This window comes from Fundulus heteroclitus, unplaced genomic scaffold (assembly GCF_011125445.2).
Source record: "Fundulus heteroclitus isolate FHET01 unplaced genomic scaffold, MU-UCD_Fhet_4.1 scaffold_109, whole genome shotgun sequence".
NCBI lineage: Eukaryota > Metazoa > Chordata > Actinopteri > Cyprinodontiformes > Fundulidae > Fundulus > Fundulus heteroclitus.
In genome coordinates, this window is record NW_023396522.1 from 531296 (window position 1) to 675474 (window position 144179).

At 39.7% G+C, this 144179-nt stretch overlaps 3 protein-coding genes and 1 long non-coding RNA gene across 4 annotated transcripts in view; all 4 read right to left on the minus strand.

The window, feature by feature from the left end:
* Nucleotides 1-30153: 30153 nt before the first annotated feature.
* On the minus strand, nt 30154-37918 carry LOC105924589 (trichohyalin). Its single transcript, XM_036128694.1, has 2 exons — nt 33658-37918; nt 30154-31821 (listed from the first exon to the last, which is right to left on the minus strand). Exons 1-2 carry the CDS (start codon nt 37864-37866, stop codon nt 30775-30777), a joined length of 5256 nt encoding a protein of 1751 aa, XP_035984587.1. The 5' UTR covers nt 37867-37918; the 3' UTR covers nt 30154-30774.
* LOC118558203 (myosin-3-like) lies at nt 37889-40774 on the minus strand. The gene has a single exon (XM_036128697.1). The coding sequence runs from the start codon at nt 40742-40744 to the stop codon at nt 37889-37891; it is 2856 nt and encodes a 951-aa protein (XP_035984590.1). The 5' UTR covers nt 40745-40774.
* A 10-nt stretch (nt 40775-40784) lies between these two features.
* On the minus strand, nt 40785-92485 carry LOC105924951 (the record flags this gene model as incomplete). The annotated part of the gene is made up of 3 exons (XM_036128698.1): nt 92386-92485; nt 86585-87179; nt 40785-52256 (listed from the first exon to the last, which is right to left on the minus strand). Coding segments are annotated over exons 2-3 (11982 nt in total), but the record flags the coding sequence as incomplete, so codon positions are not given.
* Nucleotides 92486-123241: 30756 nt separating this feature from the next.
* The window catches only part of smfn, a 79675-nt gene continuing 58737 nt past the window's right edge, over nt 123242-144179 (minus strand). The window contains exons 5-7 of the long non-coding RNA XR_004928213.1: nt 143321-143429; nt 127891-127944; nt 123242-123737 (exon numbers count right to left, since the gene is read on the minus strand). This is a non-coding gene — a long non-coding RNA (small fragment nuclease). The remainder of the gene's footprint in view (nt 123738-127890; nt 127945-143320; nt 143430-144179) is intronic.

Genomic DNA, 144179 nt, shown 5'->3' on the forward strand with positions numbered 1-144179 from the left:
GCACTGTCTGGACGACAAAGGAAAAGTGTATAAGATCCGACCATTGAATCAGCCTGGTTCTGAAAAAAATGTTAATCGAGCTGAACTCAAACCCTACACTCACTCTTGTCTAGCGCTGCCTGAGTCTCCATCACCCAAGCAACTCAGTCCATTATGTGACTCAGAGGGCACCCCTATGTTGGAAGAGGAAAGAGAGATGGGGAGTTTAATTCTAGTGAACATGCCAATGGTGACAACGCAGTCACCATCTGGACCAAACACACCACCCCACATTCCCGAGCCCCAGTTAACTGTTCCTGTACGGTCGTCACCATCCTCTAGCCCTCCCAGCCAAATGAGGCGCACCAATAAAGCTACCACTGGACATCACTCCAACCCTTTCAACTTGCCACGCTCAACATATAGACCTAATGCTAATGACACTGTTATTCCCCAGGTCTCTAGTCAAACTGCTTTTGCGTCCTTTAGACCATGGCTTTAGTAACAAGAGTCTAATGTGAAACCGGGACGGTGACCTTTCAAAGTGGGGGCAAATGTGACAGGGTGAACCAGGAAGTAGGAAGTTGGGGGGCTGAGCTTAGTTTCTAAAAGCCAGAGGGAGGCAAATCTGGGCCTTTCACTCAGTTCCTCCACATGGGTGCAGAGGGCAACTGGCAGCCATTACACTCAAGCTTTTAAGCCAAATCTGGGTTTGGTGCACAGACAAGAAGGTAAATAGATTCAATATCTTTGTCACGAAAGCAGTGCAGCCAATAATGACCACATCCTCTTAGGTCCAAGCAATCCTAGTCATCAGTCCTGGGAAAGTGTATGTCCCACCTTACTTGATGAAAGGCCCTATCCCCTGCTGGCCTCTAGAACTAGGAATTCTTTGGTTGGATGTTAATAAAGGTAACTTTTAAATGGTTAAGATAGTCATTTTAATAATAAAATGATTGTCATACTGAATGAAAAATATTTGTATCTTTTAGTGGTGATTTGGATGCTGCTGAGCCGCCATCCAGTTTTTCCCTTGGTTGAAGTTTAAGCTGTGCATCAGTTGTTTGGGCCCGTATAGAGTTTTTGGACTGCGTCAAATTGGATTGACTTGGGGGCACCTTTGCATGTTTTGTCTGGTTTTTATTTGGGCTTTGTTTGGCCATGCCATATTGATTTTATTTGTGTTTCCCAAGCTGCATGTTTATGATTTGCACAAGTCCAATTCAGCCAATTGTATGCTTGTCCTGTTTTAAATACAGCCCATCAATTAACTTTTGTATAGGATTTTAGAACAGCTAATAATGATGCTTTTACGTTTCTGTAAGTAAACATACAAGTATTTTACTACTATCTAAGTCCCTTTTCACTCTATTTTACACTTGGTCACACAAAGAAGACAGATCATCCGCTATTACCATCTAATGTAGAACAGATTACTGGATCAATGTGTGCTTCTGTGATTTTTTGTCTGTCTTGTTGTGTCTCTGCTCCGTCTTCTGTAATCCCCAGTCGGTCGAGGCAGATGATCGTTCATACTGAGCCCGGTTCTGCTGGAGGTTTTTCCTTCCCGCTAATGGGTGGTTTTTCTTTCCACTGTTGCTTCATGCTTGCTCGGTATGAGGGATTGCTGCAAAGCCATGGACAATGCAGACGATTCTCCCTGTAGCTCTATGCTTCTCCAGGAGTGAATGCTGCTTGTCGGGACTTTGAAGCAATCAACTGGTTTCCTTATATAGGAAAATTTTGACCAATCTGTATAATATAATTGATTTTGACTTTGTAAAGTGCCTCGAGATGACATGTTTCATGAATTGGCGCTATATAAATAAAATTGAATTGAATTGAATACAGTGGTAAATACACAGATGTGCATCATAACTGTCAATTCAATTCAATTCAATTCAATTTTATTTATATAGCGCCAAATCATGAAACATGTCATCTCAAGGCACTTTACAAAGTCAAGTTCAATCATATTATACAGATTGGGTCAGATTATACAGATTGGTCAAAAATGTCCTATATAAGGAAACCAGTTGATTGCATCAAAGTCCCGACAAGCAGCATTCACTCCTGGGGAACCGTAGAGCCACAGGAAGAGTCATCTGCATTGTACATGGCTTTGCTGCAATCCCTCATACTGAGCAAGCATGAAGCGACAGTGGGAAGAAAAACCACCCATTAACGGGAAAAAAAAAAACCTCCGGCAGAACCGGGCTCAGTATGAACGGTCATCTGCCTCGACCGACTGGGGTTACAGAAGACAGAACAGAGACACAACAAGAGAAACAAAAAAGCACAGAAGCACACATTGATCTAGTAATCTGTTCTACATTAGATGGTAGTAAGCGGGTGAGCCGTCTTCTCTGGATGATGTCACAGTTAACAGAACGCCAGACCAGGTGTACCTACTATGAAGAGAAAAGAGAGAGAACAGAAAGTTAAAGCAGATATGACAACACATAATGCATAATTGAAGAACAGTAGAACTCAATGTAGTGAGAAAATTAGATCCTGATATACTCCAGTAACCTAAGCCTATAGCAGTAAAACTATAAAGGTAGCTGAGAGTAACATGAGTCACTAGTTATAATTTTTGTCAAAAAGAAAAGTTTTAAGCCTAGTCTTAAAAGTAGACAGGGTGTCTGCCTTACGGACCAAAACTGGGAGTTGGTTCCACAGGAGAGGAGCCTGATAGCTAAAGGATCTGCCTCCCATTCTACTTTTAGAGACTCTAGGAACCACCAGCAGACCTGCAGTCTGAGAGCGAAGTGCTCTGTTAGGAACATACGGGGTAATCAGAGCTCTGATATATGATGGAGTTTGATTATGAAGGGCTTTATATGTTAGAAGAAGAATTTTAAATTCTATTCTTGATTTAACAGGAAGCCAATGAAGGGAAGCTAAAATTGGAGAAATATGATCCCTCTTGTTGATTTTCATCAGAACTCTTGCTGCAGCATTTTGGATCAGCTGAAGGCTTTGAACTGCATTTTGTGGACTTCCTGATAGTAAAGAATTACAATAGTCCAGCCTTGAAGTAACAAATGCATGGACCAGTTTTTCAGCATCACTCCTGGACAGAATGTTTCTAATTCTGGCGATATTCCGGAGGTGAAAAAAGGAAACTCTGGAAACCTGTTTAATATGGGATTTAAATGACATGTCTTGGTCAAAAATAACACCAAGATTTTTTACTTTATTACCAGAGGCCAGGTTAATGCCACCCAGATTAAGTGATTGGTTAAGAAGTTTATTTTTTGAGGACTCTGGCCCAAAGATTAAAACTTCGGTCTTGTCAGAATTTAGATGCAGGAAATTTAAAGTCATCCAGCTTTTGATGTCATCAAGACATGACTGCAGTCGAAGTAATTGATTGGATTCATCAGGATTTATGGATAAATATAGTTGAGTATCATCAGCATAACAGTGGAAATTAATCCCATGCTGTCTGATAATTTTGCCTATCGGAAGCATATATATAGTAAAGAGAATTGGTCCAAGGACTGAACCCTGTGGTACTCCACAGGTGACCCTAGAGTTTGAGGAAGATTTATTATTAACATGAACAAATTGGAATCTGTCTGACAGATAAGATTTAAACCAGCCTAATGCTTTCCCCTTAATCCCTACAGTATGTTCAAGTCTTTGTAGGAGAATATTGTGATCAACTGTATCAAACGCAGCACTGAGATCTAACAGGACAAGTATAGACACAAGTCCATTATCTGAGGCCATGAGAATATCATTAGTGACCTTCACCAGAGCTGTTTCAGTGCTATGATGAGCTCTGAAGCCTGACTGAAACTCCTCAAGTAGGTCATTACTTTGTAAATGTTCACAAAGTTGATTAGCAACTACTTTCTCAAGAATTTTAGATAAGAAAAGAAGATTAGATATAGGTCTGTAATTTACTAACTCATCTTGATCAAGAGAAGGTTTCTTAAGTAAAGGTTTAATAACAGCTACTTTCAAAACCTGTGGTACATATCCATTTACTAAGGATAGATTAATCATGTCTAAAATAGTGCCACTGATCAAAGGGAATATGTCCTTAAACAACTTGGTTGGGATTGGGTCTAACATACAGGTAGAAGGTTTAGATGAAGCTAAAATTTTAGATAGCTCAGAAAGCTCTACTGCTTCTAAACAGTTCAAACACTGCGCAGATTCTAAAGATTCCTCCAATGCTGCCTCACTTACTGAGGACGAGGTAATCATGTTTGGGAGGATGCCAATTATTTTATTTTTAATGGCATCAATTTTATTTATGAAGAATCCCATAAAATCATTACTACTGAGAGCTAAGGGAATGGATGGATCAACAGAGCTGTGGCTCTGGGTAAGTTTGGCAACTGTACTAAAGAGAAATCTAGGATTATTTTTATTCTCTTCAATTAATGATGAAAAATATGCTGCTCTAACTCTGCGGAGGGTCTTGTTATACAACAATAGTCTGTCCCTCCAGATTAAGTAGGATTCCTCTTGGTGTGTAGAGCGCCATTTTCTCTCCAATTTCCTAACATTGTGCTTCAAGGAACGCAGCTCTGAATTAAACCAAGGAGCCAGCTTCCTGTGAATAATCACCTTCTTTTTCAAGGGAGCTACATTGTCTAATGCAGAACGCAATGAGGAAGTCACATTGTTAGCAAAGGTATCGATTTGTGAATGGGAAGAAACAGCAATGCTGCCATCTACAGGGCATTTCTGCAATACTGAGGATATTAAGAAGGGGACAGACTCTTTAAGTTTTGATACAGCATTATCCGATAAAAATCTACTATAATGGAACCCTCTTTTGGGGGTGGAGAATTCAGTTAGATTAAACTCAAATGTTATTAAAAAATGATCAGACAGGACAGGGTTGTGAGGAAATACTGTTAATTCTTCACAATCAATGCCATATGTCAGCACAAGGTCTAAAGTATGGAGCCGAGAGTGCGTCGGTTCATGCACATTTTGAGCAAAACCAATTGAATCTAGGATAGTTTTAAAGGCTACACTGAGGTTATCACATTCAGTGTCAACATGGATGTTAAAATCACCCACTATAATAGCCTTATCAGTATTTAACACCAAATCAGATAAGAAATCTGACAACTCATCCAAAAACTGAGTGTAAGGGCCTGGTGGACGATACAAAACAACAAACAGAAGAGGTTTTATTGCTTTGCAGTTTGGATGAGGGAAACTGAGGGTTAAATGTTCAAAAGAACTGTAATTATTAGTTGGCCTGGGACTAATTAATAAATCAGACTGAAAGATAGTTGCCACTCCTCCTCCTCTTCCCACAGATCTGGGAATGTGGAAATTTGAATAACTGGAGGGGGTTGACTCATTTATACTAACGTAGTCCTCTTGTAGCCAGGTTTCTGTGAGACAAAACAAATCAATCTGATTATCAGAAATCAATTCATTAACTAACAAAGTCTTTGGAGGGAGAGACCTTATATTTAATAGACCACATTTTATTATTTTATTTTTAGGTTCAAGGTGAACCATATTGATTTTTATTAGGTTTTTATGATTTGTTCCTTTTAGATCAGTTTTTGATCTGTTAAGTTTTGGCCGTGGGAAAGACACCGTCTCAATAGGGTAATGGGTGGGTAACAGTACAGAAGCTGCAGAGAGGTGTGTTAAACTACAGCTCTGCTTCCTGGTCTGGACCCTGGGTTGTCAGCATTTAGGAGAACTAATAAATCCGGCCAGATTCCTAGAAAGAAGAGCTGCACCCTCCAAAGTAGGATGGATGCCGTCTCTCCGGATCAGACCAGGTTTTCCCCAGAAAGTTCTCCAGTTATCAATGTAGCCCACGTCGTTTTCTGGACACCACCTAGACAACCAGCGGTTGAATGATGACATGCGGCTAAACATGTCATCACTGGTCAGATCAGGCAGGGGACCAGAGAAAATTACAGAGTCCGACATAGTTTTAGCAAACTCACAAACCGAAGCAACACCAACTTTGGTGACCTCTGATCGGCGTGACCGGGTGTCATTACCGCCAGCGTGAATAACAATTTTGCGGTATTTACGCTTATCCTTAGCCAGTAGTTTTAGGTAGGATTCTATGTCGCCTGTTCTGGCCCCTGGTAGGCATTTAACTATGGTCCCTGGTTTCTTTAGTGCCACATTTCTCATTATGGAGCTGCCAATAATTAAGGTCGGCTCCTCGGCGAGATTGTCGCTCAGAGGGGAAAATTTATTAGAAACGCAGATGGGTTGGTGGTGATCTGGGGTCTGTAATCTAGAGCTATGCTTCCTACGAACTGTCACCCAGCCAGCCTGGTTACCAGGCTGCTCGGGTGCTACTGCTTTAGGTTCGCTACGTGAAGTTACTCTATGCGGCTCCGCGCTAGCAAAAGAGCGGCTATCAGCTGGTTTTTCAACAGCACGGAGCCGGGTCTCCAATTCTGACACCCTCGCCTCCAAAGCTACAAAGACACTACATTTATTACATGTACCATCATCACTAAAGGAGGCAGAGGAATAACTGAACATCTGACACAGAGAGCAGCAGATAGGAGACTTAGTCAGGGACGGAGAAGCCATTATGAGGCTAAGGCTTGGCTAGCGCTAGGCTAAAGCTAGGCTAACGCTAAGCTAACGCCCTATTATCACGCCAAAGAACAAACCGTGTGAAACACGAGGAGTTCCCAAACGTGATGAGCAGCCACAGACAATGTTTTAAAAGTGCTTATGTTTGGAAACAGATGTTACAGCAAAGAGGTTTAAAGATAAAAAGCGAGAGAGCCTGGAGCAAAGCTCCGTCGTTCACACAGCAACAACAGGAAGTGACGCAATATGCCTTACCGCAAACAGGAAGTCCGCCCATACGAGGATCTGTAAGTATATACAGTATATATAGTATTTACATTCTTTTTCTTTTTTTTTTTTTTTTACATTTTTATACATATTTTCTTATTTTTTTGCAGAGACAGGTATTGAAATAACATCAGAATGACATAACATTTGTGGTAAATAAGAGAGAATGCATCCAAATGGTAAGTATTTACAAAGTGTACAATATTTGCATTGTTTTTCTTTTTTACAGGACATCCAAATTACATCAGAATACTTAAGGTAAGTAAGATAAGTAAGAGAATATGTGTCATAAAGGTAAGCATTTGATATTTATATGTAGTATTGACTGTTGAAACATGTTAGTGTTGACCACCTAACATGTTTCATGTTAGGTGGTCAACTCTTTCTCGATAACTCACCCCACCTCCATCACATCCAGCACACTGGCGTTCCTGCAGCAGGCAACCCAAAAGTGGACCTAGATCTCCTTCAAGCCCAAAGGATACCTAGTCCCAAGTCGGAAGATCCAAATTTTCTCTGCTCTCTTTCTTTGAGCTGTGGACCAAAAGATGTTGCTTTCCAAGGTAAGAACCTTTGCAGAATCCCATTCATGTCGGATAAAATGTTGAACAAAATAAGTATGTGTCTTCTTTTTATGTAATACATGTAATATTATGTTGTGTCACTCTGGTTCTAATGGTATTTTGAGTTTCCCCACATAATACATTTGGCATGTGTTAAAGATTGGGTTTACCGGCCTGCTGTTACATGTCAATTGAAAACCCATCTTACCCCAGTTCCGGATTTGGCCGCAAGTGAGAAGACATTAATCAAGAGGTAGAACAGTTTAAATGCATATTTAATTCATAGAAATTAAATATGGAGACAGAGTTTACATTTACCAATCAAGATGATTTCCCCGCGCGGTCGAGAAGTCTGTCTGAAGTAAGTTTTGGACAAAGACTCTTTTTATCAACTTTAAAACTCCTCCTGCTCGCTCAAAGGGGAGGAGGACTGACCCCCTCTCCTTCTGACCACCCCCTCGGGGCAATAAAACACCCTGTTATTCTACCCAGCAACAGAAAGGGGAGACACCCCCACTAAGATATATTTTTTAATTCTCAACAACTCCCTCTGTTTTGATCAATAGATCAAACCAATAACTAGGCTAAACTAAGTCCATGTCTTGAAACCCTTAAACAAAGTGTAAATGATAAGATGTAATATTGTAATACTGTATATATACAGTACTATATATACTGTGCCCTCTGTTGGCGACGTATGAAATCAAATTAAGTTCAAATGTACCCCTTAAATGTAAAATAACCCAAGTATAAGATAATAAGCTACTAAACCTATCTGAATCTCTAACCTACTAAAATGAAGAAAAGTAAGCACCTTTATCCGAGAGGTGCAAGGCTAAGATAACTGTGCAACTACCAGAAACTGTTATTTATCTAAAAATGACCTTAAGAGTCCTAACCTAGATTAACAATTTTCAGAAATTAATATAACCTGTAAAAGCACTACACTCAGATCAAACCACAGAATAAAAAAACAGATTATCATGCAATGCAAAACCAAGATTCTAACAGTACTAACATGTGACATTTTAGGAATATGTAACTCATATGGGAAATACAGTGATTACAAAATTCTTTTTCTTTTTTTTTACACAATGCATTCAATTGTTGTCATGATGTCTTGCGTCTCAGAGATGTCTTCTCCTCGTCCTTAAAGAAGATGGTTTAAAGAGTCAGTGTTCCAACCACGACCTCCATACAGCTGTATGTGAATCATTTTATTAAAAATTAAAAACAGAAACAAAATAAAAATCCAGCAGCCTCGTCTGCGAGTGGCAATCGGCGCGTCAAATTGTTCTGGTGATCCTTCCATGAACCCTCTGTTGGCTGGTACACACGGCTCTGGAATCCTGATGGGCCCCTGACCCATTGGCCCACCACATCTGTCTGTTGATGACCTTAGCGCGCACTCCTTGAGGTCGGGGTCGGTGGACTCCCCCTTCCATTCCTGGACTCTCCTAACCTTATGTCTCCAATACAACCTGAAACTTACACGACAATCTTTTAGATATCAAATGTTGTGTGCTACCTGTAATTCCGGAGGTCCCGAAAAGCTCCTTTCAGTCATATTAGACATTAGACACTAGACAACTTTTTTTGTCATTCGGTATGCACAAAGTGCGTACAGAACAAAATTTCGTTTCGTACAGCTTTTGTAAATCGCAGTAGAAGTTAAATTACAGTTTTAGGTGCGGCAGAGATTTAGAAGTAAACAGTAGATTTTTAATATACAGTATACAAACAATTGAAATGTAACAAAAAAGAGACATTATTTATGTACAGATTGGATTGTGCAAGGGCATTTGTGCATGAATGCATTTGTTTGTGCAATTTTAAGACTAGGAGTCCGATAGCATTTGTAATGCTATATGAGCTGCAATGATGCAAAAATGTGCAAAAAATGCAAATGTGTGAATATATGAGCTGCGATGATGCTAAAATGTGCAAAAAATGCAAATGTTGTGCAGAGTTTGTGGGTTGTAGTTTGGCAGTTCAACAGCAGTTTAACAGTCTGATGGCAGCAGGGAAAAAGCTTTTGCAGAACCTGGTGGACCTGCAGCGGATGCTGCGGAACCTCTTTCCAGAGGGCAGCAGGGAGAACAGTTCATGATGGGGGTGTGAGGGGTCTCTGATGATGTTACGGGCTCGGGACACAAAGAGCTGAGATGAAATGTCTTTTATGGAGGGAAGAGGAGCCCCGATGTTCCATTCTGCTGTCCTCACCACTCTCCTCACGTTCTTCCAGTCGGAGGCACTGCAGCCTCCACACCACACAGAGAGACAGCTGGTCAGAATGCTCTCTATGGTGCTTCTGTAGAAGGTCGTGAGGATAGGCGGGGGCAGGCGGGCTCTCCTCATCCTCCGCAGAAAGTACAGTCGTTTCTGTGCCCTCTTCACCAGTGACATGGTGTTCACAGTCCAGGTGAGGTTGTCCGTGATGTGCACCTTGGTGCTGCTGACCACCTCCACAGCTGAGTTGTTGATGAGCAGTGAAGTGTGGTGAGGCCGGTTCTTCCTGAAGTTGACGATGATCTCATTCGTCTTCTCCACGTTCAGGATCAGGCTGTTGTCTCTGCACCAGTCCACCAGCTGCTCCACCTCCTCTATGTAGTCCTGGTCGTTGTCATCCCTGATCAGGCCCACCACCATTGTGTCATCTGCAAACTTCACGATGTGATTGGTGGTGAACTTGGGGACGCAGTCATGAGTCATCAGAGTGAACAGCAGGGGGCTCAGGACGCAGCCCTGAGGGGAGCCCGTGCTGAGGGTGATGACATCAGAGGTGTTCTGTCCGACCCGGACTGACTGTGGTCTGTTGGTGAGAAAGTGTAGCAGCCAGTTGCGAAGGGGTGTGCTGAAGCCCAGATGTTCCAGTTTTCCCACCAGATGCTGTGGGATGATGGTGTTGAACGCTGAACTGAAGTCCAGGAACAGCATCCGCACGTGCGTGTTCTTCTCCTCCAGGTGTGCTAGGCTCAGGTGAAGAGCAGAGGAGATGGCGTGCTCAGTGGAGCGGTTCCGTCGGTAGGCAAACTGGAACGGGTCGAGTGTAGATGGGAGACTGGAGACGATGTGTTCCTTTACCAGCCTTTCAAAGCACTTCATCATGATGGGAGTCAGTGCAACAGGCCGGTAGTCGTTGAAACAGGTGACTTGAGGTTTCTTTGGCACCGGAATGATGGAGGCAGACTTGAAGCATGCTGGCACTGTGGCTTGGTCCAGCGAGGTGTTAAAAATGTCTATGAGGACGCCAGCCAGCTGACCTGCACACTCCTTGAGCACCCGCCCAGGTATGTTGTCGGGGCCTGGGGCCTTCCACGGGTTGACTCTCCTTAGAGTCTTCCACACGTCGGCGGTGTCAAGGCAGAGTGCCTCCTCTTCCTGATGGGGAACAGCTTTGACTGCTGGAGTGCTGTTTAGTGCCTCAAACCTCCCAAAGAAGTTATTTAGTCCATTGAGAAAGTCTGCATCAACCTCACCCACGGGGGGGGGGGGGGGGGGGGGGGGGGTGTTGATGCTGACTTTCTCAATATACTCGATACTTTCTCATATGGAATCATATCCTGTAATGAAATTAACTGAACACTCCCACAAGAAACACACTTCAAAGCTTTTGACCCCATTTTCAATTTGTACTGTGCACAGAATTTTAGCCAAGTCTGTTTACAATTATCCCCATTAGGCCTTACCACCTTCCACTGTTCCATCTCCAGCCTATGGGAAACCTATTTTAGAAATGTAATAGTTAATGAGACACTTTATCGCAATTTCTCTTTCCTTACGCTGTGCCTCTGATTGTCCTGTAAGAAAATGCAGCAACCATACAAATACATTAATCTCTGGTGAGGATCCCCTTGTCTGTAAAATAAAAAAATAGTTAATGCGGTTTTGAAATCAAAGTACATTTATCCTGTAAGAATGTCAGAATGTTCTTTGGATTAAAGATTAAAGATTACCATACATCACACCACTCCACACAAAACCTTTCAGCACTCCAAATCTAATAGTATGTCACCACTCTATTAAATTCTGTACCCTTTACTCCATACTCAGATGTCCATGCTGCGAAAAAGTTCCTATTCTTAATCTGAGAGCAAAGGAAACCCCCATCAGGTCATTTCATAAAATGTAGTCCCCTTGCAATGAATTCCTCTCTTACATTAAGTTACCCTCTGTTTTTCTCTGTTTGTCTATTTTATCCAGTTTTCTTAGTTTATATTGTTGTTCTATTTCATTTAACATTCACTTTATTGTACTGCTAAAACTGTGGGCCTGTTAAAAAAAAAATACGTAAAATCCTCCTCCAGCAGATACGGGCTTTTCCGAAACTTCTAATTTATGGTCCAGGCTTGTATCTTTGGGAGTCAACTAAACCAACATTTGGAGAGCCATGGAAGAATTCTTTGGGGGTTTTAAACAACTGTTATCTAATTTACAACGCAGTGACAAACCTCCCCTTGGGTCCTGCAAAAGAACCCTTCATCCGGGTCAATTAACGGTATCTCCTTTTCCATTCTGTGTAGTTTTTTATTTTATCCTAATTCCCCCCATGGAACAAAAATTATTTTGTTACAAAAACTTAACTGCAAGTGCTTATCTGTGTGGAAGTATGAAAAACACTGCCCTATATCCTGAATTCAAATCAAAACATAATGCAATGTCATCATACCATAGATCTGCAAGAAGTCCTTCAAAAGTTGTGTAAGATCAGTGTACCCATTCAAATGATGACTATAAACTGATTTGCTCACATCAATTCGATTTTGTGAGAATGCTGAATGTTCCAAGTTACTTACATACTGATAAAATATTGTGTTTAACCTGAATAAAACACCTGGTAACACAGCAAATTCTGGTGAAAATCTGGTATGTTTTAGCAGGCAATTGTTATATGTACAATAGAAAAATCTCAATACTTGTGAGCTATTAAGAAATAACCTAACAGATCCGTTTACCCTAAAATGTGTCCCAGTATCTTGTGTAAACACAGGATGTAGAAACCAGGGCACCCACTCTGCATTCCAGAGAGAAAGGGGGGCCCGCACAATAAACCTATCTCTTCAGGACGTTCGCAACCCCCCCTTGCAGAAATTTATGACATGCGGTTGTTAACCAGAGAGACAACTCACAGAAACCTAAGTATAAGTGGAGCATGTGAAAGTATTCCCACCCCTGTGGATTGTCTGCCCATAGAAGATGTGGCAAAATGTACCTGCTGCTGTTTAATTATGAGCAATATGGTCCTGGACATAATAGAATTAAAACTCATGTGTAAAAGGAACATATCAGTTACATAGCGTGGACATCGGGGGCAGTTCCTCTGGATTGGCAGACTGGGGTGGTGGTCCCCCTATTTAAAAACGGGGACCGGAGGGTGTGTTCCAACTACAGAGGAATCACACTCTTAAGCCTCCCTGGTAAGGTCTATTCAGGGGTTCTGGAAAGGAGGGTCCGTCGGATAGTCGAATCTCGGATTCAGGAAGAGCAGTGTGGTTTTCGTCCTGGCCGTGGAACACTGGACCAGCTCTATACCCTCAGCAGGATTCTTGAGGGGGCATGGGAGTTTGCCCAACCAGTCTACATGTGCTTTGTGGATCTGGAGAAGGCATTCGACCGTGTCCCCCAGGGGATCCTGTGGGGGTTACTCCGGGAGTATGGAGTACCGGACCCTTTAATAAGGGCTGTCAGGTCTCTGTACGACCGGTGTCAGAGTCTGGTCCGCATTGCCGGCAGTAAGTCGGACTCGTTTCCGGTGAGAGTTGGACTCCGCCAAGGTTGCCCTTTGTCACCGATTCTGTTCATAACTTTTATGGACAGAATTTCTAGGGGCAGCCAAGGTGTTGAGGGGATCCGTTTTGGTGGCCTTAGGATTGCGTCTCTGCTATTCGCGGATGACGTGGTCCTATTGGCTTCATCAGGGCGTGATCTACAGCTCTCACTGGAGCGGTTCGCAGCCGAGTGCGAAGTGGCCGGGATGAAAATCGGTGCCTCCAAATCCGAGACCATGGTCTTGAACCGGAAAAGGGTAGAGTGCCTTCTCCGGGTTGGGGAGGATGTCCTGCCCCTAGTGGAGGAGTTCAAGTATCTTGGGGTCTTGTTCACGAATGAGGGGAAGATGGAGCGGGAGATCGACAGGCGGATTGGTGCAGCGTCTGCTGTGAAGCGGGCGCTGTACCGATCCGTTGTGGTGAAGAGAGAGTTGAGCCAAAAGGCTAAGCTCTCGATTTACCGGTCGATCTACGTTCCTACCCTCATCTATGGTCACGAGCTTTGGGTCGTGACCGAAAGAACGAGATCCCGGATACAAGCGACTGAAATGAGTTTTCTCCGTAGTGTGTCCGGGCTCTCCCTTAGAGATAGGGTGAGGAGCTCAGTCATCCGGGGAGGACTCAGAGTAGAGCCGCTGCTCCTCCACGTCGAGAGGAGCCAGTTGAGGTGGCTCGGGCATCTGGTCAGGATGCCTCCTGGACGCCTCCCTGGTGAGGTGTTCCGGGGACGTCCCACCGGGAGGAGGCCCAGGGGAAGACCCAGGACACGCTGGAGGGACTATGTCTCCCGGCTGGCCTGGGAACGCCTTGGGATTCCTCCTGAGGAGCTGGCCCAAGTGGCTGGGGAGAGGGACGTCTGGGCCTCCCTACTGAAGCTGCTACCCCCGCGACCCGACCTAGGATAAGCGGAAGAAGACGGACGGACGGACAGTTACATAGCAAAAAATTTAATAGAAATTAGAATAAATTTTTCAAAACCGCAAACCTGTACGCTGGGCTACGCTCAATTCGGCTGCCTTAAGAAATGTTTTACCGACTTCTGATCCATTTGCCTGAGTGCTCAAAACATGGAGAAAAAGAAAATATGAGGAAACATGTCATCCAACATCACATACCATTAAATTTGTTCAGTAGTATATGGCTAAAAATAACTGTCTGTGTTTTACCTTAAAGATGTTTGATACCAGGCTGTGGCACCTGAGATGGACCCAGACTGACATTCAACAGATCCAGGCAGATATGAGATCGGAGTTAAGACGTCATATTCAAGGCTTTCATATGTGACACTCCACATTTCTTCCCCAGTGTTGAAAAAGTTCTGACATGTCCACCTCGTCTATTTGGTCGTCTGGTCGTTTCCCCATGTCTGCTGATATGTCACAATGCCATCAGGGTTCATGCTCAGGAACAACAACTCTGGAATCAAATAAAGAACAGAAAAGCGGAGGAGGCGCCCCCCTCCTTTAATTAAATTAGAGACATTGCTAGGTGTAATCTGCTGCTTACTGTTACTCCCATCCTATGTTGCTTTCCAATAAATTTAATTTTACTAACTTTTAGTAATTAACAAACTCAAGTGTTGTGTTTCTCCCCACCTCTTGAGTCACAGGCAAATAGTGTATCAAATATTGTCCCAGCGAGCGTATCATGAGTTAAGTTCATCCGCTGAAACACTGAAGAAGACATGCTGTCTAACAGTATTTCTCCAAATAATCCACCCATAATGGACAGAGTTGTTTTAGGATCCACACCTATGTGTTTGATCCATCCTACTGATTTTCATCCGGTAAATGTTGAGAGTCCCAGTCAAACTTAGGAAACTCTGCTAAAGTGTATAAAGAAAATGCTGTGTAACTACATCTATCAAGGAAGAAAGTACAAAAAACACTAAAGTTACATTTTAAAACGGCTCTAAAATCAGTTTTGTGCCTTTGTTCAGTAAATTTTTAAGTCAAATTCTGCCAGCCACGATCAATCACCAGCAACTTATGTTGAAAAGTTTATTCACCAGAATTTGCACATTACCAAATAAACAAAGAAAAAAGAATCCTCGGCCCCTAAATTACTGTGTAACAAGGGCATCTACATTTTGTGGGACTATGAAAATGTGGATACATATACTGAATATTATGGGGACCGTCCTGTGATTATCCCGTAATATTTCCCATTTCTACTAATTCCTGCCGATCTATAATCACAGTATTTATAATAAAACGATGTAAGCCGTTAACATTCCTCAATTTTAGTTGCTTCATTTGAGGATGACTTCAAAACTGACTCATGACTAAATGCAGAGTTAACAAAATCTGTCAAATCAGCCGCAATATCCTTTTGCCCACACTATTAAGGTACAGTTTAACCTTAACTTTTAACTCTTTTTAGTTCTGCTTACTCGTGTTTTCCCAGGCCTGCAAATGAGCAAAAGCTGATATGGTTTACTACTCTCTATTAATCAGCTAGATTGAAGTCTGACGGATTATATCTATTTATTTATTTATTATAACTAGGGCTATCAAACAATGAAAACCTTTTAATCACATTTTAATTGCAAATTGTATTTTATGTCTGAAAGTATATATATTCATTAGGCATTTTAAAATGCTATTTTGCAATAGATAACGCTAGTTAAAATTACACTCTAACAGAAGGCATCTTCCCTTTTTTGTTTTTTCCCAATTTATAATGCCTCAAACAGATGTTTAATGTTTTCCCAAATTTTCAACAACTTTTCCAAACTTCTAACCGCTTTCTAACTTTTAGGCTACGGTTTAAAATAAAAATTTTCTCCAAAACTCACCAAGATGCAGCAGGCCGTGCTCTCCAATGCACCTCACCCAATCTGCTTGCAGCCAATACCTCAAATGCTGTACTGCATTGAACGTTCTCCTGCACTTCAATAAACATCATTAATGCATCAACTTTTTTTCCAACGATTTCCAAATTCCCCTTTAGTTTTTTACCCATCACTTTTTACTTAACAAAATTAAATCTGCTCCACAGTCACTGTTCTTATCTTGAGGCCCATGCACGTGGAGAAATTCACACCATCCTGGAGACACGCACACACCCCAGCAGAAATACACACACAGACACCCACACTATGCAGAGCCGCAGGGCCCAACCAATCTCTCCTTTTCTCAAATCATGGATCCCATATTACCGAGACAAAATATTAGACAAGACATAACAAACATACATTTAAGACAGACAGCTGGCGCGACACAGAAGGACTACCCTTAGACCTTTCCATGTTTCGACGGAACATTCCTTTTCTTTAAAATCGCCTTGGTCTAACTGTCGTGCTCCAGAACCCAGTTCTGTCGCTAGAGAACAATCCAATTGTCCTCCTGGGGCCCCTTTTAATCCATTTCTCTTTTATAGCAGCTCACCATTTAAGGGTCTTGCTGTCCTATCCTCAACTTAAAGATGTTTATGTATTCTTGGCCGTTCTCTGTCGCTACGTTTCTGTGGAGAGTCTCCTTTCTCTGAGGTAACGTTTCACCTCAGTTCTAAGAACTCCAGACTCGTCAGTCTGGAGTGAGGAGTGACCACCTCCGAGACTATTTTTATTCTTTGTATTTTTATATTTTTTTATTTAATGTCTTTTCTTTTACAGCCTCGACGTTTAAGTTTTAACTGTATATTTTTTATTTTATTCATTCTCTTATTTTACTGTTTTCCGACATGGACATACATATAAATCCCATTCAATCATTCCTTGGTTTCAACATAAACTCCATTCAAACCTAGTTGTACTGTTCAGCCTCTGATATTTTGAGAAGAGAGTATCTTAAACCACAGCACCCCTTAATTTAGCCTATACATCTAACATTTTGCCATTTTGCCTTTTTTTCCGGTCGACCGGTGATGCTGCAGCCTCAAAAAGTATAATAGGGTTAAGGTTAGGGTTAGGTTTGTTAAGGTTCTTAACAAACATGAAGAGAATATGCATTTCAAGTCCTCTTTCGTGTCCAATGTTGAAATTCTTCTGCTCACTGCCAAAATCCAGGTCACGGCACCATGTTAAAGATTGGTTTACCGGCCTGCTGTTACATGTCTATTTGAAAACCCATCTTACCCCAGTTCCGGATTTGGTCGCAAGTGAGAAGACATTAATCAAGAGGTAGAACAGTTTAAATGCATATTTAATTCATAGAAATTAAATATGGAGACAGAGTTTACATTTACCAATCAAGATGATTTCCCCGTGCGGTCGAGAAGTCTGTCTGAAGTAAGTTTTGGACAAAGACTCTTTTTATCAACTTTAAAACTCCTCCTCTTCGCTCAAGTGGGAGGAGGACTGACCCCCTCTCCTTCTGACCCCCCCCGGGGCAATAAAATGCCCTGTTATTCTACCCAGCAACAGAGAGGGGAGACACCCCCACTAAGATATATTTTTTTAATTCTCAACACATGCTTGACAAATAATCAAATACACACAGTTGTAACTGTCTGGGTTTCCAGAGCCATCCTTAGGAAAAACATTGTTGTTTTCATTCTTCACCAGTTTAAGCTGGTTGAAGAAACTGCACTTTATGGACAATCGTTTGGTGGCGTGAGATTGAATTTGTGCTTTTACTAAGATGTCTTTCAAATTTTTGTTTCTTCTGTATGCAGATATAATTCTGCAATTAGGGAGGAGTCCTGGGTCCAGCTGGAAGTCAGCTAAATGTTTTCTAATCTGTGCAATGAATGGACCTGCCGCAGTGGAGTAAGTGGTAATGAAGGGAATTAATTTGGAGGTCTCTATATGTTTGGATGCCAGGAATATTTTCTTGCATCCCCTAAGGAAGGACTGACTATAGCCCCTCTTCCCTAGTGCCTTAAAGAGAGTTTTTGTGGCAGTATGGAAGTCCTCCTCTCCCGTGAAGATTCTGTAAAATCGTAATAATTGGGATTTGATTAAACCCACGTAGGTATGCTTCGGATGGAAACTGGTTTTGAAGAGAAGTGCATGGGTATCTGTTGGTTTAAAATAAATTTTAATATCTAATTTGTTCATGCAGTCAAATTGAGTGCCCTCATATGTTGTTGTATCTAAAAAAATCAATAGTTTTTGAATTAAGGACAAATTTTAATTTAATAGATGGATTATGATTGTTCAGAGTGTCAACAAAAGTTTTGAAGTCTTGTTCGTGGTGGGTCCAAACACCCCAGATATCGTCAAGATATCTAAAGTAATAGGCTGGTTTTAAGTTACATTTTGCTAGGGCTTCTGTTTCCCATTGGGCCACAAAGAAATTAACATATTCTAGTGCGAATTTGTTGCCCATTGCCATGCCTTTAATTTGTAAGAAATATCTTCCATTGAATTCAAAATCATTCCTACACAGGTTTATATCTAATCATTTCAGAATTTGCTGGTCGGGTCTTTTTGGATCTGGATTTTTCTCAAAAATAAGAAAGCACTAGGAGGAATCGAAATAGATTTAATGATATCAAGAAAATGGTAAGTATCGTTAATATAACTGTTATGTTTAATAGAAAGAGGATTCAAATAATAATCAATATATTCTGCCGTCACATATGTCTCGCGGCCACAATCCGAGACAATAGGTCGACCAAGCGGAATTTGGAATGGTTTACACCAAGCTACAGGATCTTAGGAATTTTGGGAAGGAGATAGAATCTTCTAGCTCTGGGTTCCGTAGAACCTCTCAAATATTCTCCCTGTTTAGTAGAGATATATTTATTTAAATATAAATCTTCTAGGATTTTATTAACCATCGGAATCGTGTTTAGAAATATAGGAGAATGAAGTTCTCTGTAATAGGTTCCATTCAGCAATTGTCTGTATCCCTCCCATAAATACTGTTCTTTATCCCTCCCGTAAATACTGTTCTTTATCCATAATGACAATGGAAGATCCCTTATCAGCGGATTTAATAATGATCTGTTTATTGTTTTTAAGTTCTGTAAGGGCCTCTGATTCAGTTTTGGTAAGGTTAAGACGGTTGTTGTAGATACAGACTTTTTTTATCAAAATACCTTAAATCTCTTTGGACCAGCTGGTGGACTGTGTGGGGAATGGACTCGTCTGGTGGATTCCAGCTGGACTCAGGGAGGAAAGGGGTAAGTGCAGTTATTGTGTCATTTTCATTAATATTACGCTCGTCATTATCGGTAAGTAAATTGTCATTGTTATCATTATTAAAATAGACTGTTAGTTTTAGCCTTCTATGATACTTTTGAGGCATTCAACCGTGTCCCCCGAGGGATCCTGTGGGGGGTACTCCGGGAGTATGGAGTACTGGACCCTTTAATAAAGGCTGTCAGGTCTCTGTACAACCGGTGTCAGAGTCTGGTCCGCATTGCCCGCAGTAAGTTGGACTCGTTTCCAGTGAGAGTTGGACTCCGCCAAGGTTGCCCTTTGTCACCGATTCTGTTCATAACTTTTATGGACAGAATTTCTAGGCGCAGCCAAGGTGTTAAGGGGATCCGTATTGGTGGCCTTATGATTGCGTCTCTGCTATTCACAGATGACGTGGTCCTATTGGCTTCATCAGGGCGTGATCTACAGCTTTCACTGGAGCGGTTCGCAGCCGAGTGCGAAGCGGCCGGGATGAAAATCAGTGCCTCCAAATCCGAGACCATGGTCTTGAACCGGAAAAGGGTAGAGTGCCTTCTCCGGGTTGGGGAGGATGTGCTGCCCCTAGTGGAGGAGTTCAAGTATCTTGGGGTCTTGTTCACGAATGAGGGGAAGATGGAGCGGGAGATCGACAGGCGGATTGGTGCAGCGTCTGCTGTGAAGCGGGCGCTGTACCGATCCGTTGTGGTGAAGAGAGAGCTGAGCCAAAAGGCGAAGCTCTCAATTTACCGGTCGATCTACGTTCCTACCCTCATCTATGGTCACAAGCTTTGGGCCGTGACCGAAAGAACGAGATCCCGGAGACAACCCAGCAAACACGTCCAGGTGGGGCCCATGTGGGCCTCACTTGGGCTAGATGGGCTTCAGCTGGGCATGGGCTCAGGGTGGGCTGTGTTGCTGGGACCCATGTGGGCAGCCAATCCACTGCCCACATGACTCATGTGGGCAGTAGATGGGCTAGACCAAGCATGGGCAATAGGTGGGCTCCAGTTGGGCAGCCCTTACAAATTCAAAATGGTCAAATCGACATGTTACAGCCACTGAAAGGTCTCCTTTTTTATGCTATTTCATTTATTTATTTTTAATAAGTAAAAGTCTTTAATATCACACTAATCCAGCCTAGATCATGCATAAATTATTTAAATAATTGAAATTTAAATCACTTCACAACCTTTCAGTGAAGCGGCTGAAAATTTTGAGATGTTTTTGAGATGTTTCATAATAAACTGGATCAATATTCTAAAAGTTTTTAATGTTTCTTCCTTCTTTGTTTTCACACAGGTGAATTCTACTTTCATATTGATACACTGGAATTAATGTCAAACCAGATACTATATGTGATTTGTTATTTTATTATTATATGTATAGCGTAATGATTTTGTACACTTTTTATCTAGTTAATTCTGTTCTAACATCATCACGCTGTGGATTTAGTAGCTTTTAAGAGTTTTTTTTTTTTTAAAAAACATGTTTTTCTAAGATGTCTTGCAAACGAAGGATGCTAAGAATTTAGTATTTCATCATGGCCTTTATTAACAAACTTTAGAAGGGATATAAATTACCACAATTCTCAATTCAGTCAATAGGGGGCAGTGAACACGAGACAGGGGAACGTTTATAATGTTGATATTTTAATAATTTCACAACTAAATTAGTATCTTTTACGATCACCCAAGCTAATTAAACAAATACGAAAATGGTCTGTAACAGAACTAAACCTTGGATCGTCCAGGATCATCGATAGTCTTGCTAACAAAACAGTTATATTTCAACCGGAAGTGGATTCTGACCACGCTTAGCCGGAAGTTAGCAGGCGCCATTTTGTGCACATAGCCTACCGTGTTCCGGCGTCATTGTACGGATGTTTTTTTTATCCTTGCAACGAAGACGGTATCTTTCGGATGACATACAGGTAAGAATGCCTCTACATCTAATAAATACTGGAATACAGGAATACTTTAGAGAATTCTAGGGGTTTGAGAGTATCAGCAGCAACAAAAAAAGCCACAGTTGTAGGTGGCCACGACCGCAACGTGGTTGAGGACTAGGCCGAGCCAGCTGCTACCGCCGTCGGCTCGGAGCTTCGGCTCTGCGGCACATTCTATCGTCTTAAGGGAATCAGAGCTAGATTTGCACTATTAGACCTTAGTTGTTTGGGCTGGTTAGTGTATTTCTTTTCTTTTTTTTTTTTTTTTTGGCAGTCGGTATTTGACCGAAAGTTAAAAAGTGCCGTGAGTAGACCACAACGCCGACCGTTTTTAACACGAGTTAAAGTTGTTTTTTCCCTCGATGCGGGCCAGTGTTCACTGTTTCCAAGCCTGATTATTTCATACGTCTTAATTTTTTATATATATATATATATATATATATATATATATATATATATATATGCGGGGTTGCTGTTCTTTCACTTTGTTTCTTAAAATGAAGTCGCTTTTTTGGCTGTCAAATAAGTGACGATGCAGTGTATATAACCAGCTGAAATCCCTCCGCCTTATAATGCGTAGTCACCTCTGTGATGCGATATACTCAAAACAAATCTAGCTTCACTTAATGGACTTAGATCTGTGATTAACCCCAGAACATTTTTTCTAACCAAATCATTTGCAGTTGTTGGTTGGAGTTCATCTGCTGTGTTTAACATAGCTGAAAGTTTTTCTTTTTTTTTTTTCTTTTTTTTTTTTAGAAAAAATGTCTTCAGAAAGAACAAAAAGGAGGAGAATAAAGGCAAAAGCGGAGCAATATTTGCTTGAGCTTGAAAATAAGTCTATGGCTTTGTTGGCAGATAATTCTGAGAACATGGATTCCATGGACACTTATGATGCTTGTATTGACAATTTATCAAGTAATCATTCAGAAAGAACGCAAAGGCAAATATTGGCAAAAGCGGAGGAACATTTGCTTACCCTTGAAAAGGAGTCGGCTGATTTGTTGGCAGTTAATTCTGAGTTCTAAGTTGAACAGTAATCAATAATTCAATAATTGGCTGTTATAGCTTTGGTAAAGCAAAAAATTCCTAATTCTATTATTTCAGCTTCCTAAATAAGAATATTTTGGTCTTCTTCATTTCAGTTCATTCATGGCCATAAACTGAGTATCTCTTTTTGTGGACAGAACAAGGGATTTGAGAAGCACCAACACATTTCAAAATGTTTTAACATTTCATGATTATAGCAACCACTCTATTAATTGTTGAAATAATCAACAAATATACAGTAATCCATACCAGTAGATTAATCAACAATGAAAATAATCTAGATCCCGAGTTTTTGTTTTTGTCAAGTTTACCACCGGTCCTTTGCCACATGTCTCTCCCCTTTCTCCACCCCTTTCCTGTCAGTCTACTGTCAATAAAAGCGAGCCATTAGAAGGTGCAAAAATAAAAATAAAAAAAATTATTTAACTTTGTACTGACTCTGTTCTCCCTTAGATCACAGCACTGGCAGACATTGGAGGGAGCACTGTGGATGAGGCCACAAGACGGATGATGGTCTTCATCGTGGACCATGACCTGTCAAGGCTGTATAATTTTGTGGGCCGGAATGGCAAGCGGGAATTCCGGTCTTTAAAGCTGTTTGAAGTTATATTTGGTAAGTGCATAATGGATAATTAATAACTGTAATATAGTAACTTTTGTCAAGATACATTTACACTCATTTATTGGCTATGGTTATTACTGAAATGTCATTTCAGTCATGCTAGAAAGCTTAATTTAATGTAATTGGGATATTAAAGTAATCAGTTTTTGGTGAATATCACTTCAACATGGTTGACTTTACAATCCTTGCTGAGAGTGTTGTTGGCACACGTGAAGTGACCGTATCATATGTTTCCTGCAGGAGCTTTAAAGAAGAACAGCCTAACCAGCCAGAACACCAGGAAGGATGTGGAGAGGGCAGTGTCAAAATGGCTGATTGGATCACCACCAATCACATCGTGAAGTTTGCAGACGGCACAACGGTGGTGGGCCTGATCAGGGATGACAACAACCAGGACTACATAGAGGAGGTGGAGCAGCTGGTGGGCTGGTGCAGAGACAACAGCCTGATCCTGAACGTGGAGAAGACTAAGGAGATTATCGTCGACTTCAGGAAGAACCGGCCTCACTACGCTCCACTGCTCATCAACAATTCAGCTGTGGAGGTGGTCAGCAGCACCAAGTTCCTGGGGGTGCACATCACGGACAACCTCACCTGGACTGCGAACACCATGTCACTGGTGAAGAGGGCACAGAAGCGACTGTACTTTCTGTGGAGGATGAGGCGAGCCCGCCTGCCCCCGCCCATCCTCACGACCTTTTACAGAAGCACCATAGAAAGTATTCTGACCAGCTGTCTCTCTGTGTGGTGTGGAGGCTGCAGTGCCTCCGACTGGAAGAACGTGAGGAGAGTGGTGAGGACAGCAGAATGGATCATCGGGGCTCCTCTTCCCTCCATAAAAGACATTTCATCCCAGCGCTGCATGTCCCGAGCCCGTAACATCATCAGGGACCCCTCACACCCCCACCATGGACTGTTCTCCCCGCTGCCCTCTGGGAAGAGGTTCCGCAGCATCCGCTGCAGGTCCACCAGGTTCTGCAAAAGCTTTTTCCCTGCTGCCATCAGACTGTTAAACTGCTGTTGAACTGCTAAACTGCAACCCACAAACTCTGCACAACATTTGCATTTTTTGCACATTTTTGCATCATTGCAGCTCATATAGCATTACAAATGCTATCGGACTCCTAGTCTAAAATTGCACAAACTGTTTGTATGTCTGTTTCAATTGTTTGTATACTTGATACTTAAAATCTACTGTTTACTTCTAAATCTCTGCCGCACCTAAAACTGTAATTTAACTTCTACTGCGATTTACAAAAGCTGTATGAAACAAAATTTCGTTCTGTACGCACTCTGTGCATACCAAATGACAAATAAAGTTGTCTAAGTCCAAGGGACAGGGGAGGCAATAGACAGGCCAGACAGGTCCGTCCTTCTCCCACTAGATCCACTTCTCGCTCAGCCGAAGAAAATTTGTTATGGGACCATTTTTTTTTTGTCTGTTCCATTTTTTTGTCTTGTATAAAACTTTCATAATCTGTATCATATTGTGTGTATTATGCATCTGTAAAATACATATGCTTTTGAAATAATAAAAAACCTTGAACAATGACATGGCATTTTTATTTATATAGTGCATAGAGGCAACTCGCAGTTGACTGCATCAAAGTCTTCACAAGCAGCATTTACAAAAAATAATACATATTACAATAATAACACAAAATGACCCACTCCAAAATTAAATAGCCTGTAATAATAAAGGCTATACAGTGTAGGACCCATAATCAGCCGAGGGTCCCATGTGGGTGAAAACTGGGTTGCCCATGTGAAACCCACCCTCAGCCCATGTGGGCTTGCCCACAAGGGGCCACCATGGAACCCACTGACAAAACTAGCTGGGCCCCAGCTGGGCTGCCCAGTGTGTCTGGGCTCTCCCTTAGAGATAGGGTGAGAAGCTCAGTCATCCGGGGAGGACTCAGAGTAGAGCCGCTGCTCCTCCATGTCGAGAGGAGCCAGTTGAGGTGGCTCGGGCATCTGGTCAGGATGCCTCCTGGACGCCTCCCTGGTGAGGTGTTCCGGGCACGTCCCACAGGGAGGAGGCCCAGAGGAAGACCCAGGACACGCTGGAGGGACTATGTCTCCCGGCTGGCCTGGGAATGCCTTGGGATTCCTCTGGAGGAGCTGGCCCAAGTGGCTGGGGAGAGGGACGTCTGGGCCTCCCTACTGAAGCTGCTACCCCCGCGACCCGACCCCGGATAAGCGGAAGAAGACGGACGGACGGACGGATGATACTTTTGTGGGTCTCATCTCGTCATTAACCTTGTGGATTTGGATGCTCTGCAAGCCTTAGCCGGAATGAAGGTTAGCCCCCTGTGGAGTAAGGAGATTTGTAGAACAGACAATAAAAAAAATCTTGGAAAGATTGCAAACATTATTGGAAACAATATTACCATGCCCTCCCAATGGGTTAAGGCTTAACTGGCAACTCCGTTTATTACATCCAGCCAGTGCTGAAGGATGATATGTGCAGTCTCATTGGTCCAGTGGATGTAGTCTGCCTGCACTCGGAACAGCTGGCTAGGGACTAGGGGCAAGTGGCAAGGTAATGTGGAGATGAAATCGTTCATGAGTTGCAACACACTGGTTTGTCTGAAGGGTAGTGAGTCATCAAAGTTAATCATTGGTATGAAAACCGTAGCGTTAGGACACATTATGTGGGCAGCCTTAAGTGTGGCCTTGAAATCCCTCAGAACGTGTCTGGTTCTGTAGTTGGTTCTGCAGTTGATGCCCAGAGAGAGGATAAGATTTTCCACCTCCGGGAAAATGGGCGCTCTCTGGAAGAGAGAGTGGATGTGCTTCCATTTTGCCCCTGAAAAACTAACAATCTGTGTCTGGGGACTGCTGCATTCTTTGATTCTGCTCACATTAGAGTCTCCCAGGATGACCAACTTCCTCGGGGGTGCAACCAGCAGCCCATCTGTCTTGCCCAGATGTCTAGAGGACCTCCCCAGAGATCTCAGGTTGAGCCCCACTTCATCCTGAGGCTGGTTCCTCGGGTCTGAGTAGGACCCAGCTTTATTATTTTGGTTTCTTGGGGTAGCTCGGTGTCAGGCTTCCGCCGCACTAGGGAGTTGTGTTGTCCTGTTGCAGCTGGAACCGGATCAGAGGAGTTCTCCTGTGAAGGTTCGTTCTCCGGTAGTGGGGGTTCTCTGTTGATTACGGGTGGAGCGTTGGTTTGTGGAGAAGGTGTAGGAGGGGTAAACATCCATTCTTGTTGGTCCTCCTCCGTCCCTGTGTTCCATGAGGGTTGTGGTGGTGTTCCGAAGAGATCCTGAGAATGATCTGGGGGATCACGTGGCTTGAGACTGAAAATGGCAGGTACAATGGACAGTTCAGGTGAAAGACCCTCCTGTTATGGAGGGATGGGGGAACACAACAAACAAGGCTCCAACCTGAAAGGAATAGTCATGGTTCCCACTGATTTGGCCCTTCTTTTAAGTGGGAAAGGGGCCGGGGTTACACTGGTGGTGGGCTCATGTTGCACCTGAGTCTGTGTGGTGATGTTCTGATTCGAAGAGGAGGAGGAGGGGGGGGCTCTCTGAAGAGGAAGAGTGAGGGGTGGAAGGGGAATAAGTTCCCTCACCGCTGCTGCTTGGGGTGGAATCCTGAGATAAATCTGCAGGATCCTTTCCAGAAGAGTGGGTAACAAATCTAAGTTGAGCCCTCTTTAGTGTTCCCTTCGTTCTCAAATGTAGTGTTGGTTCCTCATCTCATTTGCATATTGTGGTGGCTGGTCCGGCTCCTGGTAGAACCTTGGGCCCCTCACCACATCTGCATATGAATGGGGACTGCGTGCGTGGCTACATCTCGACCGGGGTCTTGGCTCGTACCTGCGGCCTGGGGATTGTGGCACTCAAAGTGGTGAGCGCTTTCTTCTCCGGCCCCTATACACAGGTCTCCAGTCTTCTTCCTCTGGTTCAGCTGTGTCAAAGTCCTTTCGGTAATAATGTGCCATGTGGCCAAAAGGCTAAGCTAATTATAATTAGCTGCTAGGCCGTTAAACTTAGTTTCACTTATAAAAAAATTGAAAGTGAAAGAAGGCTTGAGTCAAATGACCGTCAGCCCAAAGGCTTATTTATTGAAAAAAAAAAAACTAAACAAAAAACTCACAAGCTATATTTTACAACGTTTCGGCATACAATATACCTTCATCAGGTAAATAGCTTGTAATAAGATCAATAACAAGTGCTTGAAGCAGGCTTCAGGTCAAAAAGGAAATGTCCGGTGCTCAGACCCTTAATATAAGCCTTATACGGCGCTGCTTTGTTGGTGATATTGAAGGTGGTCTTCAGAAAACTCCCCTTGGTGGTTGGAGGTCGCCAAAGTTCTATGGTATGCAATGTCTTTATGGGAGGCCGCTGGGTATACACTTGGTCATACACCACCTGGTGGCCTGAGGGCTACCGGAATATAAACAAATACACAGAATATGGTACATAGTGCAATTATAACAGTAATAATGCGGCAAGAAAAATACTATACACACCATTATATATAATCCCACAAGTAGTAAAGAACAGGATAATAAATATAACCTTTATTCTGCATAAAGAAGATATACATTCTATATAAATATTCTATTTATTTATTTATAGAAATTATTTATTCTATATAAATATCAAATAAATAAATAATAGAGAATATCTGTACATCCTTAGAAATAAGGTTAGGGTCAGGTAGATAGGTAGGATCATGAGTGTAGATCCTATACACCTCAACTGGGTTATGTTTAGGAAAGGTAAAGGGGTTGGGATCATATTAGGCTCCTTAAATAGTGCTAAATGATACACAAAAGAGGAATATAGGGTCCATGATAGTTAAGGCTAGGATGGGTTCCATCCTTAGGTTTATGGTTAACTATCACATTTGCTTTACATCCCCAAGAGGTTAAGTTAAGTTAAGGGCAAGGGCAAGGGGTAGGGTTAGGATAATGAATGAAAACCTGATTTTTCATCGGTTCATTCAAAATAGCTCAAAAAGTATAATAGGGTTAAGGTTAGGGTTAGGTTTGTTAAGGTTCTTAACAAACATGAAGATAATATGCATTTCAAGAAGTGGTGTGGAGGTCTGGAACAAACTCAGCATTGTCTTAAAGGAATGTCCAAGCATGAGACTGTTTGGGAAAAGGCTCAAACTGGTTTTCTTATAAAGATATAAGATGGAAGAAGAACAGTGAATACAAATTGGTACTATTAGCCACTGTACATGGGGGTATGCATACTTTAGCAATGGTTGTATTTGTGTGCACTATGGGCTGTAGATAATGTTTGAATGTAGATGTGCACAGGCGCATGTGAATGTGTAGGCATTTTTATAATATACAGTATATTGATTTATTTGTTTAATTAATTGACCATGAGTAGTATGGACTCATAAGTAAAGTAGGAATCAGGAAGATTGTTGGTGTTAAGTACTATAGGAAGGAGAACAAGTATGATTATATAAGGTTCACCTATTCATACACCTATTTAGACAATCACTAAATTATATTATTAAATGATTACACAATCACTAAATTATTTATATATATATATATATATATATATATATATATATATATATATATATATATATATATATATTATAAATATAATTATATATATTGTTATTTCTACACAATGTAGATGTGTTTTGTGTAATGTATGTGTCAGGTTCAAACACCTAAAACATTCATTAACAACACAAGAAGGAGAGACAACAATGAGGTTTGGTTTTCAAATAATCTTGCAAGGAGATCGAACGGAGATGCTTAATACAGATGTCCAAATCCGATCTGAAGCAAATCCGTCGCCCCCTCTCTATTTATTAGGAAAGGGAATCCCTGGTTCCATTGTCAAGCTAAGGGGTGTGTCAAGATCTCATCACTGAGGTCTGGTTTGATCACCTATGCCACACACCTGTTTAACTCCGCCCTGTTTTTCATTACAGCTCACCTGTTCCACCTGCTTAGAACAGTATATATTCACTTTCCAAACCAGACAGCATTGCCAGATTATTTTCAAGCCTTAGGTGCGATATTTTCTAGCGTTCATACTTTGTCTGATTTCCTGATCCCGACCAGTTCCGTCTATCGACCACTGAGCCTGCCTGTCCTCTTACATTCTGTCTGCTTGATTGTGTACACTGTAAGGCGCATCCTTAGGTCCAGGAGGAGGGGCAGAGGCGTGCAGTACTTGGTGGACTGGGAGGGATACGGACCAGAGGAACGTTCCTGGATCCCATCCAGGTTCATCCTGGACAAGACTGTGATTAGGGATTTCCATAAGGAACATCCCAAACAGCCCAAGGGAGCGTCTGGAATCCGCCCTTAAGGGGGGGGGGGGTTCTGTCAAGATCTCATCACTGAGGTCTGGTTTGATCACCTATGCCACACACTTTGTCTGATTTCCTGATCCCGACCAGTTCCGTCTGTCGACCACTGAGCCTGCCTGTCCTCTTACATTCTGTCTGCTTGATTGTGTACCGTACCTTGGACCTGTGACCCGACCACGTTTTGGATTATCCTCTGGCACCTCTTCGGATTTCTGACAAACCGGCTCTGACCTTAGACCTCATCCCCGATACCGATTCCGTATTATCCTTTTTTGATCATCCTGCTACCGTTTCCCTCCACGTCTCCGACCATCCAACGACTGCCGACGCACCAGCGTCCGGGACACCCAGGGCGGCCACCGCCGCGCAGCGTAAACAGCCAGCCGGCTGGGATTTTACATCGGACTCCGGAGCAAGTCTGGACATTGAGCTGAGGTTAGTGACCGTCACGTTTCTGAACAATCATCTCCTGATAGACGTGGTCACTAACCTACTGTCTCTGTCCTTAGTTTTCCTGCCGCTGACGTTGACTGCCCCGTTTCAGTTAAATAAACTGTTTATCGGAACTTACTGTTTGTCTGGTTTGAACACTGATTCCATCTAGTTCCGATCCTAACAGGGTAGGGATAAGCAAAATAACTGTGACCTTCGAGATAAAACCAAGCAGTTCACACAGTGCAGCACTCCAGATGGCTGAATAGAGTTCATAAAAACACTTATCATAGTCACAACATATTTCTCTGCTTTCTGCAGGCCTTCTGCAAATATAAGAGAGAGATCTAAAACCTTAAAACTTCTTAGTAGTAAAGAGTAAATATATATGATAAATGCAATGAAAATAGTAAATAACATAAAATATGTAGACATAGTAATAATAATTCTATCAGTATGTAATGTGTTAAATGTATAATTTCACTGGATTGTCTGCAAAAAAATATTCATTAATTCATTCATTCATTCATTCATACATTCATTCAGTCACACTCAGAACATAATAATATACACAAGACCAATATATGTGTAGTTAAAATTAAACTTTATTTCTAACTTATAACAAGCTTTCAGGAGAAAGTGATGTAAGTTACAAGTTAAACTTGTTCTTTGTAAACATTCTCCAGCCAACTCTAAATCTGACAATGAGGATAATAACCCCAGATTCAGGGTTAGAAATTAGATTAAAGATAAACTAAAACAGCATTCACTCCAACATAGTTTAGGTATACTTTCAAATTATTTCACCACAAATTATAAGAAATCATATTTATAATGACAATACATTACATTTCTTGATTTGAAGTATTATGCACGAATAAGCAGTTGTGTTTCCACTGTACACAAAAATGAGGCTGTTCTAAATCATCAATGTCATAGTTTACGTATTGTAAATTACTTATGTTATATAAGCCCTTTTATCTACTAAGAGTAAATTATCAAGCAGAAACTGTGAAAAATACACTTAAGCACACACATCTTATGTATCTATGTTTCTGTTTGTCTTCGTGCACGTTTGCTTTCGACAGGTACAACAATAACAGCAGCAGGGAGAGCAGTAATGTTGGAGCAGACAGAAGAGTCTGCTTGATGTCGTAGGATTTGCTTCATTTTTTTCTCCTCCTGCTTCATCTCGCTTTTCCTTCATTTCAGAGGAAGTTAGCATTTCTTTCACCTTTGCAGGAAATTACATCATTCTGAGAAGTTTGATTACATTTTTCACATGAGATAAGTGTCTTGAAGTGACGTCTTTCAATCTCATGCAGGATGTGAAATTTAAGTTGTTGAAGGTCAAGATATTTTCTATTGCCAATTTCGCTATCACTCTCCAAGTCACTCTGAGTTGATGTGTCCATACCACTTCCCAGTGATGAATTCGCAAGTGTTTTTTCTTTCTGAGATAGTGTTATGTTAACAAAATGAATGATTTCTTTTAGCCTTTTTTCCAATCTTGTTCTAATTTCCTGACCTCTGTGCTTTATCAGATTAATCTCCTTATGTTCCATTATGGTGTCCTTCCAAAGCCTTTGTAGGGAATTGCCTTTTTCCCATTTTGTAATTTTTTCTGTCTTTGTTAAAAACCTTGAAGTTGGTGCAGGCTTCTTTCTTTGTACATCTATAATTTCTTTGAATTCTGGTGTTGGCCATTCCCGATTGGATTTAATTTTGTTACCTACATTTTTCAAATCATCGTCCTCGTCCTTAGAGATCAGCTGTTGTCCAATTTCAAAAACATTTGACTTATCAAAAGGCTTCTGAAACTCCCTTTCAGATTTAGATATTTTAAAAGGACTCAAATTCTCTTTCATATTCTCCACTTTCTGATCACACACACCTGCAGTTTGGCACAATCTTGGGGTAAAGTGTAGTTTTTGTCTTTGTGCCCTATTTAAGTAACTGCTGACGTTACATCTATTCAAATGAAATTTACAGCTACTTTGGAACAAATAAAGGAAATCGAAGAGCACTTGACTTTTTCTATCTAACGTTTCAATATTTTTTTTAAATTGTTCAATTGTTATTTGATTAAGATATGTCATTCGTTGTTTCAAAGATGACAGCATTTTTGTTACCTGTGTAACATGAATAGGAGGATCCTCAACCTTTTGGTGTGAATGAATCGTTGGAATGTTAATTGTATCACTCTCTCCTTTATCTAAGTAAACAATTTTCTTCCACTGATATTCCATAATTTGGTCCCTTTTGATTGTCATGTATTCATTTAGTTTTTCTTTCAGGTGTTGAATTTGAACTTTATGACGTTCTGTTTCTCGACGTTTCTCCAAGGCAATGTCATCTCTTGTTTTCAGCTCAAACCTTTCTCTTTCAAGTTCTATGTCCTGGGTTGAAAGCATGTGTTTTTCTTCTCTCCTTTCCATCCTCGAATAATCAGCTGGTTCTTTTTCCTTATGGACACTGGCCATGGCAGCTTTAAGCCACTCTTTCATCTTGTTTGCAGTGCTCATCAAAACTTCAATCTCTTCCTTTTCTTTCTGTACTTGGATCCTTTTAGATTGTAGTGTCTGGGTTTGTGTGTGGAACATTTGACCTCTCCTTTGTGTGTCTTGTTGTTTTAGGGCAAGCGTGTTCATCATGTCTTGAAGTCTTTGCTGTTTTCTTTGGACTGAAACAGACAAATCTTTAAGTTTGGCTTTCTCTTTGTGGATCTCAGCCCAGCAACTCTTGGACTCATCATCCTTCAGGTCTAGTTGAGTCTTTGTGATTTTCATCTGCTCTCTCTCTTCTTTAATATCACGTTGTTCTTTTTGTAATATTGCACGCTCTTTCTGGATATCAGACATCATCAATTCTAAGCCCACTTTATCTTTGTCTATTTTGCCAGCCACTCCTTCCAGATTCTGTCTGTCCAATTTCAGCTCTGCCTTCACTTTGTTTAGATCTTCTTTGTCCAAGTCAACCATTTTCTTCCACTGATATTCCATCATTTCTCTCTGATTACTCATGGAAGAAATGATGGATCTTAGATTGATCTTTTCTCTTTCAAATAACTCTTTGTAAGGAGTTATTCTGTTCATCTTCTCACCAACAGTTGAAAGCTTGTTCTCCAGGGAAATACACAACAACTGTGCGTCTTCATGAGTCTTATTTAGTCTTCCAATTTTCTCTTTGGTGTGCTCCCAGACTGCATCTTTAACTCCTTGAAGTGTTAGTCTAAGGTTAGCTGTTGACTTCAATTTATTCAAGAGTTTATCTTGTCTCATTTTGAACTTTGACCGTTCTCTTTTCAGGCGCTCCTTCTCATATGACAGTTTTTCTCTGTCTTTTTCAATGTCCTTCTTCATTGAAATCATTTGGTCTTTGTCCTTCTGGATGCCGCTGATGGAAAGTTGAACCTGTTCCTTCATGGTGATAGCGTTCTTCATCAAATCCTCCAGCTCTTCTTGTGACTCCTGTATTCTCTTCCTGCAGAGCTCTAGATTTTGTGTTTGTGTGTGGAATTCTGGACTTTCACTTTGTAGTCTTTGTGGTTTTAAAGCAATCATGTTCATGAGAACCTTAAGTTTATCTCCTCGGGTTTTCAGACAAAGGTTAAGCTCTTTCATTTTGGATTTGTCTTTGTTGATTACATCAAACAGATTGTTTGCTTCTTCCACCTTCTTGAATAGTTCCACTATTGTGCGTTCCAACTCTTCCCTTTGTTCTTGAATCTGTTGTTTGTCTTGTTGTAATATTTGCCTTTGTTTCTGGATGTCGTGCCCAATCAGCTCTAAGTCCACTTCATCTCTGACCATCTTTTGTTTTCGCATGTCCAGAACAAGTTTTTCCTTCTGCTGTTCTGCTTCAAGAGTAATTGTGTTCCATTGTTCCATGTTGATAATTTGGTTCCATTGATTGTCCAGTTGTACTCTTTGTTTTTGTGTATCATAAAAGAGCGCATTAAGAGTTTCCTTTTCTCTCTCAAATACTTCTTTATAACCAGCCACATTTTCTTTCTGTTCATTAAGGCTACGAAGCATTTGTCCCAAGACAACATGGAGTCTCTCAACACCTTCAGTGCTTAGTTTTAGCTGGTCCCTTTTGATTGTCATGTATTCATTTAGTTTTTCTTTCAGGTGTTGAATTTGAACTTTATGACGTTCTGTTTCTCGACGTTTCTCCAAGGCAATGTCATCTCTTGTTTTCAGCTCATACCTTTCTCTTTCAAGTTCTATGTCCTGGGTTGAAAGCATGTGTTTTTCTTCTCTCCTTTCCATCCTCGAATAATCAGCTGGTTCTTTTTCCTTATGGACACTGGCCATGGCAGCTTTAAGCCACTCTTTCATCTTGTTTGCAGTGCTCATCAAAACTTCAATCTCTTCCTTTTCTTTCTGTACTTGGATCCTTTTAGATTGTAGTGTCTGGGTTTGTGTGTGGAACATTTGACCTCTCCTTTGTGTGTCTTGTTGTTTTAGGGCAAGCGTGTTCATGATGTCTTGAAGTCTTTGCTGTTTTCTTTGGACTGAAACGGACAAATCTTTAAGTTTGGCTTTCTCTTTGTGGATCTCAGCCCAGCAACTCTTGGACTCATCATCCTTCAGGTCTAGTTGAGTCTTTGTGATTTTCATCTGCTCTCTCTCTTCTTTAATATCACGTTGTTCTTTTTGTAATATTGCACGCTCTTTCTGGATATCAGACATCATCAATTCTAAGCCCACTTTATCTTTGTCTGTTTTGCCAGCCACTCCTTCCAGATTCTGTCTGTCCAATTTCAGCTCTGCCTTCACTCTGTTTAGATCTTCTTTGTCCAAGTCAACCATTTTCTTCCACTGATATTCCATCATTTCTCTCTGATTACTCATGGAAGAAATGATGGATCTTAGATTGATCTTTTCTCTTTCAAATAATTCTTTGTAAGGAGTTATTCTGTTCATCTTCTCACCAACAGTTGAAAGCTTGTTCTCCAGGGAAATACACAACAACTGTGCGTCTTCATGAGTCTTATTTAGTCTTCCAATTTTCTCTTTGGTGTGCTCCCAGACTGCATCTTTAACTCCTTGAAGTGTTAGTCTAAGGTTAGCTGTTGACTTCAATTTATTCAAGAGTTTATCTTGTCTCATTTTGAACTTTGACCGTTCTCTTTTCAGGCGCTCCTTCTCATATAACAGTTTTTCTCTGTCTTTTTCAATGTCCTTCTTCATTGAAATCATTTGGTCTTTGTCCTTCTGGATGGCGCTGATGGAAACTTGAACCTGTTCCTTCATGGTGATAGCGTTCTTCATCAAATCCTCCAGCTCTTCTTGCGTCTCCTGTATTCTCTTCCTGCAGAGCTCTAGATTTTGTGTTTGTGTGTGGAATTCTGGACTTTCACTTTGTAGTCTTTGTGGTTTTAAAGCAATCATGTTCATGAGAACCTTAAGTTTATCTCCTCGGGTTTTCAGACAAAGGTTAAGCTCTTTCATTTTGGATTTGTCTTTGTTGATTACATCAAACAGATTGTTTGCTTCTTCCACCTTCTTGAATAGTTCCACTATTGTGCGTTCCAACTCTTCCCTTTGTTCTTGAATCTGTTGTTTGTCTTGTTGTAATATTTGCCTTTGTTTCTGGATGTCGTGCCCAATCAGCTCTAAGTCCACTTCATCTCTGACCATCTTTTGTTTTCGCATGTCCAGAACAAGTTTTTCCTTCTGCTGTTCTGCTTGAAGAGTAATTGCGTTCCATTGTTCCATGTTGATCAGTTGGTTCCATTGATTGTCCAGTTGTACTCTTTGTTTTTGTGTATCATAAAGGAGCGCATTAAGAGTTTCCTTTTCTCTCTCAAATACTTCTTTATAACCAGCCATATTTTCTTTCTGTTCATTAAGGCTACGAACCATTTGTCCCAAGACAACATGGAGTCTCTCAACACCTTCAGTGCTTAGTTTTAGCTGGTCCCTTTTGATTGTCATGTATTCATTTAGTTTTTCTTTCAGGTGTTGAATTTGAACTTTATGACGTTCTGTTTCTCGACGTTTCTCCAAGGCAATGTCATCTTCTCTTGTTTTCAGCTCATACCTTTCTCTTTCAAGTTCTATGTCCTGGGTTGAAAGCATGTGTTTTTCTTCTCTCCTTTCCACCCTCGAATAATCAGCTGGTTCTTTTTCCTTATGGACACTGGCCATGGCAGCTTTAAGCCACTCTTTCATCTTGTTTGCAGTGCTCATCAAAACTTCAATCTCTTCCTTTTCTTTCTGTACTTGGATCCTTTTAGATTGTAGTGTCTGGGTTTGTGTGTGGAACATTTGACCTCTCCTTTGTGTGTCTTGTTGTTTTAGGGCAAGCGTGTTCATGATGTCTTGAAGTCTTTGCTGTTTTCTTTGGACTGAAACAGACAAATCTTTAAGTTTGGCTTTCTCTTTGTGGATCTCAGCCCAGCAACTCTTGGACTCATCATCCTTCAGGTCTAGTTGAGTCTTTGTGATTTTCATCTGCTCTCTCTCTTCTTTAATATCACGTTGTTCTTTTTGTAATATTGCACGCTCTTTCTGGATATCAGACATCATCAATTCTAAGCCCACTTTATCTTTGTCTATTTTGCCAGCCACTCCTTCCAGATTCTGTCTGTCCAATTTCAGCTCTGCCTTCACTTTGTTTAGATCTTCTTTGTCCAAGTCAACCATTTTCTTCCACTGATATTCCATCATTTCTCTCTGATTACTCATGGAAGAAATGATGGATCTTAGATTGATCTTTTCTCTTTCAAATAACTCTTTGTCAGGAGTTATTCTGTTCATCTTCTCACCAACAGTTGAAAGCTTGTTCTCCAGGGAAATACACAACAACTGTGCGTCTTCATGAGTCTTATTTAGTCTTCCAATTTTCTCTTTGGTGTGCTCCCAGACTGCATCTTTAACTCCTTGAAGTGTTAGTCTAAGGTTAGCTGTTGACTTCAATTTATTCAAGAGTTTATCTTGTCTCATTTTGAACTTTGACCGTTCTCTTTTCAGGCGCTCCTTCTCATATGACAGTTTTTCTCTGTCTTTTTCAATGTCCTTCTTCATTGAAATCATTTGGTCTTTGTCCTTCTGGATGCCGCTGATGGAAACTTGAACCTGTTCCTTCATGGTGATAGCGTTCTTCATCAAATCCTCCAGCTCTTCTTGCGTCTCCTGTATTCTCTTCCTGCAGAGCTCTAGATTTTGTGTTTGTGTGTGGAATTCTGGACTTTCACTTTGTAGTCTTTGTGGTTTTAAAGCAATCATGTTCATGAGAACCTTAAGTTTATCTCCTCGGGTTTTCAGACAAAGGTTAAGCTCTTTCATTTTGGATTTGTCTTTGTTGATTACATCAAACAGATTGTTTGCGTCTTCCACCTTCTTGAATAGTTCCACTATTGTGCGTTCCAACTCTTCCCTTTGTTCTTGAATCTGTTGTTTGTCTTGTTGTAATATTTGCCTTTGTTTCTGGATGTCGTGCCCAATCAGCTCTAAGTCCACTTCATCTCTGACCATCTTTTGTTTTCGCATGTCCAGAACAAGTTTTTCCTTCTGCTGTTCTGCTTGAAGAGTAATTGCGTTCCATTGTTCCATGTTGATCAGTTGGTTCCATTGATTGTCCAGTTGTACTCTTTGTTTTTGTGTATCATAAAGGAGCGCATTAAGAGTTTCCTTTTCTCTCTCAAATACTTCTTTATAACCAGCCACATTTTCTTTCTGTTCATTAAGGCTACGAAGCATTTGTCCCAAGACAACATGGAGTCTCTCAACACCTTCAGTGCTTAGTTTTAGCTGGTCCCTTTTGATTGTCATGTATTCATTTAGTTTTTCTTTCAGGTGTTGAATTTGAACTTTATGACGTTCTGTTTCTCGACGTTTCTCCAAGGCAATGTCATCTCTTGTTTTCAGCTCATACCTTTCTCTTTCAAGTTCTATGTCCTGGGTTGAAAGCATGTGTTTTTCTTCTCTCCTTTCCACCCTCGAATAATCAGCTGGTTCTTTTTCCTTATGGACACTGGCCATGGCAGCTTTAAGCCACTCTTTCATCTTGTTTGCAGTGCTCATCAAAACTTCAATCTCTTCCTTTTCTTTCTGTACTTGGATCCTTTTAGATTGTAGTGTCTGGGTTTGTGTGTGGAACATTTGACCTCTCCTTTGTGTGTCTTGTTGTTTTAGGGCAAGCGTGTTCATGATGTCTTGAAGTCTTTGCTGTTTTCTTTGGACTGAAACGGACAAATCTTTAAGTTTGGCTTTCTCTTTGTGGATCTCAGCCCAGCAACTCTTGGACTCATCATCCTTCAGGTCTAGTTGAGTCTTTGTGATTTTCATCTGCTCTCTCTCTTCTTTAATATCACGTTGTTCTTTTTGTAATATTGCACGCTCGTTTCTGGATATCAGACATCATCAATTCTAAGCCCACTTTATCTTTGTCTATTTTGCCAGCCACTCCTTCCAGATTCTGTCTGTCCAATTTCAGCTCTGCCTTCACTTTGTTTAGATCTTCTTTGTCCAAGTCAACCATTTTCTTCCACTGATATTCCATCATTTCTCTCTGATTACTCATGGAAGAAATGATGGATCTTAGATTGATCTTTTCTCTTTCAAATAACTCTTTGTAAGGAGTTATTCTGTTCATCTTCTCACCAACAGTTGAAAGCTTGTTCTCCAGGGAAATACACAACAACTGTGCGTCTTCATGAGTCTTATTTAGTCTTCCAATTTTCTCTTTGGTGTGCTCCCAGACTGCATCTTTAACTCCTTGAAGTGTTAGTCTAAGGTTAGCTGTTGACTTCAATTTATTCAAGAGTTTATCTTGTCTCATTTTGAACTTTGACCGTTCTCTTTTCAGGCGCTCCTTCTCATATGACAGTTTTTCTCTGTCTTTTTCAATGTCCTTCTTCATTGAAATCATTTGGTCTTTGTCCTTCTGGATGCCGCTGATGGAAACTTGAACCTGTTCCTTCATGGTGATAGCGTTCTTCATCAAATCCTCCAGCTCTTCTTGTGTCTCCTGTATTCTCTTCCTGCAGAGCTCTAGATTTTGTGTTTGTGTGTGGAATTCTGGACTTTCACTTTGTAGTCTTTGTGGTTTTAAAGCAATCATGTTCATGAGAACCTTAAGTTTATCTCCTCGGGTTTTCAGACAAAGGTTAAGCTCTTTCATTTTGGATTTGTCTTTGTTGATTACATCAAACAGATTGTTTGCTTCTTCCACCTTCTTGAATAGTTCCACTATTGTGCGTTCCAACTCTTCCCTTTGTTCTTGAATCTGTTGTTTGTCTTGTTGTAATATTTGCCTTTGTTTCTGGATGTCGTGCCCAATCAGCTCTAAGTCCACTTCATCTCTGACCATCTTTTGTTTTCGCATGTCCAGAACAAGTTTTTCCTTCTGCTGTTCTGCTTGAAGAGTAATTGCGTTCCATTGTTCCATGTTGATCAGTTGGTTCCATTGATTGTCCAGTTGTACTCTTTGTTTTTGTGTATCATAAAGGAGCGCATTAAGAGTTTCCTTTTCTCTCTCAAATACTTCTTTATAACCAGCCATATTTTCTTTCTGTTCATTAAGGCTACGAAGCATTTGTCCCAAGACAACATGGAGTCTCTCAACACCTTCAGTGCTTAGTTTTAGCTGGTCCCTTTTGATTGTCATGTATTCATTTAGTTTTTCTTTCAGGTGTTGAATTTGAACTTTATGACGTTCTGTTTCTCGACGTTTCTCCAAGGCAATGTCATCTTCTCTTGTTTTCAGCTCATACCTTTCTCTTTCAAGTTCTATGTCCTGGGTTGAAAGCATGTGTTTTTCTTCTCTCCTTTCCACCCTCGAATAATCAGCTGGTTCTTTTTCCTTATGGACACTGGCCATGGCAGCTTTAAGCCACTCTTTCATCTTGTTTGCAGTGCTCATCAAAACTTCAATCTCTTCCTTTTCTTTCTGTACTTGGATCCTTTTAGATTGTAGTGTCTGGGTTTGTGTGTGGAACATTTGACCTCTCCTTTGTGTGTCTTGTTGTTTTAGGGCAAGCGTGTTCATGATGTCTTGAAGTCTTTGCTGTTTTCTTTGGACTGAAACAGACAAATCTTTAAGTTTGGCTTTCTCTTTGTGGATCTCAGCCCAGCAACTCTTGGACTCATCATCCTTCAGGTCTAGTTGAGTCTTTGTGATTTTCATCTGCTCTCTCTCTTCTTTAATATCACGTTGTTCTTTTTGTAATATTGCACGCTCTTTCTGGATATCAGACATCATCAATTCTAAGCCCACTTTATCTTTGTCTATTTTGCCAGCCACTCCTTCCAGATTCTGTCTGTCCAATTTCAGCTCTGCCTTCACTTTGTTTAGATCTTCTTTGTCCAAGTCAACCATTTTCTTCCACTGATATTCCATCATTTCTCTCTGATTACTCATGGAAGAAATGATGGATCTTAGATTGATCTTTTCTCTTTCAAATAACTCTTTGTAAGGAGTTATTCTGTTCATCTTCTCACCAACAGTTGAAAGCTTGTTCTCCAGGGAAATACACAACAACTGTGCGTCTTCATGAGTCTTATTTAGTCTTCCAATTTTCTCTTTGGTGTGCTCCCAGACTGCATCTTTAACTCCTTGAAGTGTTAGTCTAAGGTTAGCTGTTGACTTCAATTTATTCAAGAGTTTATCTTGTCTCATTTTGAACTTTGACCGTTCTCTTTTCAGGCGCTCCTTCTCATATGACAGTTTTTCTCTGTCTTTTTCAATGTCCTTCTTCATTGAAATCATTTGGTCTTTGTCCTTCTGGATGCCGCTGATGGAAACTTGAACCTGTTCCTTCATGGTGATAGCGTTCTTCATCAAATCCTCCAGCTCTTCTTGCGTCTCCTGTATTCTCTTCCTGCAGAGCTCTAGATTTTGTGTTTGTGTGTGGAATTCTGGACTTTCACTTTGTAGTCTTTGTGGTTTTAAAGCAATCATGTTCATGAGAACCTTAAGTTTATCTCCTCGGGTTTTCAGACAAAGGTTAAGCTCTTTCATTTTGGATTTGTCTTTGTTGATTACATCAAACAGATTGTTTGCTTCTTCCACCTTCTTGAATAGTTCCACTATTGTGCGTTCCAACTCTTCCCTTTGTTCTTGAATCTGTTGTTTGTCTTGTTGTAATATTTGCCTTTGTTTCTGGATGTCGTGCCCAATCAGCTCTAAGTCCACTTCATCTCTGACCATCTTTTGTTTTCGCATGTCCAGAACAAGTTTTTCCTTCTGCTGTTCTGCTTGCAAGAGTAATTGCGTTCCATTGTTCCATGTTGATCAGTTGGTTCCATTGATTGTCCAGTTGTACTCTTTGTTTTTGTGTATCATAAAGGAGCGCATTAAGAGTTTCCTTTTCTCTCTCAAATACTTCTTTATAACCAGCCACATTTTCTTTCTGTTCATTAAGGCTACGAAGCATTTGTCCCAAGACAACATGGAGTCTCTCAACACCTTCAGTGCTTAGTTTTAGCTGGTCCCTTTTGATTGTCATGTATTCATTTAGTTTTTCTTTCAGGTGTTGAATTTGAACTTTATGACGTTCTGTTTCTCGACGTTTCTCCAAGGCAATGTCATCTCTTGTTTTCAGCTCATACCTTTCTCTTTCAAGTTCTATGTCCTGGGTTGAAAGCATGTGTTTTTCTTCTCTCCTTTCCATCCTCGAATAATCAGCTGGTTCTTTTTCCTTATGGACACTGGCCATGGCAGCTTTAAGCCACTCTTTCATCTTGTTTGCAGTGCTCATCAAAACTTCAATCTCTTCCTTTTCTTTCTGTACTTGGATCCTTTTAGATTGTAGTGTCTGGGTTTGTGTGTGGAACATTTGACCTCTCCTTTGTGTGTCTTGTTGTTTTAGGGCAAGCGTGTTCATGATGTCTTGAAGTCTTTGCTGTTTTCTTTGGACTGAAACAGACAAATCTTTAAGTTTGGCTTTCTCTTTGTGGATCTCAGCCCAGCAACTCTTGGACTCATCATCCTTCAGGTCTAGTTGAGTCTTTGTGATTTTCATCTGCTCTCTCTCTTCTTTAATATCACGTTGTTCTTTTTGTAATATTGCACGCTGTTTCTGGATATCAGACATCATCAATTCTAAGCCCACTTTATCTTTGTCTATTTTGCCAGCCACTCCTTCCAGATTCTGTCTGTCCAATTTCAGCTCTGCCTTCACTCTGTTTAGATCTTCTTTGTCCAAGTCAACCATTTTCTTCCACTGATATTCCATCATTTCTCTCTGATTACTCATGGAAGAAATGATGGATCTTAGATTGATCTTTTCTCTTTCAAATAACTCTTTGTAAGGAGTTATTCTGTTCATCTTCTCACCAACAGTTGAAAGCTTGTTCTCCAGGGAAATAGACAACAACTGTGTGTCTTCATGAGTCTTATTTAGTCTTCCAATTTTCTCTTTGGTGTGCTCCCAGACTGCATCTTTAACTCCTTGAAGTGTTAGTCTAAGGTTAGCTGTTGACTTCAATTTATTCAAGAGTTTATCTTGTCTCATTTTGAACTTTGACCGTTCTCTTTTCAGGCGCTCCTTCTCATATGACAGTTTTTCTCTGTCTTTTTCAATGTCCTTCTTCATTGAAATCATTTGGTCTTTGTCCTTCTGGATGCCGCTGATGGAAACTTGAACCTGTTCCTTCATGGTGATAGCGTTCTTCATCAAATCCTCCAGCTCTTCTTGCGTCTCCTGTATTCTCTTCCTGCAGAGCTCTAGATTTTGTGTTTGTGTGTGGAATTCTGGACTTTCACTTTGTAGTCTTTGTGGTTTTAAAGCAATCATGTTCATGAGAACCTTAAGTTTATCTCCTCGGGTTTTCAGACAAAGGTTAAGCTCTTTCATTTTGGATTTGTCTTTGTTGATTACATCAAACAGATTGTTTGCTTCTTCCACCTTCTTGAATAGTTGCACTATTGTGCGTTCCAACTCTTCCCTTTGTTCTTGAATCTGTTGTTTGTCTTGTTGTAATATTTGCCTTTGTTTCTGGATGTCGTGCCCAATCAGCTCTAAGTCCACTTCATCTCTGACCATCTTTTGTTTTCGCATGTCCAGAAAAAGTTTTTCCTGCTGCTGTTCTGCTTGAAGAGTAATTGCGTTCCATTGTTCCAAGTTGATCATTTGGTTCCATTGATTGTCCAGTTGTACTCTTTGTTTTTGTGTATCATAAAGGAGCGCATTAAGAGTTTCCTTTTCTCTCTCAAATACTTCTTTATAACCAGCCATATTTTCTTTCTGTTCATTAAGGCTACGAAGCATTTGTCCCAAGACAACATGGAGTCTCTCAACACCTTCAGTGCTTAGTTTTAGCTGGTCCCTTTTGATTGTCATGTATTCATTTAGTTTTTCTTTCAGGTGTTGAATTTGAACTTTATGACGTTCTGTTTCTCGACGTTTCTCCAAGGCAATGTCATCTTCTCTTGTTTTCAGCTCATACCTTTCTCTTTCAAGTTCTATGTCCTGGGTTGAAAGCATGTGTTTTTCTTCTCTCCTTTCCATCCTCGAATAATCAACTGGTTCTTTTTCCTTATGGACACTGGCCATGGCAGCTTTAAGCCACTCTTTCATCTTGTTTGCAGTGCTCATCAAAACTTCAATCTCTTCCTTTTCTTTCTGTACTTGGATCCTTTTAGATTGTAGTGTCTGGGTTTGTGTGTGGAACATTTGACCTCTCCTTTGTGTGTCTTGTTGTTTTAGGGCAAGCGTGTTCATGATGTCTTGAAGTCTTTGCTGTTTTCTTTGGACTGAAACGGACAAATCTTTAAGTTTGGCTTTCTCTTTGTGGATCTCAGCCCAGCAACTCTTGGACTCATCATCCTTCAGGTCTAGTTGAGTCTTTGTGATTTTCATCTGCTCTCTCTCTTCTTTAATATCACGTTGTTCTTTTTGTAATATTGCATGCTGTTTCTGGATATCAGACATCATCAATTCTAAGCCCACTTTATCTTTGTCTATTTTGCCAGCCACTCCTTCCAGATTCTGTCTGTCCAATTTCAGCTCTGCCTTCACTCTGTTTAGATCTTCTTTGTCCAAGTCAACCATTTTCTTCCACTGATATTCCATCATTTCTCTCTGATTACTCATGGAAGAAATGATGGATCTTAGATTGATCTTTTCTCTTTCAAATAACTCTTTGTAAGGAGTTATTCTGTTCATCTTCTCACCAACAGTTGAAAGCTTGTTCTCCAGGGAAATAGACAACAACTGTGTGTCTTCATGAGTCTTATTTAGTCTTCCAATTTTCTCTTTGGTGTGCTCCCAGACTTCATCTTTAACTCCTTGAAGTGTTAGTCTAAGGTTAGCTGTTGACTTCAATTTATTCAAGAGTTTATCTTGTCTCATTTTGAACTTTGACCGTTCTCTTTTCAGGCGCTCCTTCTCATATGACAGTTTTTCTCTGTCTTTTTCAATGTCCTTCTTCATTGAAATCATTTGGTCTTTGTCCTTCTGGATGCCGCTGATGGAAACTTGAACCTGTTCCTTCATGGTGATAGCGTTCTTCATCAAATCCTCCAGCTCTTCTTGCGTCTCCTGTATTCTCTTCCTGCAGAGCTCTAGATTTTGTGTTTGTGTGTGGAATTCTGGACTTTCACTTTGTAGTCTTTGTGGTTTTAAAGCAATCATGTTCATGAGAACCTTAAGTTTATCTCCTCGGGTTTTCAGACAAAGGTTAAGCTCTTTCATTTTGGATTTGTCTTTGTTGATTACATCAAACAGATTGTTTGCTTCTTCCACCTTCTTGAATAGTTCCACTATTGTGCGTTCCAACTCTTCCCTTTGTTCTTGAATCTGTTGTTTGTCTTGTTGTAATATTTGCCTTTGTTTCTGGATGTCGTGCCCAATCAGCTCTAAGTCCACTTCATCTCTGACCATCTTTTGTTTTCGCATGTCCAGAACAAGTTTTTCCTGCTGCTGTTCTGCTTGAAGAGTAATTGCGTTCCATTGTTCCAAGTTGATCATTTGGTTCCATTGATTGTCCAGTTGTACTCTTTGTTTTTGTGTATCATAAAGGAGCGCATTAAGAGTTTCCTTTTCTCTCTCAAATACTTCTTTATAACCAGCCATATTTTCTTTCTGTTCATTAAGGCTACGAAGCATTTGTCCCAAGACAACATGGAGTCTCTCAACACCTTCAGTGCTTAGTTTTAGCTGGTCCCTTTTGATTGTCATGTATTCATTTAGTTTTTCTTTCAGGTGTTGAATTTGAACTTTATGACGTTCTGTTTCTTGACGTTTCTCCAAGGCAATGTCATCTTCTCTTGTTTTCAGCTCATACCTTTCTCTTTCAAGTTCTATGTCCTGGGTTGAAAGCATGTGTTTTTCTTCTCTCCTTTCCACCCTCGAATAATCAGCTGGTTCTTTTTCCTTATGGACACTGGCCATGGCAGCTTTAAGCCACTCTTTCATCTTGTTTGCAGTGCTCATCAAAACTTCAATCTCTTCCTTTTCTTTCTGTACTTGGATCCTTTTAGATTGTAGTGTCTGGGTTTGTGTGTGGAACATTTGACCTCTCCTTTGTGTGTCTTGTTGTTTTAGGGCAAGCGTGTTCATGATGTCTTGAAGTCTTTGCTGTTTTCTTTGGACTGAAACGGACAAATCTTTAAGTTTGGCTTTCTCTTTGTGGATCTCAGCCCAGCAACTCTTGGACTCATCATCCTTCAGGTCTAGTTGAGTCTTTGTGATTTTCATCTGCTGTCTCTCTTCTTTAATATCATGTTGTTCTTTTTGTAATATTGCACGCTCTTTCTGGATATCAGACATCATCAATTCTAAGCCCACTTTATCTTTGTCTATTTTGCCAGCCACTCCTTCCAGATTCTGTCTGTCCAATTTCAGCTCTGCCTTCACTTTGTTTAGATCTTCTTTGTCCAAGTCAACCATTTTCTTCCACTGATATTCCATCATTTCTCTCTGATTACTCATGGAAGAAATGATGGATCTTAGATTGATCTTTTCTCTTTCAAATAACTCTTTGTAAGGAGTTATTCTGTTCATCTTCTCACCAACAGTTGAAAGCTTGTTCTCCAGGGAAATACACAACAACTGTGTGTCTTCATGAGTCTTATTTAGTCTTCCAATTTTCTCTTTGGTGTGCTCCCAGACTTCATCTTTAACTCCTTGAAGTGTTAGTCTAAGGTTAGCTGTTGACTTCAATTTATTCAAGAGTTTATCTTGTCTCATTTTGAACTTTGACCGTTCTCTTTTCAGGCGCTCCTTCTCATATGACAGTTTTTCTCTGTCTTTTTCAATGTCCTTCTTCATTGAAATCATTTGGTCTTTGTCCTTCTGGATGGCGCTGATGGAAACTTGAACCTGTTCCTTCATGGTGATAGCGTTCTTCATCAAATCCTCCAGCTCTTCTTGCGTCTCCTGTATTCTCTTCCTGCAGAGCTCTAGATTTTGTGTTTGTGTGTGGAATTCTGGACTTTCACTTTGTAGTCTTTGTGGTTTTAAAGCAATCATGTTCATGAGAACCTTAAGTTTATCTCCTCGGGTTTTCAGACAAAGGTTAAGCTCTTTCATTTTGGATTTGTCTTTGTTGATTACATCAAACAGATTGTTTGCGTCTTCCACCTTCTTGAATAGTTCCACTATTGTGCGTTCCAACTCTTCCCTTTGTTCTTGAATCTGTTGTTTGTCTTGTTGTAATATTTGCCTTTGTTTCTGGATGTCGTGCCCAATCAGCTCTAAGTCCACTTCATCTCTGACCATCTTTTGTTTTCGCATGTCCAGAACAAGTTTTTCCTTCTGCTGTTCTGCTTCAAGAGTAATTGCGTTCCATTGTTCCATGTTGATCAGTTGGTTCCATTGATTGTCCAGTTGTACTCTTTGTTTTTGTGTATCATAAAGGAGCGCATTAAGAGTTTCCTTTTCTCTCTCAAATACTTCTTTATAACCAGCCACATTTTCTTTCTGTTCATTAAGGCTACGAAGCATTTGTCCCAAGACAACATGGAGTCTCTCAACACCTTCAGTGCTTAGTTTTAGCTGGTCCCTTTTGATTGTCATGTATTCATTTAGTTTTTCTTTCAGGTGTTGAATTTGAACTTTATGACGTTCTGTTTCTTGACGTTTCTCCAAGGCAATGTCATCTCTTGTTTTCAGCTCATACCTTTCTCTTTCAAGTTCTATGTCCTGGGTTGAAAGCATGTGTTTTTCTTCTCTCCTTTCCATCCTCGAATAATCAGCTGGTTCTTTTTCCTTATGGACACTGGCCATGGCAGCTTTAAGCCACTCTTTCATCTTGTTTGCAGTGCTCATCAAAACTTCAATCTCTTCCTTTTCTTTCTGTACTTGGATCCTTTTAGATTGTAGTGTCTGGGTTTGTGTGTGGAACATTTGACCTCTCCTTTGTGTGTCTTGTTGTTTTAGGGCAAGCGTGTTCATGATGTCTTGAAGTCTTTGCTGTTTTCTTTGGACTGAAACGGACAAATCTTTAAGTTTGGCTTTCTCTTTGTGGATCTCAGCCCAGCAACTCTTGGACTCATCATCCTTCAGGTCTAGTTGAGTCTTTGTGATTTTCATCTGCTCTCTCTCTTCTTTAATATCACGTTGTTCTTTTTGTAATATTGCATGCTGTTTCTGGATATCAGACATCATCAATTCTAAGCCCACTTTATCTTTGTCTATTTTGCCAGCCACTCCTTCCAGATTCTGTCTGTCCAATTTCAGCTCTGCCTTCACTCTGTTTAGATCTTCTTTGTCCAAGTCAACCATTTTCTTCCACTGATATTCCATCATTTCTCTCTGATTACTCATGGAAGAAATGATGGATCTTAGATTGATCTTTTCTCTTTCAAATAACTCTTTGTAAGGAGTTATTCTGTTCATCTTCTCACCAACAGTTGAAAGCTTGTTCTCCAGGGAAATAGACAACAACTGTGTGTCTTCATGAGTCTTATTTAGTCTTCCAATTTTCTCTTTGGTGTGCTCCCAGACTTCATCTTTAACTCCTTGAAGTGTTAGTCTAAGGTTAGCTGTTGACTTCAATTTATTCAAGAGTTTATCTTGTCTCATTTTGAACTTTGACCGTTCTCTTTTCAGGCGCTCCTTCTCATATGACAGTTTTTCTCTGTCTTTTTCAATGTCCTTCTTCAATGAAATCATTTGGTCTTTGTCCTTCTGGATGCCGCTGATGGAAACTTGAACCTGTTCCTTCATGGTGATAGCGTTCTTCATCAAATCCTCCAGCTCTTCTTGTGTCTCCTGTATTCTCTTCCTGCAGAGCTCTAGATTTTGTGTTTGTGTGTGGAATTCTGGACTTTCACTTTGTAGTCTTTGTGGTTTTAAAGCAATCATGTTCATGAGAACCTTAAGTTTATCTCCTCGGGTTTTCAGACAAAGGTTAAGCTCTTTCATTTTGGATTTGTCTTTGTTGATTACATCAAACAGATTGTTTGCTTCTTCCACCTTCTTGAATAGTTGCACTATTGTGCGTTCCAACTCTTCCCTTTGTTCTTGAATCTGTTGTTTGTCTTGTTGTAATATTTGCCTTTGTTTCTGGATGTTGTGCCCAATCAGCTCTAAGTCCACTTCATCTCTGACCATCTTTTGTTTTCGCATGTCCAGAACAAGTTTTTCCTTCTGCTGTTCTGCTTGAAGAGTAATTGCGTTCCATTGTTCCATGTTGATCAGTTGGTTCCACTGATTCTCCAGTTGTACTCTTTGTTTTTGTGTATCATAAAGGAGCGCATTAAGAGTTTCCTTTTCTCTCTCAAATACTTCTTTATAACCAGCCACATTTTCTTTCTGTTCATTAAGGCTACGAAGCATTTGTCCCAAGACAACATGGAGTCTCTCAACACCTTCAGTGCTTAGTTTTAGCTGGTCCCTTTTGATTGTCATGTATTCATTTAGTTTTTCTTTCAGGTGTTGAATTTGAACTTTATGACGTTCTGTTTCTTGACGTTTCTCCAAGGCAATGTCATCTCTTGTTTTCAGCTCATACCTTTCTCTTTTAAGTTCTATGTCCTGGGTTGAAAGCATGTGTTTTTCTTCTCTCCTTTCCATCCTCGAATAATCAGCTGGTTCTTTTTCCTTATGGACACTGGCCATGGCAGTTTTAAGCCACTCTTTCATCTTGTTTGCAGTGCTCATCAAAACTTCAATCTCTTCCTTTTCTTTCTGTAATTGGATCCTTTTAGATTGTAGTGTCTGGGTTTGTGTGTGGAACATTTGACCTCTCCTTTGTGTGTCTTGTTGTTTTAGGGCAAGCGTGTTCATGATGTCTTGAAGTCTTTGCTGTTTTCTTTGGACTGAAACGGACAAATCTTTAAGTTTGGCTTTCTCTTTGTGGATCTCAGCCCAGCAACTCTTGGACTCATCATCCTTCAGGTCTAGTTGAGTCTTTGTGATTTTCATCTGCTCTCTCTCTTCTTTAATATCACGTTGTTCTTTTTGTAATATTGCACGCTCTTTCTGGATATCAGACATCATCAATTCTAAGCCCACTTTATCTTTGTCTATTTTGCCAGCCACTCCTTCCAGATTCTGTCTGTCCAATTTCAGCTCTGCCTTTACTCTGTTTAGATCTTCTTTGTCCAAGTCAACCATTTTCTTCCACTGATATTCCATCATTTCTCTCTGATTACTCATGGAAGAAATGATGGATCTTAGATTGATCTTTTCTCTTTCAAATAACTCTTTGTAAGGAGTTATTCTGTTCATCTTCTCTCCAACAGTTGAAAGCTTGTTCTCCAGGGAAATACACAACAACTGTGCATCTGCATGAGTCTTATTTAGTCTTCCAATTTTCTCTTTGGTGTGCTCCCAGACTGCATCTTTAACTCCTTGAAGTGTTAGTCTAAGGTTAGCTGTTGACTTTAATTTATTCAAGAGTTTATCTTGTCTCATTTTGAACTTTGACCGTTCTCTTTTCAGGCGCTCCTTCTCATATGACAGTTTTTCTCTGTCTTTTTCAATGTCCTTCTTCATTGAAATCATTTGGTCTTTGTCCTTCTGGATGCCGCTGATGGAAACTTGAACCTGTTCCTTCATGGTGATAGCATTCTTCATTAAAACCTTCATTTTTTCTCCCTCAGCCAAGTAGCTGTTGGCAACTTCTACCTTCTGTTTTAACTCTATTTCTTCAATTTCCCCCTTGTCCCTTCTCTCTGCAATGCATTTTGATTCTTGTTTTAACATTTGTGTTTCTTTGTTTCCCATTATCTCTTTTAGGTCTTTCAGTTTTTCTCTTTCGTGTTGTAATTGCATATTTTTGCTTAACAGTGATTTATTTTTTTGGGATTGGGACTCAGTCTCATCTTTTTTATTTTTGGAGATTACTTTTCTCATAAGTCCAACAGTTGTTTTCTTCACCTTTTCGTCATGAAATAATTCTTTATCATTTTTTCTTTTCTTAGGTTCTCGTTGTTTTGTTTCCACAATCGTCATTTCATTTATGAAGGCCCTCCCATTTCTTTGCTCTTGTTTGATATTCATTGATATCGCTCCAAGTTCATGCTTTGGTATTTTATTGCCATGGTTCCTAGTCTTATCCACATTTCCATTAGTTTGTATGGTATTTTCTTCCATTTTAATCCAAGATTTTATCCTGCTTATCTTGTGTTTTATTCTTATACTTTCAGCTTTGAAAGCATTGATTTCATCTGTTTCTTTCTTTACATCAATATTTTCATATTTAAAAAATTGAAAAACGTCCTTTTTGATTGTTTTTAAATGAACATAGACATTTTGTGCTAGGTTTTGAACATTATTGATGCTTTCACTAACTGTTGAAACCCTTTGTTTCCTTTCACTTTCAGCCTTCGGGTTTCTCCAGCTACTTTTTTCAAAATTTTGTTGTTTATTTTCATTTGAAACACAGACAACACTTTTGTCGTCTCTGGTACTCTGGTACTCATGAAAAAGAACTTCCTTTGGTAGTTTCAATTTTAATCTCAGAATCTCTAACGCATCCTTCTCTCTTCTGATGCTCTCCAGTCTTTGGTCCAGTTCTCTTCTCCTCCTCTGTACCTCCCTCTTGAGTAACATCTTTGCTTCATTTATTTCATTCAACATTCTTTCATTCTTTTCTCCTTTCCTTACAATTTGTTTTAGAATGGCCTTGTTTTCTTTTTTTTTGGTTTCCAGCTCTGAATTCAGCACATCCATTTCTTGTATTTCTCTATTCTTTATTCTGTCCTGACATTCATAGTGTTTTTGTCTTTCATTTTTCTCCCTTAAGATATTTGTCTTATCTTCAGCTTTCATTTGTGACCCTTTTTCAATCTGTCCCTCGGCACTAGTCTCTCGTGCCAATATCTTGGTTACTTTTAATAATATCTCTTGTTTTATTTTCTCACTTAGTTGTAGGTTTAGCTCTTCTCTATCACTCTTTGTATCACGAAATTCATTTATTGTCAGTTTTATTATTTCCATCTGTTCTTCTAGATGCGGTGTGAGTATGAATATTCCTTTGGATATCTCCTCTGCATGAGTAGCTTTTTTATTTTTGAAGAATTGCTCTCTTTCTAAACTTTCTAATTGGTCAGATTTCTTCATCTCTTTATTTTTACTTTCAAAAGGAGATTCTATTACCTTTTTATATCCCAGATCAGTCTTTAATTTTTCAATCTCATTCTTTTGCTGAGAAGTCAATATGTAGATTTTTTCCCAGTGTTGTTTCGAGCTTTCAATCTTCCTGATCAGGTCCTCAAGCACTCTTGCTTTTACAGCCGTCTCCTTCATATTACAGTTTATTACTTTGTCTTTCTCCCTGACTTTACCAGCTATTTTTTCTATGTCATTTTGACATTTTAGTACAATTTCCAACTGCTGCTGAGTCCTTTCAGATTTTTTTTGGATTTGTACTTTTAGGATTTCTAATTCATCTTTTTCTTTTAAGACTTTGTCCAATCTAAGATCTAGTTCTTTTCTCTTTTTGTTCATTGCAGTTTTATGAACGCATGTATGTTCATTGAGATTTTTCTTCTTCTGTTGAAATTCAGGCTTTGCTAATTCTAAAAGATTCTGAAATTGGTCCATGTCCTGCTTTAGTCCTTTGATTTCTTTATCATAATTTTCAAGGTCTTTGGTCAAAATATTTTCTTGATATTGGTACCCAATTTCTGGTTTTATAATTTTCTTGATGTTTTGTGTTTGAAACAGCTCTGTCCTTAGTCTTTCTAAATCTGCCTGTTGAAGATATTTTTCCTCAGAACATACATTTGTCTCTTTTGCATTCCCATTAGGTTCTTTTTCTCCGAAAGTAGGTTTTGACTGATCTTCAAGGTCAGACTGCATTATTTTATTCAATAAAACATGTGTACCCTCAATCAAATTATCCCTCTGTTGTATTTCTTGCAGCTGTTTATAATGTTGTATAGTTCCCATTTCCCTGACTATGATTTCAGTGTCTGACTTCTGACATTGTATTTTATCTATTTCTATGAGGACACTTTTCATCTCTTGACTTTTATCCTGCAATCTTTGGATATTTGCTTTTATTTGCACCTTTAAGACTTTCTCTTGCTCTTGTAGTTTATATATCTGCTTTGTTACCACAGGTAATTCTTTTTTAAGCGATTCTGTCTGATTAATGGGAAATAAGATTCTGCCATGGATTTTTGTCCCTTCTTCTGCTTGATTTGCTTTGTCAAGGAGAATTTCTGATCTTACTTCTTTCAGGGCGACTCCATGCTTTTCTTTCTGAAGTTGTGAAGTGATTGGAAGCTGTGTCAATATCCGTCTGTTGATCTGGTTCTTTATGTGAGCCAGCTGATCCTAAACAGAACACAGAATTGTTAAAAATGTCTTCAGTCATGGTGAAAACTGCAGGATCTTACAAGTACGAGGTATACAGCAAAGAAGGACTATGGGAGGAAGATGGAGGAGCAGCAGGTGCAAAACAACGTCAGGGATGTGTGGAGAGGTCTCAAGAACATCTCTTTGGGCAGAGAACCAGCAGAGTTGCAGACGGTGACACCAAGGCTGCGGATGAGTTAAACAGGTTCTTCACCCGGTTTGACTACCCCCACACTGGCCCCCTCCCTGCCCTAAACTCCCCACAGGCCTGCACAATGCAGGTGAGAGGCCAGCTGATGAGGTTGAAACAGAGGAAATCCTCAGGACTGGACGCATCCCCCCCAGGCTGCTGAGGACCTGTGCACATGAGCCATGTGAGGTCCTCAGCTACATCTAAAACCTGAGCCTCAGCCTGGGGGTGGTGCCCACCCTGTGGAAGACCTCCTGTGTGGTACTGGTTCCCAAAACACCGCACGCCAAGGAACCGGCCCACTTCAGACCAGTCACCCTGACCTCCCACCTGATGAAGACCATGGAGCGCCTCATCCTAGCACACCTAGGCACCGTGGTGAGCCCCACCCTGGACCCGCTGCAGTTTGCCTACCGGCCCAACATCGGAGTAGAGGACGCCATCATCTACCTGCTGCAGCGGGCATTCACCCACATGGAGACCACCGGGAGTGCTGTGAGAATCATTTTCTTTGACTTCTCCAGCGCTTTCAACACCATCAGACCGGTGCTACTGAGGGGGAAGCTGGAAGACGCTGGAGTGGACAAACATCTAGCTGCCTGGACCATCGACTACCTCACTGACCGCCCTCAGCACGTGCAGCTGCACGGCTGTCAGTCAGAGGTGGCACTCTGCAGCACCGGGGCCCCCCCTGTGTGTCTGAGGGGAGCGAGCTGGACTACCGGTCGGTCATCATCGACTTTGTGGACTGGAGTGAGAAGAACCAGGTGTGTCTAAACACCAGTAAGACCAAGGAGATGGTGATCGACTTCAGGAGAAGACCCCCACCTCACTCACCCGTGAACATCCAGGAGCAGGACATTGAAACTGTGGAGAGTTTCAAATACCTGGGTGTTCACGTCAATAATAAACTGGACTGCACTCATAACACCGCTCTGTACAAGAAGGGCCAGAGCCGCCTCCGGGGCTCTGGCCCTTCTCACACCAAAATGGAGGCTGAGGTATTTTGGTGTGAGCAGGCCCCTGCTAAAACCTTCTATGACTCTGTGGTGCCCTCAGCCCTCCTCTACGCTGTCGTCTTCTGGGCCCCTGCCAGCGCAGAGCGGGACAGAAAAAGGCTGAATGAGCTGGTGAGAAGGGCCACTTCGGTCCTGGGCTGCACTCTGGACTCTGTGGAGGAAGTGGCTGAGAGGAGGGTGTTGTCCAAGCTTACATCCATCATGGACTACACATTTGTCCATGATAGATGATATTTGACATTTTGATATTTTATTTATTTTTCCCATCCACTGTATATATCTGGATGTACTGTATATACTTCATGCACCTTTTCCTCGTTTGTGCACCTTCTTTTACTGATAAGAGCCGATGTCACAAGTAAATCTCTCCATTGTGAGATCAAAAAAATCCTATCTTATCCTATCTTATGTTATAAGGATAGGAAATTGCTTGTGACATAATGATTCATCATAAATTAGTCCTTTTAAACGGGAACATAAAATAGACTTTGAGAAGCTGAGAAGCAATACATAAGAGGAATAAGAGGTTATGAGAAATTAGAAGCAAGGCTCATTGTCTTTCATTTTGTTAAATATATAAAAACTGGGGCAATGAATGCTTTAACTTTAATCAAAAGTGTATGAAATTTAATTGAACATGATGTGCTTTTTTAAGAGAAGCGTTTGGACAAATTTTAATATGGCTGAAAGAGGAAATGTAGTGTGCTTCAGGGGGAAAAAATGGCACATTAAGCACATTAATATATTACATAATCATTTGAAGGTATCTAGTTATGCTAAGCTGAGGCAAACATTGAAAAATTTCCAGAGGGTCAGTTAGTCTGCTAGGGTCAAAAAAGATATAAGACAAATCTGACCATAATGTAAATATTTAAAGAGATTACACAGCTGGGTCAGTGTGTTCTGCTCACTATCTGACCTGATGATTTTCACAAGGGGTAAAAGGAAACTCTTATTAAGAAATATTAAAGGACAGCTGGTGTGTCAGATCAATTAAATGCCGCCTGCTCATATAATATGTACACCTTAGGTTGTAAATACAGTTAAAACCGCAAGCGGTGATGATCAGCCCTCCCAACCAAGCGCCGCTCTGGCCTATTGGCCACTGCGGGGGTTCGCGCACCGCCGGTCGCCAGCCACCGCAGAAGTTGTCACACATTTTTCCCGCCCGTCCACCGGGCGATTCACACGAACGCGTTGGGCAGCACTCCCCCATGACTCACAAAAAATCTGGTTAAGATCGGTCAATGCAGCGAGGAGATACAGCCGTTGAATAATGAAAATGCATTGGGCCACCGTACCGGACTAAAGCGTTCAGCGGGCCGGATGCGGCCCGCAGGCCGTACGTTTGACACCCCTGGTTTAAACATTAGTATACCAATTTAATCAAAGGTATCTTGCTAGCTGTTAATCCAGCTTCATGTGAAAAGTTAACAAAACCTTTTTAGTTTTTTAAAGTTACTTGCTATTTCATGTGTTTAAGGGTTTTGTTTCTTGCATTAAGACAGCTTTTATGAAAGTTTGACATCTAAATTGGTGGATACACACCCAAAAGTAATGTAAAAGTAACACTTTAGCAATTGGACTATTGCTAAAGGAACACTTTGGCAATATCGCGGGGGTAGCAGCTTTATAAAGGAGGCCCAGACGTCCCTCTCCCCAGCCACTTGGGCCAGCTTCTCTGGGGGAATCCCAAGGCGTTCGCAGGCCAGCCGAGAGACATAGTCCCTCCAGCGTGTCCTGGGTCTTCCCCTGGGCCTCCTCCCAGTGGGACGTGCCCAGAACACCTTACCAGGGAGGTGTCCAGGAGGCATCCTAACCAGATGCACAAGCCACCTCAACTGGCTCCTCTCGACGTGAAGGAGCAGTGGCTCTACTCTGAGTACTCCCCGGATGACTGAGCTCCTCACCTTATCTCTAAGGGAGAGCTCACACACACTATGGAGAAAACTCATTTCGGCCGCTTGTATCCGGGATCTCGTTCTTTCGGTCACGACCCAAAGCTCATGACCATAGATAAGGGTAGGAACGTAGATCGACCGGTAAATCGAGAGCTTCGCCTTTTAGCTCAGCTCTCTCTTCACCACAACGGACCGGTACAGCGCCCGCTTCACAGCAGACGCCGCACCAATCCACCTGTCGATCTCCCGCTCCATCTTCCCCTCATTCGTGAACAAGACCCCAAGATACTTGAACTTCTCCACTAGAAGCTGGCTCTTTGGACTTTCCTTTTTTAAAAAGCTTATAGTTAGAGTGGCTCATGTTACCCTGAGCTACCTCTATAGTTATGCTGCTATACGTTTAGGCTACTGCAGGACATCAGGGTCTATTGTTCTTCACATTTGAATGACTGTTGTCATTTCAGCTTTTAACTTTTTGATTTTCCTTGTTTCTTCATAGTAGGTACACCTGGTCTGGCGTTCTGTTAGCTGTGGCATCATCCGGGGAAGACAGATCACCCGCTATTACCATCTAATGTAGAACTTCTGTGCTTTTTTGTCTGTCTTGTTGTGTCTCTGCTCTGTCTTCTGTAACCCCCAGTCTGTCGAGGCAGATGACCGTTTATACTGAGCCCGGTTCTGCTGGAGGTTTTTCCTTCCCGTTAATGGGGAGTTTTTTTTCCCGCTGTTGCTTCATGCTTGCTCAGTAGGTAGGATTGCTGCAAAGCCATGGACAATGCAGTCGACTCCCCCTGTGGCTCTACGCTTCTTCAAGAGAGAATGCTACTTGTCATAACTATCTCTTTAGACCAAGTAAACTATCACATTTTTTGAGACAGTTATATCATTTTAAAGATATAATCATCTAACGTTATTACTCTTAGCAAGTTAAAGCTCCATAATAATTTTAGACCAGGTTTTAGTTCCACTCTTTTATTATGCACATCTAGGCTACCTATAAATATAAAGTTTGGCATGCCTAAAAAACATTTTCAAGAAAAGGCAATTTTAGTAATTGCCTTGCAATTTTATATCTAAGCATTAAAAAATTATAATATTTCACCAATTTTCACAGCAAGATGGAAATAACTATCCAACATTTTAAGATTTCGTAAAAACTTTTTTCCTTTTTTTTACCTACCTTTTGAAATGAATACTTGTTTCTACTTCTCCAAAATTATACTTCAAGAACACTATTGTGCTGTCCTGGGGCCATATGCAGCTAGACAGCTAGGACAAAAGTTCCCCACACAAAGCTTCCTTTTCCTGCGTTCTCTGAATAACCTTTATTCACAAATCTGGCTTTAAACATTGTTTTTGTAAAAAGACAAATATTTTCCAAGGCAGAAGATACTTTCTATAATTATTACAGGTTCTGCTGAGATGTCAAATTCTGGAGAGTGCTTAGACACCCTGACACACAAATATGGATTAACTTCATTTCAAGTGCACTAGTGAACTTGTTTTAGTTAATTTAGTTTTCTTGATGTACTGTAGAGCATGATGGGGTCTGTTGTGGTATTGTGTGCACTGGATTGAGGGAACAGTTGGTGTTGTCTGTCAAACCCAATCTTCTTAAGCTGCAAATTCAGTAAAGTTACAAGATATATATAACGGTTGCAGTTACAGCTCAAACGTCGTAACAACACTTCTAAATCTGAGTCTGACGCACAATTTCAAATACAAACACGAAGCAGTTTGATTTTTGACCGATGACGAGCGAGCGAGCGAGCGAGAGAGAGAGAACTGGTAAAGCAGCACATAGTAACAATAAGTCTAGCGCTCCATAAAGATGTTATTAATCAGGGAAATCTTTCTGATTGTTTCACAGCGGTTACCTGCAGCGGGTAAACACGCCCACGACAACACACAGCCCGTGTTTCTATCGGAATATGCGGCAAAACTACCTCTTTAAAATTGAACTGCACGGTGCAGTCTGCGCCTGTCTGAATTGCAATGAGAAGTATTACACATCTATGCGTGAGCATAATCAAAAATTCCCCCCAGGAGCAGCGTTTTTTTTTTTTTTTTTCCCAGGACCCGCGGTAATGACAGCGGTGTTCTTACGATGGAGTATTAGGGCGACACACGAAGAGAAAAAATAATTTTGCCATGACGAGATTAAACTGGTGCAGATCAGTTGATGCAGTGATGCATTTGGCCACCGGAGACAGTGGCGACCCACCAGCTTAAAATCTATGTATTGACATCTTAAAAATGGTCTTATAGCTTAAAAGATCATCCTGTTTTGGTTGATTTTTGTAGCCGAATAGAAGAGATGTTCTCAAAGCATTAAATAAGCCTTTTGACTTTTAAAAATGTTGTCCTTTTAAGGTAATGTTAAGTTACTTTTTATTAAATTTGTCAATATCCTATGGAAGTCTGGACATATGGCAGCAGCGTTTCAGGTGACTTCGCCACGCCACCACGCCGCACTGCTACATGGAATCCAGTTGGGCCTGGAATCCACAACACAGCAACATGTCTTCTGTCTGTGGACACAGTTTCATGTTGATTAGCTCAGAGGGGTAACATAGCGACTGTTAACAATAAAACATGACACTTCCTGTTGTCAGGGGGCGTGGCCTAAGCAATGTCATCATTTGACCATTGGATATTGTAGGAGACCTAGTGGTGATCAACTACTGAAAGTTTGGTGGCTCTGTGAGATTTTGTGTATGAAATATAACAGTTTTGTGTTTCATGGCGAGTAGGTGAACTTTGCCCCCTGCTAACCCCCCTTCACCATGCTCAAAAACTCACCGTTTTGATAACTTTTAATTGGCCATGCCTTATGATCAGACTGCCCGAGTTTCAAGCCGATGGCTTGATATCTCTGGGAGGAGTTCGATCAAATACCAATGCTGTAAATGTCTAAATTGAGGTCAAAATCAGACTTTCAGTCTAAAATGGCCAACTTCCTGTGATACTTGCACTATGACATTAATTGTAAATTCTGAGCGTCTTGTTGAGCTCTACCACTGTATCAAATTTCATGTCTCTACGACGAAGTAAGTGAATAGCAAAGGGTCCTTTGAAAATTTCTAGGTGGCGCCGTTGAGGCATTAGGTCACGCCCACCAAAGTTTGTTATGGATTCCTGTTGGGGGCTAGATAAGGATGCATCCAAGTGAGTTTTAAGCAGCTCGGCCCAAAAATGTGGAATTCAGAGCCAAACGTATGGAAGCGGCATTTGAGGTGACTTCGCTACGCCGCCACGCTCCCCTGCTCCATCGAATCCACTTTGGGCTGGAATCCACAACACACCAACATGTCTTCTGTCTCTGGACACAGTTTCATATTGATTAGTTCAGAGGGGTAACCAGCTTTTTTTTTTTAGACCACCAATTTTCACAGCAAGATGGAAATAACGACTATCTAACATTTTAAGATTTTGTAAAAACTTTTTTCCTCTTTTACCTACCTTTTGAAATTAATACTTGTTTCTACTTCTCCAAAATTATATTTCAAGAAAACTATTGTGCTGTCCTGGGCCCATATGCAGCTAGACAGCTGGGACAAAAGTTCCCCACACAAAGCTTCCTTTTCTTGCGTTCTCTGAATAACCTTTATTCACAAATCTGGCTTTAAACATTGTTTTTGTAAAAAGACGAATATTTTCCAAGGCAGAAGCGTGTAGAACAAATTCAACTTCAACATTAGCAGTTTCCCTAGCTTCATCGCTGAAAAGCAGCTTTTACCAGAGCAAAATACATCAAAGATCTTTTATTTAAGGTGAGAGCACTAACTATCTCACGTAATTCACATAGAGATCTAACAAAGTTGTGATGTCTCACTCTGATTAAATATGAACCCAAAACGTTTCTAACTGTTTTTACCATGGATTTCCTCTGACTAATAATTAATTTATATCTTATTTATGTAATGTATTCACGACATGAATTCCTTGCTGTCTTAACAAAAGGCAGAACAACTATAACGTTACTTTCTATAATTATTACAGGTTCTGCTGAGATGTCAAATTATGGAGAGTGCTTAGACACCCTGACACACAAATATGGATTAACTTCATTTCATGTGCACTCGTGAACTTGTTTTAGTTGATTTGGTTTTCTTGATGTACTGTAGAGCGTGATGAGGTCTGTTGTGGTATTGTGTGCACTGGATTGAGGGGACAGTTGGTGTTGTCTGTCAAACCCAATCTTCTTAAGCTGCAAATTCAGTAAAGTTACAAGTTTTCTTGCAACCTCTCATATGGAACTAGTCTAAAAAATAAATAAACTGATAATTAGAAGATCAGTTTGTACATCCACACCAACTCTAGAACCAAAGCTGTATTCAGCTGGATCTTATCCTGACAAAATGTCCCAATTCAGCCAAATAAACTCCAAAAGCTTAGAGGAGATCATTCAGCAGCTAAGTTCCTCCTCATGCTGTCTTGATGCTCTACCCACAGTTTTCCTTAAGAAAGTTTTGCCTGTCATAGCGTCTGATTTGACTCAGATAATAAACACGTCCCTTCTGTCAGGTGTTTCCCCCCAGTCCCTAAAAACAGCAATTATCAAACCACTGTTAAAAAAGAACAATTTAGACAAACTACTACTCCAGAACTACAGGCCCATCTCAAACCTCCCCTTTATCAGTAAGATTATTGAAAAAGCTGTGTTTCAACAATTGAACACCTTCTTAACAACGACCAGCTGCTTTGACGTTTTCCAGTCTGGCTTCCGTGCTCACCACAGTACAGAGACCGCTCTTATCAAGGTGTTTAATGACATCCATGTAAATACAGACTGCGGAAAAACCACCATGCTGGTTCTGTTGGACCTCAGTGCAGCATTTGATACTGTTGATCACTCCATTCTGTTAGAGCGCCTGGAGAACTGGGTCGGCCTCTGTGGTACAGCTCTCAACTGGTTTAAATCCTACTTAAAGGACAGGGACTTTTTTGTATCAGTAGGTAACTTTACATCGAAGATTACAAAAATCACATGTGGGGTTCCCCAAGGGTCCATCCTGGGTCCCCTCCTATTCAATATCTACATGCTCCTCTAGCTCAGATCATAAGAAACAACAACATCAGCTACCATAACTATGCAGACGACACACAGCTCTACATCACCATGTCACCAGGTGACTATGAACCAGTTCAAGCACTGATTAAATGCCTAGAAGAAATCAATACGTAGATGTGCCAAAATTTTCTTCAGTTGAATAAAAACAAAACAGAAGTAATAATTTTTGGACCAATAGAGGAGAGATCAAAGGTTAGCACACAGCTTCAGTCACTTCAGCTAGGAACCACTGATCAGGCCCGAAATCTTGGAGTAGTAATGGACTCAGACCTGAACCTCCAAAAGCATCTAAAGACAGTTACAAGGTCAGCTTTCTATCACCTGAAAAACATTTCCAGGATTAAAGGACTAATGTCTCAGCAGGATCTGGAAAAACTAATCCATGCGTTTATATTTGCAACGGTGCAACGGTGTTTTCACAGGCCTGCCTAAAAAGTGGATCAGACAGCTGCAGCTGATCCAGAACGCTGCTGCCCGCGTCCTCACTAAGACTAAGAAAGTAGAGCACATCACCCCAGTTCTAAAGTCCTTCCATGGCTCCCTGTATATCAGAGAATAGACTTTAAAAACTTCTGTTCGTCTATAAATCCCTAAATGGCTTAGCACCTAAATACATCAGACTTGTTATCAGTGTATTAACCATCCAGACCATTAAGGTCTTCTGGCTCTAGCCTACTCTGCATACCTAGAACCAGAACTAAACAAGGAGAAGCAGCATTTAGTTCCTATGCTCCACTGATCTGGAACAAACTACCAGAAAATTGTAAAGGTGCGGAAAGCCTGAGTTCCTTTAAATCAAGATTAAAAACACATTTGTTTTGGATTGCCTTCAACTGTTCTAGTTAACTGAATCACCACTTTTTTGTTCTTTTTTCTATCTACATTTTATCCCTACTTGCTTTTATTCTGTTTTATTTTGCTATATTTTAATCATGTAAAGCACTTTGCATTGTCTTTGTACTAAATTGTGCTATATAAATAAATTTGCCTTGCCTTGCCTTACTGAACAAGACAACTTGGTTTGTGGTTTATTTGTGGTCTCTTGCTGCCACCTGGTGGACAGGTTTGAGCAAATAATGCTGTCAAAAGATTAAAAATATATGGTTTGATGTGACTTCCCCACGCCACCACGCCGCCCTGCTCCATGGAATCCACTTGGGGCTGGAATCCACAACACACCAATATGTCTGGAATCCACAACACACCAATATGTCTTCTGTCTCTTGACACAGTTTCATGTTGATTAGCTCAGAGTGGTAACATAGCGACCGCTTAAAACAAAACATGACACTTCCTGTTGTCAGGGGGCGTGGCCTAAGCAATGTCATCATTTGACCATTGGATATTAAAGAAGACCTAGTGGTGATCAACTACTGAAAGTTTGGTGGCTCTGTGAGTTTTTGTGTATGAAATATAACAGTTTTGTGTTTCATGGCGAGTTGGTGAACTTTGACCCCTGCCAACGCCCCTTCAGCATGCTCAAAAACTCACCGTTTTGATAACTTTTAATTGGCCATGCCTTATGATCAGACTGACCAAGTTTCAAGCCGCTCGCTCAAAATCCCTAGGAGGAGTTCGATCAAATACCAATGCTGTAAATGTCAAAAATCAGGTCAAAATCAGACCTTCAATCTAAAATGGCCGACTTCCTGTGATATTTGCACTATGACATTGATTGTAAATTCTGAGCGTCTTGGTGAGCTCTACCACTGTACCAAATCTCATGTCTCTACGATGAAGTAAGTGAATAGCAAAGGGTCCTTTGAAAATTTCTAGGTGGCGCCGTTGAGGCATTTTTCTTTTGATTTTTGTGACGACCTTAAAATACAAAATTTTTAAACAGTCACCATGCATCTGCAAAGTTTGGTGAGTTTTTGAAAATGGTAAGGCCCCCCAAAAGGCCCCTCTTTAGGGGGGCAGAATAATAATAATAATTAAAGCCGCAAGCGGCGATGAGCGGCCCTCGCAGCCAAGCACCGCTGGGGTACGCGCACCGCCTGCCGCCAGCCATCGCAGAAGCTGTCACGCATTTTCCCCGCCCGTCCACCGGGCGATTCACACGAACCCTTTCGGCAGCGCTCCCCCACGACTCACAAAAAATCTGGTGCAGATTGGTCGATGCAGCGAGGAGATACAGCCGTTGAATAATGATAATGCATTTGGCCACCGGGCCGGACCGCTGGGGTTGTAAAGAGATGACATGTTGGAACTATATAAATAAAATTGGATTGAATTAATTTGTCTTTATATAAAACACATGAGTTGCCTCTTGGCATGACATGCAGTATATATATATATATATATATATATATATATATATATATATATATATATATATATATATATATATATATATATATATATATATATATACATTTGACCTAATAAAATACATTATTCATGTTTTTATTAGGTCAAATGCAATAATTCAATTCAATTCAATTTTATTTATATAGCGCCAATTCATGAAACATGTCATCTCAAGGCACTTTACAAAGTTACGTTCAATCATATTATACAGATTGGTCAAAAATGTTCCTATATAAGAAAACCGGTTGATACATATTGGGTCAGATTATACAGATTGGTCAAAAATGTTCCTATATAAGGAAACCGGTTGGTGGTGAATCTTGAAGCACTGACTCCAGCAGCTGTCCACTCCTTGTGAATCTCCCCCACATTTTTGAATGGGTTTTTTTCCCCCAATCTTGACTAGGGCGCGGTGATCCCTATCGCTTGTACACTTTTTCTGACCACAGTTTTTCCTTCCCTTTGCCTCTCTATTAATGTGTTTGGACACAGAGCTCTGAGAACAGCCAGCCTCTTCAGCAATAACCTTTTGTGTCTTTCCCTCCTTGTGCAATGTGTCGATGGTCGCCTTTTGGACAACTGTCAAATCTGAAGTCTTCCCCATGTTTGTGTAGGCTTCAGAACTGGACTGAGAGACCATTTAAAGCCCTTTGCAGGTGTTTTGAGTTAATCAGCTGAGTAGTTTGTGGCACCAGGTGTCTTCAAAATTTAACCCTTACACAATATTCTAATTTTGTGACACACGGAATTTTGGATTTTCATTTGTTGCCACTTCAAATCATCAAAATTAAATGAAATAAACATTTGAATGCATCAGTCTGTGTGCAATGAATAAATATAATGTACAAGTTACACCTTTTGAATGCAATTACTGAAATAAATCAAGTTTTTCAAAATATTCTAATTTACTGGCTTTTACCTGTATGCCTACATGCACATGTACTGACATATATTCACTTGGTGAAAGCAGAAAAAGTTCTTCTGGATCCTTGCACAGGTTATAGCACAGTGTATTAAATAGATTATTGCACATTAGTTATTGCCCAAAGTTATAACAGCTGTGGTTATATAGAACAGATTACCTGATCACTGTGTGCTTCTGTGCTTTTTTTGTCTGTCTTGTTGTGTCTCTGCTCTGTCTTCTGTAACCCCCAGTCGGTCGAGGCAGATGACCGTTCATACTGAGCCCAGTTCTGCTGGAGGTTTGTCCTTCATGTTAATGAGGAGGTTTTTTTCCCCTGTTGCTTCATGCTTGCTCAGTATGAGGGATTGTTGCAAAGCCATGGACAATGCAGACAACTCTCCCTGTGACTCTACGCTTCTTCAGGAGGAAATGCTGCTTGTCAAGACTTTTATGCAATCAACTGGTTCCCATATATAGGATTAAAGATTCAAAGCTTCTTTCTTTTAAAGGGCAGCTAAAGATATTTTAAAGCTGCTTACAATTATGTTTGACTGTGTAGGAATGGTTTGGAAAAATGTTGCCATCTAGTGTTGAAAATTATAACAGTTTTTCCTTCAAAACACAATTTACATTACTTTTTTTTTTCAAAATAATATGGTTGGATGTAGCAAAAATGTTTTTGATAACTTTTGATCCTTTATGTGTGAGGAATTTTTTGGAGTAACTTTGAATGCCATAAGTGTAACGGTTTAGAAGTAGTTTAATCAAATGTAACACCCATAGATATGGAAAAATGACATCTTTGATGAGAAATGAATGATTTCCTGTAGGAGGTAGCCCATTGCTTCAAGAGGCTTTTTTGTAGGGCCTGTGAAGTTACATGCACTTAAGGAGTTTCATAATTCTCAGACAAAGCATGGCTTGGGGCTTACTGTTTGTATGTGTTTTTAATAGTTTTCCACAAACTTGATTTTTGCAATGCGACAGCAAAGTCAAAAATGCATATTTCATCAAACCCTTGATAACTTTTAACCCTCAAAGTGTCATCTCCACGCTGAAAAAATTTGAAAGTGATAGCTTAAAATGCCTAGGACTAGTTCGTTAAAGTTCGAGGCAAAAACGGCCAATATTTTACCCTTTGACCCAAAATGGCAGACTTCCTGTGGGTTTTAGAGCATACACCCAAGAGACTTTTTTTCATAATTTTAAAAAAGCTACCTTGGTAAAAAATTTCAGCTTTCTACGTGTTACGGTTTGGCCCAACTCACTCTAGTTGGCGCTGTTGAGCGGGTTTGCCACGCCCGCTTTCAATTACACTAAAACCATGCGATTTCTCACGGGGGACAATTTTGGGCAAAGTTTGGTGAGTTTTCATGCATGTGTAGGCCTCCAAAAAGCCGTTTCAAAAGTTGCCGTATAAACAGTTGCCGTATAAACAAGCTGTCACGCAATTTCCCTGCCCGTCCACCGGGCGATTCACACGAACCCGTTTGGCAGCGCTCCCCCACAACTCACATAAAATCAGGTGCAGATCGGTCGATGCAGCGAGGAGATACAGCCGTTGAATAATGATAATGCATTTGGCCACTGGGCCGGACTAAATCGTTTGGCGAGCGGTACGTTTGACACCCCTGGTTCAAACATTAGTTTACTGGTTGAAATGCAGTTCAAAGTCTTCAGCTGAAAGGTTGTACACAAAAAAGGTGTTGCACACAAATAAAACTTGTTTTGCACACAAAAATATATGTTTCACACAAAAAAAAATTGTTTTGCAAACTGTTCGCCAACCTTGCGCTCAAAATATCATTTATAAGTTTTCCTCCAGTACAAAATGGTCTCTGCTAGACTACAAAACAATCCCACCCACGCTGCAGTAAATTTATGCCAAAAGTCACGTGATGCATTAAGAGTTGTTGTTGGTCAGACTTCCCGACAGGAGAGGTTAAACCATGTTGATGGAGATGAGCAGACAGGACGCTCTCGGGTAGGAGACTGAGTGACAGGCTGGTTGGAAACAGGTGCGTGCGTTGCTTCGTCAGATAAATCTATCTGAAGGAAGAAGGAAAAGGTTGGCGGTAGGCATAAGCAAGTTTGTGACTGGATCAGGATGGCGGCTCAGGTTGTAGAGAATGAGGAAGAACTACATAGTGATATGGATACGGATAGTTGAACGCCAGTTGCTAGTTACCGGGGAAGTGGAAAATTCAAAAGTAGTGAAGCAGGCAGAGGTTCTGGGAATTCAGGAGACAAAAGAAATCTTGAGGACGACAGTACAGATGATGGAAGCAAGGGTGTGCATAAAAAGATTCAATTCAATTTTATTTACGTCAGACCAGGTGTACCTACTATGAAGAAAAAAGAGAGAGAGCAAAAAGTTAAAAGCTGAAATGTCAACAGTCATTTCAATGTAATGGAATGAAAAACTGGAGAACAGTAGACTGGAGAACAGTAGAAATCAGTAGAGTGATAAAAATATACCCTGATGTCCTCCAGTAGCCTAAGCCTATAGCAGCACAACTATAGATGTAGCTCAGGGTAACATGAGCCACTCTAACTATCAGGTTTGTCAAAAAGGAAAGTTTTAAGATTAGTTTTAAAAGTAGACAAGGTGTCTGCCTCACGGACCAAAACTGGGAGTTGGTTCCACAGGAGAGGAGCCTGATAGCTAAAGGATTTGCCTCCCATTCTACTTTTAGAGACTCTAGGAACCACCAGCAGACCTGCAGTCTGAGAGCGAAGTGCTCTGTTAGGAACATACGGGGTAATCAGAGCTCTGATATATGATGGAGCTTGATTATTAAGGGCTTTATACGTTAGAAGAATTTTAAATTCTATTCTTGATTTAACAGGAAGCCAATTAAGGGAAGCTAAAATTGGAGAAATATGATCCCTCTTGTTGATTTTCATCAGAACTCTTGCTGCAGCATTTTGGATCAGCTGAAGACTCTGAAAAGATCATGAAAGAGGAGGTGAAGATAACATTAAAATTCAAAAAGGAAGATGAAAATATTGCTCTGAGCCCAAAAATAGTTTCTAAGGAAACAAAAAAGAAAATAGGGGAAGTTGAAATGGCTAAAACGCTGAGAGATGGAAGCTTGCTAAATGTTTGTAAATTGGAAGAACAAAAAAGGAAAGCAATGAGTGTTGAGAGTATTGGAAATAAAAGAGTGGAAAGTAAAAGAGTGTTGGGAGAAAAGAAAGGATCCCGAGGAGTTATTTATGGAATTCCAGTTAATGAAGATCTAGAGAAATTAAAACATAAAATCATGTTAAAGTCAAGGATATAAAGAGATTGCAGAAAACAGTTAATAATGAGCGAGCTGACAGCTTATCTGTGCTTCTGGAATTTTCTACTCCAGAAGTTCCAGATAGAGTCAAAGTGGGTTTCTTGTGTTATTCAGTTAGGCCTTATGTTCCACCTCCACTTCGGTGTTTCAAGTGTCAGAGGTATCGTCACATTTGCTGCAGTGTGCAGGGGCAAACAGAGCTGTTTAAAATGTGGAGGGGACCACAAAATACAAGAATGTGGTGAAAATGTTCAGGATAAATGCTGTAATTGTGGTGGGGAACATAGGGCAACATATGGAGGGTGTGAAAGGTTATGTAACTGGTAATTTAGTAGAGCAGATTGGGAGAAATATAAGGAAATAAGTGAAGATAAAATTAAGGAAATTGACATGAATCTTGGTATTGATTCATTAAACAAAATCTTTTGTAGTTCAATCATAGAAGCTGTTCAACAGTCAGTTCCAAAGAAAGGAGGGATACATAAAAAGAAGATAATTCCATGGTGGACAATAGAATGTGACCAGGCTATTAAATCCCGAAATAAAGCTTTTAAAATTCTAAAAAGAAATCAGAATTTTCAAAATTTAATTGAATACAAGAAGATGCAAGCTATAGTAAAAAGAGTTATAAGAAATACAAAAAGAGAATATTGGAGAAATTATTGTAATTCATTAGGAAGAGAAACAGATATAGGGAAAGTATGGAAAATGATTAAACGAATGAATGGTATTAAAAGGGATTATAGTTATGCAGTTTTAGTTAGTGATAGAACAACGGCAGTTATTAATGAAGAAAAAGCAACAATGTTGTCACAAACATTTGTACAAATACATAGTTCCAATAATATTAGTGAAGAGTAGAAAAAGGATAGAGCTATAACTTTATTGGAAAAAGGACATATGATAAACAGAGAAGAAGGAAATAGTATTATTAAAATCGATTTTTCTATAGCGGAGTTAAGACGAGCCATGAGGAAAGTTAAGATGTCAACCCCAGGGAGTCATCAAACATGGTATATAATGATAAATAAGCTAAGTGAATACTCAAAATTAATATTATTAGATATTTATAATAGAAAATGGGAAATGACCTAGAAGTTGGAAAGAGCCTATTGTGGTTCCAATTCCAAAAACGGGTAAAGATAGCTCAAAACCAGAAAATTATAGACCTATTGCTTTAACATCATGTTTAAGTAAAATTATGGAGAAAATGGTAATTGAAAGATTAATTTATTTTGTTGAATCAAAAGGGTACTTATCAAATTATCAAAGCGGTTTCAGAAGAGGAAGGAATACTATGGATCCAATTGTGTGTTTACAACATGAGGTACTAACAGCAAAAGTTAATAAAGAAAGTGTTTTGGCAGTGTTCTTAGATATAGAAAAGGCTTATGATATGATGTGGAAAGAGGGATTATTGATCAAATTGAGGAAAATGTGAATTTGTGGAAGAATTTATCATTGGGTAGAGAACTTTTTAACAATTCAATTCAATTTTATTTATATAACGCCAATTCATAAACATGTCATCTCGAGGCACTTTACAAAGTCAAAATCAATCATATTATACAGATTGGTCAAAAATTTCCTATATAAGGAAACCAGTTGATTGCATCAAAGTCCCGACAAGCAGCATTCACTCCTGGAGAAGCGCAGTGCTACAGGGAGAGTCGTCTGCATTGTCCATGGCTTTGCAGCAATCCCTCATACTGAGCAAGCATGAAGCGTCAGTGGAAAGAAAAACCACCCATTAGCGGGAAGGAAAAACCTCCAGCAGAACCGGGCTCAGTATGAACAGTCATCTGCCTCGACCGACCGGGGGTTACAGAAGACAGAGCAGAGACACAAGACAGACAAAAAAGCACAGAAGCACACATTGATCCAGTGATCTGTTATACATTAGATGGTAAAAGTGGTGATCTGTCTTCCCTGGATGATGTCACAGTTAACAGAACGTCAGACTAGGTGTACCTACTATGAAGAAAAAAGAGAGAGAACAAAAAGTTACAAGCTGAAATGACAACAGTCATTTCAATGTAATGCAATGCAAAACTGGAGAACAGTAGACTGGAGAACAGTAGAAATCAGTAGAGTGAGAGAAATAGGCCCTGATGTCCTCCAGCAGCCTAGGCCTATAGCAGCATAACTACAGATGTAGCTCAGGGTAACATGAGCCACTCTAACTATAAGCTTAAATTCTATTCTTGATTTAACAGGAAGCCAATGAAGGGAAGCTAAAATTGGAGAAATATGATCCCTCTTGTTGATTTTCATCAGAACTCTTGCTGCAGCATTTTGGATCAGCTGAAGACTTCAAACTGCATTTTGTGGACTTCCTGATAGTAAAGAATTACAATAGTCCAGCCTTGAAGTAACAAATGCATGGAATAGTTTTTCAGCATCACCCCTGGACAGAATGTTTCTAATTTTGGCCATATTCCTGAGGTGAAAAAAGGAAACTCTGGAAACGTGTTTAATATGGGATTTAAATGATATGTCTTGGTCGAAGACAACACCAAGATTTTTAACTTTATTTCCAGAGGCCAGAATGGATAATACAGGTAAGAGTTGGTAAGAGTCTTTCAGGGAGAAATTAAAAAGAACCACACAAGGCAGTATTATCAGTCCTTTATTATTTTCAGTTATGATAAATGATGCACTTAAAGAAATAGAAAATGAATAGGGTTGTTCATTGTTTGCCGATGACGGAGCTATTTGGAAACGTAGAAGGAATGTTAAATTTATTGTAGGGAAAGTCCAAAAAGCAATTCATAAGATTGAACAATGGTCTTACAAATGGAGTTTTAAATTTTCGGTAGATAAAACAAAAGTATTGCTTTTTACTCAGAAAAGAAATCAAGAAGTACAACTGAAGTTATATAATCAAGATTGTACTGTTCTCTCTATGTGTTTTGCTCTTGCGTGAACACAGATAAACAGCCAGCCAAACTCCTTATTCAAGAGCCAGGAAGTGAGCGGCTTGCTCCTTTATTATCTTCTTACACATTTAGTCAGCATTTCTGACTGCTTTGAATCCGGTGTAAAACTAGAAAAGAAAGATACAAAAAAATGGCTTAATAAACAGCCATGTAAATATCAGTATTAACGTATCAAAGTATCAGCTGCTTAATATTAACTCAACAGGTATTTTCACAGCCGGCTAGAAAAGCGGCAAATTAGCAAGTAAACACACAGACCACGACATTTTACCGTTGCTTTTATACACAAAATAACCATAAAAGATATTAACATATCTTATCGAATCTGTAAACAATGAGCAACACTTACAACCATTGCTTTCGGAGAGATTAACTGCATTGTTGCTGCCCTGAGAAGATGCACACACGCTCTCTTCCTCTTGTTTGCGTCTTTACTTCCTACTTCCGGTTCGGAAGATTTTCAACATAAAAGCACCGCAAATTCATTTAAAACAGAGAACGGTATATTAACATTTCAAAGTAGTTTTTAAATGTCTTTTAAACATATTAAACATATTCGGGGCAGAACAAAGATCTAGAGAGAGTAAAGCAATTCAAATTCTTAGGAGTATGGTTTGATGAAAAACCATCCTGGGAAGTGCACATAGATAAGGTTTTTGAAAAATGTAAAAAGATACTTAATATATTGAGATGTTTAATTGGGTATGAATGATCAGATAGGAAAGCCATAAGATTAGTTTATATAAATCTAATTAGATCTACAATTGATTATGGAAGTATAGTGTATGGATCAGCATCGGAGACAGTACTTAAAAAATTGGATATCATACAATATCAAGCATTGCGCTTAATAACAGGAGCAATAAGGACAACTTCAACATCAGCTTTACAGGTGGAAGTGGGTGGAATGCCGTTAGGACTGAGAAGAATACAACTGTCATTAAATTACTGGGTTAATTTGCAAGGACAAGATCAAGTCCATCCTACAAAGGTAACTTTACATTCTTGCATTGAAAAAGAAGGTTCATAATAAGTCATTTGGTTGGACAATTATTCAGAAAGCAACAGAATTAGGATTAAATCATTGAAATATTAGTCCAACAGTACCATTATCAATAACACCACCATGGATTTTACCTGAAACAATAGTAGATTTAACAATATTGGAAAAGAAAAATAGAGATAAAATGTATATATGTAATTCTTTAATAGTGGAGGAATATATAGAACAGTTTTATAATTATGTAAAAATGTATACGGATGAATCAAAAAAATCAATTAGGAAAAACTGGAGTAGGTGTAATAATTCCAGAGTTTAAACTGCACATAGGGAAGAAATTAAATGAAGGAATATCTGTTTATACGGCAGAAATGATTGCATTATTAGTTGCTGTAGAATGGATTGAGGAAGTGAGACCATTAAGAGCTGTCATATATTCAGATTCAAGTTCATCATTGATCAGTTTAAAAAGAAATCATTCAGAAAGCCGTCCAGATATCTTATTAGTAATTCAACAAATATTATATCATATTCAGATGATGGGGTTATCAGCTGTGTTTCTTTGTGTCCCTGCACATATAGGAGTGAAAGGTAATTAAATGGCTGATAAGAAAGCTAAAGAGTCGATAAATAAAAGTAAGAGTGATTAAGAATAGACATGGGTAAATCAAAGGTTCAAAGTATTATGCTGCCATCTTGTGGTCAAAAATATTACCCGTTTTTATGACAAAATGACATCTTTGATGAAAATTAATTGACTTTCTTTAGGGTTTACACAATTGGTCCAAAAGACTTTTTTGTAGGGACTGAGAAGTTACATCTGCTTACCAAGTTTCATAATTCTCAGACAAAGCATGGCTTGGGGCTTACTGATTTAATGCGTTTTTAATGGTTTTCCACAAACCTGATTTTTGCAATGTGACAGCTCAGGCAAATATGCATATTTCATAAAACCTTTGATAACTTTTAACCCTCAAGGTCTCATCTCCACGCTGAAAAAATTTGAAAGTGATAGCTTAAAATGCCTAGGACTAGTTCGTTGAAGTTCGAGGCAAAAACCGTCAATATTTTACCCTTTGACCCAAAATGGCAGGCTTCCTGTGGGTTTTAGAGCATACCCACAATAGACTTTTTTTCATAACTTTAAAAAAGCTACCTAGGTAAAAAATTTCAGCTTTCTACGTGTTACGGTTTGGCCCAACTCACTCTAGTTGGCGCTGTTGAGCGGGTTTGCCACGCCCGCTTTCAATTACACTAAAATCATGCGATTTCTCACGGGGGACAATTTTGGGCAAAGTTTGGTGAGTTTTCATGCATGTTTAGGCCTCCAAAAAGCCGTTTCAAAAGTCCCAAGAATAAATAATAATAATAATTAAAGCCGCAAGCGGCGATGAGCGGCCCTCGCAGCCAAGCACCGCTGGGGTACGCGCACCGCCTGCCGCCAGCCACCGCAGAAAATGTCACGCATTTTACGCGCACGTCCACCGGGCAATTCACACGAACCCGTTCGGCAGTGAAATCAGGTGCAGATCGGTTGATGCAGCAAGGAGATACAGCCGTTGAATAATGATATTGCATTTGGCCACCGGGCCGGACCAAATCGTTTGGCGGGCCGTACGTTTGACACCCCTGGTTTAAACATTACTTTACTGGTTGAAATGCAGTTCAAAGTCTTCAGCTGATCCAAAATGCTGCAGCAAGAGTTATGGAGATAGTTTCCTGCCAAAAGGTTGTAAACAGAAAAGGTGTTGCACACAAATAAAACTTGTTTTGCACACAAAAGATGTGTTTCACACAAAAGAAATTGTTTTGCAAACTGTCCGCCAACCTTGCACTCAAAATATCATTTAAAAGTTTTCCTCCAGTACAAAATGGTCTCTGCACACACAAAACAGCCTCTGCTCGACTAAGAAACAATCCCACCCACGCTGCGGTAAATTTGTGCCAAAAGTCACGTGATGCATTAAGAGTTGTTGTTCAGACTTCCCGACATTGAGAAGAATTCAGTTATCTCTAAACTATTGGGCTAATTTACTAAATGATTGCATTATTAGGTGCTGTAGAATGGATTGAGGAGGTGAGACCATTAAGAGCTGTCATATGTTCAGATTCAAGTTCATCATTGATCAGTTTAAAAAGAAATCATTCAGAAAGCCGTCCAGATATCTTATTAGTAATTCAACAAATATTATATCATATTCAGATGATGGGGTTATCAGCTGTGTTTCTTTGGGTTCCTGCACATATAGGAGTGAAAGGTAATTAAATGGCTGATAAGAAAGCTAAAGAGTCGATAAATAAAAGTAAGAGTGATTAAGAATAGACATGGGTAAATCAGAGGTTCAAAGTATTATGCTGCCATCTTGTGGTCAAAAATAATACCCGTTTTTATGACAAAATTACATCTTTGATGAAAATTAATTTACTTTTACATTCCTGCAGTGAAAAAGAAGGTTCATAATAAGTCATTTGGTTGGACAATTATTCAGAAAGCAAGAGAATCAGGATTAAATCATTGAAATATTAGTCCAACAGTACCATTATCAATAACACCACCATGGATCTTACCTGAATCAATAGTAGATTTAACAATATTGGAAAAGAAAAATAGAGATAAAATGTATATATGTAATTCTTTAATAGTGGAGGAATATATAGAACAGTTTTATAATTATGTAAAAATGTACACGGATGAATCAAAAAAATCAATTAGGACAAACTGGAGTAGGTGTAATAATTCCAGAGTTTAAACTGCACATAGGGAAGAAATTAAATGAAGGAATATCTGTTTATACGGCAGAAATTATTGCATTATTAGGTGCTGTAGAATGGATTGAGGAAGTGAGACCATTAAGAGCTGTCATATGTTCAGATTCAAGTTCATCATTGATCAGTTTAAAAAGAAATCATTCAGAAAGCCGTCTAGATATCTTATTAGTAATTCAACAAATATTATATCATATTCAGATGATGGGGTTATCAGCTGTGTTTCTTTGGGTTCCTGCACATATAGGAGTGAAAGGTAATTAAATGGCTGATAAGACAGCTAAAGAGTCGATAAATAAAAGTAAGAGTGATTAAGAATAGACATGGGTAAATCAGAGGTTCAAAGTATTATGCTGCCATCTTGTGGTCAAAAATAATACCCGTTTTTATGACAAAATGACATCTTTGATGAAAATTAATTGACTTTCTTTAGGGTTTACACAATTGGTCCAAGAGACTTTTTTGTAGGGACTGAGAAGTTACATCTGCTTACCAAGTTTCATAATTCTCAGACAAAGCATGGCTGGGGGCTTACTGATTTAATGCGTTTTTAATGGTTTTCCACAAACCTGATTTTTGCAATGTGACAGCTCAGGCAAATATGCATATTTCATAAAACCTTTGATAACTTTTAACCCTCAAGGTCTCATCTCCACGCTGAAAAAATTTGAAAGTGATAGCTTAAAATGCCTAGGACTAGTTTGTTAAAGTTTGAGGCAAAAACCGTCAATATTTTACCCTTTGACCCAAAATGGCAGGCTTCCTGTGGGTTTTAGAGCATACCCACAATAGACTTTTTTTCATAACTTTAAGAAAGCTACCTAGGTAAAAAATTTCAGCTTTCTACGTGTTACGGTTTGGCCCAACTCACTGTAGTTGGCGCTGTTGAGCGGGTTTGCCACGCCCGCTTTCAATTACACTAAAATCATGCGATTTCTCACGGGGGACAATTTTGGGCAAAGTTTGGTGAGTTTTCATGCATGTTTAGGCCTCCAAAAAGCCGTTTCAAAAGTCCCAAGAATAAATAATAATAATAATAATAATAATAATAATAATAATAATAATAATAAAATCTGCAGTTACAATAGGCCTTCGCAGCGCTTAGCTGCTCGGGCCTAATTAACACTACAGATACAATAGGCCTTCGCAGCGCTTCGCTGCTTGGGCCTAATTAAAACCGCAAGCGGTGATGAGCGGCCCTCGCAGCAAAGCGCCGCTCCGGCCTTGGCCACCGCTGGGATTTGCGCACCGCCGGCCGCCCGCCACCGCAGATGCTGTCACGCATTTTGCCAGCCCGTCCACTGGGCGATTTACACGAACGTGTTCGGCAGCGCTCCCCCACGACTCACAAAAAATCTGGTGCAGATTCACCACAACGGACCGGTATAGCGCCCGCTTCACAGCAGACGCCGCACCAATCCGCCTGTCGATCTCCCGCTCCATCTTCCCCTCATTCGTGAACAAGACCCCAAGATACTTGAACTTCTCCACTAGAAGCTGGCCCTTGGGACTTTCCTTTTTTAAAAAGCTTATAGTTAGAGTGGCTCATGTTACCCTGAGCTACCTCTATAGTTATGCTGCTATAGGTTTAGGCTACTGCAGGACATCAGGGTCTATTGTTCTTCAATTTTGAATGACTGTTGTAATTTCAGCTTTTAACTTTTTGATTTTTCTTTTTTCTTCATAGTAGGCACACCTGGTCTGGCGTTCTGTTAGCTGTGGCTTCATCCAGGGAAGACAGATCACCCGCTACTACCATCTAATGTAGAACTTCTGTGCTTTTTTTGTCTCTCTTGTTGTGTCTCTGCTCTGTCTTCTGTAACCCCCAGTCTGTCGAGGCAGATGACCGTTCATACTGAGCCCGGTTCTGCTGGAGGTTTTTCCTTCCCGTTAATGGGGAGTTTTTTTTCCTGCTGTCGCTTCATGCTTGCTCAGTAGGTAGGATTGCTGCAAAGCCATGGACAATGCAGACGACTCTCCCTGTGGCTCTACGCTTCTTCAAGAGAGAATGCTACTTGTCAAGACTTTGATGCAATGAACTGGTTCCCTTATATAGGAATTTTTGTGTATAATCTGACCCAATCTGTATAATCTGATTGATTTTGACGTTGTAAAGTGCCTTGAGATGACATATTTCATGAATTGTCGCTATATAAATAACATTGAATTGCATCATCTCTTCAGACCAAATAAACTATCACATTTTTTGAGACAGTTATCTCATTTTAAAGATATAATCATCTAACAGTATTACTCTTAGCAAGTTAAAGCTCCATAATAATTTTAGACCAGGTTTTAGTTCCACTCTTTTATTATGCACATCTAGGCTACCTATAAATATAAAGTATGGTATGCCAAAAAACATTTTCAACAAAAGGCAATTTTAGTAATGGCCTTGCGATTTTATATCTAAGCATTAAAAATGATAATATTTCACCAATTTTCACAGCAAGATGGAAATAACGACTATCCAACATTTTAAGATTTTGTAAAAACTTTTTTCTTTTTTTTACCTACCTTTTGAAATCAATACTTGTTTCTACCTCTCCAAAATTATACTTCAAGAACACTATTGTGCTGTCCTAGGGGCCATATGCAGCTAGATAGCTAGGACAAAAGTTCCCCACACAAAGCTTCCTTTTCTTGCGTTCTCTGAATAACCTTTGTTCCCAAATCTGGCTTTAAACATTCTTTTTGTAAAAAGACGAATATTTTTCCAAGGCAGAAGCGTGTAGAACAAATTCAACTTCAACATTAGCAGTTTCCCTAGCTTCATCGCTGAAAAGCAGCTTTTAACCGGAGCAAAATACGTCAAAGATCTGTTTTTTAAGGTGAGAGCACTCACTATCTCACGTAATTCACATAGAGATCTAACAAAGTTGTGATGTCTCACTCTGATTAAATATGAACCCAAAACTTTTCTAACTGTTTTTGCCTTGGATTTCCTCTGACTAAGAATTATTATCTTATTTATGTAATGTATTCACGACATGAATTGCCTGTAAAAGCCATGGACAATAAAACATGACACTTCCTGTTGTCAGGGGGCGTGGCCTAAGTGATGTCATCATTTGACCATTGGATATTGTAGAAGACCCGATGATGATCAATCACAGAAAGTTTGGTGCCTCTGTGTGTTTCTGTGTAGGAGATATAGCAGTTTTTCCTGTTGTCAGGGGGCGTGGCCTAAGTGATGTCATCATTTGACCATTGGATATTGTAGAAGACCCGATGATGATCAATCACAGAAAGTTTGGTGCCTCTGTGTGTTTCTGTGTAGGAGATATAGCAGTTTTTCCTGTTGTCAGGGGGCGTGGCCTAAGTGATGTCATCATTTGTCCATTGGATATTGTAGAAGACCCGATGATGATCAATCACAGAAAGTTTGGTGCCTCTGTGTGTGTCTGTGTAGGAGATATAACAGTTTTATTTTTTGTGGCGAGTAGGTGAACTTTGACCCCTGCTAACGCCCCTTCAAAATGCTCAAAAACTCACCGTTTTGATAACTTTTAATTGGGCATGCCTTATGATCAGACTGACCGAGTTTCAAGCCGCTCGCTAAAAATCCCTAGGAGGAGTTCGATCAAATACCAATGCTGTAAACGTCAAAAATGGGGTCAAAATACGACCTTCAATCTAAAATGGCCAACTTCCTGTGATACTTGCACTATGACATCAATTGTAAATTCTGAGCGTCGTGGTGAGTTCTACAACTATACCAAATTTCATGTCTTTACGATGAAGTAAGTGAATAGCAAAGGGTCTTTTGAAAATTGCTAGGTGGCGCCGTTGAGGCATTAGGTCACGCCCACCAAAGTTTGTTATGGATTCCTGTTAAGGGGTGGATAAGGATGCATCCAAGTGAGTTTTAAGCAGCTCGGCCCAAAACTGTGGAATTCAGAGCCAAACGTATGGCAGCGGCGTTTGAGGTGACTTCACCACGCCGCAACGCTCTCCTGCTCCATTGAATCCACTTGGGGCTGGAATGCACAATACACCTACATGTCTTCTGTCTATGGACACAGTTTCATGTTGATTAGCTCAGAGGGGTAACATAGCGACCGTATACAGCAAAACATGACACTTTCTGTTGTCAGGGGGCGTGGCCTAAATTATGTCATCATTTGATCATTGGAAATTTTAGAAGACCTGATGATGATCAATCATGGAAAGTTTGGTGACTCTGTGTGTTTCTGTGTGGGAGATATAACACTTATAAGCCCCCAAAAAGGCCCCTCTTTAGGGGGGCAGAATAAAAATAATAATAATAATAAGAAGAAGAAACAACACAGAAACAATAGGCCTTCGCAGCGCTTCGCTGCTCGGGCCTAATTAAACAACACAGATACAATAGGCCTTCGCAGCGCTTCGCTGCTCGGGCCTAATAATAATTAACACTACAGATACAATAGGCCTTCGCAGCGCTTCGCTGCTCGGGCCTAACAACACAGAAACAATAGGGCTTCGCTGCTCGGGCCTAATAAGAAACAGTACAGATACAATAGGCCTTCGCAGCGCTTCGTTGCTCGGGCCTAATAAGAAACAACACAGAAACAATAGGCCTTCGCAGCGCTTCGCTGCTCGGGCCTAATAAGAAACAACACAGAAACAATAGGCCTTCGCAGCGCTTCGCTGCTCGGGCCTAATTAAAGGATTACTGCTTAGGAGTACCATTTTGTGGTTAGGATTTTTTTATACCAGAATTATCGAAGTTGATCATAACAATTATCAGTTTTTTTGTTCATTTACTGAGTTGTCACTTGAGGGGCTGGTCTTGGGGACAAAGAAAAAAGCGGATGCCATTGACTCAGGCCAGCTGACAGCTTTGTTAGGGCATCGGACAACAAAGTCTTTTTTGGCCCCCCTTCCACACCTGCTGCCACCACACCACACACACACACACATACACACACACACACACACACACACACACACACACACACACACACACACACACACACCAAAAAAAGTCAACTTAACTGTATACTTTATGCTCTGGAAATCTCTGTATTTTATACTGGATATTTTCAACTAATTGATCTTTTCTTCATAAGAGAACAGCAAGCACTGCAGCCAAAATATGGCCTTTTTTGACCTGCTGTATATTAGCCAGTCCCTAAGCTTGATGTATCATGAAATTGTTGACCTTTCGGGTTTTGTGATTTTTATTTTATTTTATTATTAAAATTAAATAATAATAATAATGTTATGTTCATAGTGTTTTTTTCCTAATCCACCTCTTTTATCTTTCAATCCTTATGTAATTTTGTCTGTGTTGTGTGCACCTGCCTGTTGCTTTAATCCTATAAATTTCCCCGTCGTCGGATAAATAAAGGATTAGCTAAATTATCTTCTTAAATAACACTTTTCAATAGGATATATGTACTGGGTTCTTTCAAGGTCTTAATTACATTTTCTGTGTGGGTTCCAGTAACATATGATAGATAATATCTTTGAAAGTTAACATGAACTGCTGCTGAAGATGACCTCTCTTATCTAAATGGATGTTCTGTGGATGACTGAAACGCCTCAGTCAGTGACGTCAATCTGTGGGTCTGGGTCTGGGTCTGTCGGGGCAATGAAAGAAGTTTCGACTCCTCTCTCCGTTTCTGTCGCTCGACGTTTTCTTGCTCATGGTTTTTCACGTGCTTATATATATTTGTTGTGTTTCCACTGAATTTAACCGGCTTTTTACAAAACACACAGCTTGATTTCATTTACGGTATTAAAATAGAGGCAAACGGCGATTCTTTCCCTCTTCATGTTTTTCCGCTCCTGCTATCTCTCTCTCTCTCTGTGACTCTGAGCAGCAGCAGCGCTGTTGTTTGTGAGATAGAGCTCAGTGGGCGGGCCAGGCTGAGCCTGCATGCTGATTGGCCGGTGCCGCTGAGCCATGTGACAGTACGAGAGGGGAGGGGGAGCAGCAAAGTGTTGTGACACAGACGGGGAGACTTTGGTGAAGCTGCTGCAGTGAGCGGGCGCGCTGACTGACACTCTGACCATTTTAATGGTCAGAGTGTCAGTTTTGGGCCCCCCCTCTATCCTGGGCCCGAGACAACTGACCTATTTGTACCCCCCTGTCAGCGGGCATGCATTGACTTCTGCCTAATCCACTTTCTTGTTTAATTTCAACAAATATCAGATTGTTTGTGAGATCTGTAAAAAGATTTTACGGTGGAGATGTGATGCTATGAGGTTAAAATGGGAAAACCTGTCTTTTATTTTTATTTTTATTTAACCTTTATTTAACCAGCAAGTCCCTTGAGATTGAGATCTCTTTTTCGAGGGAGACCTGGCCAAGACGGCACACCAGTTAAAATACAAACAGAAGTACAACATAGATAAAATCTCACATAGAGGAAAAGACAGGTCACATAGGGCAGTTACATTTTTCAATTACATGACATTTTAACATGGCTTTAAATTCATTCAATGGGATTAGATCATTTAAATGGAGCAAGTTTTGTAAATTATTCCAAGACCATGGAGCAAAGTAAGAGAAGGATTTCTTCCCCAGCTCAGTAAAAACCATTGGAACATGGTAAGAGCGCCACCTGGTGGAACGGAGATGAAAGTGACTGGAATTTAGCTTGAGGAGATTACATAAATATGCCGGCAGTTTACCCAACATGGCCTTGTATAAAAAAATATACAAATGAAGTTGTCTACGTAGACTTAGTGATGGCCAACCTACCAGTTCATACAGCATACAATGATGAGTACGGGAATAAGAATTAGTTAAGAAGCGCAGAGCACTATGGTACACAGAATCTAACAGGTGGACAGTACTAGAGGCAGCATGCATGTAGACAACATCACCATAGTCTAAAACACTTAAAAAGGTAGCCTGCACAAGTGTTTTTCTGGCTGACATGTTAAAACAGGTTTTATTTCTAAAATAAAACCCCAGCCGTAGTTTCAGCTTTTTTTTACAAGTTTCTCAACATGAACTTTGAAAGAAAGTTTGTTGTCCAGCCAAAAACCTAAATACTTATATGAAGAAACATTTTCAATTAAGTCTCCATTTAATGTGTTAATAGTTATATTATCTGGGGATTGGGAACGAGCCCTTGAAAACGTCATAAATTTTGTTTTCTTAGTATTTAGCACTAACTTAAGGCCATGTAGAGAAACTTGTAGCTGCTAAAAGGCCAACTGAAGGTCTTGCGTGGCTTGGTTCAGTGAAGAGGCAACTGAATAAATCTCAGTGTCATCTGCATAAAGATGCAGTTTAGCAGTTTTCATGTCCTTTCCAATGTTATTTATGAATGTAGAAAATAAGAGGGGGGTTAAAATCGAACCTTGAGGAACACCCATAGAAATGTCTAAAAAGTCTGATTTAAGACCATCTATAGAAACACATTGCGTTCGCTCTGTAAAATAGTTTTTGAACCAAGTTATAGCTGGGTTTTCTATACCAATGTTTATTAATCTATCTAGTAATAGCTTATGGTCAACAGAGTCAAATGCTTTGGACAGATCCACAAATAGTGCAGCGCAGTGTTGCTTCTGGTCCAAGGCATTTATAATGTAATTTAATAGTAGCAAATTTGCTGTAACAGTGCTGTGTCCAGCTCTAAAACCCGACTGTACATCAGTTAGAATGTTGTGCTCTGCCAAGTAGTCTTAGTAGTCAAGAATAGAGAGCTTGGAAATTGGTCTATAATTCGGAAGATCTGAAGGGTCGCCACCCTTTAACAAAGGAAGCACATAGGCTACTTTCCATATTTTAGGGATTGAATTGGTCTGCAGACTACAATTAAAAATGTATGCTACAGGCTTAGCTATAAATTCAGCTGCAACTTTTATTAAGAAAGGTTCTAGGTTGTCTGGTCCTGCTGATTTTTTTGGATCAATAGCTTTAAGAGCAATACAGGCATCCTTTTTAAGAATGGGTCTAAAAACAAAGGTTTGCAGTGGTGTTTCAGAGCTGGAGTTGGAGCACTGATAACTAGATTTGGACTCATTGAAGATACAGCCAGCTGATACAAAGTAATTGTTAAAATGACCAATTATATCAATTTTGTTTTTAATTTCAACTGAATCTACAAAAATATGTTGTGGGAGACCTGCAGACGAAGAATTGGAATTAGACAGAGACTTAATTTGTTTCCAGAATTTAGCGGGGTTATTGAGATTTTCAGACACATTTTTTAGATAGTAATCTGATTTAGTTTTTCTGGTCATGCATGAAATAGTTTCTTTTATAGCGGAGGGTGGCCTGTAACAGCCAACAACAGTCAGGTGTGTGTCCTTGTATAAATTTACTTTCAGTGCCAGTAGATCAAATTGTTTGGCTCTACTTACTGACAATTCCACTGAGCTTAAAAATTTTGATTTCACATACATAGCGACTCCGCCCCCTTTACCTAAACGATCTGCTCTGAAAATATCATAGCCATCGATAGCAATCATATTGTCAGTAATTGTAGATTTTAACCAGGTTTCTGATAAGACCATGATGTCCATATCAGTTGCATCTACCCACAGTCTTATGTCCATTTTTGGAAGGAGACTTCTAACGTTAAAATGCATGATTCCAAGTCCGGATCGGTTTTTGAAGTCACATGGGGAATATATATTTTGTAGTGTATCAGGCCCAGGATTTGGCTGTACATTCCCAGATAACAGCAAAAGTAGTCAGACAATAGCTTTGGTATTCCCAGTGAGTTTTTCATCACAGTCATTGGCTGACGAGTGTGATGAGAGTCCATGTTGCACAATAGAGTAGTTTTTTAAGACATTGACTATTAACAGCTGTAGCGAGGGGCTCATTTGTGTTAAATGGTTGTAGAGTGTTTGTTGCTGTACAGGATGGATAGGCTGGTGATAGCTGCATGCATCCTTAGTTGGAGAATGAGATATTTGCAATGTACTCACCTATTTATTATCATCAATAAATGGGGATGGCCTTGACTTAAATCCATCATTAAATGCTGTGAGTATTAAAAATAGTAGAAAATGCATTGTGCTTTCATAAAAATAAAAACATAAAACATAGGTTGAGCAAACAAAAGGTTCCAAGGGCTCACTGTAGAGTTTAGGGAATCTTGTAATCTGAGATGACTCACTGGTCCAAATGTGCTGATCAACACGCAGGCTTTTCACTGATCCGTGAAACTGGTTGTGATTTAATTTAATTTAATTAATCCTGAAATGCTTCACATGTGCAGCATGTTAACCAGCAGGTTAACCAGCAGGCAGCATCAAGGATCATCACCTCAAGTCCACATTGCTGTTTTGCAGGAAGAGCATGGCTAAGCTAATCCAGGCTATTGTTTCAGGCTACTACCCAGGTGCGGGGGGACGAACCAGGCTCCAACCCGATCAAATGGCTCCAAAATTATCAGTTTTTTGGTCACCATACAAGCCATCCAAGCCATCCATCAGTAGTCAGGTGAAGCAGACCCCCCAGAAGACAAAGCGGACTTCAAGTTCCCCCAGTTCCTTCAGCAGGCCAGAGACAGTAATCCTTCTCCTTTTATGATAGATCCAAGTATAACGAAAATAACGAAAATACTCATCACACCTGGGGGAAAGATGAAAAACTTTTGTATGACTCATTTTTAGAAAAGAACACTAAATACAAAGTTTGTGACTGTTTCACATTAATTATGTTTGGACTTATCAACACTTCACTACAGTTGGAAAAGACAGATAATGTTTAAATTAGACAATGTGTACTGCATTTTTGGGAAAAGAGATGCTGGTCGATTGCATTCTGCTTTCAGACACAAAGCCTAGAAAATGGGGTTTAATAAATATTGTTAGCCAGAGCTAACATGGATGTTGAAGGACCTTCAACAGACCTTGGAAACTAACCTGTCAGCCACAAAAAAGATGAGTTTGGCACAAACACACTTTCAGCAATCACTTCAGATTTTCTTGCACACAATCAGAAACTAAATACAATGAGAAATGTAACAAATGTATATCTTAAGATGCGACTTAAGATATACATTTCACAAAACAGGTGACGTGCATGAAGAATAGGGAAAGCCACTAAGAAAAGTATTTTGCACCACAATATTCATTTAAGTGATGGAAGCATAGAGCAACTTTAAACATAATATGACAATAACCAGAGTTGTTAACGTATAAATATTGGTAATTATAGCATTGAGACAGAGGTGAATGTATCAAAATAGTTTGAACACAGACTGATTCATCCTAAAAAAAACTTGTAATAGAGCAAACATGCCCGCAAGAGGGCAGTATAGACAAATTAGCAAAGACTATTTTTTGACGTTTTAAAATTTTTATTTTACCAATTACCTAGTTATAATGCACTCATATAACTATAACTAGGAGGAAGGAAATAAAGCAGAGCCATCTACACTTTAAAAGAGAACGCACGAGAAAAACAAAGGCAATTCAGAAGTTATGAGAAATTATCTTATCAAAAGCCACAGGACATATCTTCTGCAGTTTGTCATAATCCTGTCTTGTACTCAATGTCTCACAAGACAATGAGACTAAAATTGAATTTTCTGGCCTACATACAAAATGCTGCATGACATAAAACTTAAGGCTATTTCATACACTATGAGAAGCACGAGATTTGCTCTAGCTGATGTAATTTTGTTCTTGCAGCCCTGCTCTTGGAGTACTTGCTGCTTCATCTCAACACGTCATCTGGGCAGAACTTTTTTTTCTTGCAGGTTGTCTTGCAACTGTTGTGTGATTGGTCAGTATCTAGATGGGAGTGTTAAGTCAGCACACCACCATTTCAATGGCAAAACATGGTTGTACCAGCATCATGCTTCTCTTCAGCAGGGACAGGGAAGCTGGTCACAGTTGATGAGAACATGAGTGGAGCTAAAAAAAGAAGGTTAATCTCAGAAGTTAACCTGTTATACTAGACAGGGGCTGAGGTTCACCTTTCAGAAGGACAATGACCCTAAACATGCAGCCAAAGCTACAATGGAGAGATTTAGATATAGCACATTGAGGTGTTAGAATAACCCAATGAAAGTCCAAATCTAATTCCAATTTAAAAATCTGTTGCAAGACATGAAAATTGATGTAACTTTGGATACAGGAATTTTACCTTCCAGCTGGGGGTACGATCTCTAAGGTAAGTTTTTATTTTTTTTGCTACCGCAGTTTTTGGACTATAAGGCGCAAATCCTTAAATCTTCTCAAAAATTGAGGGTGCATCTTTAATCCGGTGCACCTTATATATAATTAAAGTTGTGCTTACTAACCGATTTTATGTGGTACAATGTGCTCATAAATCTGTTAAAATGTGTAAGTATCACTTTGGTAAGCAATGAAGCCGCTCCCCTCAGTGGATATTTGGAGCATTGCGGTACACTGTGTCACTACCTGATCGGACACTTCAGCAGTTTACAAGACTGCCTGACTGTAGTGTCGAAACTTGAAGTGCATTCATGTAAAGTCCCCCACAAATAGTTGCATGCACAACTTAATTTTTACGACTTCTTGCAGCAAGAAGTCTTTACGTCGATCTGTTTTATATGTGACACCGAGCTTCATACATTGAGCTGCTCCAAGCAGGCAGCCGCAAGTATGCATAGCATCACAGCCCCTCTCTGTTCTCACCGACAGGTGTACAGTGGGAGCCTGCAGGAAAAGAAACGGCTCTAGGTGCTCTGCTAGTGTTGGGATTAATGTTTATACTTCATTAACCAATTTATCTTGTTATGATGTAGTAATGTAAGCTTCTGATATAATCATATTACTCACATGATAGCTTAATCATGTCCCCTGTGAAGAAACAGAAGAGACTCTGTTTCTTCCCTTCCTGAAACAAGAAGACTCAGCTACAAGATTATGTGCTGACTGAACGTGATTACTCAGCTGTGTATCTTTGTTGACAACTGAGGCTGTAACTATCTGTTCCCTCACCCCTCAGTACAGCCTCAGTCAGTGTAACTAGGGACACGCCCCTTTCTTAATAAAACCGAGGAGAACGCTGAAGACCGGCAGAGTGGGTTGGAAATTGTAACTGTGCGGTCTTCTTCCTACTCTCCTCGAGAATGAAACCAAACTAATTGTCTTTGTGCCTTTCTTGCCCTGTTTGTATGATGTTCTAGGTGCATAGACCTGACAGCTAGCTAATCACACATTTTGCCATCTGTTCCACCGCTTTATCCCACTGGCAGAAAGTATGGGAATTGTAGGAATTTGGCACAAGAAATGTAGGCAATAGTACCCTTGACTATGAAGGGTAAAACGTCCGCAGAGAGTCAAGCTCACAGTATGTGCTCATACACCCAAATATGTGGGAACCTTTGCACAGCCCATGCCTGGAGTACGCACTAGCAACAATAAATAATAAGTTCATTCACTATAAAAGTTTATTTTGGCCTTATCTTAGAAACAGGGCAGTGTAGTCCAACTACTCTCTCCTCCTCAACAGAGACGGATAGAGAGCTGTGTATGTGAAGGGGCGGAGTGCTATTACACACTTGGGATGAATATTTAGTGTATGTAGTTTACAATCCAGTGCACTTTATATGTGGACAAAGACACATATAGACATGTTACTTCTTAGTGTGCCTTATAATCCGATGCACCGTATTGTCTGAAAAATATGGTACATGTGCTATGCTTTCAGAATAACTAAACTCCAAGCCCGCAGCCTGCTCACAGAGCAAAATCTAAACCAGACAGTAACTAAGTCACAGATATTAAAATAGCTGAGTTATTTCCCCTACTGCATTAGTGTGAAAAAGGGAAGATCTCATGGTTTCAAAACTTTGCACTAAAGGCAATAACTCTATTTGAAGAATAAAAAAGCCACAACCTTGTTCACCATTCCAAAATAAGACTAAAAAAAACAAAGATGCCAAAGCAGTGTTTGAATACATGCAACTCTAATTTAGTATTTTTAATTGACAAAATCTGACTGTACTACTTTTAGCTGAGAAAGTGAAAGAAAAAAGACTTACCATGTAGGCTTTTACTTCTTCGTTGCTTTTTCTGATTATCCTTTGGGTTTTCAGCATTTCCTCATTGGTGTTTCTAACTTCTTCAGCAGATTTTTCTATGTAAACTTTTGCTTTTTCTGTTGTTATAATTAAATTCATGACCTCCTTCCATTTTTTCTCAGTCTCTTGTCTATGCTGGTCCATTTTTATCTTCATAATTTCTAACTGATTACTTTCTTTAAAAATTTTCTCCAGCTTCTGGTCAAGCATTTTTCTCCTTTTCTCAGCCTGAAAACTCATCCATTTTATTTGTGTCTTTTCTTCAATAAAGTGTTTCGGGCAATGTTTTGTATCTTCTCTAATCACATGTAACATTTCTCTGATTTCATCTGGCTCAAAAGTTACTCTCCGGATGTCAGGCCTCATTTTTTTCTTCAAACATTTGATTTGGTTTCTCTCTCTTTTTGTATCTTTACCACGTTGTTCAGCATCTTCAGCTACCTGACGCATTAATTGCTTTTGCTCCTCCATATTGTCAGTTTTAGGTTCTCTACAAAATTTTGTCCATCTAACTGCAGTCAGTTTTCCATTATCTTCATGTTCTTTTCTCGTGATTCTGTTAAAAGATGAAAAAGTAACATGTCAGGAAAAATTCTATTAAATTTTATTTATATAGCGCCAATTCATGATACAAGTCATCTCAAGGCACTTTACAAAGTCAAATTTAATCATATTATATCTAAGGAAACCCATTAGATTGCATCAAGTCTTGACAAGCAGCATTCACTCCTGGAGAAGTGTAGAGCTTAAGGGAGAGTCATCTGCATTGTCCGTGGCTTTGCAGCAATCCCTCATACTGAGCAAGCATGAAGCGACAGTGGAGTGGAAAATTCCCCTTTAATGGGAAGGAAAAACCTCCAGCAGAACCAGGCTCAGTGTGAACGGTCATCTTCTTCAACCGACTGGGGGTTACAGAAGATAGAGCAGAGACACAACAAGAGAGACAAACAAGCACATAAGCACACTTTGATCCAGGAATCTGTTCTCCATTAGATGGTAATAGTGGGTGATCTGTCTTCCCTGGATGATGTCACAGCTAACAGAACGTCAGACCAGGTGTACCTACTATGAAGAAAAAATGACAGAAAACAAAAAGTTACAAGTTGAAATGACGACAAGCATGATGAACTCTGAAGCCTGACTGGAACTCTTCAAATAGGTCATGTAAGTGTTCACATAGTTGATTAGCAACTACTTCCTCAATAATCTTAGATAGGAAAAGAAAATTTGATATAGGTCTGTAATTTATTAAGTCATTTTGATCAAGAGAAGGTTTCTTAAGTAAAGGTTTAATAACATCTATTTTAAAGCCTGTGGTACATATCCATTTACTAAGGATAGATTAATCATGTCTAAAATAGTGCCACTGATCAAAGGGTATAACTTGGTTGGGATTGGGTCTAACATACAGGTAGAAGGGTAGATAAAGTTAAGATTTTAGATAGCTCAGAAAGCTCTACTGCTTCTAAACAGTTCAGACATTGCACAGGTTCTAAATATTCCTTCAACGCTGCCTCACTTGCTGAGGACGAGGTAATCATGTTTGGGAGGATGCCAATTATTTTATTTTTAATGGAATCAATTTTATTTATGAAGAATCCCATAAAATCATTACTGCTAAGAGCTAAGGGAATGGACGGATCAATGGAGCTGTGACTCTGGGTAAGTTTGGCAAATAAACAAAAGAGAAATTTAGGGTTATTTTTATTCTCCTCTACTAATGATGGGTTAGGGTTAGGCTCTAACTCTGCGAAGGGTCTTTTTATACAACAATAGATAACAGTTTTTCCATATTAGGTATGATTCCTCTAGATGTGTAGAGTGCCATTTTCAGAAATAAATTAATTAACTAAGTCTTTGGTGTGAGAGACCTTATATTTAATAAACCACATTTAATTGCTTTATTTTTTTGGTTCAAGTTGAATCATATTGATTTTTTGATTTTTTTTCTTATTTGCTCCTTTTAGGTCCGTTTTTAATCTGTTCAGTTTTGGCCATGGGAAAGATACCGTCTCAATAGGGTAATGGATGGGTAACAGTACAGAAGCTGCAGAGAGGTGTGTTAAACTACGGCTCTGCTTCCTGGTCTGGACCCTGGGTTGTCAGCATTTTGGAGAACTAATAAATCCAGTCAGATTCCTAGAAAGAAGAGCTGCACCTTCCAAAGTGGGATGGATGCCGTCTCTCCGGATCAGACCAGGTTTTCCCCAGAAAGTTTGCCAGTTATCAATGTAGCCCACGTCGTTTTCAGGACACCATGCGGCTAAACATGTTATCACTGGTCAGATCAGGCAGGGGACCAGAGAAAATTACGGAGTCCAACATTGTTTTAGCAAACACAGAAGCTACACTAACTTTAGTGACCTCCAATTGCCGTGACCGGGTGTCATTACCGCCAGCGTGAATAACAATCTTACTGTATTTACGCTTATCTTTAGCCAGCCGTTTCAGGTAGGATTTGATATTGCATGTTCTGGCTCCTGGCAGGCATTTGAGTCTGGTCCCTGGTGTCTGTAGTGCCATGTTTCTGACTATAGAGCTGCCAATCACCAGAGTCAGCTTCTCAGCAAGTGTGTCGCTGAGTGGGGAAAATGTGTTAGAAACGCAATCGGGTTGGTGGTGACCTGGGGGCTGAAATCTAGAGCTCTGCTTCCTGCGTATTGTCGCCAGCCGGCCTGATTACCCGGCTGCTCAGGTGTCGCTACGTGAAGCTAATCTCTGTGGCTCCGTGCTAGCTAAGGGGCGGCTATCTTCTGGTTTTTCAGCAGCACATAGCCGCGTCTCCAATTCTGACACCCTCGCCTCCAAAGCTAAAAGAAAACACTACTCTTATTGCACGTACCATTATCACTAAAGGAGGCAGAGCAATAACTAAATAGTCAGCCATAGTCATGTTAAAGATTCAAGGCCAATTATCACAGAGGTCAGCAAAACAAGCTATTATGTCAACTGGGTTATCAGTCTTATAGTTAGGGCAAGGTTGGTTTGAATAGTATTCCACTAATAAACTCATCAACTTGACCTGGCAAGCTGCATTCTATGTTTGCTAATCTAAAACATTTAGTTATTACAAAAAGCAAAAACTGAAGATATCTGTAAGGAGAAATACTTTTTACAGCACTGTATCTACAGTTTATCTGGCTTTGTACTGAATTAAGCGTTAAAGTTATTTGTGTCAAAAGTTTATGTAAGAATTACCAGAACATGGTAACTTTTTTGTGTGTTGCCTTTAGTTACTCCCAAAAGATTATAACAGCTAGCTAAAAAAAACAATAAAAAAAACAAAAACATGCTTTGTCTATAATAATGCAAGCAAGGCAAGAATGTGAAGAATGGACATGTTTTGGGTGTGTTTTCTTCATCTAACTTATTAGATTTAAATATGCTCTGTTCTTTGCAGGGTTTTACCCCCCACAATGTGAATTGGATTTACAAAAGATTGCTCCTCTCTCATAAATGTATTCTACATTCCGAACTTCTATGGACAGAACCTTGCTACTCATTTCCTATCGCTCAGCAACTGCAGGAAGAGTAACTAATTTTCAATTTGACCTATGGTCATATTTCTATGTTATCCCTATTATTAGTTAGAAATAATGAATCATGTTCTATTTAACCATCAGATCAACATACAGCAGAAGAGCGATACTGATGCAGTCTTTTTTCACTCACAAAGACACAGGCTCTGTCGTTGAAAGGACCAATGAAACTACAGATGAGCCAGAGGAAAAAACATACAAAGTTATCATGTCAGTTGCAGATTTCCACACTGATTACTCCAGGCTCTTTTTAATTTTTTTGTCTTTCTGTATCTGAACTGTAAATAACATTCTGCAAAAACATTCTGGGCAGCCAAGATTTGGTCAGGAGAGTCAAATAATTGAATGTGTTAGTGGACTTGGTCGCTGTAGCATAGTTAAAATTGTGACCGAACCACACCACAAACATTTCACAAGGACCTGAGGAAGCCATGTCATTTTTGAGACCAGTATAGACACAACTGGTAACAGTTTCTTACTATGACTTGATCCTGCTTTCATATTAAGCGGTTTGTGAGTGGTGCAACCTGGTAGTTAGTGTTAAAGTCACTAAAGGTTAGGGGCAAGGGGTTGCCAAGTGGTTTGTGCAGGGCACTTGCGTCCTTGGAGGGCCGCAGGTGAAACAGTTTTTCTTACAGAGAGCTCTAGCCACATATTGATCTGACTGTTAGGGAGGAAACCAGCTTAAAACACCTACATTTAAAACATGCAGAGGGCTTCCCTGGAAATATTCTGCTTTGTTACAATATGATGCAAGTTCAACTAAAAACAGCATAAATTATGACTGCAATCATTTAAAAAAAGCCTGATCTCAGGAAGGTGTACTTCATGCTATCTGTTTGTATCATTATATAGAAATATAAAGACTTTTTATATGACAGATAAAAGATAGAGATAACATTTTGGAGATTTATGTGAACTATCTTATTTTTTTTATCAGGGCATCAGCACTAAAAGGAATAAAAAGCCTTTGGATATACCTTTTTATAAAAACTTATTTCACCTCAGGTGTGATCTGGTAAAAAGGCAACATTGAGTAAAATATTTTAATCAAGTGTGCCTCAATGAGTCAATGTATGCTTGTGACATCACAGGCAACCTACTTATCTTTATAGCATTACAGCATTACAGTGGCTTCCAAAAGTCTGCACACCAGGTTTTGATATAAAAAAAACTCATAAATTTTTCTAAATGTTTTCTACCTATGATGTGACATAGTTCAGCCCAAAATCATTCAGAGCCTTGTTAAATATAGCTTTAAAGTAATGTTTTAATCTTAACAACATATTCCTTCTGACTGGAAGTAATATTAATGTTTAGGACTAGCTAAGCAAGAGTCCCAGCTTGAAACAATGGAGAGAACTCATTTATATAGCGCCAATAAAATAATAATAATAATAATAATAATAATAATAATAATAATAATAATAATAATAATAATAGTGATAATTATAATAAAGCAAGATACATTCCAATGAAATGTGCCCTCTGCATCCAGCCCTTCCCTTAGGGAGCAGTGGACTGCCCCGTACAGCACCAGAGGAACCTTCTGGAACTGAAGGCCCGTTTACACAACACTTTTTTAACCGAGCCGAGACCAGTCCGAGCACGGTAACCGAGATAACTCTTGTGTGTAAATGGGGTCTTGCTCAGGGACCCAGAGTGGCAGTCTGTGGGATTCAAACCTAGAACCTTGCAGCCTGTCCAAGACGTAAGCAAACTGCTCTTTCACTAGGCCACCATAGTTCCACTATTAAACTATTATATATATCTATATCTATATATAGATATATTATTATTATTATTATTATTATTATTATTATTATTATTATTATTATTATTATTATTATTATTATTGGCATGCAGTTAAAAAAACAGATCAATTCCAAATTTAAACCCATTTTTACATTAATTTATTATCGTTTGTCTCAATTCTTAGCAGAAATATCTTGTTTAATCTAAATCAGCCAAGGGTATGAATAATTTTGAAATTAGCTGCAACCTGTTTCAATTGAAACATGTCTGTATATGGGGAAATGTGTTAATTTGAAGCCCCTTTAAAAATTGACTTTGAGTCTGCATTTTCTCTCATACTTTTTTGCTAAATATAAGCATGCTCCCAGGTTACAAATTCAAAACTGATGCCATAAGAATACAGACCTGAGTAGAAAGAATGATAAAATTATTAAAATGTTTTAAGTGACATTATTATCATTATCGTACCTGAGTTTTTTCGTCTTGATTTAATAAACCCCACCAAAGTCAGGTAGCAGGTCATCTGTCAGTAGTATGCTGGTCTGCTCTAATAATACCTCTGATGGTTAGGCTAGTTATATTTTTGTTCAAATGCTTATATATCTCTTTCTTACAGATGTTCATTGAGAACCAAATTTGGTTGTCAGATATATGTTTACCATGGAAGTGCCTGATGATTGGACGCTGGTGGGCGTTTTCAAACTGAGATGTTATGCGCATAGTCTGGAATTTGCTGATAAGGACAGCATACATGCTTGGCCTTCCGCAGTTGTCCTGGCTCTGCATATACATAGATTCTCCTATACATACGTATACACGCATGCAGGCACACACAGTACCATAAAGAATCACAAAAACTGATCTTTAACACACAGAGATGTTTACGGATGAAAATTGTTTCCTTATGTGCAATAAGTCTCTTTATGGTAAGGCATGGTAAAAAGCAATGATGTTTTTCCCAGCTAAGAAAAGTTCCCTCTTAGACTTTGACCTGTACTTCTAGTGGGTTCTTATTGTTTTGGAAATGCTGTCTACTTGAGAAGGTACTCAAAGGTTTTTCACAATATTGCAGTATCTACTTTTCTTAACAGCTAACTAAGATGTTGCAAAATCATTCTGACTTCTGTGTGCTTGGTGTGCTAATGAGGTGCATAAGAAAAGGGTGAAAGACCCAGAGACACAATAATGGACAAGCTCAAAGACAACAAACAATCTGATCAAATCAGCTTATTTAAATAGCACAGTGGTCATCTCAATGCACTTTTCAGTCAATTCAATCAAATCAGACAGCTTGGTTAGAAGGTTTTCTATCAAAGGAAACAGTAGATTGCATCGACTGGCAGTATTCACTCCTCAAAGAGCTATAGTGGACAGTCACTTGCATTGTCAATAGCTTTGCAGCAATCCATCATACTGAGTGTAGCGACAGTGGAAATGAAAACTTCCCTTTAACAGGAAGAAAGCTCCTGCTGAACCAGAAGCAGGCTGAGTTGTTGAAATTGATTGCTCAAAATATTAATTATGTTGATGGATCCTATAAAGTGACTGAAAATTAAATATATGTTTTAATTAAGGAAAACTTACTTTGTGTAAAATTGGCAATCCTGATAAACCAGCTGTTAAGAATTAAAAATATATCTTAGTTGGGGTTACTGAGGAAAGCAGAGCTGGGTCTGTCCTTTCCTGCTCCAGCGTAAGATAAACATGGAGTTTTATTGCCCTGAGGGGGTGGTCAGCAGGAGAGGGGGTCAGTCATCCTCCCTCTGAGCTTGCAGGAGGAGTTTTAAAGTTGATAAAAGGAATGTCTTGGTAAAACTTACTTCAGACAGACAGACTTATCCACCGGTGAGAACAACATCTTGTAATGGTATGTACTCTGTCTCCATATTTAATTTCTATGAATTAAATATGTATTTGAACCGTTCTACCTCTGATCAATGATTCCTTATTTTATTGTCAAATCTTAAACCGGGGTAAAAATGGGCCTTTAGTAGCAAAGCAGGATTAGGCCAAGAATAAAAATATCACACAGCCCTTAATTCAAAATGCCTGTTTTCACAAGTCGATCTGGTCACAACAAAAGAAAAAAAGGTTACTTGACAACAGCAAATTAACAAATGCTGTCTTGTATGCAACAAGTACTCACATCTTTGAGATGTAAGTGAAAAATGATCTTATACGCCACCGCATCAAAAGCTTTCTTAAGACAGTAAAAATATGGCATGTCTGACAACTTTACCATCAAATAATTTGTCAAAGAAAGAATAAAAAATAAAACTTATTTTTGGTAATTTGTAACAAACCATGACATCGAGGTATTCCACTTTTGATCTTGGTTTTTTCTTTCCATTCACAACCACAGACCCTCCCCAAAATGTGTTCATTCTCAGCAATACGCTGCTAGTATTCCAAAAAAGTAAAAAAACAAAACAATTGGACTTTTTTCCGAAAGTTTGAAGATGTTTCGCTTCCTATCCAGAAAGCTTTGTCAATTCAAAATGTCTGGAGTAGTGTGGAGTTCCAAGCTTTATAGTGCTGTCCAACCAAGGCCTTGTAATGCCTGAGATAACATGCAAATTGAACCGAAACAGGTTTTTGAGAGTTGGGACCTAAGTCCTTCTCTGTCTAAGGTTGTTTTTTCTCTCTTAACGTAGATGGCTTCCCTCACCCCCCTTTCAAACCATCTGTCTTCTTTGTCCAAAATGTGAACATTTTAGTCCTCAAAGTGTCCTTTGTCCTTAAGGTGTAGGTGGACAGCAGAGTCTTGTCCTGAACAGGTAGCTCTCCTGTGTTGAGCCATACGTCTGTGGAGAGGTTGTTTGGTTTCTCAAATATAAAGATCACAACATTCCTCACTGCACTGAACTGCATACACCACTCCGCTCATCTTAGGTTTGGGGGTTTTGTCCTTGGGATGCACCAGCCTCTGTGTGAGGGTCCTGTTTGTTTGAAAGGTAAAGAGATATTGTGTTGGAGAAAATCATCTTGAGTTTTTCAGAGACTCCAGCAACATATGGGATGACGATCTTTTTGCGTTTATTCTTTTCACCATTATGTTCTGCAGCAGGTCTTTTGGATTTTCTTAATAGATAGATAATAGATAATATAAAGAGTTCAGGCTTCCTGTTGATTAATTTGCTTTTGTGTTTGTGAAATTTAGCCCAAAAAACAACAACATATTTATAGGAAGAAAGTGTCACTATTGTTATCAGGTATATGAAAACCAAAAATAACATTATTGTAGTAAAGTTGAAAATCAAAAGACAGAATCTGCAATTCAATTCAATTTTATTTATATAGTGCCAATTCATGAAACATGTCATCTCGAGGCACTTTACAAAGTCAAATTCAATCATATTATACAGATTGGTCAAAAATTTCCTATATAAGGGAACCAGTTGATTGCTTCAATACATTTATGAAATTACCTCCAGAATTTGAGTAAATTCACATGACCAAAATAAGTGAGCTGATTTTTCAGGTTGCACTTGGCAGAAAGAGCAACTAACCTTTGTATCATTCTTAAATTTTGACATAGTTTTACAGTGTAGAATCTGTGCATCAATTTGACTGAGATCTCTTTTTTTTTTTTTCTAAAAGGAATCTCTGGTAGCATCCAAACTTTTTCCCACTCAATATCAGTCACAAAATTGGTCCAGTAAAACGTAGCTGGAGGGACAAAAACCAAGGCATGTTGAAAGTCTTATCTTGAGAAGTTTACCAGATGAAACTCAGACCTTACCAAGAGAGGACTGTGACACAGGAGGATTGAATGATAGGTGAGGAGAGTTGTAAGAGCTTCTGAAAAGCATGCATGGACCTGGTCGGATAGCATCAATCACAAATATATTATTTAATAATATATTTACTGCTATTTTTTATCTTGTAAGAAATTCAGAGTAATTATATTGAAGCCCACCTTCTTTGAACAGCTGACTAACCAGAATGATCCCAACCAATTATTCAAAAATAAAGTTTTGTTTTTATAAATATTACAGTTATTCCAAATAAAGTAACTCGTGGAGTGATGTTGTGTTTGTAAATAAAGTTTCACACTAGAAGTTGATGGAAGAGATAAAGTTTAAGTGGTATTTTTGGAATACTATAATTGCAGAGCAGCAGAAAGCTAAGATCTCATTGAATTGGGAGTGGTGGCCTAGTGGTTAGAGCAGTTGTGCTCTGAGAAGGATGCAAGTACCTGGTTCGATCCCAACTGCCTGCACTGTGGGTCCCTGAGCAAGACCCTCAACCCCAGATTGCTCCCCAGGCACCACACAGTGGCAGCTCACTGCTTCCCAAGGGGATAGGATAAGATGGAGAAGTGAATTTCTCCATTGTGAGATCAACATGTTTATTTTATTTATTTTATTGAGAATATATAGTGTGGAATAAAATCCCAGATGGATGTGGGGGATTTCTCATAAATTGGTTTTTGATCCAATTTATCTTAAAAGTATTATTAAGTGCGCCAAAATCATTGAAATTCAAACCACCCTTATCATAGGATCTTAAAGTGACAGATTTTCTTAAGTGATGGGTTTTGTTTTTCCATAAAAAAAATTGTGAAATATTTTCTTAATGGAATTACAAGTTGTTTTATCAACATGTAGAGACTGGACGGCATAGGTTAGACACAATATTCCTTCCGCCTTTGAAAAAGAACTCTTCCCCTCAGACAGGTCTCTCTGCACCTAATGAATAATGGTAGAGTCTGAGATTTTTCCAGAAATGTAATTAAGTCTCTTTTTAAATAACTGCGCAAGACCGTCTTACTTGCTCTTCTGCTCCCCAGGGGGATTGTGTAAAGAAATCTCCCTAATACACTATAGTCTTGTATCTTTCTACTGAGGCCTTCCGCTTCTTCTCATAAAAGCGGTTTGCTTCTTGCGACTATTTCAGTTACAAGGATACAGGAACACTAAAAGTATGCATGCGCAGTTAGCTAGCGGAAACAAACAAGGAACGTCCACACACATTGGTGCTACCTGGGCGTGGCAGAATGATTGGCATGTGGGCCAACCAATCATAAGGTGATACCCACGGAACTCAAGGGATAGCGGGGTCATGAGCAGGACAAATCCTCTGACTAATCACTACCATTTGGACCAAATGGCAGGGATTGGTCAGAGTTTTTACAGGCTCGCAGCTCTCGAAGGTCTAGACCTCCTTTTACTGAATACATAATGTATTTACTACTGTCAAGATCAGGGGTGTCAAACTCATCTTGGTTTAGGGGCTGCATACAGCTTAATCTGATCTCAAGAGGGCCACACGAGTAAATTCATTGCAAGATTAAATAGAACTAATAAAAGTGGATTGGTTGTTTTCTATATTAAATTAATTTCACTTTTACACAATATACTATGAATAACCTCAGCGTATTTAAGAAAAGTATGTGCAATTTCAACAATACTTTTACTCAGTTTAACATTTACTTGTGCATCATGCATAAGAACTGAACACAGTGATTGTTTTTAAGTTCCAAAAAATGTGAATAAATGTTTTTCAAAATTGTACACTGTCCTGCATGACAAAATACATCAAACAGATAACAATTAAGAAATTATTTAAAATCAATTTTCCACATCTGAAGCTCAGTGCCACCATCTGCTGATTAAAACACAGCACCCCTCGTGGACAATATAGGAACTGCAGATTTTCAATTAAACGAAGTACATGTTTTTTTCAATAATTGTTTTATCATTCTCTTCCTTTTATCTCTTCTTTCGTTTACCTTTTCTTTTTTCTTCTTGTTCTTCCTTTCCTCTCCTACTTTCCCATTGCAGTGTCCATATCATTTGAGATATTCCCAGCATGAATTAAAATAAAACTATTCACATTCATAAATCAAGCAGAGCACTATGGCAAAAGCAGTACTGCTCCACTTGTGAAAGTCACATCTGATGAGCTCTTTTTGGCATTAAGACAACAATTCTTGTTGCTACATTGCCAGACAGGACACTGGATAAAAAAATTAATAATGATAATGCATTTAGCCACAGGGCCGGACCAAATCGTTCGGGGGCCGGAAGCGGCCCGCGGGCCGTATGTTTGACACCCCTGGTCAAGATGGAAGGACCATTTAACCCAGTATAACAAAAAGTGTTTCTGAACAGGATTACAAACTATAGCTGTAAGGATTTTTTGGGTTTATCTACAATAGAAGTGAAGTCTGTAGGACATAAAAGTTGCTCACTTTTAGTGATTTGAATGCCAAAGTACAGGGGTTGGACAATGAAACTGAAACACCTGGTTTTAGACCACAATAATTTATTAGTATGGTTTAGGGCCTCCTTTTGTGGCCAATACGGCGTCAATTCGTCTTGGGAATGACATAATCTGGGGGAGTGGTGGCCTAGTGGTTAGAGCACAGAGCTTCGGTCCCAGAGGTTCTGAGTTCAACTCCCACAAGCTGCCATTCTGGGTCCCCGAGCAAGACCCTTAACCCCAATTGCTCCCCAGACGCCGCACAGTGGCAGCCCACTGCTCCCCAAGGGGATGGGTTAAGATGCAGAAGTGAATTACTCCATTGTGAGATCAATAAAGTTCAATTATTATTATTATATGAAAGTCCTGCACAGTGGTCAGAGGGATTTTAAGCCATTCTTCTTGCAGGATAGTGGCCAGGTCACGACATGATGCTGGTGGAGGAAAATGTTTCCTGACTCGCTCCTCCAAAACACCCCAAAGTGGCTCAATAGTATTTAGATCTGGTGATTGTGCAGGCCATGGGAGATGTTCAACTTCACTTTCATGTTCATCAAACCAATCTTTCACCAGTCTTGCTGTGTGTATTGGTGCATTGTATCCTTCAGGATACAGTGTTTGAACCATTGGATGCACATGGTCCTCCAGAATGGTTCGGTAGTCCTTGGCAGTGACGCGCCCATCTAGCACAAGTATGGGGCCAAGGGAATACCATGATATGGCAGCCCAAACCATCACTGATCCACCCCCATGCTTCACTCTGGGCATGCAACAGTCTGGGTGGTACGCTTCTTTGGGGCTTCTCCACACCGTAACTCTCCCAGATGTGGGGAAAACAGTAAAGGTGGACTCATCACAGAACAATACATGTTTCAAATTGTTCACAGCCCAAGATTTGTGCTCCTTGCACCATTGAAACCGACGTTTGGCATTGGCACGAGTGACCAAAGGTTTGGTTATAGCAGCCCGGCCGTGGATCTTGACCCTGTGGAGCTCCCGACAAACAGTTTTGGTGGAAACAGGAGAGTTGAGGTGCACATTTAATTCTGCCATGATTTGGGGAGTTTTTTGGATACAATCCAGGTTAGCATCCGAACATCCCTTTCAGACAGCTTCCTCTTGCATCCACAGTTAATCCTGTTGGATGTGGTTCGTCCTTCTTGGTGGTATGCTGACATTACCCTGGATACCGTGGCTCTTCATACATCACAAAGACTTGCTGTCTTGGTCACAGATGCGCCAGCAAGACGTGCACCAACAATTTGTCCTCTTTTGAACTCTGGTATGTCACCCATAATGTTGTGTGCATTGCAATATTTTGAGCAAAACTGTGCTCTTACCCTGCTAATTGGACCTTCACACTCTGCTCTTATTGGTTCAATGTGCAATTAATGAAGGTTGGCCACCAGGCTGGTCCAATTTAGCCATGAAACCTCCCACACTAAAATGAGAGGTGTTTCAATTTCATTGTCCAACCCCTGTATGTTACCAAATTACTTCCTGGGATTCATTAATTGATGCTGCCAAACAGCAGGGGGGTGGGGGTAGGGGGGCCTAAATCCAGATTGACTTTCATCCATAATTGCATCTAAAATATTTACTCTATTTGCAAGAATCAGTGCAAGGATCTTATAATAAGTACATTAGTCATCAATTATCTAAGAGCAAAGGGTCCTTTCTTGGTTTGGGAATCAGGGTGATTGGCCCCTGAAATAAAGTGCACCTCTATTAATGCTCTCTTTAAAGACTTCTAAAATAAACGTGGCTAAGCTTTCAAAGAACTGTTCATAAAGCTCAGCAGTGAGGCCATATATCCCAGGAGACTTGTTGACTTTTAGACACTTTATAGCATCTGAGACTTTTCTTAAAGAAATAACTGTCACAGAATTCACTTTCAGCTTAAATAAGGTAAAGGTTTTTCTTAATTTTCTTATCATTACAAATAGTTCCATTTATATTTAGTTGTAGAATAGAATTTGAGTTGGATTAGCATTCTCGAGTCTAAAAAAATGCTGAAGTTTGCTCACCTCCTTCAACCCACTTTTTACAAGACCCAACAAATGCTCCTTCAGATTTGTGCTTATAAATCTCATCTAACCTGTACTATGAGTTTATCTGAGTTTAGCAGATTCATCGAGGGCCTCTATTGGTTTTGAAGTAAAAACCAATAGAGGCCCTCTATTGTAACAAAATGTGTTCCGTCCGTCCGTCCGTTGTCTTCCGCTTATCCGGGGTCGGGTCGCGGGGGTAGCAGCTTCAGTAGGGAGGCCCAGACGTCCCTCTCCCCAGCCACTTGGGCCAGCTCCTCAGGAGGAATCCCAAGGCGTTCCCAGGCCAGCCGGGAGACATAGTCCCTCCAGCGTGTCCTGGGTCTTCCCCTGGGTCTCCTCCCGGTGGGACGTGCCCGGAACACCTCTCCAGGGAGGCGTCCAGGAGGCATCCTGACCAGATGCCCGAGCCACCTCAACTGGCTCCTCTCGACGTGGAGGAGCAGCGGCTCTACTCTGAGTCCTCCCCGGATGACTGAGCTCCTCACCCTATCTCTAAGGGAGAGCCCAGACACACTACGGAGAAAACTCATTTCAGCCGCTTGTATCCGGGATCTCGTTCTTTCGGTCACGACCCAAAGCTCGTGACCATAGATGAGGGTAGGAACGTAGATCGACCGGTAAATCGAGAGCTTCGCCTTTTGGCTCAGCTCTCTCTTCACCACAACGGATCGGTACAGCGCCCGCTTCACAGCAGACGCTGCACCAATCCGCCTGTCGATCTCCCGCTCCATCTTCCCCTCATTCGTGAACAAGAAATGTGTTACTTCTGTCTAATCAGCTCTTTTTTTTTTTGCTAATCCAATGCGGTATTTTCTAACATAAATTTTGCAAAGTTCGTATTTCAGAAATTCCCAGTTGTTACAGAACATATGTTCAGCAAGAGCTTTGTTCCAACAGAGCCTTATCAAGATATGATAAGGCTAATAAACAAAGATATAAGGACAAAATAGGAACAAAAATAACAACTATAAACTAGAACTGCAAGCAGTTATTAACGGGTTCCAAGCCCACCCACGCCCCGCCCCCTTGAGCATGTTCCTGGACTTTAGTTCAGAGTTCAACACCATTATCCTACAGCATCTGGTGGAAAAACTGGAACATCTGGGCTTCAGCACACCCCTTCGCAACTGCCTGCTAGACTCCCTCACCTCCTGACCTCTGTTGGTCCGGATCGGACAGAACACCTCTGATGTCATCACCCTCAGCACGGGCTCCCCACAGGGATGCGTCCTGTGCCCCCTGCTGTTCACTCCGATGACACACGACTGCGTCCCCAGGTTCACCACCAATCACATTGTGAAATTTGCAGACAACAAGATGGTGGTGGGCCTGATTAGAGACGACAACGACCAGGACCAGGACTGATCCTGAACGTGGAGAAAACAAAGGAAATCATCATGGACTTCAGGAAGAAATTGCCTCGCCATGCTCCACTTCTCATTAACAGCTCAGCTGTGGAGGTGGTCGGCAGCAATAAATTCCTCGGGGTGCACATAACAGACAACCTAAGCTGGTCTGTGAACACCACGTCACTGGCGAAAAGGGGACAGAAGCGCTTGCACTTACTGCGGAGGATGAGGAGAGCCCACCTGCCCCCAGCCATCCTCATGACCATCTATCTGCTCCCAACTCCCTACAAATTAAGCATGTCATAATCAGTGAGAATGCTATACAGCATTCTCACTTATTGTTTTCCTGTTTTTCTTTATCAGTGAGAATGCTATACAGCATTCTCACTTATTAAGTTCCTTCAGGTCTTGATTATTATTCCGTACGTTTTTCGGCATCTAACTACTCCTGCATACTTCAACCGATTTAAACAATTTTCGTATCAAAACGTTCAGCTCGTTCACGACATTACTGCTATGTCTTTTTGTAATTATAACTTTTATAATATTTAAAATATTTAACTTTTTGTGCGTTTTTTGCTCTCATTGAAAATGAATGGAAAATCCTTCAAATTCTTCAAATATTTCAACTTTTTGACATCTTACTGCTTCAGCCTACTTTCAGCTATAAACGTTATTCAACTTTTAAAATGTAGTAATATCTTTTCGCTATTATGATATGTTTCAGCTTTTTCATATCTTTCACCATTTTCGTATAGTACGTCTTTAAAATAATTTTGGCTTTTCAAGAAATTCTGCAAATAACATGCGTTGCTATGGTCGTCAAGGAGGCTCTTTTAGAGTGCGCACTCTAGAAATTCAACAAATTCTTCTTCTCCGAACAACTTCTTCTCACTCGCTCAAATTTTGCCCTATCCACATAAATTATACATCAAAACGTAGGAGTTTTTGTCTGGATTCGGAAAATGTAACCATCATTGGTGTGGGATTTATAGATTTTTCGCAAATCACCTCAGAGCGACACTAACCCGAAACCTTCCCTATTCATTTCCTATGGAGCGGTTTTCAAAAATGTCACCTGGAAATCCAAAACATCACATGTTTTCGCATCGTCGCTACTCCTAAACCGTTTCATGTAGAGGCATGAGACTTTCACACATTCATGTCCCGACCCTTCTGGCGCTCACAAAAGAGAAATTTTGTCGATAAATGTTACGGTTTTGCCGCAGGAACAATTTGTTCGGGAGTAGCGAATGTGCAAAATCCTTAAAACGCTTTGGAGCTTCATTCTTCCACATCATCCACTTTTTACATCGTCGCTGTGCCTACACCGATTTTTGTACAAACATAAAAATGAACTCCATAGTCCTCAAAAGCCTGCTGATACTCAGAGTGAAAGAATTATTTTGATATCTCTTATACTTTTTCAGCTAGAGCGATTTGTTCGGGAACCTTTTTAGAGGATTTCTGAAATTCACTAAAAATTCCCTTTATATCATAATTTTTTACGCCTTTATTAAACTTTTTTCAGCAAAAACCGATAGCATGTCTTCTTCTCCTATCCGTTAAGAATTAAACGCTGAAAAAATTACGTCTCTACCATTTACGGAACAGGAGATATGGAGCGTTGTTTGAGGCAAAGTTCTCCATTATAATCCAATAGCAGCCTCTGACACAAAGTGTCTGCACTTCGGTAGACGGCCCGCTGCAGCTGTGTCAGTGAGTTTCCATGACGACGGAACTCTGAGGGCCAGTGGGAGAAGCTCCAGTCCGGTTAGAATGGCAACTTTCAACATCCCCTGCAGTGGCTGTGATTAATGTAGGAGCCTGAAATTCGCACAGTCACTTCCTCTTAACATTTTAAAATTTTCAACTGACTTTCAGCGATATGTCACTTTTCTGTCCCATTTTGGATGTCACATGCTTTCTTATTGGGCCTCTGCTTCCAACAGGACCTGGCATGATGCCCAGACACGACCCAATTGGCCAATACAGCACCACCCACCTGTGGGAAATGGCGCTACTGACCATTTTGGTCAAATGTTGAGTTCTGGACCTAGATGTGGTGAGGCTGAGTTGCTAAAGGAGGCGGATCTGACCCATGAACTTTGGTCACGTTTGGTGACATTAAGTATTGGCACCCCTTTTTGAGGCACTTCCCAGTACAGGATTTGGACCAAACTGACAGAGTACAATCACCAGGTGATACTGAACACAACCTTGTTAGCGGCTAACGGTTAGCATGTTGCTAACCGGAAGTAGCTCTAGGAAGCTCGTACAAACTTCTGCTTCACAGAGTCTGTACTTCCTTTAGAGAGAAATATTCTAGTTGTTCTTAATCTTCAAATTCTTCAAATTTTTCAAATTCCTTCAATTTTTTTCAAATTCTCCAAATTTCTTCAATTTTTTCAAATTTCTTCAAATGTTTCAAATTCTTCAAATTTTTCAAATTCTTCAAATTTCTTCAAATTCTTCAAATTTTTCAAATTCCTTCAAATTTTTCAAATTCTTCAAATTTCTTCAAATTCTTCAAAATTTTCAAATGCATTCAAATTTTTCAAATTCTTCAAAATTTTTAAATTCTTCAAATTTCTTCAAAATGTTCAAATTCTTCAAATTTTTCAAATTCATGAAAATTTTCAAATTTCTTCAAATGTTTCAAATTTCTTCAAATATTTCAAATTTTTCAAATTCCTTCAAATTTTTCAAATTTTTTCAAATTTTTTGAATTCCTTCAAATTTTTCAGATTTTTCAAATTATTCCAATTTTTTCAAATTTTTCAAATATATTTTTTCAAATATTTCAAATTTTACAAATTTCTTCAAAAAATTTTAAAATTCTTCAAATTTTTTCTAATTCTTCTATTTGTTTCAATTCTTCAAACTTTTTCAAATTCTTCAAATTCTTCTATTTGTTTCAATTCTTCAAACTTTTTCAAATTCTTCAAATTTTTAAATTTTTTCAAATTCTTCAAATCTGATTTCAATGTTTTCTGCATCTTCTTCTCAAATAATTCTGCAGATTAGCATTCTCACTCGCTGTTGCGTAGGAACAGCTTTTTCTAGTTATTACTATTATTATTATTCCGTACGTTTTTGTGCGTCTAACTACTCCTGCATACTTCAACTGATTTCAACGATTTTCGTACCAAAACGTTCGGCTCGTTCTCGACATTACTGCTATGTCTCATGGTTATGGTACCTTTTATACTTTATACTTTTATACGCACAAAAAGTATTTGTACTTTTTGTGCGTTTTTTGCTACCATTGAAATTAATGCAAATTCCTTCAAATTCTTCAAATTTTTCAAATTCCTTCTAGTTCTTCTGATACAACTGATATCAATACTATTACTACAACAGATACTACTACTACTAGTACTACTGATACTACTACTACTACTACTACTGATACTACTACTACTACTACTAATGATACTACTGCTGCTACTGCTACTACTACTGATGCTACTGCTGATACTACAACTACTACTGATACTACTACTATTACTACTACTAATACAACTACTACTACTACTGCTGATACTACTACTACTACTGCTGCTACTGCTACTACTACTGATGCTACTGCTGATACTACAACAACTACTACTGATACTACTACTATTACTACTACTAATACAACTACTACTACTACTAGTACTACTGATACTACTACTACTACTACTACTACTGATACTACTACTACTACTACCAATGATACTACTACTGCTACTACAACAACTACTACTGCTACTACAACTATTACTACTACTAATACAACAACTACTACTACTAGTACTACTGAAACTACTACTACTACTAAAAATTCCTTCAAATTCTTCAAATTCCTTCAAATTCTTTAAAAACTGATACTACTACTACTACTACTGATACTACTCCTGCTACTACTGATACTTCTACTACTACTGATACTTCTACTACTACTACTACTGATACTAATACTGCTACTACTACTACTGAAACTACTACTACTACTATTACTACTACGATTAATGGTACTACTGCTGCGACTGCTACTAGTTCTAATGATACTACTGCTGCTACTGGCACTACTACTATTACTACTACTAATACAACTACTACTACTACTAGTACTACTGATACTACTACTACTACTACAAATTTCTTCAAATTCTTTAAAAACTGATACTACTACTACTACTACTGATACTACTACTATTACTACTACTAATACAACAACTACTACTACTAGTAATACTGATACTAGTACTACTACTACTACTACTGATACTACTACTACTAGTAGTACTACTGATACTACTACTACTACTACTACTAAAAATTCCTTCAAATTCTTCAAATTCCTTCAAATTCTTTAAAAACTGATACTACTACTACTACTGATACTACTACTATTACTACTACTAATACAACTACTACTACTAGTACTACTGATACTACTACTACTAAAAATTCCTTCAAATTCTTCAAATTCCTTCAAATTCTTTAAAAACTGATACTACTACTACTACTACTGATACTACTCCTACTACTACTGATACTTCTACTACTGCTGATACTTCTACTACTACTACTACTGATACTAATACTGCTACTACTACTACTGAAACTACTACTACTACTATTACTACTACGACTAATGGTACTACTGCTGCGACTGCTACTAGTTCTAATGATACTACTGCTGCTACTGGCACTACTACTATTACTACTACTAATACAACAACTACTACTACTAGTAATACTGATACTAGTACTACTACTACTACTACTACTGATACTACTACTACTACTAGTACTACTGATACTACTACTACTACTACTACTAAAAATTCCTTCAAATTCTTCAAATTCCTTCAAATTCTTTAAAAACTGATACTACTACTATTACTACTACTAATACAACTACTACTACTAGTACTACTGATACTACTACTACTAAAAATTCCTTCAAATTCTTCAAATTCCTTCAAATTCTTTAAAAACTGATCCTACTACTACTACTACGGATACTACTACTACTACTACTACTACTACTACTTCTGATACTACTACTACTACTGATACTACTACTACTACTACTACAAATTACTTCAAATTGTTCAAATTCTTCAAATTTTTCAAATTCAATGTTTTTCAGCTATTTTCTTCTTCTGCATGGATCTTCTGCATCTTCTCCTCAAATCATTCTGCAGATTAGCATTCTCACTCGCTGTTGCGTAGGAACAGCTTTTTCTAGTATTTATTACTTTCTTGCATTTGTCTAAAAAAAAGTAGATGCAATGCAGTTTTGCATTGCATTACATTGAAATGACTGTTGTCATTTCAGCTTTTAACGTTTTGCGCGCTCTCTCTTTTTTCTTCATAATAGGTACACCTGGTCTGACGTTCTGTTAACTGTGACATCATCCAGAGAAGACAGATCACCCGCTATTACCATCTAATGTAGAACAGATTACCGGATCAATGTGTGCTTCTGTGCTTTTTTGTCTGTCTTGTTGTGTCTCTGCTCTCTTCTTTAACCCCCAGTCGGTCGAGGCAGATAACCGTTCATACTGAGCATGGTTCTGCTGGAGGTTTTTCCTTCCCGCTAATGGGTGGTTTTTCTTTCCACTGTTGCTTTATGCTTGCTCAGTATGAGGGATTGCTGCAAAGCCATGGACAATGCAGACAACTCTCCTTGTAGCTCTATGCTTCTTCAGGAGTGAATGCTGCTTGTCGGGACTTTGAAGCAATCAACTGGTTCCCTTATTTGACCAATCTGTATAATATGATTGATTTTGACTTTGTAAAGTGCCTCGAGGTGACATGTTTAATGAATTGGTGCTATATAAATAAAATTGAATTAAATTGAATTAAGACTCCATGACATGTTATTCTTTCGTCAAACCAAACCCTTAAAAATTTGAATTGTTTCCTCTTTCTATTTGTTGATTATATAATTGTATTTTTCCTTCAAAAACACTGCTACAATACTTTCCTTATTAATTTGAGCTTTTCTGATTTCAAATTCCAATTCCTCCCTCTTCAAGTTTCTGCTCCGCTTAGAAACATCACGGACTATGACGTCACATCCTGTGATGTGCCCAAATATGGGCAAAATGGCCGCCCTGTTCACAGCTCTGGATAGTCAGAGCTCTGGATGGTGAGAGCTGTGAACAGATCATAAAATTCATAAGAAATCAACAGTTTGCTCTAAAATTCTGAAAATATTCATGGATCTCAAAGAGTGCTTTATCTAAGTATGTGATTTTTTAAATGCCCATTGAAAAAGGTTTTTCAGAGGGGAAAAAATATTAGGCTTTATAGTCTTGCACATGTAAATTTCAATGTCTTTTTAACTGAAGTCCACGTTTAGTCTTAATGTTCTTTACAAATAGTGGCCATTTTTATTGTTTCAATCATTACCATATTTAATACTTTAGTTCAGGGCTATGACTGGAAAGGGATAAAGAAGGTTTTGTAAAAATCCGATCAGCCATTCTTGCGTAGTAGATTTCTTGACATCACAGCGCCCCCTGGTGATGGACGATCCTCAACCGCGGGACACGAATGCAAAATCTTATTTGGAGTATGGGTTATGAAGGACATGTTAAAATCTGTTAGGGTTTTAGAATAATCAGCAATTACAGTTAGACATAGCTAGCTAACAATCACTTATTTTAGCATTATTTTTCAAAAATGTCAAAACTCAAAAATCCGGCACATTGACTTTTTTTAATTTGTCCATGACACGCTTATATATAAAGTTTTGCGCGGATCGCACAAAAAATGTAGGAGGAGTTTAACAAGAAAGGTTTAACCTTGTAGCCATGTAGCGCAAAAAGTAGCTGGGAAACAAAAGGTGTGCCAATTCCCTTTTTGATGCAGAATCATCCAATAAACAAAGTGTTATCAAGTTTCTGAGTGTGGGAGCAGTAGTTTGGTGGTTACAGGCCGAAACGCATTGTCCTTTGTTATAGCGCCCCCTAGTTCTTGAGTGGTCTGAATTTCTGGGTTTGAGTAGCGGTGCACATTCTGTACTTGGATACCTGATTCAATAGGTTCGTTACAGGTCCGCATGGACTGCACAATGCGTTTTAGTTCCGTAATAATAATAATGAATAAACAATTTAAAAACACACGAAAAACAATAGTGTTCTTTGCTCACAGAGCAGACGAACGGCATAGCCGTTCGCCTGTGCTGCAGGCTTGGAACCCTAATAATGGAAAAACAGAGGAAAAACAATAGTCTTCTCTGCACACAGTGCAGACAAACGACATAGTCGTTCGCCTGTGCTGCGGGCTTGAAACCCTAATAATTTAAAAACAGACGAAAAACAATAGGGTTCTCTGCACTGCAGTGCAGATGAACGGCTATGCGTTACATAGCCCGTTCTTTCTGCACCGTGGGCTTGGAACCCTAATAAAGGATTAAACCAAGCAAACAGGAAGGTGAATCTGTTGTAAATCTATGGTCACTTAAGAAAGTGCTGTTTAAGCACACTAGATAAAGGGAACTGTGAACTTAAAACCTTAAACATTACATATTTAACAGCAATAAAGCCAAAATTGTCATATGTATAATTATTGAACCTCACACACATATACACATAATTATTGAGGAGTTAAAAAGAAAAAAAGCTGTAACCACTCACTCTTTTAGATAACTAGTTTAATGATGGAAGAAAAAAAAGCACTGCGGTTTCGCTTACTACAGGAGCAATTATTAATGAACCACCTGAGTACTTAAAAGAAGGTGCAGATTTAAATGAGCAAATATAGCAGCTTAAATCAGATTGTCTTAACACAACTAGAACATGAAATTAAGTGACAAAATAAAGAAAAAATCAGTCAGTCTGCAGTAATGGAAGACAGATGAACCCTATTCTGTGTACCTTGCGTTTACTTCAGAAACAATTATTGCGGTGGAAATTTTTTTTTTCCATTCACAAACACATGTCCTCCAGCAAAGACCGCCAGCTTATTCTCCTTATGTGCTTTCTCCAAGGCTAGCCAAAGTTGGTTTCTCCAGATGTGATCGTCAGCTGACAGGTCCTCTGCCAGTTTCATTTCAAATTGTTGTCTTTCAGGAAGGCTGACCCCGGTAGATCCTGGATGTACAGTTGGGTCCAAAATAATAGCAGTCCCAGATCACTATCTAGATAAATCACTGTTTTGTTAGAATTTCAACTTCTACATGGCAGTAAGTAAGTTACCAGAAGGTTCACTAAAGGTATAGAAAATCAACAGACCCAACAGGCATGACATACACGCTGCTTATTCTGTGAAACTAAATCATTTACTGAAAGGAGCGTGTTCAAAAAATACCAGTGCCGAGTTCAATTAGTGAGGACATTAATTATGTGAGAAGAATAAGTGTTAAACAGGTGGCCCTTATTTAAGGATCAAGACAACTTACACTGCATATGCTTATAGTGCATTTGTCCTTGAAAAACAGAGTAAAATGTTTTTCAAGGACATATAAATAAAAATGAAGAAATGCAGGAAATGATATCAAAAGCTGTAAAATGGCAGCCAAAACTAGAAAGAGGAGGAAGAAAAAGAAAATGTCTATTTGAATTGATTGGAGAATAACTAAAATGGCAAAGGCTCAGCAAATGATCAGCTCCAGGAGGATCAAAGAAGACCTAATATTGCCTGTGAAGCCAAGTTACCAGCAAGAAGCCCCCGCAAAATCCCCTTGTTAAAAAAAAATACATGTGCTGAAGCGGTTACAATTTGCCAAAGAAAACATTGACTGTACAAAAAAAGAAACAGCATAATATTTTGTGGACTGTTGAGGGTATAAGGCCCACAGTTAGTCAGACGTCCTGCAAACACTGAATTCAAGTCACAGTAAACTGTCAAGACTGTGAAGCATAGTTGTGCAAGCATACTGATATGGGGATGTTTCTCATACCATGGTGATGGTCTTATTTATTGCATACCAGGGTTCATGGATCTGTTTGAATACATCAGAATACTGGAAGAAGTCATGTTATCATGAAAGGGGTGTTTCAACAAGACAATGACCCCAAACACACCAGCAAGAGAGCAAAATCATGGTTCCAGACAAACAGAATTCAAGTAATGGAGTGGCCAGCACAATCCCCGGACCTCAATACCATAGAAAACTTGTGGGCCGACAAAAAAAATTGCTATTCACGAGTCAAAACCTAGAAATGCAAAGGAATTGTGAAACATAGTACGATTGTCCTGGTCTGCAATACCCTGGGTGTGATTTGCTGGGGGGGAACTAATTTACAAATTTAATTGCACATTGTGTAACCATCAGGGCATCATGATTAGTCATTTAAGCCATTATAGTCCAGAGTTTAACATTTGGCACTAGGATGTTTTCATTCCATGTCTCAAAAGTGCTTGAAAAATGTATTTTATTAGTGTCATTTATTGCAAAATTGCATATTAAAATGCTCAAACAGGCTATTACACTTTCAGAAATAAAAGGATAAAACGTGTGATTAATTTGCAATTAATCTCCAGTTAACTGTCGACATTATGTGATTAATCAATTCAAATTCAAAATTTTAATCGTTTGATAGCCCTAATATAAATACATCTTGTGTCCTTCACATTTGTTAATTAAATTTGTTGTTGTCTGTTTTTAAAGAGTATTAATACGTTTTCTGCTCGAAGCGATTGAAGTAAACTAATACCCACTCCCGAGTCCAGACAGTAGATGGCACAAGTTTAAAAACAATAGTCTAACCTACTGGATCTAGCTAGCTACCTGAAAGAGCAGCTGCTAGCTAACCAAGTAATGAATGAGAACGTGTGGCAGCATGGACGTCAGCATATGACAAGCAGACCTCTCAATTTATCAAAAGTTAAGAGTGAGATTATGCTAATTTGGGGCGGGGCTTGTTTGGGGGCGTGGCTAACCTGACCCTGGAAGAGCCGGTGGAGTCGTCTCCATCTCATTTTTATCCCACCAGACAATGAAGTAGACATGTATTACTTTTGTTAAAAAGAGAAAGAGACATATTAATACTTTATTGTTGAGTTAATGGATTAAGAAAATTAAAAAAATACACAATTGTTCAAATAATACTGAATAAAATTAAGTCGTTTTAAGTTATTGAACGAATTATTACACTGTTACACATTCATCTATGGGTTGTTTATCATTGTAAATCTATAACCTGATTGGTGAATCAGGCTGAGTTTCATCAAGCCTTTATGGTCAACAATTTCCCCTTTAGCAGCAACACTGAAGCACACAGAGGTTCCCGCTGCGTCTTTACGCACGATTCAGCTGCTGATGTCTCCCTTTTTTCAGCTCAATGCACTTCTAGACTGTTACAGTTTATAACATTCTCATCACCTTTCACAGCGACAGGTTTCTCAGTCAGTCGCCGCGCTGATCAGACGAATTTCTACTGTTCTCGTCAGTGCGCTCTGGGCGGTGAGGTGGGCGGATTTTACCCCCGTGCGCTGCGTGCGACGGATAAACAGCGGGGAAAATGCATAACTAAATACTGTAAAGGGCTCCTATAAAGGCAACAGGGGTACTGACAGGTCTGAGATGAAGCCCCTGATGTTACAAGTTCTTTAAAATGACCCTTAAAAGTGCGCACCTGAATTAAAGCGCGAGGCAGCACGCCCACCGAAGCGCCACTGATTCTATATTGTTAAAAAAAATAGCATGAAATACAGCTACAGCTCTTCTATTGACTTTAACTGGGCCACGTTGCTACCGATGTGAGGGAATTAAACGTAGTGATTCACGTTTTGAATGGTGAACGGTGATAAAAGCACCTGCTCCGAGGGAAAGGAAGGGGGGGGGGGGGGGGGGGGGGGAAGAGGAGCAAGCGCGGAGGCACAGAAATACGGTGCATGTAGTTAAAAAATGCTGAATTAATAAAAACGAAACTTATAAACAGACTAAGTGGCTTTTTAAACTGCATCTGGTTAGCAGAACTGTTTTATCATCCAGCGTGCAGCCATGACTGGTTCTGAATGAACCGGTCATCTGGCAGCAGCTCCCCCCGCCCCCTCCCCTCCTGTGTACGCGGTACAGGACCTTACCGGCTCACTTTCACCACTGTTAAGACTAAAATTATTCATAACTCTGATCACTGTTCCTGCTGCTCTGTTAACATGAACTGCAGCAGGAATTACTGATGGCCACAAGCTGTGAAAGAAGCCGAAACAGCTCAGCAGAAGGCGGAGTTTTGTCGTCCGCAGCCCAGACGGGCTTTGTGATTTTTATGCGTGAGAAATTCCATGTTTGCGTGTGAAATGTCATGTGTTGCGTGTGAGCGTGTGAAGTTAGTGAAATGCGTGTGTCACACGGTCAATGCGTGAGAGTTGAGAGCTATGGACAAGTATTTTGTCATATTTCGGCCCGAAAAATCAACAGAAAAGGTCAAGAGTAGATGAGGGGACAAACAGCCATGTTAATGTTACAGGACAAACATTTTGTGGATGATGAACATTTGCAGCAGGAGCCGATTTCTCCACCCTCCCGCCCAGGATGCATGCTGCCCAGGATGCATGCTATCTCGAGCCAGACAGCATGCAGGCCACATAACCTTGTTGTTATGTTCATTCATAAAACACTTGAAATGATCCCCTCCTCTGGTTTTTTTGCAAATCGCACACTGGCAATACCAGTTGACCGGAGCCAGAAGCTGGTCGACTCAATATACCACAGATGTGAAGCTGTTATCAGAAACTGTGGTTATGCAACTGAATATTAGTTTATGGTTCTCAGGGAAGTTGAATCTTCAAGCATTTCTTGGTTTATACAGTACAATGTCAACACTTTTTTATCTAACATTTCTTGACTTGCTGTAAAATATTATCGAATTGAATTTCTTTCTACAATTTTCTTGCTATGAAATAGAATGTGCAGTGTTCGCAATGCATTTGTGTTAGGTAAGATACAAGATGAAGAATTTTGAGGTTTACCTGCCTTTTTAAAGACACTATTATTATGAACACAACTGTAAACTGTATGATAATTCCTCTGGGTTGGTTGTTGTTGGGTTTCTTGAGACCGAGATGGTGTATCGTATCCATGATGTCCGGTAGTTTATCTTTTGCCTACGGTAAAACAGACTGGCAGACCTAGATAACCTCTTGCTTCTCCTTTTCAGCCAAGCCGTACAACTTCAAATTCAAACAATGCAAGTAATTTTCCAGATGAGTGATGTGGCTCCACTGTGCTTCAGCGTTTACCTTGTATTTTTCAAGCTGTGTTTCAACATTTACAACTCTGCTCTTCATATAATTTATTTTGGCACAGACAGCATCAACAGATTCTTTCACAGAGGGGATTTGTTTAGTGTTCTCTTGAACAGCCTTTTTAATCCCAGAGATCACTACTGAGTTGCCACTGACCATTTTTTCAGGAGTATCCGATCTTGAGTTGATCAGCTTGTAAGTGACGAGAGCTGATCCACTCTCATCCCTTCCCAAGGTAAGGCTGCACCAAGGAACCTTACCACTGATACTCCACCTCTCTGCCTGTTCGGTCGCTTTTTTCTCTGCTCCCTGCTTGCTTGCATTTTCCTGTCTTTTACTTTTTATCTCCTTTTTATCTCTTAACCAAAACCACAGAAAGTTGGATTTAGTTATTTTATTTATTTTCTTTTACTTATTTTTTTATTTTGATTTTGAAAAGATGTCGACCTTCACCACAATGGACTTTGACAAGCTTTTACAGAAGATAGCTGTTATGGAACTGAAAATCTGTTGACTCAAAGTGAATAATGATGTAAACGCCGTGCATGAAAATGAAACAACCCTGCCTGTGATTCCGAACGGTGACTACCAACCCAGCAATTCAGTGAACAAACAGTTCCCTGAGGAAAACGAGGAATGAGGAAAATCCCTGGACCACTCTTGGTGCAAGACGAAAGGATCAACAAACCCCACACCTAGACAAAGAAAACTGGCCGAGACTACAGAGAGATGTCCCAAGACAAGTGAAACAACAGCGGGCTGTTCTCACAACAAATGATAGGAGTAAACCTGCTGGAAATGCGGGAATTCCGTTACTAAACAGATTCGCTCCGCTCCAAAATGTGGCCAAGGAGGATCTTGACATCAATCAGAGATATGTCAACGATTTTCCTTCTAAGACATCAGAGAAAAGACATGCCACAGGGCCGAGGACCTTGATATTATGCAATGGATCTGTAAGTGGGATTAAACATTTCTGTAACAAGAAAAACACAGAGGTGTTGGTTTATAACGATAGGAACTGTGGCCTGGTGTCTGATGTTTCAGACATCCTTCCAAAGATCTTGAAAGAAAGCCCAACCTTGGAAAAACTCATAATACAAGCTGAAGCCCTGGGAGACGTCACCCGGATAAGAAAATCAGAAGTATTGAAAGAGGATTACATTTGTCTGTTGAACTTAGTCAATGGCCTTAATGTCAAGGTGTTTCTCAGCGGCCCTCGAGCACCCGTTAATTGCGGAGATGGGATTTTTTCCAGAATTCTGATGCTAAACAAATGGCTGGAAAAAAAACATGCAAACAAACAACTGTAACCTTCATAGACAACTTTAACATCTTTTGGGAGAGGAGACATCTGTTCAGCGACAATGGTTTCCATCTAAATAGGTCAGGTGCAAAATGGCTGATTTCAAACATCTTCTATTCTGTGAACCATGCACCATCAGCTTTGTTCCAAAACAAAGCTCAACCAGAAAAGCCCAGTACAGCCCGAACAAGCCAAGATAAAGATGGCCAGAAAGATGACACAGAAAGAGGCTATGTCAGAACTACCGGAGGATTCATCCCAGATATCAGCTGGACAAAGAGTGGACCAAAAACCTCCATCGTCACGAACACCGGTCCAGACTGGACCCACCTCCCCTTCTTCTCCACAAAGCCCAGAAGTTCCTTTTCTGGAATTTTCTCACAACATGAACAAAGTATTTAAGATTGGCCTACAGATGACATTCTCTCCACATAGCCATTCTGCTGTGACTAAACCAGCATTTTCCAAAGGCCTCAGAGCCTCAGAGCCTCAGATCCTCCTCCTCTACGTATCACAGAACATTCTGGTACTGAGGAACTCCAAATTACTTCGCTGTGATACAGATCGGGCCCCGGCCGCACATTTATCAGACATGACAGTTTCCAGCATCAGCTTGGGAATTTTGCCAGAGATTATGGAATATCTGTGAGGATACGTGGCAGAAATAAGAAAAACAAAAGGATAAACAGGAATAAACTGTCATAAACTGTCAGATGCAACCTGTCACAGAGACATCATCAACCACTAAGTCATATAAACTGGGTTTTTTAAACATTAGATCTCTGTCAGGAAAATCCCTTTTAAATAATGACTTGATTATTGAAAATAATCTTGATGTAATGTTTTTAACAGAAACACTGAATACCTAGTTCAGGGGCATATATATATATAATATATATGCTGAGCACCTAGGCAAGCCAAGTCAAATTTATTTGTATAGCACAATTCAGAACAGAGACAATGCAAAGTGCTTTATATGATTATAATATATGAAAATAAAACAGAATAAAAGCAAGTAGGAATAAAGTGTAGAAGCAAAAATAGAATATTAAAAACCTATAGCCATTTCTTTCCAGCAGGCTCCCACTGCACACCTGTCAGTGAGAACAGGGAGGGACTGTGCTGCCATGCTTCATTGTGACCGCCTGCTTGGAGAAGCTTAGTGTGTTAAGCTCGGTGTCAGATATAAAATAGTTTGATGGAAAGACTTCTTGCCGCTGAGGAGTTTATAGTGTGACACCGTGTATGCGGTCACCAAATTGAGCTCTGCACGTACCTGTATGCGCAGAGTCTGCCTCAAGTACGTGCGGACCTCCGTGGAGTGAAGTATGCCCGATTATGTAGGGGCCTTTACATTAATGCAGTTTTAGTTTCGACATTACAGTCAGGCAGTCTGGTTTGGAGGTGTCGACTATCAAAATAGGTGACTCATTAAGTTCATATAACCATGTTTCTGTTAAAAACATAACATCAAGATAATTGTCAGTTATGTGTTATGATCGTGAATAAGGCAAACCCAGTATTCAAGCCAAACAAGTGAGGTTAAGGCAAAAAACAGGATTTTAATAATGAAAACAGGGACAGGCGGGCTCAATAGTCAAAAGGGCAGTCCAAAATCCGGTACACAAAAAGCAGTCCAAAATAGGCAGAGGTACAGACAGGGCAAAGCAAGCTCGGATAACCATGGGACAGAAACTAGTCGGTAAACCGGTAAATCAGTCAGACAGGGCAGGAAAAACAGATCAGGGAACAGGCTGGCTCAGAATCAAAAAAGGCTCTCGGGTTATCATCAACAGGTCAATCAGAATATAGAATGCTGGAACTAAACTCACCGTGGCTCGTTAATGATCTGGCAGATAACTGAAGACCGAGGCAGAACTATATAGTGGAGTGAGCAGGTGAACGGGAGTGAAGACTAATTACAAGTGACAGGTGGAAACTGAACTGATTGGCTAGTGACTGGAGGTTGACAGGTGAGCAGATCTGATTGGCTGGTAACTGGTGTTTGGGGAGTGACAGATAAACAGATTGCTGGGAAGAGACAGAACTGAACTGGAAACATAAATAAAATCAAACTACAATAAAATCTAACCTATTCCATAAACCAAAACTAATACAGAACCTAAGACTAAACACAACACACACAAGCTATAATGGAAACCAAACAAGAAAGAGCCCAAACCCAAAACTGATTTTAAAGACCAGAGAGTTAACTAATAAATCAAAATTAACAAACAGCTGAAACAAAACCCAAATCCTGACATTATGAAGTCATTGATTAAAAGTGATTTTCCTGACAGAGATCTAATGTTTAATAAAGCCAGCTTGTATGACTTAGTGCTTAGTGCTCTGTTACTGAAGATTCATGACTTTTAAGTATGATTGTTTGTTCCTGTTTGTTATCCTTTTAGCTTCCTTATTTCTGCCACGTATCATCACAGATATATCACAGCTATCTCCGACAAAAGCCCCAAGCTGATGCTGGAAACTGTCACATTTGTTAAGGTTGTGGCTAAGGCCCGGGATGTATCACAGAAAAGTCATCTGAAAGTCCTGAGCACAGGCCTGTTCTTTGATAATTAGAAGAGGATCGGGGCTCTGGAGCCTTTGGAAGATGCTTGTTTAGTCACAGAGCTAGGGTTATCAGAATAGCTGTGCAAAAAGGATTTCAGCTGTCAGCCAATCGCAAAAACCGATTTCATGTTGTTTGTGAAATCCAAAAAGGTTTTGTTTGGACTTGGTGGAGAAAAAGGAAGGTCAGTGTGGTCTGTATGTAACTGTATGTAAATGTATGTTCTCCCCTATCCAATCTTAATTTCTATCCATTTTGTACACTGTATTGATTGGAACCTAGTTCTCGACAATTTATCAACCAAATTTAAATATAATCAAAAAAAATTGAATCAGCAAAGACCTTGTAAAAAGTTGACTTATCCATAATTGTATCTTTTAAAACCACCCGATCTGTCATTGGTCATTTTACTCAGCCCAGGATGAGAGTCAGGTCTTCCAAGTTTGAGATCATGGTCCTCAACCAGAAAAAAGTGGACTGGGGTTCAGTCTCTGTTTCCTCTAGAAGAAGCAGGTGGATGTCACTGGAGAGAGGGATGTCTGAGTTTCTCTGCTTGACCTGTTGCCCCGGCGACCCAATCTCAGATAAGAGAAAGACAATGGATGGATAGAACAGCAGTGATAACATGCAATGGAATGCAATATTGAGTTTGAGCATTGGTGACAGCACCAGTAAACTTGGTCTCTGGACATGCTCAGACTCTTGCTTTCCAACAAAAGAAAGTTCACTTATTTGTCATTCTTACCTTTCTCCATTAGGGGGCCAGACACAGGTGTTTTCCATCAATGCCAATTAGTGAGCCACATTACCTGCCAGTCACCCCAAAGCTCCCACTAACCACCATCTCCATAAGTCAGTATGGGCTAAAACACCCTGCCTTCCTACTTATTGTTGGTGCTCGACCTGCCTTCTTTCTTCCCACAATCTGTGGCCAGAGCCTCCCAAGTCTGCCAGTTCCAGTTCCATTCCCTGCATCATTATTCCTTTCTTCAATAAAATTTTATCACTACAAAAAAAACCCAAAAAAAAAACAGAAACATAGTTACATGAATCTAATGAAGAAGTTATTCTGTTGGAGTCGACACCTCCAAACTACCATTTTCTTTGTGAGAGCAGACAGCAAAGGAAAGGTGAAAGAGTAGCAACATTGTCTAATGATTCACTAAAGTGTAAAAAGATGTTTTGGGGAAAATTCGACTCTTTTGAACATTTGGCTCTCCAGGTAAAGAGCCCGGTACGAACTATGTTTCTGAATGTTTACAGGCCTCCTAAGTCCACATAAAACTTTTTTTTATGATTTTAGTGACCTCCTGTCTGTGATATGTGTTGATTATGACTGTTTAATTATTGTGGGAGACCTGAACTTTCACGTTGACAACCCTGAAGGCAGAAGTGTAAAAGAACAGTGTGACAAACTTAGAAACTTTGGTTTAACTCAACATGTTAAACAGCCAACACACAAACAGGGACATATTTTAGACTTGATCATCATTAAAGGTCTAAAGATTTCTAAGGTCAATGTAACTGATGTTGCCCTATCTGATCACTTTTCTGTTACCTTTGAAAGCATCATTTCCAGTGACTCATTTAGCCAAAGGGACATTATAAGAAAACACACCTTTAAGGACAATGCCACAGAAACCTTTATTCAAGCTTATTCTGCTACTTCAACCTTGGGCTGCAACTCAGTAGATGAGCTAGTAGATAACTTTCATTCTAAAGTCTCAGGCATCATTTGACTGCATTGCTCCAGTTAAAGTGAAAGTTATTTGCGGGAAGAAAAAATCTCCTTGGAGAAATGCTCCAGCAGTTAGAGGTGAAAAAAGGGAGTGTCGAAAAGCTGAACGCAGGTGGAGAAAGACTAAACTCCAGGTTCACTGTGACATCTATAAAGACAGACTTTACAGATATAACTTACAATTGAAAAAATGCAAGAGAATCTTTCTTCTCTGAGATCATTAGGAAAAACATTAATACTGCTCGTGTCTTATTTGCCACAGTCGACAGGTTAACAAATCCTCCTGTGTCCATGACTTCCGGACTCCACTACACTAGGGCCTGCAATGAATTTGCTAACTTCTTTACTGAGAAAATCCCAAAAATTAGAGGATCACTTTGTACTACCATATCAACACCAGAACCAATGCTGTATTCAGCTGGAACTGAATTCTGACAAAATGTCCCAATTTAGCCAAATAAACCACAAAAGCTTATAGCGCAGAGCATTCAGCAGCTAAGTTCCTCCTCCTGCTGCCTTGATGTTCTACCCACAGTTTTCTTTAAGAAAGTTTTACCTGTCATAGCGTCTGATTTGACTCAGATAATAAACACGTCACTTCTCTCAGGTGTTTTCCCCCAGTCCCTAAAAACAGCAATTATCAAACCACTGCTGAAAAAGAACAATTTAGACAAACTTCTACTCCAGAACTACAGGCCCATCTCAAACCTCCCCTTTATCAGTAAGATTATTGAAAAAGCTGTGTTTCAACAATTAAACATGTTCTTAACAACGACCAGCCGCTTTGATGTTTTCCAGTCTGGCTTCCGTGCTCACCAAAGTACAGAGACCCCCCTTATCAAAGTGTTTAATGATATCCATATAAATACAGACTGTGGAAGAACCACCGTCCTGGTACTATTGGATCTCAGTGCATCATTTGATACTGTCGATGACTCCATCCTGTTAGAGTGCCTGGAGAACTGGGTCGGCCTCTCTGGAACAGCACTCGGTTGGTTTAAATCCTACTTAAAGGACAGGGACTTTTTTGTATCAGTAGGTAACGTTACATCAAAGATGACAAAAATCACATGTGGGGTTCTCCAAGGGTCCATCCTGGATCCCCTCCTATTCAATATCTACATGCTCCCTCTAGCTCAGATCATAAAAAACAACATCAGCTACCATAACTATGCTTTACATCACCATGTCACCAGGTGACTATGAACCAGTTCAGGCACTGAGTAAATGCCTAGAAGAAATCAATGCCTGGATGTGCCAAAACTTTCTTCAACTGAATAAAAACAAAACTGAAGTAATAAACTTTGGACAAATAGAGGAGAGATAAAAAGTTAGCTCACAGCTTCAGTCGCTTCAGCTAGGAACCACTGATCAGGCCCGAAATCTGGGAGTAGTGATGGACTCAGACCTGAACCTCCAAAAGCATCTAAAGACAATTCGGCTTTCTATCACCTGAGTAACATTTCCAGGATTAAAGGACTAATGTCTCAGAAGGATCTGGAAAGACTAATGCATGTGTTTATATTTAGTAGAATTGATTACTGCAACAGTGTTTTCACAGGTCTGCCTAAAAAGTGGATCAGACAGCTGCAGCTGATCCAGAACGCTGTTGCCCGCGTCCTCACTAAGACTAAGAAAGTAGAGCACATAACCCCAGTTCTAAAGTCATTACACTGGCTCCCTGTATCTCAGAGAATAGACTTTAAAATACTTCTTAGGGTTAGGGTTAGGGTTAGTCTATAAATCCCTAAATGGTTTAGCACCTAAATACATTACAGACTTGTTATCAGTGTATCAACCCTCCAGACCACTAAGGTTTTCTGGCTCCAGTCTGCTCTGCATACCTAGAACACGAACCAAACACGGAGAAGCAGCATTTAGTTCCTATGCTACACTTATCTGGAACAAACTCCCAGAAAACTGTAAAAGTGCGGAAAGCCTGAGTTCTTTTAAATCAAGATTAAAAACACATTTGTTTAAAATTGCCTTTGACTGTTCTAGTTAAACTGTTTTACTGTTTTTAATGCTCTTTTTTGTTTCTACATTCTATCCCTACTTGCTTTTATTCTGTTTTATTTTTCTTATATTTTAATCATGTAAAGCACTTTGCATTGTCTCTGTACTGAATTGTGCTATATAAATAAATTTGCCTTGCCTTGCACACTATGCTAATCTTGTGTCCTTAGCTTACAGTTGAAAGTAGCATTGCTGTCAGAGTAAGTCCATCATTAGTTACACTTCTTGCATGTAATACGTTTAACACAAACCTAAGATAATTTTCTGGTCTTTTGACATGGTGAATGACATCCGCCAAGCTCTAGTGCACTTCACTGGTCCAGAAGGTCTAAAGAGGAAGCTTCACCTCATGTAAAACGGTAATCTGTGAATCGACCATTCTCAAGGATCCAGATGTGTGACAAGAAAAAAAACTAACTGAACGTGAATTTCAGAAAAGTACAAATTTGGTAAACAGAATTCAAAGCATAAATGCAGTTTCAATTACGTTAAATTTACTTTTAAATCAATACATCTCAAATTTAGCATATATATTTATTCTGGGCAATTAAAATTTAGTTTCTGATGACACAGGTTTCTGCCCGCTGTGCAGGAGAGCGTTGCATTAAAAATATTTACCCAAATTTATCAAATCTATAACTAAACTTATTCTCTCACCTTGTCAAGATGTCTCATCATACTTTACAGCTTTATGTTTAAAGTTAAAAAAGGTACACTTCTGCTGAAAATTGCAAACATAAGTAAAGCGCTTTAGGATTTATAAAGCAAAACAACTTACAAGAAATTAGGGATTTTGACTTTTGGGAGTAGTAATATGCTAAGGTGTACATTTAAGTAGATGGGTACTTTTTTCATGTCAAACAATTTAGTGTAAGAAAAGTTAATAGTGGTTGGCTATACCACAACAATAAAAAGTCAGTGTATGGCTTTATGTTTACTGGGCATCTATCATAGCTTGATGACGACATCTCATGTTGTCTACACGTGGATTTCTTGTCTGCTGATCCATGAAATTCATTCTTGTTGAAGGGCTGCCCTCAGGTCATCAAGTTTCGGGGGTGTGGGGTTACAAGTCTCTACAAAATGACTCATCCAAGGGTGCTGTATGGGATTCAGGTCTGACGAAAATGCCGGCCACTCCATTTGATGCCAGCCTCCAGTAGCCATTTCTTGTTGATATGAACTCTGTGAGCTGCACTGAGGTTAAATCATCAGGGAAAGGCTACCAAAATCTGGGGTAACAGCCATCTTGGAGCACCATTATTCATAAAGATAATAACAGGCTTGTATTACTCATGCAGAGGCATAAAAACCAGTTAATGGTGTTATTCAGCTAAACCCAATTTGATGCAATAGACAGAGATACCATGTTTTTGCGAGCATTTGCGGTTCCTCCCATGCTGAGGCGCTGTTATCATCAGCCACCATGGAAGTTTTATCAGAGGTTTTGTTGAGTGATATTGAAAAGCAAGTTATCATTTTGGTACAGCCATATGCCTGCTGCAAATTTGAATATGTCCAAATTCTCTGAATGTGCTGGGAAAGTTTGCAAAATTTGACAATCCCAACAAAGAAGCTAGCTGAGCAAGATTTTATTTTTTTATTTTTTTTATTTTCAAATAGCAGGTGGTTTACCGTATGGCCTACCCACCTGTTTTTTGAAAACTAAGAACAGGTATGTTATGCTGTTGTGATCTGGGTGAGCTAGTTACCTGGTCAAGGGTTCAATAACCACAGCCATCATTATCATTGTGTCTGAATTCTGTGTCATATTCTCAAACTAGGAACAGAAACTAATGCAGTAGCTGCTTATCTAAATGTACAAATTTAGGGACTTGCTGTAAGAAAAACGGATTTAATTAAAGGTTCCATCTTATATTCTCTAGATGAGGACTGCAACACTGGACTTTATTTGTAATCTGTCCATAAAACATTGAAATGAAATATCCACTTAATCTGTAACAACCCACTTTTTAAACTTGAGTAATTTGTATAGAAATTCCAGGGATATAGATGCTCTGCTTCCTCAAACAAATTCAATGAAAAGCAAAATTGTGTCAGAGTGACTCTGCCTAAATTCCAATTCTAAAGCATTCACCTTAAATTAATTTTCAGAAAGAAATGCTTATTAGAATCTTAGTCGGTACAACAAGTAACAGAACTGTAAATTAACAGGACTTCTTCAAAGGAATGCAATAAGAAATAGAATCAGACAAAAACAAAACTGTTCAAATGCATTTTAAAAGTCTCACTCAAGGACTAATTCATTTTATTGCCTACATTTTCAACAATCTTGCGTTTCTTCTCCTCTGTTGGCACTTTAAAGATGCTGTCTCTGTAGTATTGCAGCTCCTTAATACTCTCCTTTATGTCGTCTGAGGCTCTGAAAACAAAATATGTAGAGTTTTAAAGTCAGGGTTTCCCGCAGCGCAATGTTGGCGAGGCGGCCCGCCTCTCCAAACTCACGCTACCGCCTCGCCAACATTCCAAAAAAATAAAAAAATAACTCGATATGGTTGCATGTCTAATTAACGTTAACACACAGTTTTTTGTGGTTGCTGTCGCGCGAGCATATAGTGAATGGCAGGGAAAAAACACATGGATACGCCCCCCCCCCCCCTCGGTCTGCGCAAAAGTTGTCGTCGAGTCTCTCCCCCCAACTCACCGCCTCGCCTAAGTAAATTCCTGCGGGAAACACTGAAAGTGAATATCATACAGCAATATTTAATTGTTATACATAATACAGCTAAAACATTTTTTGAGTGGCAGTAAAACATGTTGCTTAAAGGAGCAATAAGTGACATTTCATTACTTTAGATAGAACTAAAAAATAAAAAATAGTGATATGAAGAACTAAAGGTATCTTTTTATATGGAGTATGGTATGACTTCATACACCATCTCTCTGTGTTGTTCTCCAGTCTCTTGTCTTTTTGCACAGCATTATGCAAAACAAGACCTCCATTTGGGTTTTTATCAAGTTTATTATTTAGTGCAACATTTATAATTTGTTATAAAAAATGGTATGGTATTCAGACATGACATTAGACCTTGGCCTCCATGCCTCAAGCCCCGGATGTTTTGTCAATATCCTCTGATCAAACTTAGATTGTTAAAATTCAGAGGCCAACTGAATTTATCCTAAATATCTGACCCAGGTGTACCTATTATCTATCACTATCTATTTATACATAATTGTGTGTGCTATATTTTGAATTTACATTTTTTATGTTTATTCGTCAGTGCCGGGTGTGCACAAATCTGCTCACCATCATAGTGTATATCCCACCCCCAGCATGCTGAACACAGCAGGGGAGATCATGTGCTCTGCAGCACAGGACCACATACAGGCAACTGTGCTAGGACAGTTTCTGTTAACCCTCTACACTGCAGACTTCATCAGCTCCCCAGGTGACCCTTCAGAAGGTCTCTGATGACTCTGTCATAGTCGGTCTCACCACAGATGAGGAGGGCACAGAGTAGAGACAATGTATTCAGAGCTTTGTAGACTGGTGCCAGCAAAACCATCTCAGGTTAAATGCAGAAAAAGCAAAAGAGGTGGTGGTGGACATTCACAGGGATAGACCCATCTCACTGAAACCAGTTACTGTGCTGCTTACCATTATTGGCACCCGTGAAGTTTAAGCAGATATTACTGAATATCTACTGAAGGAAATTCCTCAAGTGAACTACAGATACTACAGATAGATTGTGTTTGATTCAAAACAGCAAATGATAAAGAACATTTAAAAAAATAAACGTCATGAGGAAAATATAGAAAATAATGTTTAACGTGTCAATGGTATTGGCACCCTTTGCTGCATATCAGTATGGAAACACAATTTGGCTCACCTGTTGCAAATCACAAATAAGGATCACCTATGATGAATTGCCTCCACCCATGTGACATGAATTATCCAACAAATGATAATTTTGGTGTTTTAAAAGGCCACCTGTTATTGCCCCTTCATGTGTGACAATGGTAAAGACAGAGGAGCTGTCTGAGGACATCAGATGTGCTATTATTTGCAAGTACAAGACCTGCAAGAGGTATAAGGCCATCTCCAAAGACCTTGGTATCCCTATTTCAACGGTGCGTAATGTTATTAAGAACTTTTCCTGTCAAGAACCTCCCTGGACATAGGGGTAAGAGAAACATTGATGACAGAAACCTGCAAAGGTTGGTGCGAATGGTGAAAAAAACACCATGTCAAACATCTAAAGACCTGAAGACCAACCTGGATCAGTCTGGTGTAATTGTTTCAACAAGTAGCAGAAGCAGGGCTTCATGGGTGGAGGACAAGGAAGACCCTATTGCGGAAGAAAATACATAAAAAAGAATGACAGATCTTCGTAAAACACAACCTGGACAACCCTCAAGCCAATGTTTTTTGGACAGATGAAACAAAACTGGAGCTTTTTTGTAATGCACACAAACAGTATGTTTACAGACGGTGCAATGAAGACCTTAAGAATAAGGACACTATACTAACAATCAAGCATGGTTGAGGATCCATAATGTCGTGGGTCTGCTCTGCTGCATCTGGTACTGGAGGCATTGACCGTATCACAAGCATCATGAAATCAGAAGATTATCACAAAATTCTAGAGCGAAATATCTTGCCCAGTGTAAGAAAACTTGGTTTGAGGCGAAGATCATGGGTCCTCCAGCAATATAAAGACCCAAAGCACACCTCCTAAACACGCAAGAATGGTTGAAAGGGGGAAATTGGACTGTTTTAAAATGGCCAGCAATGAGTCCTGATCTCAATCCAATTGAAAATCTTAGGGGGTACATAAAATTTGCAATTGGAGAAAGGAACCCTGCAAATGTTCAAGAGCTTGAGCACATTGCAAAGAAAGTGTGGGAGAAAATACTACCCGAGAAGTGCAAGAAACTTATAGATGGATGTAAAAAATGTTTGGAGGCTTTCGTCGCTGCCAAAGGTTGTGCAACCAAATATTAAGGAGGGGTGTCAACATTAGTGCACATGCTGGTTTTCTGTTTTTCCTTTGGAAATACAATATCTATGTTGAAACAACAATTGTCTTTGTTAAATTACTTTGGACCTCCAATTGAAAGATCCAGCTGATATAAACTTAGTACATTTTCATTTATTTCTGAAGATATTCATTCAATTATGCAAAACATGAGAGGGTGCCAATAATGATGAGCAGGACTGTAAAGGTGTCATGACCTGGAATTCAGACCTTTTCCTGTTAAAACTTGTGTGTTGTGTTGGGCCTAAGTTAAAAGCTTCCATAAAATTAGGAGTGGGAAAGTGACTTGTTTTTGTGCATGCTATTTGTACAAACCATAAAAACCCACAAGAGCATGTTCTCTACCAAGCAACAGTTTGATACTCCTCGATTTACATCACTTGTGGAAGGACGCTAACATAAGCCACTCTTAAACTGGATCTCTCCTTTTAAGCTCCTTGTATGAGCATCACATTTTGCTCTGGGGTGTTTCGTTAACATGGGATAATACCAGGCGGTATTGGCATCAAGCCTGCGTTTGGAGAAAGGGGCAATTCCAACAGGGACTCATTTGCAGTGCACTTGAAAAGTAATGTTTTACCAGGGTTCTCTCTTCTCTTCTCTGTTCCCTTTGCTCTGACTGCAAGCACGGAGCTTCTTATTATGGCCAGCTGCTGTGTGTGTGTGTGTGTGTGTGTGTGTGTGTGTGTGTGTGTGTGTGTGTGTGTGTGTGTGTACAACAGACTGAAGGTCTACTGGTGGTTCCTAGAGTCTCTAAAAGTAGAATGGGAGGAAGATCTTTTAGTTATCAGGCTTCTCTCCTGTGGAACAAACCCCCAGTTTGGTCTGTGAGACACCTTGTCTACTTTTAAGACTAGGTTTAAAATTTAGCTCATAGTTAGAGTGGCTTAGGTTACCCTGAGCTATCTCTGTAGTTATGCTGCTATAGGTTTAGGCTGCTGGAGGACATCAAGATCTATTTTTCCCCACTCTGCTGAATTCTCCCACTCTCCTCCAATTTTTATTGTTTGTTGTTATTTCAAATTATGTTCTGTCTTTTCTCTTCATAGTAGGTACACCTTTAGCTGTGACATCATCCGGGGGGCATATCATCTACTATTACCATATAACATAGAAAGGATTCCTAGATCAATGTGTGCTTTTGTGTCTCTGGTCTGTCTTCTCTAACCCCCAGTCGGTCGAGGCAGATGCAATTTGTATCGAGTCTTGACACTTTTTTGACCAATCTGTCTGTATATTTGATTGAATTTGACTTTGTGAAGTGCCTTGAGATGACATGTTGTGAAATGACGTTATATAAATAAAACTGAATTGAATTGACTTAAGGTTTTAACTAAGGGAGATCTTGTAAGAATAATCACACCTGCTACACCACTCAACAGACTAATCAGCCTTTTTGGATAACAAGTAGAGGCAAGTGTCCTTTAAAAAGTATAAAGTATTCAAAATTAATTCAAACCCACATTAATGCCTACTGGTATTTTGCACTGATTTTGTTTATTATAAATGACAGTTCTGGGGCTCTCTTTTTGTTACCTGTGGGTTGCAGTCTTGTGAGGTACCATACGAAATTCTTCTGGGAACCACCGTCTGTAAATACAGGACATAAGCAACAGCATACCACTCATTTTTTTAAATATACATTTTCAAAACAAACAAATATGAGAAACCGCTTGATTTTTTCTGGTCTTTATTTTAAAGCACCTCTCCTCGACTGTCACAAATGTATTTTGTAACTAGTTAGGCGCCCGCCTATGCATTGAAAATGCATGGTGGAGGCCTTATGCTATGCACCTAATAAGGGTTTCTTTATAATTATTATTAGGCGCCCGCCTATGCATTGAAAATGCATAGCGGAGGCCTTATACTATGCACCCAATAAGGGTTTCTTAAAATTATTATTATTAGGCGCCCGCCTATGCATTGAAAATGCATGGCGGAGGCCTTATACTATGCACCTAATAAGGGTTTCTTTTAATATTATTATTCCATTTTAATCTTCCGTCACCGTTAATACAGCCCGTACCGTAGGCTGTACCCCCAACAAACTATATATCAAAACGTGCGTCTCGACGCCGCGAAGTGTGCTATTTGTACTTGACGCCATTTAAAGTTACCGTGGTGACAAAATTAACCAAAAACCACTTCTCAAAACCACTTCCTAGACACAGTTGACCTCTCCACAATGCAGAGTTCAGCATGACACTTTTTTTTGGTACAGTGGTTTAGGTGTTGGGCTGGTGCACCAAATGTCGCAGGTTCGCAACCCGCTGGGGGTACCCAATATTTTTTTTTTTTTTTACAAGTAACAAATAATTTGAACAACTGATATAAATGAATGCTATTTGTACTTCACGCCATTTCCAGTTACCATGGCAACGAAATTAGCAAAAAACCACCCCAAAAAACCCCATAGGAATGAATGGAGTCGGATAGAAAGAAAGCCTCAAAAAACCTCCAAATGACCATTTTCAACGCTGTACTGTATCGTCATGCTGTATCGTCATGCTTTCACCTACGAACACCATTTAACTTCCAGTTTGTAGATATATCTTTGAACTACTCAGAAGTGAAAACGGGATGTGGATATCTTTTATGGTTTTCTTACAGTTACTCCTCAAAGCTCATGTCCAAAAAACAGCAGAATCATCGTTTCTAATGGAAGTCTATGGAGGGAATTCTCAGACTCTCAGAGTGGGCCACTCTGGCGTTTTCAAAGATTTCAAACTCCAAACAACTTCAGCTTACTCGCTCAAGTTTCACTCTACATACACGAATCATACATCAAAACGTAGGTATTTTTGTCTGGATTCAGGAAATGTAATCCTCATTGGCGTAGCATTTATAGATTTTTCGCAAATCACCTCAGAGCGACACCAAGTCAAAACCCTCCTCATTCATTTCCTATGGAGCCGTTTTGAAAAATCACACCTGAACATCCCAAACAAAACACATGTTTTCGCATCGCCTTCTAAACCGTTTGATGTAGAGACATGAGACTTTCACACATGCATGTCCAGACCCTTCTGGCACTCACAAAAAAGGACTTTTGTGGATAACTGTTACAGTCTTGCCGCAGGAACAATTTGTTCGGGAGTAGCAAATGTGTCAAATCCTCAAAGAGCATCAGACTTGCTTCCCCCCAAATTATGCACTTTGCTTTGCGTACACCGATTTTGGTACAAACATAAAAATGAGCACCATAGTCCTCAAAAGCCTGCTGATATTAACAGTGAAAGAATTATTTTGATATCTCTTATACTTTTTCAGCTACAGCCATTTGTTCGGGACAATGTTTCTGAAATTTTTCAATTTTCCTCAAAATTACCTTTTTTGCATGATTTCTTTGTGCCTAAATTCAAATATTTCCAGCAAAAACCCATAGCTTGTCCGGTTCCCCTATCCGTTGTGAAATAAACGCTGAAAAAATTACGTCTCTAACCTTTATCGTTCCGGAGAAACGAAGTGCTGCTCGCGGGGTAAATCGCAGCTCAAACAGGATCAGAACTCCATGCCCCCAAATGATGCACTTTTTTACATCTTCGCTGTGCCTACACCGATTTTTGTACAAACATAAAAATAGGCACCATAATCCTCAAAAGCCTGCTGATACTCACGGTGAATGAATTATTTTGATATCTCTTACACTTTTTCAGGTACAGCCATTTGTTCGGGACAATATTTCTAAGATTTTTCAGTTTTCCTCAAAATTACCTTTTTTCATGATTTATTTGTGCCTACATTAAAATATTTCCAGCAAAAACCCATAGATTGCCTTGTTCCTCAATCGGTTACGAAATAAACGCAGAAAAAATTACGTCTCTACCATTTACGGTTCGCGAAAGATCGAGCGCTGTTCGAGTCAAAGTGTTCCATTCTAATCCAATTACATACACTCTCCCTCATGTCTCTGCATGCTGCAGAGGGCCAGCCAGGCGAACTAAGGGGCCACTTGGGCCCACCAGTGCAATGGGGGGGAGGGAAATTTTCCTTTTTTTTTATTTTTATTTTTTTTACAAGTAACAATTAATTAACCTGACTCAAGCCAGATGTATGTTGCTCCGCCTAGCTCCACTCACATACATCTGGGACATCGCTCATAGAAAGTGATTTCTCCAACCAATTTTATTGTCTGGCCAATCAGGACGCAGGGCTGGAATTTCATAGATATGACGTAGTGGAGATGCAACCATGACGTGGGACTGTTTTGATAACAATGGCGGCTCGTCGAGGAATCAAGCGTTAACATTGATGCTGCTATTTCTTCCGTGTTGTCCAATCTACCTAATATTGTTTCAATTAAAGAACATCAGAGAACGGCTCTGAAGGCTTTTGTTGGTGGAAACCATGTTTTCGCCCTTCTCCCGACCAGCGGGCACGTCCGCCTCTGCAGCGGACACGCCCCGGAGCGGTTAGCGCGAACCATATAAGGAGGCCTTTAGTGCTCAACGCGGTCGGCCCGGGATCGACTCCGACCCGTGGTGCTTTGCCGCCTGTCTTTCCCCCTCTTCCTGTCAGCTCACTGTGAATAAAACGCGTGCCACTAGAGCCGCAAACACATTTAAAAAAAATATTTTTTTCCTGCGTCGCTGTATGTGAGTGGAGCTAGGCGGAACGACATGCGTCTGGCTTGAGTCAGGTTAACAATTAATAACTTCAGTTATACGCACCACCAGGCGGGCGCCTTCTTCAACTTCTTCAGAAGTTGAACGATTCTAGTTAGGCGCCCACCTATGCATTGAAAATGCATGGTGGAGGCCTTATGTTATGCACCTAATAAGAATTTCTTTATTAGGCGCCCGCCTATGCGTTGAAAATGCATGGCGGAGGCCTTATGTTATGCACCCAATAAGGATTTCTTTATTGTTTATTAATATTCCGTCACCGTTAATACAGCTCGAACTATAGGCTGTACCCCCACAAACTATATATCAAAACGTGCGTCTCGACGCCGCGATCAGGGCTTTTTGTACTTGACGCCGTTTCGACTTACAGTTGGAACAAAATTCGCAAAAAACACTTCTTAACACAACTGACCTCTCAATAATGCACGTTCGAGCACGACACTGGTGTTTTGGTCGAGTGGGTTAGGTGTCGGGCTGCAAAGCAGAAGATCAAATGTTCGAATCCAAGTTGTGCCAATTTTAGAGAATTACATTTTCACCCAATATTTAATTTCCCTTTGGCTTTAAAAAACGATTTTTCAATTTAAATCAATACAGTTCACCTCATGCCTTTAACTTTGTTATTCACATATTTTATTTTTTCATCCTACATTGTAGTATTTAATCATGTTTTAATAACACCAATTTTCCATGCTCCTTCGATGCAGACCTTCTCTTGTCGGCTGTTGGCTCATTAGCAGGCTCATTTGTTGTGGTCTCTTGTCATTCAAACAGAACAATAAACCGTGCCAGCCGACATGAGTTTTACAAACGGCAAAGCTTTGTCATAAGCAGAAACGTGCCTCTACTCCGCGCTGCGTTCTCAGACCAGTGTGATGCGTTCGCGAGCGTCAGAAAGCTATGGTGCATTCAGGAGCATGGGACATTTCTAATTTACAATAATATATTTTTTTAACAAGTAACAATTAAATAACTTGAACAACTGGTATAAATTAATGATGATAAAGGAATTTATTTAACATGTTTTGGGACAGTTTGTATTCAGACGTTTTAAGAAAACATTAAAGTATTTTATGTATTGTTTATTAATTTATTTCATATTAATACTTAATCTCCTCCTTTTCCTGTCAAATCCTGCCTCAAGCATTTCGCTGGCTCTCCTTATTATTGTAAACTTTGTAATGTAACGAGAGTTCAGTGACATCCTACAATCAGGCTTAGGCTACTGGAGGACATCAGGGCCAGTTTTTCTCACTCTACTGATTTCTACTGTTCTCCAGTTTTGCATTGCATTGAAATGAAAGTCACATTTCCTGCCACAGTTGTTTGCTGCTTCTCCACCAAAGCCAGGCCTGCAAGCTCTCCACCATCAGCCATCACTTATCAGTTACCCTCCTTCACTGCCTCGAATTTTAGTCATACTCAAAAACTGCTAGTTGAAATAATAATTAATTTCATTATTATTTTCTGTTTAAATATCCAGTCATATTCACTGAATTAGAACATCTTTTTAGAATGTTTTTTAGTCTGAAAATGACAAGTACCTTTTGAAATTAACCTTAATGCAGGTACCAAACTTGTCCTTAAACCACAATAATTGTATTTATTTTACTACTATAATGTACTATTTTAATCTTAAATCTTATTTTTAATTAGTTGGGACGGCTGCCAGCACAACACTGCATTATGTCCTCGTGACAGAAATCATCGCTAGAAAATAAGTCATCTACAGGGGTTGGACAATGAAACCAAAACACCTGGTTTTAGACCACAATCATTTATTAGTATGGTATAGAGCAGAGGTGTCAAACGCGGCAGCCAAATGCATTATCATCATTCAACAATGATTACTGAAAAAGACGCACTTCGTTCCTGCAGTTCCTATACTGTCCACGAGTGGCGCTGTGTATTATTCAGAGCAGACAACAAGCAGTACTCTTTGAGTTCCGGGTCAGAGTGCTTGCAGTGCTGTACTGCCGTTTTTCCTAAATTACTGAAGGATATTGTTGAATCAAGTCCATTAACCCAGACGAAGGGTTCCATTGGGTGTTTTCCTTGCAACTACGTGATGGTGAGTCGTTTATTTAATGTCGGTTTTATATTATGGTAGAAATGCGGTGGCTAGGCTACGCCACTGAGCTATATGCTACACATATTGGCATCTTAAAAATGGTCTTATAAGCTTAAAAGATCATTCTACTATTGTTGACTTTGTGGCCGAATACAAGATATGTTCTCAAAGCGTTAAATAAGCCCTTTGATTTTTCAACATTTTGTCTTTTAAGGATAATTTATAATTAGTTACTTTTCACTAAATTTGTCAATGGCCTATGGAAGTCTGGAGGGATGGCAGTAAAAGCCTAACAGCAGCGCGATCTCTCCTCCGCTGCAGCGGAGGAGAGATCGTGAAGCTGCGTGAAGCTGCGTGAAGCTGACACCCCACCCACAGAAAAAACTCAGTTAAATAGACGGAATGGTTAGTGCTTCGTTTGTGCAGGTTTGTGCCGTTAAAATTAGCGATTGTGCTGTTTTGGTTTTGAAGATATTAAAGAATATTTGTTAAGGTCATCCAGAATTCACCATCTCCCCATTTTGCTTCGAATCCGATCAAACTGGGCTACTTTTTTTAGTGCTTCGTTTGTGCAGGTTTGTGCCGTTAAAATTATCGTTTGTGCTGCTTTGGTTTCGGAGAAACCCCCCACAAAATTCTTATAAAATTATTTATATATTCCTGCTTATTGGCAAAGATCTCTGGGGAAACTTGTTTTTTTAGTTTCCTGACTGAGGGGAGAGGCTGGAACAGTCTCTGTGCAGGATGGCTGGCGTCCTTAATGATGTTCCTCATTTGTGTAAGAAGATGTGGTCAGATCTACCATTTGGTCTCAACACTTTTCTCAAGAAAGCAGTTATTAATTTTATATTTTTCTTTTATCATGCAAGATGTTTTAGCCGCTATTGTAAAATGTGTGTTATATTGTTTTGTACTTTATTCCTGAATAAATATTACGATTTATTTTGTCTCATTTAAAGAACTTTACTTTAGATAGCAATGTCAAGTGAGCCACAAAAAAGGCATTTCATTTATTAGAATGTTCAACTGTTTTCATAAAGTCTATTTTTCCTAATCAGAAGGGTTTATTCTTCTCCGAGAGTATAATGTTTATAACATTTTCAAACAGTAACTTGGTTATAGTTGATCTTAGTAGTCATAGTTCATTACTCCTCTGAATTAATTAGAATAGCAAACCTTTATTGCAGTACAATAGGGAGATTAGGAGATTCTGCACCTAACAAAAGGGCAATTAAAGTATACAGGCTTATATAACGCAGAAAACATACCCAAACTAAAATCAATAACAGAAAAACTGCAAAAAATAAATCACACTGGTCAGCCTATAAAGTATAACAACACTGTAAGGAACGATCTCCTAAAACGTACCTTTGTCGACCTAAGCTAAACCTTTAATTAGGCTGAAGGACCATTCCACTTTTTATTGGCTTTATGCTTGAAGTGGGAAATATTGTTCAACTATGAATATATTGACTGTGTTATCAGCTGAAAGTATAAAGCATATAGATTGAATTAGAAATGCCTAAAAATATAGACCAATTTGGTTTGTTGTGTATTGAGCTCAGCACAAAATATTAAAAACTTAACGCTCCCCAAAAACTATTGGGCTGCAAATCTTAATGAAAACTTTATTTTATTTTATTCCAAGGTTGTTGTTGCACAAACAAAGCACTGAAAAAGTAGCCCACTGTGGTTTGCTTTGGACCAGCTCAGCACCAGCAAAGAAAGAAAAACGTAGCACTTTATTTTGAAGCGGCGGTCTGGGATGAAGTCATCGGCTGAAATTAAAATTCATAATATCTCCGAAACCAAAGTAGCACAAACGTTAATTTTAACGGCACAAACATGCACAAAGCACTAAAGAAGTTGACCACTCTGGTTTGCTTTGGCTCCAGCTCAGCACCAGCAAAGGAATAACAATGTAGCGCTTTATTTTGTAGCGGCGGCCTGTGATGACGTCACCGGCCGAAATTAAAACTTATATTATCTGCGAAACCAAAGCAGCATAAACGCTAATTTTAACGGCACAACGAAGCACTAAAGAAGTTGACCAGCTTGGTTGGATTCAAAGCAAAATGGGGGGATGGTGAACTCTAGATGAACAATGGCCTATGAAAGTCTGGAGGGATGGGAGTTCAAGTCTAACAGCAGCACTTAGTGTGTGTTTTTTTTAAGTCCCAAAAACTGTGAATAAATGTTTTTCAACATCTTACAATCACTGTGACCAGTTCCTATGCATAATGCACTTAAATAAATGTTTAACTGAGTAAAAGTACTGTTGAAATTGCAAATACTTTTCTTAAACTCTGAGGTTATTCATAATGTTGTGTAAAAGGGAAATCTTTTTATTACGCAGTGACGCACCCATCTAGCACACGTATGGGGCCAAGGGAATGCCATGATATGGCAGCCCAAACCATCACTGCTTCGCTCTGGGCATGCAACAGTCTGAGTGGTACGTTTCTTTGGGGCTTCTCCACACCGTAACTCTCCCGGATGTGGGGAAAACAGTAAAGGTGGACTCATCAGAGAACTATACATGTTTCACATTGTCCACAGCCCAAGATTTGCACCATTGAAACCGACGTTTGACATTGGCACGAGTAACCAAAGGTTTGGCTATAGCAGCCCGGCTGTGTATATTGACCCTGTGGAGCTCCCAACGGACAGTTTTGGTGGAAACAGGAGAGTTGAGGTGCACATTTAATTCTGCTGTGACTTGGGGAGCCATGGTTTTATGTTTTTTGGATACAATCCTGGTTAGCATCCGAACATCTCTTTCATACAACTTCCTCGTGTGTCCACAGTTGATCCTGTTGGATGTGGTTCGTCCTTCTTGGTGGTGTGCTGACATTACCCTGTATACCGTGGCTCTTACATCACAAACACTTGCTGTCTTGGTCACAGATGCAAGGCAAGGGAAATTTATTTATATAGCACAATTCAGTACAGAGACAATACAAAGTGCTTTACATGATTAAAATATAGCAAAATAAACGCAAGTAGGAATAAAATGTAGATAGAAAATAGAATAAAAGCAAGTAGAGATAGAATGTAGAAACAAAGAACAACATTGAAAACAGTAAAACAGTTTAACTAGAACAGTCAAAGGCAATTTTAGACAAATGTGTTTTTAATCTTGATTTTAAAGAACTCAGGCTTTCCGCACTTTTACAGTTTTCTGGAAGTTTGTTCCAGATAAGTGGAGCATAGGAACTGAATGCTGCTTCTCCTTGTTTAGTTCTGGTTCTAGGTATGCAGAGTAGGCTGGAGCCAGAAGACCTTAGTGGTCTGGAGGGTTGATACACTGATAACAAGTCTGTGATGTATTTGGGTGCTAAGCCATTTAGGGATTTATAGACTAACAGAAGAATTTTAAAGTCTATTCTCTGAGATAAAGGGAGCCAGTGTAAGGACTTGGGTAAAGAACTGGGGGGGATGTGCTCTACTTTCTTAGTCTTAGTGAGGACGCGTGCAGCAGCGTTCTGGATCAGCTGCAGCTGTCCACTTTTTAGGCAGACCTGTGAAAACACTGTTGCAGTAATCAATTCTACTAAATATAAACGGATGGATTAGTTTTTCCAGATCCTTTTGAGACATTAGTCCTTTAATCCTGGAAATGTTACTCAAGTGATAGAAAGCCGACCTTGTCACTGTCTGTAAATGCTTTTGGAGGTTCAGGTCTGAGTCCAACACTACACCAAGGTTTCGGGGCTGATCAGTGGTTTCTAGCTGAAGCGACTGAAGCTGTGTGCTAACTTTTGATCTCTCCTCTATTGGTCCAAATATTATTACTTCAGTTTTGTTTTTATTCAATTGAAGAAAGTTTTGACACATCCAGCAAGATGTGCACCAACAATTTGTCCTCCTTTGAACTCACCCATGTCACCCATAATGTTGTGTGCATTGCAATATTTTGAGCAAAACTGTGCTCTTACCCTGCTAATTGGACCTTCACACTCTGTTCTTATTGGTTCAATGTGCAATTATTGATGATTGGCCACCACGGTGGTCCAATTTAGCCATGACACCTCCCACACTAAAATGAGAGGTGTTTCAGTTTCATTGTCCAACCCCTGAATATAGTGTATTTCACTTACTGAATTGAGTTACTGAAATAATTGTCTATAATTTTATTTATTAAGATTTAATTCTAGTGTTTATGTAAGGCAGAGGTTACAAATGTAAACGTTACAACCTTTTGTTTGGACCGTTTTTGCCTTTTCATCTTTCTATTAGAAACGGCTCTAAGAGAAGAGGTGGAAACAGCGCCCCCAAAATGACGCTTGTGGCCAAAAAGTGTATTAAGTCAGTAGTGGTTTAGGACTACCATAGCAAATGAATGGCAAATGTTGACTGTCGGCTTTCGTCAATTAGCTCATTAGCTGCGTCTCAGATCGATATACACAGTTTGCATCTCTGCAGACACCAAGTTTTCCCGATCGGCAGGTTTTGATGAAGACAAATCCTTTTCATTCAGAAGATTTGATTTAAAATCCCCAAGCGATGAGAGCCTACGACCAAGGAACTAAGAAAGCTTTGGCTTTGACGGTTACGCGCACCACCAGGCGGGCGCCTTCTTCAACTTCTTCAGAAGTTGAACGATTTTAGTTGTGCATGTAATCTTAGTGTACCAGCACTGAATCTTAACACAACTCACCAGCGCTGTATTTTCTTTTCAACAACGTTACTTTTTTATTCAAAGAGTCCAAAAAGATACATTTTTGTGTTGTAAATTTTTGGGACATTTTTGACCAAACAATCCTATATGCAGACCTCTCAACTTTTATCAAAAGCTAAGAGTGAGGTTATGTTAATTTTCGGAGGGGGGTGGGGTGGGGGGGGTGACGGAGGCATGGCTGACTGGATCCTGGAAGAGCCGGTCCAGTCAGCACCGTCTCTTTTTTATCTGACCAGACATGGAAGTAGACAAATTACTTTTGTTAAAAAGTTAAAGAAGTGACAACACGTTATTGTTCAGTTAGTGGGTTAAAACTGAAAAAAACACACAACCATTCAAATAATACTGAATTAAATAATAAAGTAGTTTTAAGTTATTGGCTGTATTATTACACTCCTCTTAAAGAATGGAGAACTGCTGTTTTTATTTTATTTTGTTAAAGAGTTCCACTCATGCAGAGTCACTCAAGGCTCTTCCTCTTCAGTTATAATAAACCACTATTTAGTCTTCTTTTTCAGGCAGAAGACAGTCAGACCTTTATGACACTAAAAAGAAAATAGTTGGTCAAAAAATAAACTTCTCAAAACTTTCTGTTGTTTGGCCACATTGATGTCTCGAACATCAGTGTTGACCTGGGACCTTAAAGTCGGGGACCTTGGGACATTAAAGTATCAGACCTGAGTGTAAGACTAGAAGAATAATCTTAACTTTGATGCACAATTAAACTCTGTGGTCCGGTCCAGCTTTTTCAAACTGAGACAGCTGACTAAATATTTTTTATCTATGCTTTAATTACAACTTAGATTGCTTCACTTCATTTCCTTCCGGGCTTAACAAAACTCTTGTGTCTTGACTGCAGCCGGTCCAAAATGCAGATTTTCTTTTAACTGCTACCAAAAAATAAGAGCACATTTCTCCAGTTTTAGCAGCAATTATTTTGATGTTTTTATTGTTTGTTTTTGTGGATCTGCATTTTATTTTACATTTTGCTGGCTTTAACTTTTTATTCTGTTTTCAATTACTAGTTTTTAGATAGTATAAATAATGCTGAGTTGAGAATATTAATAGTTTTTAAAAAGAGGGAAATATGGTTGTTTTGCAAAAAGAAGTTCTACAAAAATGGCTCAACAACACAACGCAATCTTTTTTTCCCTGACTTTAACAAGAAAATATTGTAGTTGATAAAAATGCACAATATGAATTATCAGATTCACACCCAGGCAATGAAAATACTACAGATTATTATTAAACAACAGGTTTGTTTATCATTATAGATCTATAACATCATTGGTGAATGAGGCTGAATTTAATCAAGCCTGTATGGTCCGACATTTTCCCCTCAACACTTGAATCAGACATGGGTTCACGCTGCGTCTTTACGCATGATCCAGATGCTGATGTTCCCCCTCTTTTCAGCTCCACACACTTCTAGCCTGTTACATTTTATAACCATTATCACCTTTCACAGCAACAGGTTTCTCATCTCAGTCTCCGCACTGACCAGACAAGTCTCTATGGCGCAGCGCGCTCTGGTGTGTAATTACGCAAGCCGAAGGCTGAGTTTGAAGTTGTTCTCTGAGCACATTTTGTTTGTGGTCGGAGCAGACAAAATAATGACTTTCTGCTTCGCTTTTAGCGCACTAATTGTCTTAAATGGGGAATCCTATAGGAAATATATCACTTTTTCTGCATTGCAATCCCAGAATTTAAGAGCATAGGCACAGCTTTTCAAGCTCTGCACCTCACTGGTTCCTAAGTGACGGTAGAAAACGTCTGGTACCCGAATAATTTATATTTAATGATACCGGATTGAGGCAGTAAGGTGGGCGGGATTTTACCCCAATTGGTGTGCTGCGCGCGAGGGATAAACAGTGGGAAAAAGACTTTAAAGTGCTACTTTAGAGGGAACACGAAGAATGATGGGTCTGAGCTGAAGCCCCTGATGTTACAAGTTCCTTAAATTGACCCTTAAAAGTATGCACCTAAATTACATGTAACGTAATTATGTGCACCTGAATTCAAGCGCAAGGCAGCACGCCCACCAAAGCACCACTGGTTCTGTGTCATTAAACAAAAGAGCATAACTCTGATCACTCTTCTTGCTCCTCTGTTAACATGAACTGCAGCAGGAATAATTACTGATGGCCACGAGCTGTGAAAGAAGCTGAAACAGCTTTGCAGAGGGCGGGGTTTAGACATAAATCTCGATGAATAGTTCTGTGAACGGATCATCCTATGGCTGGACGATAATTCAATAATGATATATATCGATAGATGTTCACCAATTATAGAAAAAAAGGGTCAATAAAAAGTTCAATAGAATAACAGTTTTCCTTCGTCTTGCATTCTAGCCATGTAGGTTAATATTACAGTCATTACATCCTCCCACCCAATCACAAATGCAGACTCAGGAACCAAGCTCTGCCCCCTTTAAAGAGTTCAGAAAGCATGTTATTTTTTATTTTTTTGAAAAACTTGTAGTTTTGGTAAAAAGTTGGTTGAATAAAGGGTTGAGTTTTAATTCAGTGTTCGTGTGTGCTGTATCTAAAAATATGTTGCTAAGCAACAGCATGAATGGCCAGGGCTGCACCTAAAATATATGTTTTGAATTTGTTGATAATTATCGATATCGATCAATATGATTTCCATTTTATCGATACACTTTTTTTCTATATCGTCCAGCCCTAGATCATCCGCAGCCCAGATATGCTTTGTTATTTTTGTGCATGACAAATGCCAAGTCACAAAGCCAATGCATGAGAGTTGAGAGCTATGCCTATATGGTAAAAAGGACTGCTGATATAAAGACCAAGGGTCATATTCCCAAAGATTCACAGAGAGCTCTTAACTTAGCCTAAAACTTCTTGCCAAGGAGTTTTAGTTTAAGAGTGATTCAGGGTGCATTCACACCAGCCCTGTTTAGTCCACTTTAATCAGATGTTAATGTGCAATTGAACTATGATGCAGAGCAAAAAGGCGAACTCTGGTCCGCGTCAAAACCTTGGTCTCGGTTGGTTAAACTGAACTCTGGAGCAGTTCAAATACATATGGGAATGCCAAGCGGACAGGAGGCTACTCCAAAAGTAGGAAGTGGACTACAGCACAGGGCAAACTGGGTAAATACAATAGTAACTGAACAATACTAATTGAGTAAATCATATATTGTAAATACCTTGCTTGAGATGTGTGTAAGCACATCAGCTCAATGAAGCTGTATGCGCCCCTGCTCTCCTGTCTCCACCTCATACGGAGCCGTCTCACCCGCTTTGTAAAATATAACCGTCTTTGTTCCTACCAACCTCTTTTCTTCTGTGTTTCTTGGTGCAGTAATACCACAGCACCACCACAGGCAAGGGGTTGAACAGGTTGGTCAAGTTTGCTTCATTTGACAAAGTGCAACGTGAAACCAAACCACACCAGCTTAAAATTTGCAATTTGGTCGGCAATCAAACTGAGTCTAATGGACTATCAGGTGTGAAAATTACCTCAGACACACACACACACACCCAACCCCCCCCCCCCCCCACACACACACACACACACATCCTTGTTTTAAATACTTACTGAGGACATTTCCTTTACACTAATGGACTTCCATTCATTTTCAACTTTGTATGGTCTTACCCTGACCCAAACCCTAACCATTACCAAAAAAATACTTCACCCTAACCTAGTTCACACCTTAGACCTAAACCTAACCTCTAGCCTAAAAAACAATGAGGACCAAAAAGTCCAAAATTTATGTTTATGAGAGATAACTTTTCTTCTTTTTGCTCACCCATAGACCAACATTTTCCACTTAACTTTCCAGTAATGTGCTTGGATAAAGTTAAATATTAGCTGCCCAACTGCTGTCTCTCTTCAACTTTCTCTTCTTTATCTTCCTTTCTCTTTATATCCATTTTTATACATACACTGCTTTAATGCACATTGATCTGACAATGTATGTTGACCTGACAGGACAGACTGTGCCGATGTCCACGTGGCTCAATACATGTCTGGTGTGCGCTCCACTCTGACAAACTGTACTCCAGTGACAAGCAAATGTCTGCATGGGTGACTCAGAGAGAGCTGAAGGTAGAGGAGCTACCACATAGAGACAGAAACATCTCAAGACAGGATCTGCCGCTATTTTGGGCAAATAAATGTAAAAAAATTGTGAGGGCAGGAAGAAACGCTCGCCCCCTTGGATAATGGTAGAGGAAACGCTTTGGTCGATTAAAAATGATCCCAACACTAAACGAGTGTGAAAGGATCCTAAAGCTCTATTGCTGAAACCTCAAATGATAACTTTAACTTCATCCTACATATTAGTTTGTGTCTTTCAACATGCTTATACTGTACTTCTTTATGAAATGCATGGTTTCCTGTAGTAGATTTTTAAAACCATGGTGGTGGTTTGATGTTTGTGGTGGCGGGGGTTAGATGAGATGACATAAGCATCTAATTTGCATATTTGTTTATACAATTGTGATCCAGGCTGTAGGAAGCTTTTGTTGATAAAAAAAAGTGAAAAGTGATTAAATGTGTTTGGAACTATCAATGACATTTAAGGAATGATTTATGAATTATATTACATTGCCTGTATCCACACTGCATAGAACAAATTATACCAAAAACACAGTTATCAGAGGCACACAAAGTTAATGAGGTGAATAAGTGATTGTGAGAATCAAATTCAGGGAATTATTTCAGTGCAACAGCTTCAGAGACAAAAAAAAGACTATTTTAAAACGTCCTCTCTGCTCTCTTTGCTCTGACTGCTGCGGGTCTCTCAGGGTGAGGCAGCAGCAGCTGTGGTGTTCCTGGGAGACAGTGCTGAGGACAGTAGGAACTAGCTTATACCAGCTCTCGCTGCTGTATCAATACCGCAATTCCAGAACGATTATTGCTTTCACGTAAAGTCGGCATTAAGACGGAATTACTCGCTAGACTTGTTGCTAGTCGCTTTTTGAAAGAATGTCGCTAGAGGGGTCTCAAAAGTCGCTAAATATAGCAACAAAGATGCTCAATGGGCAACACTAGACTGTTGTCTTCTTCTCTCATGACAGCAGCAGACCGTGCGGGAGCCGCTAGAGAGCTTCGCACCCAGACAGGAAGAAGCAGGTGGTGTTTTTTCAAAATACAGTATATTTTAATGTTTCATGATATTTAAATTAGTTTCAAACTCTGATTATAGTTAGTATAAATGCTCAAATATAGGCTATACATACATACATACATATAATATATAGTATATCTTATATGCTTTACATTGGTTTAACAAATATTAAAAAAAAATATTCTAAAAGGTGTGGCAGCTTTTATTTCACCATGGAGGTGCACCACGATCAATTACATATAGTGGAAAACCTTAAATATTTATGAAAAACAAAATTCTATTTCTGCTAATTCATACATTGAGAGAAGTCTATTTACTTGGGTTCAGCTTCCTCAGCAGATCATCTCATCCACTCAAAATACATTATTCTCAGGTAGTGCAACTCTTCTAGTTAGGCTTTGATCTGTCTGAGCGAGGATTTGACCTAGATTGAACCGGCACAACACTGGGCACATCAAATGTCAGGCAGTACTTAGTCACTAAATTACCTGCAGAGCTCTTTGATGGTGCTGACGTCAATAATTCTGTAGTGAAGATGGTACATGAATTGTGGCATATACTTGTCTAGGAACCTCTTGTCTGCATGCACAGAGTTGCCTGGGGAAGAAATAATAAAACATGAATAATAAAGGCTTAGCCTGCCATGTCTCTGCATTTGAACTGCATAGCTTAAACAGGCAACACAGCAAGACAGCACAGCAAGCTAGAGTAGTAATCTGTGTTAAACAAGCTTTACTGAGCAATATAGCTTTAAATACATAAAAATACTCAATATTAGAGTATTTCATATAACCACAGTAGAAAAAGGACTACATGCCATCTAATTCAAGGGCTCTTATTTTACACACACATAGGGGTTTTGAGGAGGAGTTTGTTTTTTCTTACAAAAAACGCAGGGATGGGAGGATTTCAGCCTTGTGAAAAACTCTTATTAGTGCGGCAACTAATGATTATTTTAATAGTTGACTAATATATTGGTTGTGGTTGGCCTTGTACAAATTGTATAAGTTTTATCAAGCTCCCTGTTTCTCTTGTAAAACCCAAAGTGTATGCTCACCTTAGATTTATAGTGTAGCGGTGAATGTATTGGCTCCGACACCATGAAGTCCTAAATGACTTCATGGTGTTTGAGTTGAGACACACGTTTGGAGCCATTTGTGCCGCATGAGTGGCATCTAGTCACTGTGTGGAGAATCAAGAGAACCTCCCCTCGTAAATGGTAAAATGGTAAATGGCTTGTACTTGTATAGCGCTTTAACTAGTCCGACGACCCCGAAACGCTTTACACACACATTTACACCCAGTGGTTGAGCCATGTCAGGAGTCACAGCTGCTCTAGAGCAGACT

Excerpts from the sequence above, each read along its gene's own strand:
- LOC118558203 (XM_036128697.1), bottom strand. The coding sequence starts at position 40,744 with ATGCGAAAACAAAAGATGGTCAGAGATGAAGTGGACTTAGAGCTGATT.
- LOC105924589 (XM_036128694.1), bottom strand. The coding sequence starts at position 37,866 with ATGAAAATCACAAAGACTCAACTAGACCTGAAGGATGATGAGTCCAAG. Across the intron at positions 31,822-33,657 it reads ACATGACAATCAAAAGGGAC|CAAATTATGGAATATCAGTG; the intron begins CAGCTAAAACTA and ends ATCAAAAGGGAC.